The following is a 144,179-nucleotide window of genomic DNA, read 5'->3' as shown; positions in this document are numbered from 1 at the left end:
TGCTACCCCTAAATGGAATGAATTGCCTCAAGTGATTTTCTCTTGCTAGAGTTTTTTAAGACAACTTGTTGAGTATGTTGTAGGAATTACATATGTGTTATACAAGAAGGCCTTTCCAACTACCATATTTTTTGAGTATGTGATTCTGTGATAGTTAGGATATTTATTGTATACAAACCAGACCAAGCAAATTCAGTGAGGCTTATTTCTAGGTTAATTATTGAGTTGATTTTATTTTTTGATCATAGCAGTTCATGAAGTTCTGTGTTGGTGGTGAAAAATCAATATAGCAATGAAATCATTCTTCAAGTCTTGAATCAAGAAGACTCAAAGTTGCTGTGGGCTGCCCTATCTGTTTCCTGAGAACAGCTCCTTCTGAGAAACTGCTCAATCTGCAATTGTTCCTTTAAGTTTATTGATTTAGGAACCATTCTTACTCGAATAAGAATTTTCCTTTAACAAACATTTACTGGAGCCAATGCACACACAGACATTTATGGTAAGAAACTCTACAGAGCTATCATAGGTAGAATGGTGTGTGTAAATCTGGCCTGTCTTTTGACTCTGGAGATCTTGTTTGGAAAGTCTAGGTTAGCCTGCCAGTAGAAATATATCTGGTGGTCTCATCCTCTGTACAGATGTCTTCTCACATCCCCATATGACTTGGCACCATATCCCATCCTCTTCTCAAAAAAACATTCCAGGAATGGAAGAGTATGTGCACTGTTTGCTCAGAATAAGGTGTGCAAGGAAGCCTCATTAGTGTTGGTCTGTCCCTGTTTATTTAACCCCCAACCTCCTTTACTTTCATTATCCTCTCAGTTGTTACCCGTGCCAATATTTTGTATTTGTGTACACAATACTTTGCTTTTCTGTGCACATTTTTCTTTATTCTATCTATATTTAACTATCTGTGTATATATTCTGTCCAAGTAGAATGTAAGCTCCTTGAGGGTAAAGAATATTTTGTTTTTGTCCTTATGTTCCCATTGCCTAGCATAGTGATTGTATATAGAAAATGCTTAAGAAACAATATTGAATTGAATAAGCTATTTATTTAAAAGATCTGTTCTTTGCTCTCTATAATGAAGATACTAGGTATTATAGCACAGAATCCTGGATATCTCTGAAGAAGTATATGGATTTTTAGATATCTTGTTTGCATGTCCCCATACAACTTATACCGAGCTAAAAATATACATCCTCTTTTATACTTAGAGCTTCTCTAGAATGCTGCTCATAAAAATACTTAAAATAGATCTCTGTTAAAAAAAGTTTAATATTTGGCTTGCATTAAATTTCAGGAATAGGGAAGTGATAGCCCTACTGTTTTCTGTTTTAGTTAGACTTCATTTGGAATATGATATTTCATTTTGGGCATTACCCTTTAAGAGTACTGAATTTCTTAAAATAATAAGAAGAGCAACTGATAAGTAAAGGCCCATAATATATGAGGATTCATTGAAGGAATTGGATATGCTTAGCTTGGAGAAAACTTTAGGAAGACATCATGTCTATGTTCAAGTATCTGAAGGGATGTCAAGTGAAGAGAAATGATTAGAGTAACTTTGGTCTCAGAGGATAGAATTAAGAGTGATTGGTGAAAGGTAAAAAAAGGTAAATTTATATCTGATGTCAGGAAAAACTTAATTGCCCCCAACAATTAGAGCTGTCCAAAAGTTGAATGATGTGACTTGAAAGGTGGTGGATCTTTCATCCTTGGAAGTGTTCAAATAGAGGCTGGAAAACCAGAGATATGTTATAAGAATAGCTAATATTCATGTAGACTTTTAAGGGTTTGCAAAACATTTTTTTACAAATTTTATCTCACTTGATCCTCACATCAACCTTGGAAGGTAGGTACTATTCTTTCCATCTTATCGGTGAAAAAACAGCCATAAGTAGTTAAGAAACTTGCCCAGGATCATACAATTAGGAAGTCTGGAACCAGATTTAAACTCATGTATTCCTGACATTGGTTCATTACTCTTTTAAATTCCACCTTGCTACCTCTTCTAGAAGATTTTTTTATATATAGATTGAACTAGGTGGACACTGATCCCTTCCAACTCTCAGATCTATTATTTTATAGTTTATTTTGGGAAAACTTTTTTTGGGGGAAGTCCTAGTAATCATCAAATGGAATTTAGAAAGTGACCACAAATAACCACAATGTCTCCTAGCTGAGTTCTTCCTCTTTATTTCCACAGCTACTACCCTGTTCCAAATCCTCATAACCACATACCTGCATCATTACTATAGACTATCTACAATTATTACTAATAGTAATGTACTGGATTCAGATACTCTAGTGTCTTCCTACTCTAGTTCATCAGCTGAATAACTTTCTTTAATCCTTTTCTTCATTGAATTATTCTATTACATATTGATGCTAAAATCTTAAATAAGATATTAGCAAAAAGACTTCAGAAAATCATCCCCAGGATAATACACTATGATCAAGTAGGATTCATACCAGGAATGCAGGGCTGGTTTAATATTAGGAAAACTATTAGTATAATTGACCATATTAATAATCAAATTAATAAAAACCATATGATCATCTCAATAGATGCAGAAAAAGCATTTGACAAAATCCAACATCCATTCCTACTAAAAACTCTTGAGAGTATAGGAATAAATGGATTATTCCTTAAAATAATCAGGAGCATATATTTAAGACCGTCAGTAAGCATAATATGCAATAGAAATAAACTGCAACCTTTCCCAGTAAGATCAGGAGTGAAACAAGGTTGCCCACTATCACCATTACTATTCAATATAGTACTAGAAACGCTAGCCTCGGCAATAAGAGCCGAGAAAGAGATTCAAGGAATTAGAGTAGGAAATGAGGAAATCAAACTATCACTCTTTGCAGATGACATGATGGTATACTTAGAGAACCCCAAAGACTCTGCTAAAAAGGTATTAGAAATAATTCAGAATTTTAGCAAAGTGGCAGGATACAAAATAAGTCCACATAAATCCTCAGCATTCTTATATATCACCAACAAAATGCAACAGCAAGAGATACAAAGAGAAATTCCATTCCAAACAAATGTTGAGAGTATAAAGTATTTGGGAATCCATCTACCAAAGAATAGTCAGGAATTATATGAGCAAAATTACAAAACACTTGCCAAAAAAATAAAGTCAGATTTAAATAATTGGAAAGACATTCAGTGCTCTTGGATAGGCCGAGCGAATATAATAAAGATGACAATACTCCCCAAACTAATCTATTTATTTAGTGCTATACCAATCAGACTCCCAAGAAACTATTTTAATGACCTAGAAAAAAATAACAACAAAATTCATATGGAAGAATAAAAGGTCGAGAATTGCAAGGGAACTAATGAAAAAAAGTCAGATGAAGGTGGTCTAAGTGTACCTGATCTAAAGCTATATTATATAGCAGCAGTCACCAAAACCATTTGGTACTGGCTAAGAAATAGAACGGTAGATCAGTGGAACAGATTAGATACAAAGGACAAAAAAGGGTACATCTATAGCAATCTAATCTTTGACAAACCCAAAGATACAAACATTAAGGACAAAAATTCATTATTCGGAAAAAAACTGTTGGGAAAACTGGAAATTAGTATGGCAGAAATTAGATATGGATCCACACTTAACACCATATACCAAGATAAGATCAAAATGGGTCCATGATTTAGGCATAAAGAATGAGATCATAAATAGATTAGAGCAACAGAGGATAATCTACCTCTCAGACCTGTGGAGGAGGAAGGAATTTATGACCAGAGGAGAACTAGAGATCATTATTGATCACAAAATAGAAGATTTTGATTACATCAAACTAAAAAGTTTCTGTACAAACAATATTAATGCAAAGAAGATTAGAAGGGAAGTAACAAATTGGGAAAATATTTTTAAAAGTAAAGGTTCTGACAAAGGTCTCATTTCCAAAATATATAGAGAACCAACCCTGATTTATAGGAAACCAAACCATTCTCCAATTGATAAATGGTCAAGGGATATGAACAGACTATTCTCAGATGATGAAATTGAAACTATTTTCACTCATATGAAAGAGTGTTCCAAATCACTACTGATCAGAGAAATGCAAATTAAGACAACTCTGAGATACCACTACACACCTGTCAGATTGGCTAAGATGACAGGAACAAATAATGATGAATGTTGGAGGGGATGTGGGAAAACTGGGACACTGATACATTGTTGGTGGAGTTGTGAAAGAATCCAGCCATTCTGGAGAGCAATTTGGAACTATGCCCAAAAAGTTATCAAAATGTGCATACCCTTTGACCCAGCATTGCTGTTATTAGGATTATATCCCAAAGAAATACTAAAGAGCGGAAAGGGACCTGTATGTGCCAAAATGTTTGTGGCAGCTCTTTTTGTTGTAGCTAGAAACTGGAAGATGAATGGATGTCCATCAATTGGAGAATGGTTGGGTAAATTATATACTATTGCTCTGTAAGAAATGACCAGCAGGAGGAATACAGAGAGGCTTGGAGAGACTTACATCAACTGTTGCTGAGTGAAATGAGCAGAACCAGAAGATCACTATACACTTCAACAACAATACTGTATGAGGATGTATTCTGATGGAAGTGGAAATCTTCAACATAAAGAAGATCCAACTCACTTCCAGTTGATCAATGATGGACAGAAACTACTACACCCAGAGAAGGAACACTGGGAAGTGAATGTAAACTGTTAGCACTACTGTCTACCCAGGTTACTTATACCTTCGGAAGCTAATAATTAATATGCAACAAGAAAATGGTATTTACACACATATATTGTATCTAGGTTATATTGTAACACATGTAAAATGTATGGGATTGCCTGTCATCAAGGGGAGGGAGTAGAGGGAGGGAGGGGAAAATCTGGAAAAATGAATATTAAAAAAAAAAAAGAATTATTCTATTACAAAACCCACACTGACTCTCTATTGTTGTTTTGTTGTGGGCAGCTGAAGATTTTGTCAACAATAATGCTCCAAGCACAGTTCTTAGTCTTGGGACAAGGAAAAAAGTGAGCTCTTTGACCTTCCTTCAGCAAACATACATTCTAAATGCAAAGTGGGTGACAAGTTTGAGACTAAAGTACAAAACCTGAAGGGATAGCCGGATAGGTATTCATTCATTTTGTACTGTTTAATCTGGCCTTGTTCCTGGAAAAAATATGGGGTTGGGTTTTATTCTAGGAGGACTCCATGGAGCTAGCTGCTAAGTTTGCAGTTTTGACAATGGATATAAGTGAAAAGTGGGGTAGACATACTTACTTTGGTTAGTCAAAATCATGCAAAATTGTATCTGGTTTCCTTACTATACTGATCACTTTTCTTTGGCTGTGATTATTAACATAATTAACATATATTACTGGTGTTTTATACTGATTGTAATATGTCAGATCTTTTGTGATCAGGTCAGATTGCACCAAAACTGTCATTCTGAGAACTATAGCTATGGAGCTCAATATAGATTAATATTTCACATTAGATTCTGAGACTGCAATATCATACTATTAACTCATTCTGTTCTTATTAACACTTAATTTACTTACACTAAAAGAGACAGAACTGTTGTCTAGTCTTCTCTACCCTGTCCTATATTTATGAAGTTGGTTTTCTGAACTCTAGTGTAGGACTTGACACTTTTTCTAAGTCTAATTTTCTTTAATACATCAATCATTGTGATCTGCTAAGATTTTTTTTTCATATTCCTATTCTTATAAAATGTATTAGGTACTCCTTCTAGTTTTGCTTCATCTGCAGATTTGATAGACAGATAATTGGTGTCTTTATGCAAGTTCATTAATAATAATAATAATAATAAGCCAAAACAAAACACTGAGTAGGGTCAAGGGGAGATCTTTGGGGAATTCTATTAGATACTTCCCCCAAGTCAACAATGACACATTAATGACTAATCTTTGGGTTCAGTTATTACACAAATTCTAATACACCTATTTATATTAGCTTACACTTCACCACAAGTCCACATGGATAGCATGAGAGGCTTTGTCAAATTATTTGCTGAAATCCAGATATGTTACATCCACATCGTTCCCCATTAGTTTAAATTATTCTGTCAAAAAAGGAAATGAGGTTAGTAGGACATGATCTGTTCTTGATGAAGCCATACTAACTCTTAATGATTACCACTTCCTTTTCTGAATGCTCACAAAGCAGCCATGAATGTACTGTACCTCTAGATACCAAAAGTACTTGTACATATGATTGCTGAGCAAGTAGTCTTTGACAAATTGTGGAGAATAGGAGAAATGCTGCAGGATTAGAAACAGACAAAAATGTTCTGGGTTTCAAAATGAGAGAGTGGATTTTTTAACCAAAGGCTGGTGACCTTGACTAGAATTCTTGGCAAGAGTTTAGGATGTGTAAAGAAATAGTTTATGAGTATTTAGAAAGGGAAATGGTAATCATTAAGAGTCAGCATGATTTTTTTTTTCAGAACAGGTCATTCCAGATTGAATTCACTTCCTTTTCTAACAGGGCTATATGATGGTAGATTAAGGAAAAGGTAGACACACAATTTGCCTGAATTTCAGGAAAATATTTTACTAAATGATTCATAATATTCTTGTGTATATCCACATTCTTTTTTACTCAAGAATGATAATGAAGTGATTCTTCTTTCCAAGGGTAACACATATATATGTCCTTGATTTTCTACCCTATCTTCTCCAGAAAGTTGTTTACTGTCTGAAATAGCAATGTACCATGAGGGAGAGAGAAAAAGCATCATGTACCAGACAAGTTAAATTACTACCACCATCGTGATCTTGATCAGGATCTCCCCTCAGACCCTAACTGTGAAAGCTCAGGACCTTGAATTCAAAACCTTGGACATTATATTATCTCTTAATCCTTAGCTTCTTAAATTGTGGGTTGTGAACCCATTGGGACATTCTAACTAAATGTGAGGGCCATGACATTATAATTTATTATCAGTAAATGTTTGATTTGTGTACCTATTTTATATACTAATTTACCTGGAGTCACGTAAAAGTTTCTTGTGTGAAAAGGGGTCACAAGTGAAAAAAGTTTAAGAAGTCCTGTTCTAAACCATCAGGCTGCCTCTAATCCAGCCACTGTAGCAATCACCAAAGGGAAAAATCATTGTGATAAAGGGTCCCATCTTCCCCAGAATCACCATCAACTACTGCTGATCTACTGTTATTGACAATTAGACAATCACAAGAACTCAGATAATGGCATTCTTCCCCCTCATCTACCAAGACCACCAATCCTTCTTCATAGCCATCACTTGAAGAAGCAGCTCCTGTGGAAAGGAGAACTAATATTCCTAGTTATTGTACACTGAATGTCATTCATTGGGCAGGGAAGTCAATTTTCCTAAAACAGTGTCATCCTGAGAGGGAGGCAAGTAAAATCACCACCATTACATTGACCGCTATTTCCTTTCAGATTCCAGCAAAGATAGCCCAAGACCCTGAGTCCAAGAGTCTTAGGAATGTTTTAAGTCCAATGTCTGCAACCATAATTTTGGGAAATAATCCCTCTGGAGATATAGTGTGGCAACTACTCCTACAGGTGATATAACCATATTTATAGAAGATGAAAATAATAAAGTTTTGCCACAAAAAACTTGATATTGTTAAATGGTTAAAATCATAAAATGATCTGGTTTTATTAGTGAAAATGACATTAAAGAAGAGGATTACCATCTGTATGTACACATATGTATGGGGTATAGGGTATGTTCAGGAAAGACAAGTACCTCTGGGGTGAGGGCTGCTGAGCCCTTTACAGACTTCTTTTCGCTTTAAGTATTCACTTGATCCACCTAACTCTCACTTGTGCTTCCAAGAAGCTATGGCATACACAGTGGCCACACCTTGCAAAACCATTTTGACAGATGGGCTAAACTAGATTGGGGATAACAATGGGATCTCAAACCCTCCAGAGATTTTATCCTAAGCAGAGTGGAATGGGCAAATGAGAACAATTTCTTCCAATGGTAATGAAGGCAAGTGCTGTGGAGCATTTAGAACTTGGTTAGAAATCAGAGACACTAAGATTACTTAGAATTTAATATTTACAAATACTGCATCTTGAGTCTTTATCTGTTGACTCTGCTCTGTCTCTGGACAGTGGAGACTCGGGAAGAGAGAGTGAGACTGAAGATTTTGTACATCTTTGCCTCACTTAAATACAATTTACATATGAATCAAAAGTTATTGCCATTCCATTTACCATTTCTACCTATCTCAAAGCTCTGTGGTGATGAGCAAGTGATGAAGCAGCAGGTGTGGATACACTGAGCACTGTAGCCACAACCCTGCCTAGAGGTGGCCATGGAAATACAGTTGTCTTCTCACTGCAAGAAGCAGGAGGATTTGGTAGTTTCCTTTGTGTCTCTACAGCCTCTGAAGGCTCACACCTCTCACCTTCTGTTGTCAGGAAGGGGCTAGAAAGTGTGCCCTAAAAATTGTCTACATATCCATCCCTGGTCTGCTTATTGCAGCAGGAAGGAATTTCACCTTGTGGTTGAAACACTAAAAATGTACAAAAACTTGTGCAAAACTGATTCTGCTCACCAGCAGTACATGGAATATGTGCACACTTATAGACAACACAACACAAAATCCATACGCCTGAAAGATGCACAGTTCTTGTTGAGAGATTACTCAGTAGGTATAACATCCAAATAGCAGCCCTGAGTGAAACAAGGTTGGTAAATGAAGGCCAGCTTACTGAAGCTTGAGAGAGATACACACTTTTCTGAAGGGGCTGCAGTGAAGGGGAGTGCCGTGAAGATGGTGTAGGTTTTGCAATTAAAACTAATCTAGATAGCATAAGCTTGTATATGTTCCAAAGAAGTGAACAATAGGTTTATTAAAAGCGATTGTCACTTGCAGGAAAATGCCATAACACCATCATCAGTGCCTCTGCTTCCACCATGACAAAACCTGATGAGGTCAAAGAAAAATTTAATGAAGACCTGGAGTCTCTAGTTCCAATATCTATGCCCTTCCACTGGTAGTCTCCAAAGCCTGTACTTTTCTTTCCTTATTTGTACTTTGTATAATCTTTCATAATTCAAGACCCAGGGGCAAAGTATCACTTTCTATAGGATATCTTTCTCAATGCTCAACTATTAGTGCCCTTCCACATCAATTAAATACTTTGTATCTGCATTTAACATTTTACTTATTTTGTATATCTATATATCTATCATGACCTCTGAAAATATAAACTCCTAGCAGAAGTCTTTATTTATTTATCACCTAGTCCGGGACTGGAACATAATATGTGTTTAATAAATGCTTGTTGATTTACTGAATGGACAAGGTAAAACGATGTCTTAAATCATAATATACATAGATGGATAAGAATCAGAAAAATGACTCTTCCTTAAAATTGGAATTAATACATAGATTTCAATCTAAATGGAGGCTTCTGGTGAAGTAGAAGTAGAACTTCTCTTTGATGATTTTTTGTTAAATACTTAAAAATCAAAAACATCAAGGAAGGCAAGAATCCTTTGCTTACTAAATTTGCCGATGACACGAAGCAGTAGCTAACAGACTTTGGATCTAAATTTATATCAGAAGGTTAGAATTATGGGATGAATTTCACAAGATGAAATTTCATTGGTTGCCATGTCTAAAAATTGTATGACATAATGATTAGTCTTCTGGTCTGGGTCAGTCTGTTGGCTATATTTGTATTCACAGATTTGAGAGCTTGGAAAAAAAAAAACCAGCATAGGATGGGGAAGAAGGGTGGATATGTGGTTAAAGAGCAGTTAATGTAAAAAAAAAATCCTAGGGGCTTTAATGGATTTGGCATTCAATATGAGCCAGTATTATGAAATAGCAGCCAAAAGAGGTAATACGATCTTTTTGTTGTTCAGTCATGTCCAATACTTTGTGATTCCATTTAGGCTTTTTTTCCCTTTTTTCTTTTGCAAAGATAGTGGAGTGCTTTGCCATTTCTTTCTCCAGCTCAATTTATAGTTGAGGAAACTTATGTAAATAGAGTTAAGTGACTTGCCCAGGGTCATATAACTAATAAATGTCTTGTTTTCTTGACTCCAGGCCCAGCACTCTATCCACTGGGGAACTTAGTCATTTCCATATGATTTTATGCTGTATTAATAGAAGAATAGTGTCAAGAGCAATGGAAATAATAATTTTTCTGATTTTTGTCCTAGTAAGTCCACATCTAAAATATCATTTTCAGTTCTGGGGGTCTCTTAGAACATATCCTAATAAATTGGTAAATGAAGGCAAAAATATGGTGAAAAGACTCTAAGCTATGTTCATATGGCAGTATTTAGTTGGAGGAAAAGGAGACGATGGGAAGATGTGATTACTAGAAGACTTATCAGTTGGAATGGGACTTTTATTTCTTTAAACTTGACTCAGGATACAATGATACAAAGCTACAGAGAGGTAGATATTGGTATGATATGATATGATATGATATTATATGTATATGTATATACACACACACACACACATATATATATATGTATTATAACTTCCTAAGAAATAGAACTGCCTAACATTGTGTTGCACTATCATGAAAGGTGGTAAAATTTCTGTCTATACATATATACATATATATATATATGTATATTACACACACACACACACACACATACACACACATATATATGTATTATAACTTCCTAAGAAATAGAACTGCCTAACATTGTGTTGCACTATCATGAAAGGTGGTAAAATTTCTGTCTATACATATATATATATATATATATATATATATATATATATATATATATATATATATATATACATATATATATATGTATATCACACACACACACACACACACACACATATATATATATATATATATATATATATATATATATGTATTATAACTTCCTAAGAAATAGAACTGCCTAACATTGTGTTACATTGTCATGAAAGGTGATAAAATTTCTGTCTATACATATATATATATATGTATATTACACACACACACACACACACACACACACACACACACATATATATGTATTATAACTTCCTAAGAAATAGAACTGCCTAACATTGTGTTACACTGTCATGAAAGGTGGTAAAATTTCTGTCATTGGTGGTCTTCAGGCAGAAACCAGATCCTACTTATCAGAAGTAGTTTACATGGAACTCTGTACTATAATATAGATCTCTGAGGCCCCTTCTACATCTTATTATTTATCAAAGTATAATTAATTGTACTGTATGTGGATGAGGAAGTATGGTACACTAAATAATGAATGATGAAATACAACATATGATTGTGGATGAAGAGATGGGCTTCATTTTAGGAAGAACCATGTTCAAATCTCATCTTTGATGTTCATTGAGTCATGTTCCTAAGTTAATTACTTACCTTTTAGAGCTCCTGGCAGTTCACTAAACTTATCCATTATAGAGTAGTTGCTAATCTTCATTCATTGAACTAGTCTCCTCACTCAGAACTTCCTACACCAATGTAATCAAATATCTGGACTAAAAACTTGGTATTAAAAATGGATCAATCGATTTATTAAATTGAGACTTACCACAAGGCACTGGTGATATCATTGCCTCAAGGCAGCAGATCTGAATAGATTTATAAGACCAGTTGAACTTTAAGTGAATTAAGTTTTGGATAATTCTCTTCAGGATTTTTGTTGTTTTAATTTCAGGAACCTAGTGTAGCTTTTAGGCTGCCCAGCCTCTGAAGTATGATATTTATTAGGCCAGTAACTCCATCAGGAATAACTGAGGCTATAAAGCTTTTGTGGTTAGATGAGTGAAAGTAAATAGATGTTATCCTCCATTTTATTAAACAGCAGCTTTATTCCACAAAGTGTCTGCTTGTCCACTGTCCATGTTTATTATTTCTCTTAATGATTTCCATATCAAGTATTCTGCATTTGCAAGTCAAAACATGATTTTTTTCCATTGCTCACACAGTAAGTGTCATTTGGGAGCTTGAAATCCAGCTGGATTCTTCCTTTTGTTTTGGTCACCATCAAAAGGAATAAAGATTTAGCACTCAGGACAGAGAAGGTTTTTGTCTTGGTTGCCAAAGGTAGATTAGTCTCCAACTAAGCTTTCTTAGAATTAAATGAAATGTACTCTTCATGTCAAATGGAATTAGGTTTAGCTGCTATTGAAAGCACATATTTATTTCAGTCACTGAGAAAGCAAAAGAGGACAAGGAATTATTTACCAGGTATATTCTGGACCAGAACTAGACTTATTTAGAAGCATTGAATTTACTCCAAAAATCAGTGATTCCCAACTTCATTTCCTTCTGCCTTTTTTTTTCTTTCCAGTGAACAAATATTTATTTTATCTCTATCTCCTTCCAATTTAGAAGAAAAAAGAAAAAAACAAAATGCTTGTAACAAATATCCATAATTAAGCAAGACAAATTCTCACAGTGTTTATGTCCAAAAATGTATCTCATTTTCATCTTAAATCCATTTCTCTGTCAGGAAGAGATTATTATCTGGAATCATGTTTGGTTATTGTATTGATCAGAAACCTTAAATCTTTTAAAGTTTTTCTTTGCAATGTTGGTGTTATATAAATTGTTTTCCTGCTTCTACTCACTTTACTCTATATTAGTTCATATAAATCTTCCTAGGTTTTCCTGAACCTATTCATTTATTAAGGCACAATATCAACCCAGTTTTGTTTGTTTGATCCCACTTAAATTTATTTCATTTAAGCTAGAAGTGCAACAGACAGTTATGGCTGAACCCAATTGCCAATCCACATGAAAGCTCTTACCTGCTCCATTTCTAACTTGAGTTAGTTTGTGCCTCCTTAGGCAGCCTGATGGCTCCTTACTCTTAGAGGCTAACATTATTGGTGCAAGACATAGTATGACCATTCAATGGTCGTTTTAGTTCTACTGAACCTCAGGATTTCTGAGCTTAAATGATCCAGCAATCCCACTCTCCTCAGTAGTAGGAATTACAGAAGTTTGGTACCCTATCTGGCCAATACTGGTTTTACAGTTAATATATTAGATGCTTCTGAGATGTCTTGATACTCAATATTTCCTAAAATTAAGTTAATTTTATTTTTCAAAATTGTTGTAGGCTGCTTAGTGTTTTAATTTTTATTTCTGTTATTGCTATTGATGCTTCTATAGATTGTTGCTTCTCTTCATTTTTTTAATTATAGCTTTTTCTTGACAGAACATATGCATGGGTAATTTTTACAACATTGTTCCTTGTACTCACTTCTGTTCCAACTTTTTCCTTCCCTCCCTCCACCCCCGCCCCTAGATGGCAGGCCGTCTCATACATGTTAAAACATGTTAAAGTATATCTTAGATACAATATATGTGTGCAGATCCGCACAGTTCTCTTCTTGCACAAGAAAAATTGGATTCAGAAGGTAAAAATAACCTGGGAAGAAAAACAAAAATGCAAACAGTTTACACTCATTTCCCAGTGTTCCTTCTCTGGGTGTAGCTGATTCTGTCCGTCAATTGGAACTGAATTGTGTCTTCTCTATGTTGAAGATATCCACTTCCATCAGAATACATGCTCATACAGTTTTGTTGTTGAAGTGCATAATGATCTTCTGGTTCTGCTCATTTTGCTCACCATCTGTTGATGTAAGTCTCTCTAAGCCTCTCTGTATTCCTCCTGTTGGTCATTTCTTACAGAACAATAATATTCCATAACATTCATATACCATAATTTACCCAACCATTCTCCAATTGATGGACATCCATTCATTTTCCAGTTTCTAGCCACTACAAAAAGGGCTGCCACAAACATTTTGGCACACAGGTCCCTTTACCCTCTTTATTATTTCTTTGGGATATAAGCCCAGTAGTAACACAGCTGGATCAAAGGGTATGCACAGTTTGATAACTTTTTGGCTGCTTTTCATTCTTGAAGAGGACCATTACATCAAGGAGGTCATACCATGACATACAAGTGAATTGGACTTAAATGAGGATGGGCTGTTTAAAGTCATCAGTCTTGCTTTCTCCTCCAGTGTCACTTGAGTTCAGTGGCTCTAGATATAGCTGCTGTAAATATTATGAAATAAAATAATTTAAAATCCCCAAACCCTATTCAAAACACATGCAATCCTCTTTTATTAGTGGTATTTGGTTATGTTATTCAATAATGTAGAGCAACCCATCCATGTTTGTCTATGCTGTGGAGCTGTTCTCCAATTGCTAAATGATCAAAGGATATGAGCAGACAATTTTCAGATGAAGAGATTAAAAAAATTTCTAGTCATATGAAAAAAAATGCTCTAAATCACTATTGATTAAAGAAATGCAAATTAAGACAACTGTGAGTTACCATCACACACCTCTCAGATTGGTTAAGATGACAGGAAAAGATAATGATGAATGTTGAAGGAAATGTGAGAAAACTAGGACTATTAATACATTGTTGGTGGATTTGTGATATGATCTAACCATTCTGGAGAGCAATATGGAACTATGCTCAAAGGGCTATGAAGCTGTGTATACTCTTTGATCCAGCAGTGTTGCTAGTGGGTCTGTATCCCAAAGAGGATAAAGGAAGGAAAACAACTTCCATGCACAAAAATGTTTGTGGCAGCCCTTTTTGAAGTGTCCAGACTGGAAACTGAGTGAATGGCAATTAGTTGGAGAAGGACTAAGTTATGATATATGAATGTTATAGAATATTAATGTTCTCTAAGAAACGATCAGTAAGATAAATTTCAGAAATGCCTGGAAAGACTTACATGAACTGATGCTAAGTAAAGTGAGTAGAACCAAGAGAACACTGTACACAGCAACAGCAAGATTTTATAATGATCAAATCTGACAGACATGGCTCTTTTCAACAGTGAGGTGATTGGGCCAGTTCCAATGGTCTTTTTGAAGAGAGCCATCTGGACCCAGAGAGGGGACTGTGGGGACTGAGTGGGGATAACAATATAATATTTTCACTTTTGTTGTTGTTGTTGTATTTTTTGTTTTCTTTCTCATTTTTTCCCTTTTTGAGCTGATTTTTTTTTTGTGTGTGCAGCATGATAATTGTGGAAATATGTATACTACAATTGCACATGTTTAACATTTATTGGATTACTTGCTGTCTAGGGGAGAGAGTAGGGGAAAGGAGGGAAAAATTTGGAATACAAGGTTTTAGAAGGGTGAATGTTGAAAATTATCTATGCATATGTTTTGACAATTTAAAAAATTTTAATAAAATTTTTAAAAAGAACAAGGAATTCTTTTCTAACCACTATACAAGTGTTAGAGAGATAAATATGGGTACTTTTGTCTGTATTTCTATTCTATCCACTGGATAGAGGTATCCACTTAAAGTACTATGGGTTCTTAAAAATCCTACTCTGTTGCTTCTTCCTAAAATAGAAGTGACTATGATTCATGAGGGCAAGGCCAGCAGATTACAAACTTTGGTAGTTTTAGACTTGGGTGAAAAGGAGTCATGACTGGAAAAAGTTTAAGAAGTCCTAATTTATTCAACTATTTATCTATCTATGTATGTATCCAATTATCTATCTATGTGTATGTCATTTATGTATCTATGTATTGATCTATACTTTTAGGATTAAAGTATATTCTTGCATCAAACAATAAAGTCTATTGCAAACTAAAATGTCAAAAATCATTAACTGTCTACAATTCAGGGGTTCTCAAACTATGGCCCGCAGGCCAGATGTGGTCGCTAAGGATGTTTATGAATACCACTGGGTTATGGCAAATGGTCTGAGGGGTGGAGACAGAGTGTGAGCTTTTGTTTTTATGATAGTCCGGCCCTCCCATAATCTGAGGGACCATGAACTGGCCCCCTATTTAAAAAGTTTGCGGACCACTGGTATACATGGTAGTATAACAACCAAAGACATGAAAGTATTTGTTCTTCTCCCCCTTCCCCTTTAAGCATCATATGGACCAAATACAAATAATTGTTTTGACTGAAAATTATAATTAGAATTGTTCTGGTTGGTCTATAAAACATATAGAAATAAACTACATTTACATGAGAATTGAGCAATATGACTTCTAGCTCTAGAGTAATATGATTCATCAAAACCACAAAACATTTTTTAAATGAAAAAAATATGGTTAGCTGATGATAGTATGATGACAGTATTTGTTAAGATGCCAATTAAGCTATCATTCAAAATGATTCCCTTCAATTTTATGTTAGTCTCTTGGGAAGAGAGAATCTTTTTCTTTGCCAAATTACTATACTTGCATCCTTGAACTCATCTCCTACTCCCTTTCTATTTTCTCCAGGAACTTGACCTTTTAGTCATTCAGTCTGTTCATAATATTCAATGCCTTCTTTTCTATTGATTCTTTTGCTCTTGCTTACAATATGTCTAGGCCCACTTTCATTAAAATAAAAAAAAAAACAAATAAAAAAACCCTTCATTTTACCTCTTTCCAAGTAGAATAGAACTATAGAACAATATATCTTTTTCCCTTTTACAGTCAACATTTTTGTAAAATTTGCTCACATTTATCTTCTTTACTTCCTTATCTTCCATTCATATCTCAATTTTGGACCAAGTTATGGTCATACTTTTAAAATAAATCTGCTCTCAATCTGGAATTATGCCCCCCAAAATTATCAAACTGCATACCCTTTGACCCAGCAGTGCTACTACTGGGCTTATATCCTAAAGAAATACTAAAGAGTGGAAAGGGACCTGTATGTGCCAAAATATTTGTGGCACCTCTTTTTGTAGTGGCTAGAAACTGGAAAATGAATGGATGGCCATCAATTGGAGAATGGTTGGGTAAATTATGGTATATAAATGTTATGGAATATTATTGTTCTGTAAGAAATGACCAACAGGATGAATACAGAGAGGCTTAGAGAGACTTACATGGACTGATGCCGAGCGAAATAAGCAGAACCAAGAGATCATTATACACTTCAACAACAATACTATATGAGGATATATTCTGATGGAAGTAGATATCTTCGACAAAGAGAAGATCTAATTCAGTTCCAATTGATTAATGATAGACAGAATCATCTATACCTAGACAAGAAACACTGGGAAATGTTTGCATTTTTGTTTTTCTTCCCAGGTTATTTTTACTTTCTGAATCCAATTCTCCCTGTGCAACAAAAGAACTAACTTTAGTTTCTGCACACATATATTGTATCTATGATATACTATAATATATTTAACATGTATAAGACTGCTTGCCATCTAAGGGAGGGGGTGGAGGGAGGGAAGGGAAAAGTCAGAACAGAAGTGAGTGCAAGGAATAATGTAAAAAATTACCCAGGCATATGTTCTGTCAATAAAAAGTTATAATTAAAAAATAAATAAATCTGCTCTCTTTTGGGTCACCAATAATCTCTTAGCTATTAAATCCTATGTGCTTTCCTCAGTCTTCGTCCTATTTCACTTTGCTACAACTTTTATCAATGTTGACTACTCTATTTTTCTGAATATTCTGTTTTCCCTTAATTTAACACTTCTCTTTTCTCTCTTTTTTTAAAAAATATTTTATTTTAAATTTGTGTTTCTCTTTCTCCTTGTGTGATTGCTTCTTTTTTAGTCTCTTTTACTGAATTTTCACTTGTGTGCTTCCCTTAGTTTGGATGCATCCCAGCACAATGTTGTGGGCTTTCTTCTTTGTATATATTCTCCCTAAGTGATCTCATCAATTCCCATGGGATCAATTATCATTCAGATGCCTTCCAAATCTATATTTCCAGTCTTCTCTTCTAAATTCTAGTTCTACATTGCCAACTATATTTTTGAAGTCTCCATCTGGTTACAGGCATGCCTCATTTTATTGTGCTTCACTCTATTTTAGTTCATAAATATTGAGTAAAAAAAGAACTCTCCATCCAGCAAATTTATCAGTGTCATTTTTTTTAATAGCATGTGCTCTCATCATATCTCGGTGTCACATTTCAGTAATTCTCATAAGATTTCAAAGTTTTAAATAATTATTAATTCTGTTATGGTGCTCTGTGATCAGTGATCTTTAATGTTATTATTGTAATTGTTTTGGAGGACCACAAGTCATGCCTGTATAGGACAAAACACTTAATTGATAAATACTGAATCTTCTGATTGCTTCACCAGTGTCCATCTCTTCCCCTCTTCTTGGGCCTCCCTGTTTCCTGAGAGGCAATGATATTGAAATTAGGCCAATTGCAACCCTACAATAGCCACTAAGAGCTAAGTGAAAACAAGAGTCAATTGATGTGGCAAACTGAATTATTTTAAGAAATTATGACAGTCACTCCAACCTTCAGCAGCTACCACTCTAATCAGTCAGCATCCATCAACACTGAGCAAAAAGATTAAGTAGCACCACCCGCTAAAAGATTAAATCTTGCTGAAGGCTCAGATAATGCTTTACCATTTTTTAAAGCAATAAAGTATTTTAAAATTAAAAATATATATATTTAAAGATAAAAAGCTATTGCACACTTAATAGGGTAGAGCATAGTATAAACATAACTTTTATATGCACTGGGAAACCAAAAAAATTCATGTGACTTGCTTTATTGCACTATTCACTTTATTGTGGTGGTCTGGAACCAAACCCGCTATATTTCTAAGGTATTCCAATATATCCTTTGTTTCTAAATGCCAATGTGTCCAAAACACAATTCATTATCTTCACTCTTCTATTTTTATCTCCTTCAAACTTGTCTATTATTGAAGATACCACCATTCTCCCAGCCATCCAGATTTGCTTCTCAGAGTTGTTTTTAAATGATCATTCTTATTCACCTCACATAGTAAATCACACCTTACATCTATCTTCTCTTTTCCAAACATACAGGGACCATCCTAATGCAAAACTGTTCCCCCAGATTATGGCAATGGTCTCTTATTGGATTTTCTTAATTCAAGTAACTCCCCTCTCTGATTTTCCATACAACTATCAATGTGGTATCCCTATATGTATGTCTGGCCATTTCACTCTTCTGCTTGATGAAACCAAACATGAGTGAAATCATCTTTGAAACCTTATGGATTAGGTAGGGTAACCCTTTACAATTTGATCTCAATCTACCTTTCTAGACTTAGCAGACATTACTCCCCTTATGAACACTGTGGTCCAGTTATCCTGACCTTACTGTTCTTCACATACAGTACTTCATCTTCTGTAACCAAAACTTTGCACTGGCCAAATCTTATGTCTCCAGTAGGCTCCCTACAATATTCCACTACTTAGGCTTGCTAAAAAAGCTTAGTTCAGGCAACAGCTTCTACATCAAACTTTTTCCAAAAGCTGCTAGTGCATTTTCTTCAAAATTATGTTGTGTCTCAATTCTGAATATATATCAATTTGTGTACTTTTCTCAAGTACACAAAGTATACTTCTATGTTTATATATATATCATATTTTATATATTTTTCTTTGTAACTATATATCACATATCTTACATATCTCTATATCTATCTATCTATCTGAATCTATATAGATTTATAAATGTCACATATCTTAGAGACAACTAGGTTACATCGTAAATAGAACTTTGGGTCTGGAGTAAGGAAAATGAGTTCAAATCTGACCTTAGACACTGTGATCCTGTGCAAGTCACTTAACCAAAATCTGTCTGAATTTTCTAATAAATAAAATGAAGATAATCATAGCACTCACCTTAAAGGGTTGTTATTTGTAAAGCTTTTAATACAGCTGTTATTTGCTCTTCGTTCTTGAAGACCATGACATCAGGGAGGTGACATGCAGGTGAACTGTATTTAAGTGAGGGAGGGTTGTGCAAAGTGACCTGCCTAATCCTACCTCCTTCTCCCCCTACCCCCGCCACCTGACAAGATATAGATCAAGACAACAGTGTCTGGTACACAGTAGATGCTAAATAAATGCATATTTCTTTTTATATCTGAGGCGGTACCAGTTTCAGGGAAGTAACATAGAAAATATTTTAAAAATACTTGTTAACTGATTAACTGTGGAAACCCCCAAATGTGCCTTTGAGTCAGTACAACCTAGACATATTTGGAGTAGCAATATATTTGGCTACCTGGTTAATATCTTGCATTTTGTTTGTTACTTTCTTTTCTAAATGTTTTCACAAACATGATGTCTTTAGTCACTCCTAACCTCCACCATAAAATGACTCTGTGAATTAGATAGGGCAAGAATTATTATCCCTAATTTACATAAGAGGAAATAGATACAGAAAGGATGAATGATATATCCATGGTAATATAGTGAGCTAAAAATAGTTAGGATTAGAATCTCAGGCTTTTAATACCTAATTTAGAGATTTTTTCATAATGTCCTAGTTCCTATACTCAACTGTTTGGCAGTCAATCTGGATTACAAATACAGAATAAAATAATTTTATAATCTCAGAACCAGAACGAGCATTAGAGAGCATCTGTTGTTATTATTTATTTATTGTGTCATTTGGTACTTTATAACACCATTTTTGATTGAGATACTGGATTTTTTTTTCTTCTTCACTCATTTTACAGATGAGGAAACTGAGGCAAATGGGATTAAGTGACTTGCCTTGGATCATCCAGCTAGTACGTGGTTGAGGCCAGATTTGAACTCAGGAAGATGAGTTCCTGACTCTAAGCCAAGTGCTCTATCTACTGTTCCATTACCTACCCCAATAAGACATCGACTCAATTCCTTTTTCAATTAAATGTGTCTGAAAACTTCCACAGCTGAGGTACTCACCACTTCCTGAGGTGAGCTATTAAACTTTTAGACAACTCTGATTTAGTAAGTTTTCCTCATGCTGAGATGAAGTTCTTTAACTTCCACCACACACATGGCTATTCTAATTCTGCTTCCCTATCATATAGTTCTCATATAAATTGGTCTCCCCAGCTATACTGGTCTTCTTTTACCAAGGCAAGATTAATTTACTTTGCATATATATTTTATTCAGTCTAATGTGCAACTATTAAGTACCCACTGTGTGCAGATCACTGTACTAGTGCTGGGGGTATAAAAACAAAATGGAATCATCTATGCCTTTAAACATCTTACATTATGTGGGTACAAACCTAGATAGAAATAGCATGAGGTAGTAAAAAGAGCTCCAGAGTGGAGGATACAGATATTTAACTCCAATCTCTGGTATTTACTACTTAATATTGAGTTTATGAAAGTCATTGAACTTCCATGTACCTCAGTTTACTTACTGTAAAGAAAGGATTAGGTAGAATGATTTCTGAGGTCTCTTTTAACCCTAGTGCCTCCTATATGTCTGGAACTTTTATCTTATAGAAACAAAGCTAAAGGGGAGGAATCTTGAATGGATAGTATATAAACTCATTTAAGAAAGGAGCACTTAAGAAGTGTATCATTCATGAAGACATCTAGCTTCTTTGAAGATTTGATATGATCTTCCTCTTTTCCCCCTCTACTGGAAAGCTGAATATCTGGTTATTGGATAGTGATTGATAATACCCTGTTTATAATCATTTCTTATTAAACTATAGCTCCTTGTAAAATTATTACTGCCAAATTTATGCTACATGTAAGTAATTGAAGCCACTTGTATATTGCACTGGGATTAGTTACCCAAATTGTCTGGAGGCTGATGATTCATCATGTGGCAATGATTTAGGGTTTTTTTTCAAACAAAATAGTTACATTATTCCTACTTTCTTGAGGATTTCTGCTTAGGTCTCTAAGACCCCTTAGAGAGGTGATGAATATTCCTGGTTCTTGTCTGATTTCCTATGGGAAAGAAGCTTTTAAAATGACATAGATTTTTGTAAAGACCAATTGTCTGTGCTTATACCCCATGATATAAAATCCCTGGTATTGCTATAGCAACTTTTACAGGATTAAAGTCCCCTAAGTCCAAGGGTGGAGTTATTTCATGCACTTGTTTAAATGGATTTAAGAAACCAGATTTCAAAGAGTTTTAGAATTTGCCTAAAGTGAGAATTTGAATGTGAGATTTTATTTCATTAAAAGTTGCCTTAAAATATTACTTAGTGGGAACAATTTCTTCCTGATGTTTCCTTTCAGGGTCATAGGCATAATCCTTTTGTAGATCTGTTAGTTTTGCTCTGCCATAGATGCAAGTGGTATTGCCAACACTAGCCAATCATCCTGCATGGTTATAAAGGGATTTAATCAGTTAATTACCCTAAACATTATGTATAAATGATAAAAATCAATGGTGAAAAAGTTTTTCTCATTTTTGGTTCTTCTGAAACTGAAACAACTACATAGGATTTTGATTGTTCCATATGTGGAACATTTTAAAATAATTTTTTAAAAAATATTTTTTCTCCAATTACATACTAAAATAAATTTTTAACACTTTAAAAAAGTTTTGAGTTCCAAATGCCATCCCTCATTTTCTCCCTTTCTTCCCTGAGATGGTAATAATCAGATATAGGTTATACATGTGCAATCATGTGAACATTTCCATATTATCTTGTACAAGAATACTTGAATAAAAGAAAAAGAAATAAAGTGAAAATAGCATGCTTCCATCTGTATTCAAACAATTCTTTCCCTGAGGTAGATAGTATGCTTTATCATTAGTCCTTTGGGATTGTCTTAGATCAGTCATTCACATTTTTTCATGGAACAATATTGCTGCTCTCGTGTACACCATTTTTCTACTTCTATTCACTTTTATATAAGTCTTTTCAGGTTTTTCTGAAATCATTTTTGTTTGTCATGTCTTAAAGCATGATAATATATTTACAACCATAGTTTTTTAATCATTCCCTAAATGATGGGCATCCCTTCAATTTTCAATTCTTTGCTATCATAAAACAAGCTGATAGAATTTTTTTTTTGTACAAACAGGTAATTTTTCCCTATTTAGTGGGATGTTGGGGATAGAGACCTTACAGTGTATTGCTGAGTCAAAGAGTATTCATAATTTTATAGCCCTTTGGGCATAATTCCAAATTGTTCTCCAAATTGGTTTGATTAATTAATAGTTAACTCAACCAATAGTGCCTTAGGGTCTTAGTTTTCCCACATCTCCTTCTACTACATCCACCATTTTATTTTGTTTTGTCATATTAGCTAACATGATAAACATGAGGTAGTATCTCAAAGTTGTTTTAATTTATATTTCTGTAATCAGTAGTGATTTAGAGCATTTTTCATATGACTATAGATAATACAGATTTCGTTGTCTGAAAACTGCCTGTTCATATCTTTTGGTGATTTATCAATTGGGGAATGACTTGTATTTTTATAAATTTGAATCAGCTCTCTACATATTTTAGAGAGGAGGCCTTTATCAAAGAGATTGGTTGTAAAAAATTTCCCAGTTTTCTGCTTTCCTTATAATTTTGGTTATATCTGATTTTGTGCAAAAACTTTTAAATTTTATATGACTAAAATTATCTATTTTACATTTTGTAATGTTCTCTCTTATTTGGTCATAAATTCTTCCCTTATCCATAAATATGACAAATAATTATTCCATGCTTTCCTAATTTTCTTATGATATCACTGTAGTATCTTCTATGTATGGCATCACTATGGTATCTTCTAAGTATGTCTTATAAGTCTGGTCTGTGGAATTCTATCACCAGATATTTCCATCGATTTCTTGTGAACAATCCTGTATTAATAATGTACTCAGTCATAGCATCTTCAAGCATGGTACTTGGATCTATTGATTCTTCTTCATTTAATTGGTCTATTCACACCTCTAGTTGGCCTTAACCCTGCAATTCTGGATTACCATCTAGAAGGTAAAAAATTTCCTTTCCCCATGTTACTTTTCTTTATACGCTCATTATAATTCACTTCAGTACTATTCTTTCATCATCCATGCTATTTTCACCTATCCCATCATATTTTGTCTCTTGAAAATGCTGTTTTATTTTTTAAAAAATGATATCCTTTTTTTGTATCACATTTATTTATGAATGTTTCCCTTCCCTCTTAAGCAAGACTTTCTGTAAAACAAAGATTTCAAAAGAAAAAAAAAACAAAAAATTCAAAACATAAACAATTAAATACTTCCCCCTAGTAAAGCAAAATAACAACCAATACATCTATTATATTTGATAGAATATGAAGTATTCCAAACACATATTCCCATACCTCTCTGAGGAAGAAAATGAGATAAGTTTTTTCAGCTCTTCTTCAGGGCCAAGCTTATATATTATACCACATTAGTTTTTTATTTTTGTTTTCTTCATTTACATTATTATAGCCCTGACCATTGTTCTATTGGTTCTGCCAACTTCACTTTAGTAGGGCATATCTTTTCCCATGTTTCTCTGATTCTTCATATATTTTATTTCTTAAAGTACAGAAATATTCCATTACCATTAGTACTGCAATTTGTGGTATATTGTCACCTTTTCCCAGTCAATAGGAATCTATTCTGTTTCTAATTCTTTTTGATCCCAGAAGCTTCTTCCAGAAGTAATAATTTATGAGGTCCCTGATCTCACCACAGGCATAGACTGCCCTGACCACATCCTCATCTTGGGAACATTTTTTTTAATGTGGCACCCTTTTATTTCTTTTTTGCACTAGGGTGAGACTTTATTCTCACTCCACCTCAATACCTTTTTTTTTCACGGTTCTTTTTCCTACTATCCAATCTCTTCCTAACAATAAATAAGCTTTTGGAAAGATTGAAGGGATTGCTTTCCCTTTTCTGTGCACTTCTAGGTTGGGTGGGAGTACATCTTCAGCTCTTCTGTCTCTGCTCACCTTTGTTTCCCATTCGAGCATCTGTATGTTATATTCTTACCTTCTACTCTCTAAGACATGAAACCATTTCCAGAATAATATGAGGGGATTCCAACAAAGTTTACCAACTATCTTTGCTGCCTTACAAGGTCTTTCTCTGTTTACTAACAAAAAGGTGAGCAAAGACAAAGAAAACTAACATTAATCTGAAAAAAAAATACCTGGTCCACAATGAGCTTTTAAAATTATATGGTGCTTTCCTTACATGGATTTGGGATCTGGTGTCAACCTGGAATCATCCTTTTCTCAAATGAGAAAACTGTCTTGAGTGAAAACTCTTTCAATGATTCTTTCAGGACATAAGATCATGCAACTGGGGTCCAAACAAAAACTGTCCCTTTTTTCATAGGGCACACCAAAATTTTATAAAGGTCCCTCTAACATAGATAATTACCATAGACATTGAGGAAATGTCCATTGGCTTTCTGATATCAAAGGGCACATCAATTCTCCCATGAACTGCCAAGTCAACCTTTAGGTCATAATGATAAGCCGATTCAACTAGAGAAGTAGGAAAGAATACTAGCTACTTGTAAATTTTAGGTACTGACATTCTTAACTTAATAAGTTAAAGAACTTTTTGTTTTCAGAAAAGGTAAATAGTCTAGATCTGTTTAAAGACAAAAGAACAATATGAGTATTTCTATTAGACAGCTGCAATCTAGTAATTCCAGATTTCTCACATTAAACTTAATATCATTTCTTACTTTAAAAATTATTTTTTGAAAACAATAATTTAAAACATGAGACAATAAATTTCATTGCTTAGTTTTTTCAAGAAAATTGTAATTATTTCCCTTTCTTATGTTTGTCTTGATCGGAGTATTTGTCAGTTGAATGCTCTGTACTTTGTTCCTTCTCCCCTCCCCATCACTCTATCTCCCTGCCAAAAATGCTTATCTTTTGTTGAAAATCCATTGATGATTATGGATAGTTTTACAAAATGTGTAATTTAGAGTAGCATCTTGAACTTTTTTTCTTTTTGGAATATTTTTTTTCCAAACTCTTCTTTGGCTGTGGAAAACTACTGCATATGACATGACTTCATTATTGGAGGTCTTTCTTCCAGCTGCTTGCACTCTTTGTTGTTTGGAATAAAAAAAATCTCCTTTAGAGTTTTAGGCATGTTTTTCCCCTCTGGAAGAGATTCATGGATTGTATCAGTCAGTATCATCATAAGTATTCTATGCATATTTCTCATATTTTCCTACAATATGGTTTTAAGGTTTTAAAATCTATTGTAGTTGTCAGGCAAACCTATGATCCTTTAGTTATCTCTGCAAATCTTTTCTTCAAGATAAGTTGCCTTGACTTGCATGGAGTCATGTTTGTCTTCAATGTTGTATCTGTGCCTCTCTCCTATTAAATTTCTTTTATCTCTACATTTGTTTTTTCCATGTACTTTGGACTGTTCTACATCATATATTTTAGGTCTCTACATAGGAGAAACTGGTATATATAGCATGGCAGACAAATGTCCTGAGTGGATGTCCTGGGCTGGACTAAAAGAAGGTTACTGGGTGGGAAGTAATAGTGATATAAAGAAAAAAGGTATGATAAAATGAGATATAATTTTATCAAGATTCATTCTAAAAATAATTGTCTCAAAAAACCCAAGAAGTTATACTTGGGTAGTAAGGGAATATTCATATTGCAAAATCATAGATCCGCGGAAGCAAAGGCATCAATCCATGAAAGTGCTATGAATAGAAGACTCATGTGGGAGGGAGGCAAATAATAATTCACATTTGTTTAGCACCTTTAGGTTTACCATGGACATTCAGCCATCTTAGATAGGTAAAGGTAGAACCATTATTCCAATTTTACAGATGAAAGGAATAAGGCTTCAAGTCAGATAATCAAAAAGCACTTTTAAATGCTTATTATATGCTATTTATATTTATATTTATATTTCCTGGATCACTGCCCTGTCATGGCAGAGGAGCTTGCATAAGTCAATAAAATTATGAGCTATGCTGTGCAAGGTTACACAAGATGGACAAGTCATAGAAGAGGGTTCTGATAGAAGATGATCCACTGGATCCTTTTGCAAGAAAATGGGAAATCATGCCAGTATCTTTGATAAGAAAACACTATTGACTGTATTAAAATACTTCCACCATGAGTTCATGAAGAGTTGGACATGGCTGAGTAAAAATAAAGAAATGCCAGACACTGTGCTAAGCACTTCAGATAAAAAAGAAAAGCAAAAACAATATCTGTCTTTAAGGACCTCACATTCAAGTGATGGAAAAATACATAAATATCTGTATTTGTATAAGATATATAGTGGATAAAAAGTAACTTCAAAGGTAAAATTTAGATCTATTACCTGGGGTAGGGACAGGAACAAGGAAAGTCTCCTACAGAAGGTTGAATTAGAGTTGAGTCTTGGAAGAAGCCAGAGCAACTAAGAGATAGGGAAATTTGGAAGGGAGGGTTTTCCAGGGATAGGAGACAGTGTAAAACTTTAGATATGGGAAATGGAATAACCTGTTTGAGGAATAACAAGCTGAGCAGAATATGAGGAGGAGAATTAAGAGTAAGACTTGGAAAGGGAAGTAGTGTTCATTGGATATCTGATTTGATTATAACATTCTTGACTCCAAGTCAAGCTCTTTTTTTTTTTTTTTAACCTATATCAGACTGCCTTTGATATGGTGGGCATGACCATCAGAAAAAAAAGCTCTCTGGGTAATTTTGAATGTATATAGGTCTCCATTGTTAAAAGGCAAATTAAAAAAAAATTCTATGAAGGTAAGTTTGACAGAAGCTGGTCTTAAGCTTTTGCAAGTCAACTTGGTGTATTGAAAGGACATTGGATTTGCAGATATAAGATGAACATTCTAATCCTGGCTCTGCTACCTAGTACTTGTGAAAACTTGGGAGAGAGATTTTATCCTTTCTGGCTTCAGTTTAATTATATGTAAAATGATCTATTTGGTTTCTTCCATTCTAATCCCTAGGAAAAGGTTGAAGTTTACAAATGATTATTATCCTTGAGAAATATATAATCTTTCCATTTCTTCTTTTTTATTGTCAGTATATCTATTTTTTGGCAAAGACCCAAAATGTTTAATGCTGAAAAAAGTGACAGTATTTTATAAGTAGAAAACCCATTAAACAAATTGCTTTTGGCAAGAGAGATGATAATATATTTTAAGCTTATCTACCTCCACTAGTCTGAATGCAGTACCGTTTATCCATGGATGCATCCAGCCCTCTGACAGATACCCATTAGCATCGTCTGAACATGTGTTGTATTGCCCAGGGCATTCTTAGGGAGAACAAGTCTGAATGCTATTCCTGTCTTTAGTTTAGGAGGCTCATCCCATTTCCCTGAAGCAATGCCTATTTGCTGTCACTTACATACCACAAACTTGTTTATGAGGAATCTAAACAGCCAGGAAGCTCAAATCATTTACAATGAAAAAAGATCAATTTCAAAGATAGGCTTCAATTTAAGTTTTAGTATACTTTTAGAATTTACTGTATTCCAGTTTTATGAGAAAGAGACTATGTGTGAAAGTGATTACTCGGGTTCAGATTTCAACTTTTCCATCTTACCTGATTTTGGGCAATTCTCTGGGAGATTACATATCTTCATCTGTCTAGGATTATTCTGGGTATATAGAGAATGAAAAAAAAACATTGATTTTGTAATAATGTTGGAGATAGATTAAAAAGAAAATTGAATTTAGAATTTTGATTATGGTTCTCATCACAGTTCTTTGAATGGTGTCATAAATAGGTTTATGTCCAAACACTTTAGAACTATGAAAGTATAGATAATTCTTTTTGGAGGTTGGGAAGAAAACACTTTGGCAACCTTAGAGTATATACACATATACACATGCATGCACATCTTATATATATATTTTTTGGGGAAATCATGTTAAAGTCATATCCAACTCTTCATGACCCCATGTAGAGGTTTTCTTAGCAAAGATATTGGAGTCGTTTGCCATTTCTTTCTTCAGCTCATTTTACAGATAAGGAAACTGAGGCAACCAGGGTTAAATGACTTACCCAGTTACACAATTGATAAGTGTCTGAGACCAGATTTCAACTTAGATGATTTTCCTGTCTGCATGTCTCACACTCTATCCACTGCACCACCTAGGGCATTAGCTGTGCGATAAATTAAATACACACACATCTACAAACACACACACACACATATATATATATATATATATATATATATATATATATATCTGTACTATATACAAATATACTATATATAATATATATACTATATACAAACACACATGCAAACATATATATATATACATATATATAAACATATATGTCAATATGTACATATACAATACACATTGGGACTGTCATGTTGAATCCAAGCTTGGTGGTACCACTATTCTTGATGATGAAAGCAGTTTATTTTTAAAAAATCTTTGTAATATTTTCTATTTTTATTCTGTGTTATAATTCCCTTATTTTGATCCTGAAATGCCATTTCAGTTTTTTTTTTGCTTAGTTGGGACTCTTAAACATTTTAAAACTGATTTTATCTTCCATGGCTTCTCTCTATTTTATGAGTAATACTTCTAATTTTCCATCATCATCTTTTTCAAGGTTTTATAAAAGAGCTAAACCAGCATTGCCATCTCTCTAATCCTGGCAAGTCAATCAAATGTTTACTGACTGTCACTTTTTTAAACTCTTTCAACTCTTTGGTATGGCAATTGATTTACATTGGTTAAACTTGTTATTATTGGTATCGATGCCATTTCTACCACCTATTTCCTATGTTTCATTATTAATAGCTTATTTAACTAGGTCAGAATTTGATTGTTTCAATTGCATTCCATAAATTTTCTCATTTTTATTTCTTCTATCTTTGTGCTAATTTTGATCTTTGCTTTAGTGAGCTAATTGTATGTTGACACTTGAATCAAGGAAGACTCCCACATATTTTTCTTGTTTTTTTAAAACATAATCAATTTTTGTGATTTTATTCAATATCACCAAAGTGGGTATCTAATGATTCTTAAAGAAATTATTCATTACGTAAAGGTACACATTTATGTATTCCTTCGTATGTAGTATGTATGTATATATGTAGTCTTTGACCTTTTACCACCCAGATCCTTGCTTTCTGATATAATTCTCAACATTTTCATATACTTCCATTTTTGCATGGAAGAAACCGAGTATCAAAGCACATGAAATTTTACTTTGGAGGATCACATCAATTTTTTTTGCATAATTCCTTTAATTCTTCATACTTTACAAATGATTTTAGTGCATAAGATAATTTACTTTTTTGGTGTTTTTTTTGTGCTTGTTATAAATGCTTATTATAAGTATGATGATACTAGATGAGTAATGATCAATGAAATTGAAATAAATTTTCTCATTTTCTTTGTATTTATGATGACATCAACTCTACCAATTCCATTGTTTGTTTCTCCAAGGACTGACCCATCCTTTCATTTAGTTGCAATTTCTTTTTCTTTGGTTTTGTTTATAGTGAGAATGTCAAGATTGATATGACTCAGCCCTTCCAATATTATGTCTGCTTGACATTAAATGTGAGGATCTCACACTGAGAGAACCAGTAGTTGTTAAAATTTGATGACTGAGAAATTGTGCAATTCTTAACCCCTCTAAACCCCTTGATGGCATTATCTTACCATAACTATAGAAACAGAAAAGGGATACACAAGTCCACAAAACTATACAGACACACACACACATACACACACATATATATGTATGAATATATTCATGGGCTGTCATGGCCAAATAATCCAAGGCTATTGGTGATGATCCTCTTTGTACTTAGCTAATTTGGGTCTTGGTAAGGAGACTCAGCCTTTTGTCTGAATCATATTTGAAGACTTTCTACTATTAGAAACTGCTAGAGCTTCTATTACTTCTAGTAGTAGAAACTCCACTAGACCTGGTAGAGAACTTGAATATTACAAAGAGGCATTGGATAGTGTAGGACTATATGCTTATAGAAAAATAGACATGCCAGTAAAGGCAGCCAGATTAGCCTAAATGTACACAGAGGAGAATCATGTAGGAAGCAACACAATTGTAAGAGAATGATTTGCAAGATATCTGACAGAAGAGGAGATTATATTTAAAGATGCAGAAAAATTATTACTTTATTAATACCAAAAAGGTGATCAAGAAAATATGAGGGATCTATATGTATGCTTTTCCATTTATAGATTTTTATGAACGTCATCCCATTGTCTTGATTAATGATTATAGATATAAGGGACAGTTATATTTTTGCAAGTTTTATTATTCAGTAGGCTGCATGTTTTACCAAGACTAAAAGATGCAGAAAGTTCATAATCCCACTGTATTTAGTTTGTTAGGTATAGAAAAGTATTTGACTTGGTAGAATGAGATACCACCTTGAAGGTTCTCCTTCAACAAGGTCTTTCTTTTAAGAACTTTAAAGGTTCTCTTCCACTATGATGTTCAAAATCAGGAAGAAAATGATTACAATGATCATCAAAGTGATCCAAACAATTTAAGATCTTTTAAATGATTTAAGAGCAGAGATGACCTTGTTTAATAGTCCTTTGATAATAAATATCAGGCAAGGGATAAAGCAAGATGTGTGTTTGCCAAGGACGTTTATCATGGTGATGGAAGAGATCTAGTCAAAAGTCTTAGTTGAAGAGTATTTACTTGTGGGTGGTGATGTAATCCAGATGTTCCTATTTGTGGATGATATTATATTGGTTGCATTAAACCCTGGAACACTGCAGAGTCTTCTGAAAGAGATCTAAAGTCTTTCAAAAGAGTTTGGCTTGACAATTCACATAGGAAAAATGAAGAACGTCTAATGCTCAGATTCTAACATACATTTGGATGGATACCTAATAGTCCCTGTCCATCAGCCTATACTTGTACAAGAGCAGTATAGATTGACAATGAGATAGGCCCAGAGTTGAACCTGGTAGTATAGGAGATGGATTTAAAATTGTGAAAGTCATTTAATAACCCCAAATTTCTCATGAAAGCAAAAGTCCATTAAAAATGCCATCATTCTGATGGTTTTGCTACCATCATTTTGCAAGATAGTCTTTAAAGAATTAAAAGTGGTTAAAACATAGAAGGCAATGGAGAAGAGGTAGATGGGAGCAGACTTCAATATATAATCAATTAAGAATAGGAATGAAAAGTGCTCTCAAGGGACTGTAAAGAAAGGAAGAGAATATGAAATAGTAATATGGTAGAAAAAAGGCATAGTAGTTGAATGGCCCCCAAATCCCATTAATATCTTCAAAATATCATAAGAAAGCAAAAAAGTCTCTAGCACATTGGGTGGAACCAGCAATGAAGTCCATCCAATGAATTTATAGAAAGACATAGACAATAGTGTGGGTTGGATAGGGATGGATGATTATGATCTGCATTGTTGGAGAGTACACTGACAAATTCAGAGATATATCTATCTATGGATATTTATCTGTCTGTATATCATGTATCTATCTATCTATCTATCTATCTATCTATCTATCTATCTATCTATCTATCTATCTATCATTCCATGCATTGTGGTCACACGATGTATTCTATGAATTCTATGAGTTTCAATGACTTCTTTAAATAATCAGATGAAATCGTGATTCTCAGGGAATTCTTATCCCTATATTTCACTGATCTTTATTCCATGTTCACTTTTCTCCAAATGACCTCCTTTCTCTTTCGGTGGAGTGCCAGTGATTATTAGCTTTTCATAACAGGACAATAATTTTTTCTTTAAAATGGCTGTGGTGTTTGAATTTGAGATATTATAATAATATTGTAAGAATAACAAGTAAGCAGGCAAGCTGTAACCTGAGTATCCAACTTGTTCCAGACAAAGTGGAAACTTAGAATTTAATGGGAAATCCACAATAACTTCAATGAACTGTCTTGTAATGGGAGAGTGAGCCTCTCTCATTTTTCTTAGATTTGCTATTTAAAGACATAATAATGCTTTGGGTGATTCAAACAACAGAATGTCACCTTCCCACCTGTCCTACTTCAAAACTTTGGAATGATGTCAATTATTACATCAATTTATCAAATTTTATTTTAGCTATGAAGATCTGGCCTGCTATTTTTCTTCTATGGAATAATTTTTCTGCAGAGAAAAGAGCAGGTTTTTGCTGCAATGTGTCCTTGGAGCTGGTGAAACTGGTTGGCTTTGTTGACAAATACCCTTGGCCCGAATTGCTGACATTTTTCAGCCTGCTCTGGGATTGTGTAACATTATGAAACTCTGTGTGGAAATAAATGAATATATTGACGATGAGTTCTATCATTGTGGCTGGGTCCAAGTGAGATAATAAATATTGTCTGTGGGTACTTCTGGCAATAGTTGACACTACCCTTTTTTCAGTTCACTGTTTCTGTTACCATAAGTCCTGTCATTATTCATTCAAGTGGGACAACTAACCTCAGACAGCAAGCATTACAAGGGAAAGCTGGTCAGACAGAGTAATGGACTGTAAGACTCAAGTAATATACTCTTTACTTGTATAGTGGTTGAACAAAATGCCATTTTCTATGTTGGTGGTCAGGTTTGATATAAATTGAATTTTTTAAGTAGAAACAATTAAAAGTCTTGCCACTCTATATTCAAGCTACTTTTCCAGTGTATGAAAAAAATCAGTATGCTTGCTAGTTTTTTCATGGATCAGTTATTCAATCAATATATCCTTAAGGTATATACATATAAATATGTATGCATATTCATCACTTGCTTTTTTTAGACTTGCATGCCATTATAGGTAGATACAAAGAAAGAAGAAAGCTGGTTCCTTGCCCTATAAGAAGTCACAATCTCATGAAGAAGACTGGGCAGACTCAAATGAAAATGCTTAAGGACATGAATAAGAGAAACAAATATAGCTAATTAATTTGAATTAAATTCAAATTTAATTAATTAACAGGATGGATAGTGAGAGGAGAGTGATTAAGGATGATTGAGGTTTGATTGGATTAGTTTGTAAAGGCTTGATGAAAAAGGCTACTGGATCTAGCTGAATACTTACTGGCTGTACTGGGCATGACAATTAATGTACTGTGGCCTCAGTATGCCCAGTTGTGTAATAAAGGGGATTTAAAAAGATTGAAGATTCTTTACTTGGTTGCAATAATTTAAACAAAAATAAACACTCCAAAGGTGTCATCAGGTTACTAAAGGAGTATATGACTAAAAAAAGGTCAAAACCCTCTGGATTAGACCTCTTATTCTGAAACTAGCTAAAATGAGGTTGAAGGTGGAGGGAAGCCATGGTTAAGCAAAAAAGATTAGACTGGGCCTTTTGGTTGAAAGGAGGTGGGAACTAGTAAATATTAGGAAGATGGAGAGACAAAAAGCAGGTTGGGATGGCATGAGTCACTGTAAGGCAATAAAGTAGTTATTCTCCAGTTAAAATTATCCTTAGAAAAATTTGGGAATTTTTTTCCACAAGATCTATGAGTTCATTGGCATTGAAAACTTCCAAAGGGGAAACCATTTTCCAGCTTCACATTGACATCTTCTCTGTAACTTATAGTCTTATATGTGTGGGGCATAGAGAAATTATGTGACTTGTAAAGGGATATATAGTTATGTAGTAAATAGAAGAAGTGGTACTTGAGCCCAAGACCTGATCCTCCCTCCCTCCCCTTCTTTCTTCTTCTTCTTCTTTTCTTCTTCTTCTCCTTCTTCTTCTCCTTCTTCTTCTTCTTCTCCTTCTTCTCCTTCTTCTTCTTCTTTTCTTCTTCTTCTCCTTCTTCTTCTCCTTTTTCTTCTTCTTCTCCTTCTTCTCCTTCTTCTTCTTCTTCTTCTTCTTCTTCTTCTTCTTCTTCTTCTTCTTCTTCTTCTTCTTCTTCTTCTTCTTCTTCTTCTTCTTCTTCTTCTTCTTCTTCTCCTCCTTCTTCTTCTTCTCCTTCTTCTTCTTCTTTTCTTCTTCTTTCTTCTTCTTCTTCTTCTTCTTCTTCTTCTTCTTCTTCTTCTTCGTCTTCTTCTTCTTCTTCTTCTTTCTTCTTCTTCTTCTCTCTCTTCTCTCTTCTCTCTCTCCCTTCCCTGCTTCCTTCTCTCTCTCTTTTTCTCTTTCTGTCTCTGTCTGTCTATCTTTCTCCCTTCCTCCCCCTCTCCATTTTTCTCTGTTTCTCTCTCTGTTTTTGTCTCTCGCTGTCTGTCTCTCTCCCTTCTTTCCCCTTCTCTGTTTCTCTCTTTGTCTCTGTTTCTGTCTCTCTCTGTCTATGTCTGTCTGTCTATCTCTTTCTTATACCAAAATTCTTCTATTACACTCACCAGAATTTTCCAGTTAATTATTCTATCTCTAACCCATTTGAAATTTAACCAACATATGCTAGATATGACGGTGGTACATCCTTATAGTCCTTGCTACTGGGGATATTGAGCCTGGTAGATTGCTTGTGTTTGGGAGTTCTGAGTTGCAGTTAAATTAAGGCTGAAATAGCCCACATGAAGTATAGCACCAATGATAGTATACCCATAGGGGCTGAGAGTCAGCAGGATGCCCAAAATTAGGGTGAATCAACCTAGGTCAGAAAGCAGAGAACATTAAAGTTTTCATGAGGATCAATGTTAAGATGGGCTTGTGAATAGTGGCTACTCTTTTAATTCCTGAAAAAATGAAAGAAAGAAAAAAAAACAACATTGATTATCATGTTAATGGCAAATTCTTGGTACTAGAGGAATAATATAGTTGGCAGCAAAACTACTGAAACAGAGAAACAGAAACAATTCAGAGGCTTCTACTTTCCATACTGACTGCTTGGTTTGGTGGGCAATCTAACCAACATGCTCAGACCTCCATTCCCCTTTTCTCTTTCTTCCTGGTGGGCGTTGATGTGAACTACAGTAACCTGTTCTAATGAAGCAAGGCAACTCTTCCCTCAGAGTTATTTTTTGCTACTACTGCTGGCATGGTAGATGCCCAGAAACAGCAGTGCCTGCCCTAATTCAGAGTTTCCTAGGGTTTGTGGGTTTAGTTTAAACTCAACATTATTTTAACACCTCTTAACACACTTGATATTTACAGCATGCAGTAGGTGGCAGACAGCAATTGGGGTGGTGGTGGAGGGGGATGCTTTATTTAACGCCATAATCTTTTCTTTCAGCCCCAAGAAAACCAGGAAGATGTTTTTCTCTCCAGGAATTTTTTCCCTGACTGAGACATTTAAATTCTTTTTGAATGTTTACTTTCTAAAAATTTATAATAAGAAGTACTTGCAGCATTTCCCCTGAAAAGAGTACTGACCTTATGTGTGAAAGCATAGAAAATGTTTAGGAAGAAACTCCAAAAATGCCACATTTCCTACCATGCAATTAAAAACAACTAGATTAAGAGAAAAATTATTTAATAGATTCCAAGACTCATACAGTTTCTTGTAGCCTATTAGAAGCTGTGAGGGTCAGTGGTAAAGGCCAAATATTTTTATTTACAAGGTGTCAGGATATTTAATATGAATTCTCCAGTATTGGAAAATCTACCTAGAAGGAAAAAAAGAAGAAAAAAAACACTATCTATATGTAAGGTTTTTTTCCCCTTCTTCCCTCTTTTAATAAGTTTTCAGTAGCACAATGCATTCAAAGCAAGGCATATTCTCCTCAATGTAATATGGTCTCAGGACATGATTTAGATGGAAAATTTAAGTAAGATTAATGCAATTTATTATCCGACAGGATATCCCTACAAGCCACACTATTTGGCTGAATTTTAGATTCCCAATCTAATATTTCAGATGAGATTTCCAGATGGGTGTCTTATTCCTCTATTAGTTTAGTCAGAGAGATATGGAGTTTGTAAAACAGGAGAGGTTAAACTAGTTTTAACACTTGATTAATCATTGAAATTGCTTTGTTACTGTTTGAAATTCACTGACTTTTGTTTATTAAGTAACTCCCTAAAACTCAAAGCCAACACAAACTATAGGCATATTTCCAGTATTGCTAATTTATTTGATGACTTCTTCAAAGGCGTCTTAGAAAAGTAGTAAATTTATGATTACATGGAAAGGGGAGTGTGATCCTCGGGTCTTGTTTAGTGAAGGGGAGGGGGAAGGAAAGTGTGGTTTTATATGACTCAGGGAAAAAAAAAAACAAAAACCCATATCCTAATTTGCTGGCAAGTTCCCGGGCAGATAAATCTCCACAACACATGGAGTGAGTAATTAGCAGAGCTTTGTTGTACATCACCAGGCAAAGGCTGATTGAAATAAAACCAACTTAGGTGACAAACCACACATACATTCTGCAATTTATACACTGCCCCAGAGTCTATTAAGGAAGGTGAACTGCAGAGCACAGGCCGATGCTTTGTTGAATTCAAAAGTGAGAGGACCCTCTAGAATCACAGAGGATTAAACACCATGTCTCCAAAGTGCACCAAAATGTTTCTCTTCTGAAAGCTTGGGGCATAAGTGAAGTTCAACGCCAAAGCCTAAACTTTCCTTTATTCTTCTTGCTATATTAAAGTTTCCTGATGTCTGAGCTTGGTAAATTGATTACAATTTCTTTTCAGAGGCCTATCAGGAACAAACCAGTGAGTTGTAGACATAAATTTGAATTCCAGAGTCTCCAACTACCCCAGCTCATAAATGCATTCCTAAATGCTGACTATGCCAGAAGACCAGGGCTGGAAAACCACTTGGCAGGAACCATTAGTTTCAAAATGAGATGAACTGCTCTATTTAGCCCTCATTCAAAACTTTACAGAAATGCCAGATTTCCATAAACACAGGTTTCCTTGAATTTCCAGGGCTTTGATTAACTGGTAGATGAGGGTGTCTTGCAAATATAGATTTGTATGCAGAATTCAGCTTAAAAGAGATTGGGAGTTAGAAACCAACTAAAAGCTTCCCTCCAGCCTTACTTTAATGTTTTAACTCTTCCTTACATTGCAGAAAGCTCTTTTTGTAACAAGAAGTTAGAAGAATTAAGAATTATTCTGTGGCTTAACAAATAGGGTTGTAGATCATGTTCTTGTCATGTATATCCCCATCTGTTAAGCTTTTTATGACAGATTGATAGCTTACTGTTTCATATTATAGGTTTAAAACTCTGAAGGAATGAAAGAATTTAAAAAATACACTTTTTGTCTGCTTAGAAGTCATAAAGCTGTGGCTTTAACTAGAATAAAAGATTGCCTTTGAGGACAGATTTTTCTTATTTCTACAATTTTTTTCTTCTTCTGCCTGTCATTTTGCTTGGTCAGCTCCTAGGGCATTTGGCTAGTCAATCAATACATTAAGATTTTGTCTTCATGGAATGATTGCATTGGGGGTTTAGGGGGGCAGAGTATGGGGTTTTCATTTATATGGCATTGTATGGAGTATAAATAGTTTTCTATAATTAAAACAATCCCACAATTAAATTTTCTATTTTTGATATAATTAAAACAATTTACTCAGTTCTGTATTTCTGGACAAATGGTGGAAGATAGGGAGAGGAGTCTAGGTTATGGTATCAGTTGCTTCATCAGTGCCAGCCAATTTGATATGGAACTCATTTGGCTCTAATATTCCATAGTAGTACTGGAGACTTAACTGGAGGAAGATAACTATTTTGACCATCTTAATATCACTAAATCCTCTATTGAAAGGACTCTTCAAGGATCAGATACCTCTTACACCAGACCAGTCCTGATTTATGTAGTTGCTAGTATTTTTCCCCAGAAATTATTATTAACCCTCCCCAAACTTCCCCCCAACCACACTATTTGCATTTCATTGTTCTGTTCACTCCTCCTGTTACTCATGGAATTTAAGTTCCTTAAGGGAAGAACTCTTTTTTGAGGGATGAGCTTTATATTTCAATCTCCTTGCTTAGTAGGTACTTGTATGTCATGGTATCACTTCCCTGATGTCAGAAAATTTGAATGGGAGAGGGCTGTGCAAGGTCACTTGTTAGGTTCTTACTAAGTGCTAAGTCGGTACTTAACAATTCTCTAGTTCACACCTTTGGTTCTGGCCTTTAAGGGGAGTTTACCCCTTTGAACTTCTGAGGAAGAGTTTACATAAGAAAAGGAATTTACACAACCTTTAAAAGGAGCAAGTTCATTGGTTGAAGTAATTTTCCCACAAGCCCCTGAGTTCTCTCAAGCCCATTCTCTGGGAGGATAAAAGAAGACAACATTGAGCAAGAAGTGAGTCTATTCTGGGCCAGAGTTGGGACGGCGGCCTGGAGGAGGAGTCTGGATTGGGGAAGGACAAGACTTCCTGAGAGAACTTCAGGGAAGCTTGAGGAGATTCAGAGCCAGGATTCAGGAAGAAGAAGAAGAGGCTGGCTGGAGAAGAAAACCAAGAAACCTGCTCACAGAGGAAAAGATTATACAGAAAAGAAACCTGCTCCCAGAGAAGGATTACAACTGAGAGACGATCAGAACTTTACAATCACCTTCTGAATGAATGAATAAGGCAGTTAAGTCACAGAAGTGTTTTGATGATGCAATGAAAATGATGTTGGTCAATGAGATGATTGAGGACAGTTCCAATGATCTTGGGATGAAGAGAGCCATCTGCACCCAGACAGAGGACTGTAGGAACTGAGTGTGGATCACAACATAGCTTTTTCACTCTTTTTATTATTGTTCGCTTGCATTTTATTTTCTTACTCATTTCTTTTTCTTTTTGATCTGATTTTTCTTATGCAGTAAGATGATTGTATAAATGTTTGCATATATTGGATTTAACATATATTTTAACATGTGTAACATATATTGGATTGCTTTCCATCTAAGAGAAGGGGTGGGGGAAAGGAGGGGAAAATCTGAAACACAAGGCTATGCAAGGGTCAATGTTGAAAAATTATCCATGCATATGTTTTGAAAATAAAAAGCTTTAATAAAAAAAGAAAATGATATTGGCTTAAAATCATAGGACTTTGACTCTAATCAAGAATAACACTTGTTATCTGTGACATTATCTCATAAAAGTGATCTCACTTAATCTATTTGAGACAACTTCCCCATCTGTAAAAATGAGGGCTAGATGACATTTGTGATCCTTTCCAAGTCTTAATTCTATGATTCTGTGAAATAGAAGACAACTTTTCCCCTTCTATCCTATTCTTTCTTTCCTATGGAGGAGTTTGATAATAATTTACAGTCTTCATTTTTAAAAGAAAGGAGAATCAACAAATAGAACTGGAAACTCTGCCTTAATGATTGATTCAAAGTCTGGAAATTGACCAGACCATTTTGGTTGGAATTGCGCAATGCTACCAATGCCAAACTTCTCAACTGACCCTCCCTGTCTAAGAATATCACTGTGGCAAAGCCCAGAGCTGACCTCTCTTTTGATCACAGTTTAGGACTACTCTCAGGACTACTCTCTTTATTACATCATTATCCTCCTTTCCCTTTTTGTTTAGAAATTAAATCTAAAAACATTTTTAGTGTATAATGACTATTCTGTCTCTTCTTCCATACCTCTTCCTTCTTAGCTAAAAGGAAATTGGTGAGTTTGAATCAGGATTGTGACGTTTGATACAGAAAGAAACAAAAAAATAAGCAAAGAAAATTAAAACACACATTAGTCAAGTGTAGATGCTGAACTATGAACTTCCATATTTGGGGTATGATCCCAGAGGGAAGGGACCATGAGCCACCTGGCAAATACTCAGTGATCTTATAGCTAGAAAGAAGCCCTCCAGAATAAGGGGACTCTAAACTCCTATTCCCTGATGCCCTAGACTGAAGATTTGTGTGAAGGCATAGAGAGAAGACAGAAATTGCCAGAGGAGAAAGAGCAGAGAGTGAAGGGGAGGAAAAACTGGAACTAGCTCATGGAACACTTTGCTATTCTGCTCTAGGCTAAAAGTAAGGTTTTAGAGGATTGTGGAAAGGAAAGTGTAACTGGTTGTGAATGTAGAAGGGAAAGAGAGGATGTTGTTTAGAAGTCAGTGACTTGGTGATCCTTCCTGATGAGGTCAAGTTCTCTATCAAATAGCGTATCAAACAGCTCTGTCTTGTAAATAGTTGGCAATTAATAAATGCTTGTTGAATGAATGAATTCTTCTGGTTAAAAAAATAAGTGCATAAAATCTCAACTACACTAGTATAAAGCTTTTTAAAATTTTATTTTTAATTAATTAATTGTTTTTTAATTCAAGCCACTAAGATAGACAAGGAAAAGAAATTTTGTTCAGGGCATTCTTCAAATCATATTACATAAATGTGCCTACTCATAGGACTAGCCTTGTTAGTGATTCACAGTGTTGGAAGAATTATTGGCTGCATTCTAACTCTTTCTCTTTCTGTTTCTCTCCCCAATCACATAGTTACCTATTGAATAATTATCCGTGTATCTTTTGTTATCTATCTATCATCCATCTGCTTGTTTGTTGTGACTCTATATCTATTTATCAATTCATCCAGTTTAGTTAAACTTATAAATTCAGATACCATCATTATAAAATACAGATCATTATGTTATATGGTAGCTAATGTTTAATATTCAACCATATGATTAAAACATTTAAAAGACAAATTTTACAAAGTGTTTCTTTTCTTTTTTTTTTTTTAAAAAGGAATGATTTAATAAGGTAATAAAATTAATCCTATCCCAATTTTACAGATGAGAAAATTGCAGCCTAGAAAATTTCATTGTCTTGCCCATGGTTCTGTATTAGTACACAACTCCAAATTTCAAGTTCAATGTACTTTACACTGTACCAAGTTTCGGGATATATAAATATTTATTATACATTTATGTATAGCAGAGAGTCAATGTATATCATTCTATAATTGTTTTATGTTAACTCTTATCTTCCAAATGGAATGTAAGCACTTAGAGGTCAGGGAAGGGAAGGGGATTTCTATATCTCTATGTTGTCCAAAGTGTCCAATATAGTATTCTGCACATAGTAGGTATCCAATGACTATTGGTTACAATCAATTAATTGTTCACTGGGGAGGTAAATTTTATGGGTTACCTTGAATTTACACAGTTCCTATGACATATTTATTCTTTCCACTGAGATCCTTTCATTGAAAGTTAATCTTAAGTTATTTTACCTCTTTCTATCTGGCATAGGATTGACTAGAATATAAAATAAAAAAAAGGTTAAGACTGATTTTCCTTTTCTCATTGAGAGTGGAAGCCTAAAGGATACTCATTGATTTAATCCCATTTTTGATCAGCTGGATGGAGGGTGAAGGGAACTTTTGACATACTCCATTTACAACCTAGGTTAGTTTGCCCCTTCCTTGGGTTATCTGGCATCTTGCTGCTCTTCATTGGTTCTGAACTTAGTATAGCAGTATATAGCTCAGAAATCCTGAATTCAAGACATTCAGTATCTTTAGTTTCCTTTGTTGTTAAGATTACAGGCATGTGCCACCATATCCAACTCATTTTAATAGTAGCTTTTGAGGGTAAGAATATCCTAAGAGAAATTTAAATCTGTGACTGATGAGAGAAAAAAGAAAGGAAAACAAAGGGAAAGGAAGGGAAAGGAAGAAAACAGAAGAGCAGGGAAAAGAAGGGAAAGAAATGGAAAGGAAGAAAAAGGGAAGGAAAGGAAACCATCATTATTTATAATCCATAGTCAAATTTCATATTTGCTGTCTTTGGATGAGCAACTATTTCTAATTTTAATCCATTGATCTCTATAAATATGAATATTTAAGAGTTAATTGTACATTACATTTGTCATCATTTTATTTTTTAATATTTGTCATTCCTTAAATTGTGTATTTAATGAACATCAACATAGTTATTTCAATATACAAAGAATAGATAAAAGAGTACACTTGTGAAATTTGAAACTTCCATTTTGCAGTTTTTTTTCAAGGTATATCTTAATTTAACATGATAGTAATGAAACTGTCCTGCCAGTCTGGTCCCTTCTAAATTTTGCTTTTCTTTCTTTGTATTTTTTTTAAAAAAATGTTTTGTTGTTTCCCTTTTCTTTTATTTTTTTGCATTCTTATCATTATGTTCCATACCTCCTCTTCACAGATTCTTCCACTCAATAAAGATAAATTCTCCTTTGTACAAAGGCATATAGTCAAGTAAAAAAAATACACATTGACCATTTCTGATGATATATGTTTTATTCTGAACTTCTAGTATATCACCTTTCTGCTAAGAAGTGGGAAACATACTTTGTATTTTGGCTTCTGTAGTCATGATTGGTCATTTGATTCCCTAATTTATTCTGCCATTTTGTAATTGACAGATACTTACTTTGCTTCCTGTTATTTTCTACAACAAAAAAAGTTCTGTTATAAATAATTTGGTATATATGACTTCAACAACAATACTGTATGAGGATGTATTCTGATGGAAGTGGAAATCTTCAACATAAAGAAGATCCAACTCACTTCCAGTTGATCAATGATGGACAGAAATAACTATACCCAGACAAGGAAGACTGGGAAGTGAATGTAAATTGTTAGCACTACTGTCTATCTACCCAGGTTACTTATACCTTCAGAAGCTAATAATTAATGTGCAACAAGAAAATGGTATTTACACACATATATTGTATCTAGGTTATATTGTAACATATGTAAAATGTATGGGATTACCTGCCATCGGGGGGAGGGAGTAAAGGGAGGGAGGGGATAATTTGGAAAAATGAATAAAAAAAATAATTTGGTATATATGAACTCCTTTTCTCTGTCTTTGATTACCAAATAGGTACCAGGAAGTCTAATCTACACCAGTGATCCACTAGAACAAAATGCAAGAGAGGAGCTCAATGGCCCATCTCCAGGTGCCTTCATAAATACAAATGGCCTATTTTCACCAAAGCAACACTAGTGGGGTTGGCTTCTTGGCAACAAGATCAACTCCCAAATTCTTCTTGAATTCCTCAGGCCTTTTTGTGACATCTCCTTTTCTTTTCCCTTTGTAGTATATTCTTGCCTATGGAATTATAAAATCATCAGTTCAGAAGGGAGACACTATATAACTTGATCCCTTTCCAAATCATGAATCTTCTCCACAATACAATCCTAGTGTAACAAAGGCTGATCCAAACTGTTTGAAAGCCTTCTGTGATGTTGAACTTATCATTTGCTGAGGTAGCCATTCACTTTGGGTAACTCCAATTGTTAGGAAGTTTTCCCTGATGTTGTATAAAATCTATCTCTTTGTGATTTTTATCTTTTATCCTACTTTTCCCTCCTAGGACCAACTAGATTGAAATTAATTACTCATCACCACAATACCCCCTTCAAGTAGTTGAAGTTTTTCCTATGAAAAGTCCCCAGCTCTTTTAATTCTTCATTTCACGCATGGTTTCTGAGGATCTTCCTCTAGAGATGTTCCAGCTATCAATATCCCCTCTATAGTCCAGTACTGAGAATTGGACATAAACAATATGCTAAATGTGATGTGGTAGGATGAAAAGAGTAGAGCATGATTATTACTTCTCTCACTCTGTATATTTTTCAATGAACATAACATAAAACTGTGAGAGGCAGCATGGTATAATGAATAGAGGACCAACTTTAGGGTTAGGAATATCTGGGTTCAAGAATTGCCTTTGATCTGTTCCAGCTGTGTTACTATTTAGTCTCTGAGCAACTCTAATGTAACATTGCTGAAATCACAGATTTGAATTATTATTATTTTTAAAAAGGATTGCATTAATTCTTTTGGCTGCCCTTCACACTGCTGAATCATGTTGAGTTTGCAGTCCACTAAAAGACGAGTTTTTTTCCTCTTGTTTTATTTTTAACTACTCTATAGCCAGATCTCCCCTATCCTATATTTGTGAGACTGCTTTTTAACACCCTTGATCTCTTCTGTAGTTTCAGTGCATTGTTTTAATATGGCAAGATCAATTTGAATTTTGATTTGGTTATCCTAACCTATTAGCTATTCTCACCTCTCTATTTTGCATCTAATATTTGATAAGCATTTTATCTTCCCCTGTCATTCAAGTCATTGATAAGATATTGAACAGAATTGGGTCAAAGACAAAGCACTGTAGTATGCTTCTTTTCAACACTCCATTAATCAACCTTCTACATTTGGCCAATCAAATATTCAGAAGCCATACTATTGTGATGTAGTAAGATGAAAAGAGTAGAGCATTCTGCTTGCTTCTCTACTCTGTCTTGTCTTCTAAGATATCATGAAAATTCAAGCATTTATTTATTTTTCCAAATGTTTTTTCTGAAACTTAGATATTCTATTTCCATGTCATTTATTTGATCTACTCATCTAGTTTAACCCATCTAAAAAGACAATGGGTCATGACTTTTTGGTCTTAAAATACATTTTATTGAATTCAATAATAAAATAACTTTTTAAAAAGACATCAAATAAACCTTGTGCTTTTGTTTCCATCCTTTTCATTTTTGAGATATTATTTTTCAATAAAGAAACACTCCAATGGCTCTTTAATCTTATAAGTGTTAATGTTCTTTTCATTAATATAAATCTTTAAAAAGGCACATGTGCTCATTCTGTGAAACTTTCATTGGTGTCCTCTCATAAGCTCATCACAAGGATTCTAATCAATGTGCTGAGGATCTTCCTCATATTCTCTCTATATTGCATGTAAGCATGTTTTTCCCTTGCTCTCTTTATGTGACAAGTTCATCTTTTTTAATCACTGATTTCTTTTTATGGGACTTTTACTCTACTTTTGTTGTATGTAAGGTATTGAAGCCTGCTCATGACAACAATGTACCTTATCATGGTCCTTTGGATGAGTTTTGACTTTAATTCTTCAGATATTGTTATTCCTGTATGATTCAAAGGCACACATCACCAGAAGAAAATTTGTATTAAATATATGGGCTTTTGTTTCAGAAAATCAAAATATAAACAATAATTTCATTTATTTTTGTCATTCATTAACATGAGCTCTTCGGCCATTAGCAATGCTTCTATCTCTTTCTTGTTCTTCTATTGCAGTGAAAAAAGCTGTTTTCTAAACTTCAGCATTTTAAAAGTTCTGGGCCTTAGTATTCCTGACATATTTTTATAGGATCTTGTTATCCTTTTAAATCCATCGTATTTCCTATCTTGACTCATATCTCTTATGTGCTTTTCTTCAAAATCCAGATTCATTAATGAACTCACTATGTAGTTACACATCTCTGTAGTTGAAAGGGATCTTAAAGGTTACTGAATCTACTTGAAGCCTTTACTTTATAAATGAAAAAATTGAGGCACTGAGTAGTTACAGGATTTATCTAGAGTTACCTAGCTAGGAAGCAGCTGAAATAGGATTTGAATTCAAATGGGCCTTTTTCAACTCTGCCATGCTAGAAATTAGCCAAGATTGATTTTATCTGATGCTCTTCCTAGATTTTAACTCCCAGGATCATAAGTCTTCCCCAGATACAAACTTCTTATGGCAGAAACTCGTAATCTGAATTTATTAAGAGCAAAAACTACTAACAATAATACTTTTCATTCATATGATATATTATTTTCAGAATGCTTTCACATCCCTTATTTATTTGTTCCCCATAAAAATTTTAGAAAGATGAGGAAATAATCATATCAGTTGATAATTGGGAGTGTTTTGGCCATCAGGCAGAAGAAATATCTTTCATCTTTTCTATCAGTTTGAAATTTTACCTACTTTGAAATTTATTCCGAACCACTCTCTAAGGACCTTTAAAACTGCACTGTCTCTAATATGGAATTCTTCTTTAAGTATTTGATCACTTTCAGCTGGTCTCTTTTCTTCTTTCTTATGTGCCAAAAAAATCAAAGAAAGAGGAAAAAAATTACTTTATATAAAAATATTGATAGCATGTAGTCGTCATAAGCTGGAAACTAATATAGCGTCCACTTGTTGGAGAATAACTAAACAAATTACAGTATATGAAATAAGGGAATATTACTGTGTCATAAAACATGATGAAATGGACAGTTTTAGAAGCAATTGGGAAGACTTCTGTGAACTGGTGCAGAGTGAAGCAAAAGAACTAGAACATTTATTCAGTGACAACATTCTACTGGAAAACAACTTCCACTGATGAATGAAATGTTAAATCATGAGTCCAGAGGATTGAAGAAGAAGAAACATGCTATCAATTTTTTTCAGTAAAGTGATGGATTTAAAATGGAGAATGAGATATGTTTTTGGACTTGGTCAATGCCCAATAGGATTTGTTTTTTGCATCATGCATATTTGTTATGAGAATTTTATTTTTTATTTACGTAATTGCTCTGTGAGAAGGCTCACTTAGAAAAGAGAAATCCTTGTAAAATAAAAAAAAATTGAAAAAGAAAAATAAGAAAATATGTTTGAACTTTACCATGTTCACAAAGAAGAAATTTATGTCACAAGCTGTGTTATTTTTAAAAAGAACGCAGGGATTGATTCTCAATATCTATCAAAGATATCTCAATTACTGCCTCATGCCAAATTTTCAATCTCTACAGGATATATCTTAGAATGATCTTTGGAAATGCTAAGGACATCCTCAATGAAGACAATAAGCAAGGGAGTGGGCAAGGTTTTGAAGACAATGTTTTTTCAGCAGACCACATCTTTATGATCATAACTGGGTTGAAATAAATAGATATTATAAGATCCTACTATATAGGAGCCAACCACAATCCGTGTTGCCACTTTTCTAGACTTATTTAGAATTATTTCCCTTTTTATTTTTATTTCAAGATGCTTATACACTACCCTGTCCATAACTTTTCATCTTTTGCCTCTATATAATAAACAACACAATAATAATAATAGAATTTATAGCACCTAGTTTTTCTTCAAAGCTCAGCTCAGCTTAGCAGCCTACCTTCTACATGAGGTCTCATGTGTTAGTGTTTTTTCCTTCTAGAACTTTCCATTATGATATATATATATATATATATATATATATATATATTACATTATATATATTTTATATTTCATGGGAGAATATAAGTTTCTTAAGGGCAGGGACTGTATTTTGGAAAGAGGGCAGAGGAGGTCTTATTTTCACTGTTCCCAGAATAGTATTGCACATAGTAACTATTAATAATGATTGTTAAATTGATAAATGGAAAAGGATGTGAACTAGCAGTTTTCTGATGCAAAAATCAAAACAATTTATAGTTATGAAAAATGCTCTAAATCATTGTTCACTTCTTTTCATTCTGTTTTTTTCTCTGCTGTGGTTTATCCCTTTTGCTCTAATTTTTCTCTCCCAACATGATTCATAAAAAAATGTGTATAACCAGAAAAAAAAATTAATAAAGAAAAAATCATTAAGAGATCAGAGAAATGCAAATTAAAATAACCTTGAGACCTTTCAAATTGGCTAAAAATAAGGAGAAAGTGACAAATATTAGAGGGAATATAGAAAAATTGGGTCACTAATTCATTATTGGTTGAATTGTGAATTGATCCAACCATTTTGTAGCATTATCTGGTATTATGCCCAGAGTTATTAAGCTGCCTATATCCTTTGATCGAACAATACCACTACTAAGTCTATTTCCAAAAATGATTATGGAAAAAGAAACAATAACCTATTTATTCTAAAATATTTATAGAAGCTTTCTTTGTGGTGGCAAAAAAACTGGAAATTGTGGGGTTGCCCATCAATGGGGAAGGGCTGAACAAGTTGGAGCACATGATTGTGATGGAATTTATCTATAAGAAATGATGAGTTCAATGATCTTAGTAAAACATGGATAAACTTATGTAAAATAATGAAGAGTAAAATAAGTAGAACCAAAAAACCCCATTGTATCACAATAACAATAATGTAGTTTTTTTTAGTAGATTTTAAAAATTGCTTACAAGATATATGCTTGGGTAATTTTTCAACATTGATCCTTGCAAAATCTTTTGTTCCAATTTTTCCCCTCCTTCCTCTCCCCCCCTCCCCTAGATGGTAGGTTGACCAATACATGTTAAATATGTTAAAGTGAAGTTAAATACAATATATGTATACATATCCATACAGTTATTTTGCTGCACAAGAAGAATCTGACTTTGAAATAATGTACAATTAACCTGTGGAGGAAATAAAAAATGCAGGCAGACAAAAACAGAGGGATTGGAAATGCTATGTAGTGGTTCACACACATTTCCCAGAGTTCTTTTGCTGGGTGTAGCTGGTTCTATTCATTATTGAATGAATGGAATTGATCTGGTTCATCTCATTGTTGAAAAGAGCCACGTCCATCAGAATTGATCATTGTATAGTATTGAACAATGATATAGTTTTGAGAACAACTTTGAGCAACTAAGTAATTTTGATTATTATAAATAACCAAATTAACTACAAAGGTTATAAGTGGGAAAATGAGAAAATTGCTGAAAAGAAGTACATATAGAATGATTTGTGTACTTGTGTCTAATGGTAGTCATCTCTTAGGTGAGAGTGGAAGAAAAAAAAAAGAAAATAATTTACATGGATTGAGTGGAAATTGGAGCTTGGCAAAATGATGTCCGAGGATTCCTTTTAGACCTAGGCTTCTTCTTGATTTTGGTTTTGGCTAAATGGGAAGGGAAGGGCAGATAACAAGCTATCATCTTCAATGGCTGTAATTTGACTTGTTATTGAGTGAATACTCATTCCCTAAATATATCTCCATGAAACATTTCACCAACCACCAAGAGGAAATAGAACCAGCAGGGATTCATAGTTTTATCAACCACAAATAATCCTGTCTCTGCCAGCAAGTCACGTCTCCCAGGGCCTCAGTCTCCCTCTCTAGAAAATAAATAATAATGATAATCATAATAACTCACAAATGGTGCTTTACAATTTACATAGTTCTTTCCTAACTATAAGTTTGTGAAATAGGTAATAAAAGTTTTTTCGGGGGGGGGCATACTTTATGGGAACACAATCACATACTTTTTCTTTGTAAGTGTTGGTCCTGACCTAATGCTTATCTAAGGGATGGGATGGGGTGGAAGGGCAGGCCAGTGACTGTCAGGGGTGATTCTCAGCAGGAACCAACATAGCATATAATTATGAGTCAACCTCTCTCCAGGGATGTAAGATTACCAGACAAAAATGAAATAACATTGCATCCCAAAAGAATAAAGACACATTAGAGAAAGCTGACTCCTGAGAAAGAATATACAGGCTAAGAAAGTTCCCAGAATTAGAATGTCTCATGACGTTTCTTTCTTTTCCTGATTCCTGGGCAGAGAAACACATCCTGTGCATGGAATGCCATAAAGGATGTCTTTTGTCTTTTACTAATAGGACAAATTCAGATTCTAGCCTTTCAAGCAAACAATCAGAAAGTGACCCATTACCTTTTGGTTGAGTCCAAAGCAAACAGATTTCTAGGGAAGGCAAAGTCCCAGACTTTTGGGTCAACCCCCAAACCTCACTGAAGGTATATTTGGGTTTTATTTAGCCTCTTCCTCTTTATATCCATTGTAGCTAATAACTATTAAAAGAAACTTCCTTAGATAGATGGGCTTGGTCATCAAGAGAACATCCATATATAGTAGAGTTAATCAAAGGATTCCCTGATTTTCTGGAATAGAGAACTTCTCCTGGGAATGAATAAATGATCTGGCTCATGTGCTGAGAACCAGAGTCCAATTCTAAGGTAGGGCCTTATTTTCCAAGACAGGCTTTCCTTTAATCACATCTACTACCTCACCATTTAAATGTGCAACAACAAAACTAATTTCAAGTATAATTGCAGATTCCCCAAATCAGACATTTTCCTTTTTTCTTTTGTCAAATAGTCACTGAAAATTGTTCTGCATTCAGAAGTAATATTTTAGATTTTTCTTCTCCTTTTGGTCAACACCCAAAGCAGAATCACCTCAGCTTCTCCTTACCAGCTTCTAAGCTGATAAAATTAATCTGGGGATTTCTGATTGGTTTACTAGAGAAAAGACAGTTATAAGATAGCCACACAATGGGCATGTGGTTAGAAGAATAAAAATAGAGCGAAATCCCTTTGTGATGATTTCCAGAGGGCCAAGCAACATAAATGGCAAAAGGAAGAACTGTTCTAAATGGGAAACATTAAATAGGGAGAGAAACATTCAAGTGGGCCTTCTCTGAGGAAAAGAAGTCCATGATAAGTGGCCTTTGTGGTAGAACCTAGATGATAAAGAAACCTCACTCAGAAATCACATAGGACATCTTTCTGAGGTGGTGTCTGAGACTCACATTGGAGGAAACCAAGCCTTGTCAGAGATTAGTTTCTACTTTAATATAAAGGTTCGTCATTTGGGGATGGGGAAGACAAGTGTTTGATGAGAAAGGAAAAAGAGTATTTGCAAAGCATGGTGAAGATCAGATCAATCCCTGGGACAGTTTTCTTTAGTAATAAATAACATTTCCTTTCGGTGTGTGAAATATGACCTCCAGTGAAGTTTCCTCTGTTCTACATTCTTATAGGTCCAGCTTTATAACTCAAGATGAGATAAATGCAAAAGGTTAATTACACCAGCCCCCTTTCAATTGGATGATTCCAATTTTGATGAAAGAAAACGCATTATAAAGACTTGTAGAAAATAAGTGTTCTGATGTTTTGATAAGCCATAGATAGTTATGAATAACTAGAATAATGAGGATTGATATTGCCTTGCTTTGATTAGATAAAAAGATTGTGGACCCTCTCATCAGCAAATGGTAAGATGTGATAGGGAAGGGTGAGGTGGGGGCTAGAAAAACTTTGGTTTTTGTTCAGTTCCCTGCCCACCCTGGCTGTAACTGTTTGAACAAAGGGAACTTTCTCATGAGAAAGAAAAGACCTTTTCTGATCTCCGACTGAGACTCCAAAATTTTGATTATTGTGACTTTCTATCCCATATGTGTGACATATAAACCTTTTAACAATTAATGTGGGAGTTTTGGAGAACTGGAATCAGCTGCTTTGAGGTGCAACCCCTAGTATTAATAGGGACCCAGAATTTAAGTAACCTGAGTAATGTCACACTTATTTGATTTGAGCACTACCCATATTCCTAGAGAATATTCCCCATTAGACTGTTCAAAGGTCTAGTACAAACTTACCATTTAATCAGCAAAGGAGTGTTTATTAAGAGCTTATTATGTACTATATGCTATACTAGGAACTATGAATGCAAAGACAAAAACAATACTATTCCTGACTTTAAGGAGCTTATGCTCTTAAGATAGACAACATGGAAGAGGAACTATATTGAAATGGAAAAATCACTGGAATATTCCTTGCATTTCATGCATTTGACTGGGGTAACTTTGGTTGCTTAATTTTGCAGAGATGATTTCCTTGTGTATAAAATGGTAAGATTTGGGTTTTATGGCCTCAGAAATTCCTTGCATTGTTAGGTCTGTGCTATGGCACATAGCAGGTGCTTGATATAACTATATTTTGACTTGATGATGATATATAAGATATCAATATCCCTATCTATACATATAAGAGAAATATAAATATGTATATGCATTCATGTATATACAAATATATTAATAGTAATTACATGTTATATAATATAATGTATTGTATTAAACACACACAAAACACAATATATTTATATATGCATGTAGATGGTTACACATGCATGTTTATGCACATAACATGTATATATATACATACAATACATACACAACATAATACATATTATATATCTACATATATCCATACATATTCCCATACACCCGTATAAACATATATATATATATGTATATGTATATATACACATAATATACACCCAGGTACACATATATTTGCATCTAGATGGCTAGATAGAACCTGGAATCAGGAAGATCTGAGTTCAAATGTGACCTCAGGTACTTATTAGCTCTGGAACTCTGGACAAGTCACTTAAGTTCTGTTTATCTTAATCTACTGGAGAAGGAAATATCAAACTACTGCAGTATCTTTGCCAAGAAAACCCCATGGACAATATTGGTGATTTGTGATATAAGGGGCTACAAAGAATTGGATGAAACCTTGGCATACACACACGTATTCAAGAACTATATATGTAAATATATATATATATATATATATATATACATATATATATATATATATATATGTATTATTATTATCATCATCATTAGGATGGAGAAGGAGCTCAGTTATATAGGTCTAGGGCAGGAATTATAAAGATTATTTATCTGATCCCCTTATTTTATAGATGAACCTTGAAGCCCAGAAGGGAAATGACTTAGAACTGGGAAAGTGACTTGGAGATTGGAACCTAGATTCTACATCTACAACATCCAGTCCTATTTTCTCTAAGTAACACTGCCAGGTAGATGGATCAGAGTATCTTTTTTATAGAAAGAAAACTCGAAAACCCCTAAAATGAATAACCTCCAAGATTCCAGATCCAAAATTTTTAAGAATCCTCAGAGAGAGTGCCAGCATTATCAGGAAAAGATAAAAATGATTTATCTATGTTGGTCTTTCTGTAGAGCTGCTTAATATAACCCCAACTGGTGGCTTGTCTGTATTGCTTTCTCTAGATCTCTAGATCTCATTCTAAAGTAGGTCCTGATACAGTGTAGGGCAGTGGTGTCATATATTGACTTAGAATACCACACATGAAGATTATCTGTTTTACTGTATTTTTATTTATTTTGTTAAATATTTTAAGACAAAATTTTAATCTGGTTTGGGCAACTTTCAGGAGCATTCCATGTTTGACGTCGATGGTGTGGTTTGTGCATCATTCCTGTCACTGCCTCATTACTGGGGCTTCTCTGACTGAAGCTAAACAATAATTAATAACACTAATCCTTCATACAACATTCTATGGTTTCAAAGAGAGATTTACAAATATCCCATTTGATCCTCACAAATTTCTATTTTACAGATGGGGAAACTGAGGGAGAGAAGCTAAGGGTCTTTTTGAGGTTCATACAGTTAGTAAGTATATGAGGCTGAATTCTAACTCAGGTCTTTCTGACTCTTAACCCTCCACCTTTATATCTTGCTTTGCCCAGCTGTTTTAGGAACTCCTATGTTTTCATTTGCATGCCTTTTAGGCTCTGATTCTACTGGAGACATGAAGCCTCGGCAGTGAGCTAATGCAGTGTAGGACTCCTACTTATGTGAACTTGCAATGCTTTCTCCCATCAGCTTAGAAATAAGCTTAAAGCAATATACCTTAGGAAGTATATTATCTCCTTGCTCTTCTCCACCAATATATGTAGATACAAGAAAATATACATTCAAGAATATATATATATTCTTGAATAAATATAAAAGAATATATACATCAGAAGGTTTACAATTCATAGTAGTTTTGAGTTGGAAAAAAAAGATCCGAACTAGGATTATAAAAATAACAAAATCAAGCAATCAACTTTGATTATCTATTCACCATAATATGAATAATTTACTGTGATCTAGGTCCCCTTAGGTTATCAAAGAAGTTTAAAAGAAGGTCCTAAGGGAGGCAAATGAAGAGTAAATAGTGGGAACTCCAATCATGCGTTTCTCCAGGCAGGAGGTACCATCATGAAAATAGAAAGTTAAATTAGATATTGCAAATAATGCTTTGCAAAAGCCTTATGACACTACATGAATGTCACCTATTATTAGTGTTAATATTCTCTTATAATCACAATAAGGAGGCATAATGGATAGAGGGTTGATCTTGGAGCTAGGAAGAACTGGATTTCAAAGTCCCATATCTGGTACATCCTGACTGTGTGATTCTGAGTAATGTTGCAACTTTTCAAAGTTCTAGGCAATTATCTAAGATCATAAATTAAAGAGAAGTCATGGTAGCTTTCTGTTTTCTTAATCTAAGTTACTTTGCTTCCTCCTAAGGTAGCCTAGTGGCCCTCTACTCCCTCTACTCTTATCGTACTGATGCTAGACAATGCAGCCATCTGATTAGTCCTAAAATCAAACGATCCACTAGCCTCAGTCTCCCTAGAAGCAGGAACTTTATATGTGTGCCATCATTCCCTGATGAACTACATTGTTGGAAGATTCCTGCACTAATGAAATCAGAGGTCCAGTTCTTTTCATGTCCCTAAAACAACTAGATGGCACAGTGCATAGAGCAAGACTTGAGTTCAAATTTCCAGCCACAAGACACTTACTAGTTATATGAAAAATCACTTAACTTCTGTTTCCATCAATTTTCTTATCTATAAAATGAGAATAATAATACCATTTACTTTTTAGGGTTGGTTTGAGGATCAAATGTAATAATATTTATAAAACTCTACATACAGTGACTGGAACATAACAGGAACTATTTAAATACCAGCTATTATTAGTAATAGATATTATTGTGGAGGTTATATATCACCATCTGTTGAAAATGATAAAAAAGCAGAGAAATTCAGCACGTACTTATGAAAAGCCTCCAAAGCAATCAATGGGTATGTTGGCATTAAATGATTTCAATGAGATGAAAAACATTTTAGAAAATATGGTTCAGGACTGTGAAAAAAAGTGTCACATCTTGAAGACTATTCTCAGAAATCATGTACATGTGAATATTTTCTTCCAGAAGAGTAAGCAAAAGAAATAATGAGTACCAAATTTCAAAATATCACAATGTAGTGGTGAATAGAGGTTGAAGATGTTTGGTTTAATAAGAAAACTAGCTGCTCTTGGTCAGTTGTCTCTCACCTTCAGGGGTAGAGCCACAATTTCCAAACTCCTCCCTTCAGTGGACCCAGTGATTTATTTAGTCAACTCTTTTACTCCACCCAGTGGTGTATATCTGTGTATAGGTATAAATGTTTCATAACTGGCTTCCCCTTCCAGTTTTCCACTCCACTCTCTCCAACCCTACCAAAAATATTCATACACATTTCAAGTATGATTTGCATTGTTAACATTTTCTCAACCAATTTTTTAAGTAAACAACAAAACTACAAACTCCTGATTTTGTAGCATTTGCCTATTCTGAAGTGTAAATGTTCATATTAATGTTCTTTTAAAATTTATTTTCAGTTCCAAATTCTGCCCTTTGCCCTAGCTCCTCCTCCATTCATTGAGAAGGCAAAAAATACCATATTCATTATACATATGAAATTTCGCAAAACATATTTCCACATTATCCAAGCTGCCAAGACAAAAAAGTCAGAAAAATAAAGGGAAAGAAAATATGCTTCAGTCAGTATAGAAGTTCTCTCTTCATACATGCATAGCATTTTTCATCATCAGTCCTTTAGAATGGTCATGGATTGTTGTATTGAACAATCACTAAATCTTTCATAATTGATTGTCATTACAATATTCCTGTGACTGGATAACATGTTCTCTTTGCATCTGTTTGTACAGGTCTTCTCAAGTTTCTGAAGTCATTGCCTTTGTTATTTCATATATCACAAAAATATTTCATCACAATCATATACTACAACTTGTTCAGCCATTTCCTGATTCATGGTATACAATATCAAATGTTGGTCTATGTTGAGTTTCTGCCAGATTGCTTTCCTCTAATTTTTTTTTTTAATTAGTAAGTTCTTGCCCTAATAACTCAGATCTTTGGATTTTTCAAACACAAGGTTACTATGGTCATTTACCTCTGTATTTTTTATGTCTAATCTATTTCATTGATTTACCAATCTATTTCTTATGTAGTACCGGATTGTTTTGATGATTACTGCATTAAAGTGTAGTTTCAGTTCTGTTACTGCTATTCTATATTTTCATTCTCTCCCCCTCAAATTCTCTTGATATTCTGACCTTTTGTTTTTCTATGATGAATTTTATTATTTTTTATAGCTCTATAAAACAATTCTTTGGTAATTTGATTATTTTGGCATGGTATAAATAAATTAATTTACAGAATATTACAATTTTTAAAAATTAAAATTGCCTAAGTCCACCCATGAGTAATTAATAGCTCTTCAGTTGTTTAGTTCAGTCTTCATTTATGGGAAAAAGTGCTTTGTAATTGTTTTCATATAGTTCCCATGTGTCTTGGCAGGTTAACTACTGAGTATTTTATGTTGTCTGCAGTTATTTTATATGGAATTTCTCTTTCTAACTCTTCCTGCTGGGTTTGTTGATCATATTTAGAAATACAAATGATTTATGTGGGTTTCTTTTATGTCATACAACTTTGCTGAAGCTATTAATCATTTTGACTATGTTTTTAGTTGACTTGAATTCTCCACATATAACAATCATATGATCTACAAAAACTGATAGTTTTATTTCCTCATTGCATAAGCATGCCTTCAATTTCTTTTTCTTGCCTTATAGCTATAGCTATTATTTTTTTGTATAATATTGATAGTAATGGTGAAAATGTGTATTCTCCTAACCCTTGCCAATCTTATTGGGAAGGTTTCTAGTTTATCCCCCTCCTTACATATAATGTTTGTTTTTAGTTTTAGGTAACTACTATTTACCATTTTAAGAAAAGCTCAATCTACTCCTCTGCTTTCTTGTGGGCATTTAATGGGAATGAGCATTGTATTTTGTAAAAAGCCTTTTCTGTATCTATTGATATATGTTTTTTTGTTGCTTTTGTTATTAAGATAGTAGAATATAATTTTTGTAAAAATGAATCAACCCCTCATTGCTGGTATAAATGCCATCTGTTCATTTTGTATGATCACTACGATATATTGCTACAATTTCCTTACTAGTATTTTATTTAAAATTTTTGCATCAACATTCATTAGGAAAATTGGTCTGTGGTTTTTTTTCTTGGTTTTTAATTCTTCCTGATTTAGGCATCAAAATTATATTTGTGTTATAGAAAGAATTTTATATATTACCTATTTATCCAAGCAACTTATGTAATATAAGAATTAATTGGTCTTTAAATGTTTGGTAGAATTCACTTGTAATCCAACTGGTATTGGTTGTTGTTGTTGTTATTTTATTTCTTTAGGAAGCTCATTTATTACTAGTTCAATTTCTTTTTTTCTGAGGTAGGATTATTTAAATATTCTACTTTCTCATTTGTTAGTCTGGGCAACTCATATTTTTTTGTGCATCTTCATCCATTTATTTTAACTTGTTAGTTTTATTAGCATATAGTCGGACAAAATTTCTCTTGATTATTGCTTTAGTTTCATATTCATTGGCTATGTATTTGTCCTTTTAATTTTTAATACTGGGAATTTGCTTTCTTTTAAAAATCAAATTAGTCAGTGTTTTATATATTTTTTCCTTCTAAGAATCAGCTCCTAAATTTATATTTTAGTTAATTTTTTTCTTTAATTTTCAATTTTATTAATCTTTCCTTTGATTTTCAGGATTTCTATTTTGGTTTTTGATTGGAGATTTTTAATCTATTCTTTTTAAAATTTTTTAAACCTGCATTTCCAATTCATTGATCGACTCTTTTTCTCTGTTTTTGATGTAAATGTTTAGAGACTTAAAATTTTCCTAAGTATTTGTTTGTCTATCTGTCACAAATTTTGGTATATTGTATCATTGTTGTCAATATTATAAGATTACTTCTGTGATCCACTGATTCTTTAGGATTTGCTAATGAATTTTTAATGTATGCTTAACAGGAATTTTGTTGAATTTAATTTTTATTGCATTATGGTACCTTTAGAAAAGTATTTGTCTTGGAGGATGTCTTATACAGGGTCATTCAGTCAATCAGTCAGTCAACATGTATTGTGCACCCAATGTGTTTAAAATACTTTGCTAAGTGCTGGGTCCAAATGGAAAAGGACTTTCTCATAGATAGTGGACTCCTTTAGATGTTCCTAATGTATCAAAGCCCCAAAACATTTCTAGACTTTTTAAAAGATATCCATGATTCAAATTGGCCTATCAATCCTAAATACAACACAGAAGAGAATGTATTTTTCCAGACTGTTGAGTTTAGTCTATTGAGTTATATCTCAATACATCTGGGCCAGCCACTGAAGGTGAACCAAGATTGGGCTCAGAATTAAACAGGAGGAAGATAGTAGACTGGTTGTATTGCATTTGGAAAATCAAGCAGGCTCTTAAAATTCCCAAGGTATTTGGAGTTCACGTTTCCAAGTAGTTTTCTCTCTATCTTCACAAAATATTGTTTGTACTCTCAAAATCAGCTTATTTCCCTCCCACCAGATCCTTGGACCAGAATCCAGAAGCCCTCATTGCTCCAGTTCTGATAGGTGAGCTTTTATTTTTTTTATCTTGTTGGGGGTCAGGTCTCTACTTCTCTGTCTCCACATTTTCATCTTCTCTTTCCAGTGCTCTTATTTTTTGTCTTCTCTAATGGAAATGCAAGCTTTTTGAGGACAGAGGCTGACAGTCTGCCTGTGTTTGCATATGCTTAGCACAATGCTTGGTACATACATAGGAAACAATTAAGAAACACTGGATTGACCTGCCAATCAACTTTTCTTTATTTACCTTTCCTCATTTTAGTCATGTGGTATGGTTGTGATATAGGACCCCTCATTGTCAAAGACTTACATTTAAAAGTAGGCCAAATGACAACAGAAATGCATAGTAGATGTGAGTAGGTTGCAGCACATTTTTATGCAAGAAATATTATTTAAAAATAGACATAATTGAGGAAATGTATAATTCTATACTGGTCATGAAGCAAAAACAAGAAATAAAATATGGATAACTCAAGTATTAAATTGTTACTCACAAAATATAAAAAGACATAGAGGAAGATATCCTTTAATTTGGATGGACCTCTATGGATAATTTATTGATGGATAAAATACACATCTTTTAAAATGAGGGATTTGAACTAGATGATCTCAACATTTCTGCCCTAACATTTTCATTCTAGACAACTGTTTGGATAAATATAGTAATGATGGTTTGATTTCATGAATATGAAGTAGTGACTCAGATGGCATTTTATGTCCTACTGAAAGCAGAACCTATGGGAAACCGCAAGAGAAAAAAACCTGCCCTCCAGAGTTTTTCAACCAAATATCATAGATTTTAAAAGAAACTTGACTAAACATCTGGATTTCTAAAAATCTTTTTTTCTTTCAAAATTGATATCACTGACACTAAGTACTTCTTATATAATGGCCCTTCTACTACATTCTCTGAAAGAGAAAATAACCAGACAACAAAATTCCTCTTCTTAGTTTTTAAGTGAAGAGCTCCCAGTTTAGTTGTAGCTAATTTTGAAGAAATTACATCATGGTCTTTTTCATCTTATGAAACTTAGGCAACATTGGGAGCCATAAACACAGTGAATTAGTTGCTGTGTAGCATATCTGTACTACCACCTCTCCTGTCTTTCTCTCTCTTTGTCTTTTTCTCTCTATCTCTGTCTTTCTCCTCCAGTTCATCAACTACATACAACTTATGGCATGTAGATAGATATTTATATATTATAGTGTTAGGTACTGTACCTGTAATTTCATTAGGATGGTAAACTTTGCTTTGGTGAATTCTTTTAACAATGCAGATGGGCACCTTCTCTGCAATTTATGGTTTTAGAGAGCTGGACGATCCTGAACAGGTTAGGATAAAATGCATTCAGTATGTTTCAGAGATCAGATTTAAATTCAGGCTTTTCTGGCTCTAAGGCTGTTCTCTCTAGTCTCTCATTCATACATGTGTACATATATACACATATATATAGGTAATATGTATAATGCATAATATACAATATACATATGTATGTATATATGTACATGTATATATATACATATATGTATATATGTGTGTATATATGTGTGTGTATATATATATATATATATATATATATATATATATATATATGAAGGAAGAAAATAAAGTAGGAAGGAGGAAAGAAAGAGAAAAAGAAGAAATAAATAAAGAGGGAAAGAAGGGAAGGAAGGAAGAAGGGAAAGAAAGAAGAAAAGAAGAGAGAAAGAAAGGGAAAGAAAAATAAGAAAAAAAGAAAAAAGAAAGAAAGAAGAGAGGAAGGAAAGGAACTGGCACTTATAAGCACATATAATGAACCAGACATTGTACTCTGTACTTCAAAAAACTACCTCATTTGATCCTCACAACAGCCCTGGGATATAGATTCTAATGTTCTATTATATAGTTGAGGAAACTGGGGCAGACAGAAGTTAAATGTCTTGTCCAGGGCTGGATTTGAATTAGGTCTTCCTGACTCTAGCCCCAGCACTCAATCCCCTGTACCATCTAGATATTTTTCATTTATATGTATATGGAGTACATAGACACATGCATATACATATACATATATATATGTATATGTATATGCATGTGCCTATGTATTTCTATCTTTAAATCTATCTGTATGATGGAGTGGCTAGAAAATCAACTGCAGAAAAAAACCCTGAATTTGATTCTATCTGTGATTCTTACTGGCTATGTGACGCTAGGTAAATCACCAGACTCTGGCCTACTCTCTAAGTTCATAGGTTGAAGAGAAAGTGCAGAACTAAATTGGTTAAAAGATTTGTCTCTACTTTCCTATAGACTTTCTACATATAACAGAAGTAACAGATCTAGTCCCTAATCCTTTCCTGAGGGATAAATAGGCTAACAGATAGATTGTTAAGTCAATAGAAAGAATAATAGCTGTATGAATATCTAGCTTGATAGATAGATGGACAGACAGATAGATATATATTTAGGTAAATAGATAGATACTAGGATATCACGTTAGACCATTGACTTTAGTATTATATGACTATTTCATTTTCCAAATTTCCAGTCTGTGGAACAAGTCTAATGTTACAAAATCAGTGGGTAACCATATTAAATTTGGAGTCAAAAGAGACCTGATTTCATATCCTTCCCCAGAAAATTTAACTAATTGCATGATCACAAATAAATGATGTTATCTCAGAGCTCTAATACTCATCTTCTAATTTGTGTATGATTACTGTCCATATAGGTAATTTCCATAATCCCCCCAAACCTCCAGGTTTTTGAAGTATTGACATTATTCCTATTAGAAGTGTAGTATAAAAGGGAGATCACCTTGGCCTGTTATTTCAATTAGCTACTGGGTCAGAAAAGAGTCTCAAATAGCTAGAGGTTTTGGGGCATAAAGACTGACTATGGAGGGTTTTGAATCCTTTGAACCAAGTTTATATTTTCAAGAGATCTTAGATCTCACTCTGAAGACTGCATATAAGGAATTAACACATGAAGTTGGAAGAGGATCTCTAAAGTTCTTTCTGACTTTATATACTATGAGGAATGGAAGACAACATTCAAAGGTCAGCTTTGCACAGTTAGGATTATTTCATCAAAAAATAGGAGGAAATATAGGAGAGCCAGTGAAATGAAAAGTTTTAGGGAATAGAAATCTGGATTCTCAGCATTCAGGAAGGCTGGAACAGTTGCATGTAGTATTTGTTGAGAGAGTGGCAAAGAACTTTTGTGGTGACAGGTGATCCTGGTTCTGACTTATTGAAATCCAATTCCTTTAGTTTGTAAATGAAAAAATTAATCTTCAGAGAAGTGAAATAATTGCTGAATATCACATAGACTTTAAGCAACAAAACTAGGATTAGTTGTACAACTGCAAGATCCACATCTATGTTGAATTCAATTCAATTAACATTTATTAAATATCTTCTGATTGTCAGGCACTGTGCTAAGTGCTGAAGATACAAAGAAGCAAAAGATGGTCCCTGCCCTCTGTGCTTACAATCTAATAAAGGAGATGACATGCAAATAGAATTTTACAAAGAAATCTATATTTAGATAAATAGGACATAAATAACAGAAAGAAAGCACTGGAATTGAGGGGTTAGGGAACACTTCCTTTAAGAGGTGGGATTTTAATTGGGACTTAAAGGAAGCCAGGAAGGGCAGTTAACAGAGCAGAGGAGGAAAGGATGCCCTAGGCATGAGAAACAGAAAAAATTCCTGGAGCTAAGAGATGATGTGTTTTGTGTATGGAGACCACTATGGAGTCAGGAGGCCAGTGTCACTAGATTGAAGAAGGGATTAAGATGGAAGAAACTTGGAAAGGTATGAGGGAATTAAGTTATAAAAGGTTTTGAATGCCAAATAGAACATTTTGTATTTGTTCCTGGAGCCATTAGGAAACCACCACAGTTTATTGAAGTGTGTGTGTGTGTGTGTGTGTGTGTGTGTGTGTGTGTGTGTGTGAAGGGATGATGAATGGAGAATAGATTGGAATGGGAAGAGACCCACCAGCAGGCTGTTTTAATAAACCAGGTGTGAGGTAATGAGGTCCTGCACTAGAAGGCTGGTAATGTCAAAGGATAGAAGATGAAGTATTTAGGAGATGTTGCAAAAATAAAATTGGTAGGCTTTGGTAACAGCTTGCATTATATCTGTATCTATTTCTATCTTTATTTATATTACATCTATATCTATTTAAGCTTGATCCTTTTTCCATTGTCATGCTTTCTCTAAATTTACTGAAGTACTTTAAATCAGTTTGATAGACTTTCGGTTCTTTTTCAGTCATAGGAATAATAAAATGAATTCATTTTACTGAGCAATAAATAAGGAAAGATGGAAAATTACATTGCTAAAAGAAAAATAAAGCAAGTCATTTATAATCGGGGTTGACAATCACACAAATTATCAGAACATATGTATATTACTGATACATATCCATTTGGGATGTTGGAAGTAAGAGGATGTGGGAAAGCTGAGAGGATACATCACTGCTTACTGCTCAGAGGAAGAAGCCCAGTGTAATAGGCAGAGCAACTCAGAGCAATTATAAACCCTGAGGGACATGCTGGGTAACCTTTCTGGCCTTTATAGAATGTAAATGGAAAAAATGATTCCACCATGGTTAAGCTAGGTAATTGAACAAAAATTAGAATCCAAACTATCAATAGCTTTGTGAAAAAATGTCCCAGTTTACTAATAGTTAGAAAAATAAAATTAAAGCCAATCTAGGGTTTTACCTCATAGCTAACATATTGACAAAAAGGGAAAATAATAAATGTTAGAGGAGGTGCAGAAAAACAACACCATTAATAATCTCTTGGTACAGCTAAAATTGTTCCAGCTATTCTAAAAAACAATTTGGAACTATGTCCTCAATTATGAAACTCTGTATATCTTTTGACCCAGCAATATTACTTCTTGGCCTATAGTCCAAAGAAATCAAAGGAAGAGGGAAAGGATTCATATATACAAACATATTTATAGCAGCTCTTTTTATGGTAGCAAGAACAGGAAACTAATGGGGTGTATGTGTGGAGGGAGTTGGTAGCCATCAACCAGGGAGTGACTGAACATATTATTATGCATACATAGAATCAAATGCTATTGTGTTATTATGTTAAGAAGTGACAAAAGAGATGTTTTCAGAAAGTCCCAAGAAAACTCATATGAATTGATGCAGGGTAAGGTCAATAGGACCAGCATAACAATTTGTATATACAATTTTGAAAGACATAAGAACTCTAATCAATACAGTGATCACTCAAGGTTCCAGAAGACCAAGGCGTGCTTCCCATCTTTTAACAGAAAGGTGATGGACTCAATATACTAATCATAGCAAGCAATTTTTGGACATAGTCAATGTGGGAATTTGTTTCAATTGATTATGTATATTTATTACAAGGATTGTTGGGCTTGTAATTTTTTTTTTAAGAGGGAGAATCTGGAATGAAAATAATCGAATAAGTGAATGTTTATAGCAAAACCCAGACTGAAGAGGCTTGAGATAGGGATGGAAATGGGGCAGAAGACTATAGCTGTACTTTGATGAGGCAGAGGAAACAGCAGAACTTTGACAGGGAACAATACTCTGTCAATATGCTGCCAATACAGATATATCAAGGGAAATGGATACCAGTGATAGGAGCCCAGAAAAAACACTGTTAGATGAAGTCTTATGAACTTATTTGGTTCTGACTTTAATTTTTTCAGTCATATAGAGCAGAACATGTTCTGGGTACAACTAAATCAGTAACTAAAGGAAATGAGTAAATACAAGACATTGGACAATAAAGAAATATTATGAGTGAAGAGATGTGCAAAAATTAAACTCTATAAAATAAAATAGTTTCACAATTATTAACAGCCTCAGAGAAAAATAGTTCGGTCATGAGAGTAACTGGAAAAAATAGAAACCTGGAACTATAAATAAGACAAGAGCTCTGGAAGAAAGAAATGGAAGCAGAATAAGAAACTTAGAACAGAAGGTAGAAAAACTTATGTAAATAAGACTACCTGAAAATCAAAGTATACCAAATAGAGCACAATTATTTCAGATGACAAGAAATATCATAACAAAACCAAAATATTGAAGTATGATAAAAACTGATGATTTGGAAAATATGTCACAGAGAGGTAGTTTAAGAATAAAAAGGAACACAATTTTCTCAGATATACACATTTCTTTATTACTATATTTCTTTATTGCCCATAGTATAGGGCAGAAATCAGAAATATTAAACACATAATTTTCTAAACACAACACAATAGAAATCATTTTTAATAAATAGTTCTTGAATAAAGGATTAAAAATCGATTGGAGGCTAAATAGTTAATCCTAAATAATTGGTGCATCCAAGCAAATGGCAAAATGTTTGGGAATGTTGACAAAACTATCCTTTAGGGGAAGTATATTTTGCCAAATATTCATCAACAAAAGAGAAAAAGAATAGATCAATGAATTCGATATTCAGGTATAAGACCCTAGAAGAGCAACAATAAAAAAATCTCCTTCAATTATACATAAAAATAAGAATTCCAAAAATTAAATAAGGAATTAACAAAATTGAAAGCAAAACAAAAAACACAGAATTGATATAAAACTAGAAATCTTTTTTGAAAACAAACTAACCAAATGAATAAATCTGTAGCTTAATTTGATTTTTAAAATGAATTAACAATATAAAAAAGAATTTCATAGAAAATTAAAAAGAAGTAAAAGAAATATTGAGAAACTATTTTGTCTAATTATATGTCAAGAAAATTGATAACTTAATATTTACATAATATAAAATACTAGAATAAGAAATTGATAATTAGAATAATTTCAGAAAAAGAAACTGAATAAACCATTAATGTACTACCAAAGAGGGAAATACACTCCTGATCAGATGAATTTACAAATGAATTTTATCAAACATTCAAAAATTAATTTTATCATTTATATAAGTTGTAAAAAAGAAGGAATTCTTTCTAAGATATATAAACCAAGTAGAGACAAAACAGAAAAAGAAAGTTTTAACCGAATATGCCTAAGGATATATTGAAAAAAATATCTAATAAGCTACAACAACATACTGAAAATTCTAATTTATGATCTAAAATATCAAGGGAAATAATGAAAATAATTGAAATGGAGATGAGTGGTACCAGATCTCAAGATATGTTACAAGACATTAATCATTAAAAATATTTGTTAAGTTAAAAATAGAATTGTTGATCAGTATATATATATATTTGGGGATTCTTTCAGTTACATATTAATAATAGATATTCTCCAACAGAAAAAAGGTCAAAATATATAGATAAATGATTTTTTCAAAAGAACACCAAGCTATCACAATAACATGAAAACATTCTTCAAATCACTAATAATAAGAGAGGTTCAACCTTAAATAGCTCTGAAGTTCCATTTCATATCCATCAGATTGGCAAAGATGATAAAAATATTTAATTGTTTGGAAGATTGCAAGAAAACAAGTACATTAATGAACTGTTGGTACAACTATGAATTGGTATGAACATTCTGAAAAGAAATTTGAAACTATACTCCCAAGTTAAATAAACTGTACATAATCTTAACTCAAGGTTACATCTGGTAGGCATATACCCAAAGAGATAAAATATTAAAAATATAAAGTATAAAAATATTCAGATCATGTTCGTTGATGACTGTAAAGTTCAAAGTATCTTATTACTTTTTTAAATACCAGATATTCAGGGAATTAAATACAAGCACCTTTACTCCCAGTCCTGGGCTATAATATTGTGCTCCCTGAATGGCCTTCTGGGGCAGAGCTGATTGAAACCAGAGGCACTGTTGTTAGTGCTTCACTCCAGGCAGGATGACTCAGGATTACTGGTTGAGGTGAAGATGGGGAGAAAAGGATAAAACAACATAAAAATTTTGTTCCCTTCCCCCCTCATCATCTCTGACCATGCAATAAACCTTGCTGCTATTTGGATCCCAAAAAGAAAAAAAATTAGTATTTATATAGGGGTGAATAAATTTTAGCTCATTTTATTCTCTCAACAAGCTTGGAAGATACATGCTATTGTTATCCATGTTCTACATGTGAGAAAACTGAGAAAGCTAGGTTAAGTGACTTGTTCAGGATGACACAATTAATAGGTGTCTGAGATGGGATTTGAACTCAATTCTCCTTAATTCCAAGTCCAACCCATTTCTCATTGTGCCACATAGCTGAGTAAGGTTCTATCCACCCCCTACACTATGCAGGAAAGAATATGAGGAAAACAGAAATAAAAGGAGAGAAGGGAAAGAAAAAAGTTCTGGATTAGTTTATACTTCAAAAAAGTGGGAAACAATTAAAGATCACTTACACTGGTGTAACATAAGCCTCAGGTCACTTTATATCTTCCCTAGAATTAGTAACCAAGGAAGGCGAATGTAAAGCTAATGGGGGCTTTGGAGATCATTTAGTTAACCTTATCATTTTATAGATAAACAAACTAAATCTTAGAGAGTTTGGGTGATTTGTAACAATAATAATAACTCACATTTGTATAGCATTTAGGATATATCAGGAACTATAATAATCCACAGTTATTATGTCATTTCATCCTCATAGCAACTTTGGTAAATAGATGCTATTATTACCCCCATTTTATAGATAAGTAAACTGGACAAACAGCATTAAGTGATTTACCCAGGATCACACAGCTAGTAAATGTCTGGGGCTGCATTTGCATTCAGGTCTTCCTAACTCAGATTCAGGAGTTTATCTACTGTGTCACCTTGCTACCCTGTAAAAAGGCAACTAGGTAGTAAGTAGTTGACCTGAGATTTGAACGGAGGTCTTATGACTCCAGAGCCAGCACCCAATTTTCTACACTATCACATAACCTTTCAAAGACTCTTCTTGTGAAAAAAGACTAGAAACAATAAATGCTTCATGATCAATTTGTCTAAAAATATGGATATTTACATTTTTTCTTGACCTGATTTTATTTATTCATTCATTTATTTGATCTGTTTATACATGTATAGTTAGTTTTTTAAAAAACATATTTCATGCTTGGAAGTTTTATGTTTAATTAAAGATCTACTCTCCCCATCCCCCCCAAACCATATTTCATTATGAATCATGTTGAGAGAAAACAAATCAGGACAAAAAGGAAAAACCGTGAGAGGAAAAAAACCAGATGAAAAAAGAAGAAAAGTGAACATAGCATATGTTGATTTACATTCAGTGTCCATAGTTCTCTCTCTGGATTACAGATGGTGTTTTCAATTCAAAGTTTATTGGGATGATATTTACATTTCTAACATGAAGGAGCTTTTGTTGGACCCAAAGGGACTGGGATTCTGTGTCCACTCCCTGTCCTGTACCCATGCATATTATTTGAGTCAGGTTCAGTTCTCAGAAACGTAGCCCTAGGCTTGTTAAACCTATCCCATCATTCTAATAACAAATTTACTTAAGGTATAGGTTATAGTTCATGTTTAGAGTATTCCCAAAAAAGAAGAGTAAAAAGAATACTCAGTGTAGAGTATAAATCTGAATGCAACAATAAAAGTATTCTGATACACAAAAGAAATGCTAAACAGAAGAGAAATACAATACATATTAACAGAATTACTTAAAACAGAATTTAGTAATATAAGTAGTTAGAATCTGTTGGTAGATTGATACTTAAATCCTCATTAGAATATAAATTAATGCTAACCAAGATTTTCCTTTTATTAGGGGTTTAAATGTAAAAACAATATTCATTTTATCTGTTTGTAAAATTAGATTATTTTTCTACCAATATTCTGGAACAGTTGCCTAGGACTCTTCCTCTCTTTCCATTTAAGTCTTATCTAACGGAATCCAGGGATTCAAGATTTCTTGAATTCATAAGATTGCCTCTGAATACTTATTCCTTTCTCTGCTCCTTCGCTGGAAGCCTCCAAATTATATGATGTCCCCAGAAGACTCAAATGAAGAGAGGCTGAGTTAAAAGCTGTCTTTTCTTTTAACTAATGTAGCTCATCAACTACTTATTGCTGTGAGTGATAGGGAATTACCAAATGATTAAACTCAAGAATCACTATTTAATACCAGATTTTTTTTTCAATGCTGAGTTATATGTCTGGAAATGGGCTCCAAAGTGACTATGTAGTTGACTAGAACTATGAAGTACAGCTCTAAACTTATTCTAGTGAATGATCTTTATTAGCTAATTCCATCTCTGGCTACACTATTTCTGGACAGTTCCTTACACTTTCTTATTGTTCCTTTTGAGGAAATGAAAAAAATGGTTCCACTTCCCTTTTCCTTTACTTTCAGTCATCATCTCTATACCTTTCTTTATAAGTCATGGTTGCCTTCATTTCAGAATTCATTTTTCCCCTTTCAGGGAAAAAACATATGCAGACCAAGGAGGAAAGATGGGATTTGCCAAATTTATATCCTATTTGAAACATGCTATAATCCAAGGTTGGATCAAACCTCAAACTTTTAAAGCCTTTGAGATAACTGAGTCCAAGAACTACCTGTGACTACTGACCTTTGGGATATAGTACAAGATGTACCTTTTTGGTTTGGCATGTTCTGCCCTGATAGGCTTCTTCCTCTCTCTACCCACCCTCTCCTATGTGAACTTTTATTCTTTGGTCACTGAATTTAATTTAATTGTGGTATTTAATTTTGGACTGGTGCCTAGAGGTCTGTGGGTAATGGTCGTGTTTGAATAAATCTAATAAATGAAGGAAAATAAATGCCCTGGGTAAAAAGTAAATGGCTTACTACTATTCGGAGAGAAACCCCAAAGTGGTCAGCTGTTTTCTAGAGCAGAAGTAAATTTAGAATGAGTAAGAAAAGCAAATGTGGTTGTTGAAAATAACATTAAAACAATCTGGTACTGGCTAAGAAATAGAGTGGTGGTTCAGTGGAATAGATTAGGTACAAATTACATTATAGTAAATGACCATAGTAATCTAGTATATGATAAACTCAAAGATCTAAATTTTTTTTGAAAACCCATTAATTGAAGAAATTGCTGAGAAAACTATAAAAACAGTATGACAGAAACTGAGCATTAAACCAACATTTCACACTGTGTACCAAAATAAGGTTAAAAAAGGATACATAATTTAAACATAAAAGGTGATACTATAAGCAAATTAGGAGCACAAGTTATAGTTTACCTTTCATATCTGTGTGAAAAGAGGAAATAGAAAACAATATGAAATGAAAAATGGATAATTTTGATTGTTTGCACAAACAAAACCACTGCAAACCAAAATCATAAGGGAATCAAAACTGGAAAAAAAATTTTGTAAGAAGTATATCTGATAAAGGTTTTTGTTTTCAAATATATAGAGAATTGAGTCAAGTTTATAACAAAAAAGTCAATCCACAATTGGAAAATGGTCAAAGGATAGAAACAGGCAATTTTCAGATGAAAAAATCAAAGCTATGTTTAGTCATATGAAAAATGCTCTAAATCGCTATTGATAAGGGAAATGCAAATTAAAAGAACTCTGTGGTACCACTTCACATTTATCAAAGTGGCTAATATGACAAAATAAAATTTTGGATGTTAGAGGGTATGTGAGAAAACTGAGACATTAATGCACTACTGGTAGAGTTGGGAACTGATCAGACATTCTGGAGAGCAATTTGGAACAATGCCAAAAGGGCAATAAAGCTGTGCATGAACTTTGATCCAGCAATACCACTGCTGGATCTACATCCAAAATCTACATCTACATCTCCCCAAAAGGGAAAAAGAATGTCTTTGTTCAAAAAGTATTTATAATAGCTCTTTTTGTGGTAGCTAAGAATTGGAAATCAAAAAGATATCCTTCAATTGGGGAATGGTTAAACAAGATGTGATATGTAATTATAATATAATTTTATTATACAATAAGAAATAACAAGTAGGATGATTTCAAAAAAATCTAGAAAGACTTATATGAACTGATCCACATTGAACAGAGCCAGGAGAACATTATACACATTAACAACAATACTGTTCAATGAAGAATTGTGAATGACTTAGCTATTTTCAGCAATACAAAGATCCAAGCAATCCTAAAGGTCTAACAATGAAGGAAACTATCCATCTCCAGAGAAAGAAGTGATATTGATTGAATACAGACTGAAGAATGCTATTTTTATTCTTTTTTCTTTTATTCCAATGTTCTTGTACAAAATGACTAGTGTTTTATATAATTGCACATGTATAACCTATTTCTAATTGTTTATCATCTTATGGAAAGGGAGGAGAAAGAGAAGGGAAAGACGATAAAATTTGGAACTTAAAACTTTTTTTTAAAAAGTAAAAAAAAAATTAGAAAAGATAAAATAAACACAATAGCCAATATTAAAACGAAAGAAAATAGCATCAATGTAGTAAATGTCCTGGACTTTCATTTTAACACTCTTTTGGGAGTCTACACCTAATGGATGAGTCCTTGGCAACAGAGAAATACTTCAATCCCTGAGCTTCATGACTGGGATCCAAAATAATAATACTAATAACTGAGAATATGATAGAGCAACTAGATGGTGCAGTGGATAGAGGGCCAGGGATGGTGTCAGGAAGATTTGAGTTCCAATCTGGCCTCAGATCCTTATTAGAGGGTGACCTTAGTTTCTGCTGTAAAATGAGTTGGAGAAGGAAATAGCAAACCACTCCAGTAACTTTGCCAAGAAAACTCCAAATAGAACCACAAAGAATTGAATGCAACTGAAGTGACTGAACAACATTTATATAATGTTTTAAAGTTTACAAAATATTTTTCATCCATTATCTCATTTAATTGTTATAATAATTCATTTTACAGATGAGAAAACTGGCATATTAACTGCTATATCTGAGATTATAGGACTTATAAATTGTGGAATCAGATAAAGAAACTAAGTATTCTGATTGCTCAAATATAGTATTTTTCCTGTTCCTCCTAAGAACCAAATTACCATATGGGGTGAACATTTAAAAGTAATCCAGAGAGGTCTGGAAAGACTATGGGGTATTCTTTAATTTAATTTTTTTAATCATAATCCTATAGTGCTATTCAACCATCATTCAGGGAATCCTTATGGATATGTGACCTGACAGTAATTATTGAAGACCCAGAAAAGAAAGTTCTTGTAACCAAAGTCCTTGACACCGTCTAATGACTCAACCTTAGAAAGTTACTGGACTTCATTCCATGGAAATGATATTAAAGGTTCATGATCATCTGCTTTGCCATTGTACCATAAATACTACTGGACATTTCCATCCAATTTTCACCTGAAACCCTCTTTTTCTTATTTTTCTTATTTTCTCCATTAAAATGGGAGTTTTTATGAAATCAGCACTACTTAAATTTTCTATTTGTATTCCTGAACTTAGCACAGTGTTTTGTATATAATGAGGTTTAATAAATGATTTCACATATTCATTCATTAATTTGTTTTGGAGCATTGTTTAGAAACTTGAGAGATTGATGAGTTTTGTTAATTGATTAAAAAACATTTTTAAGAAGGTCTATGGATATGTGGGTAGATATATGTAAATATATATTTATATTTATTATATTAAATACATACATATATATTATATATATGTATGTATATATTTATATATTTAAACAACTAATGGACTAGTTGGGCACACACCTGCCAGGTACACTTGAGAGAAAAATCTGGAATTACTTATCCAAAAGCCAAGGTTCGCTTGACTGACATTGGTTTGTAAAGATAGATTTGTGGTTTGGGACCGCTTTAGGACCTAAAGAATTTAACCTGTACCTCACTAGCCCATCTTGGGTCCTTGCCAAATGAACTCTTTTATGACCTTATCTAACATTGACTGTGTGGGTTGAAAATATAAATTTTTCTGATTTGCTGGATAGGAATTGCAAGGGATAATCATATTCCAATTATTTTGAGATGGTTGCATGTAGAATAGGATATAATGTTAGGAGAGTTGGAAGGAGAAGCATCAGTTATCTAGTTATATTTATCACTGTCACAATCACTCATGCAGGAGCTAGGCCTTTGTAATTGATTAAAATTGTTTTTAATCTATATTATAGTGAGTTGAGATCCTTAGGAAATTTATGGGTAATGGTGAGGAGGTGATATAAAAGCCAGTGTGCTTTCATTGTATGAATGTGCTTCTGCAATCTAAAATGTTCTTCATTCTTCCCAGATTCCTACTCCCATCATCCTTGTGATGTAACCATCCTGTTGCCCAGACAAATGGCATCATTGGAATTGAATTATTAGGAACGTCAATTGGGTTCATCTTTGATGGTCATAACCTCATGAAAAATAGTCAAATTTGTCATACACATGCAAATGAAAAATGTCCATAATATCGTTTTTATAATATAATAATTTAAAAGTCTCTGATTTTGTCACTTTTAAATGTTTTTTCCCACCATTACAGATTGCAGAACTTCTATTATCTTCTTAGATAATAATCAACTGTTTCTGTGGCCAAAGCATTTATCATTCTGTGGTCAAATTGACCAGATTTATCTTGCATCTCCATCTGAAAACAGATATATAGTTTGTTTCTGAGCCATGTCTGAAACCTTTCCAGATTTATAGTATTTCCCATGGATAGTAGCCTGCTGGTATGGCCTTCCAGGGTCATCTCAATGCCATGAAGAGGCACTCTAATAGTATTTAAGTGGAAAATGTACTGTATAAATATAATTTGTAATACTTATGCATACTTTTTAAAATATAAATAACATTTTATGGATTTGCCTGTTAGTATGAATACTCTTTAGTTTATTGAATACTGAAGAACAAAATTTTACATAAGCTCACACATAAAAATCTTAAGATCACAGGGGAAAGTCAGTAAATATTTTCTGTACTGAACATTAGCAACTTTACTGTTCTCATCCCACCAAAACAAACAAAAAACAACAGCAAACTATGGGAAGAGGTAAGTGAAAGAAAAGTCAGTTTTTTTTAGAATTATAAGGCAGATAAGTAGTACTGTGAATAGAATGCAGGACTTGGAACCAGAAAGACTTAAGTTTGGATCTTGCCTGAGTAAGTCTCTTAAAATTACCTTAGTCTTAGTTTACCTGTATATAAAATAAGGATAATAAAACCATTTGTTTCCTGTAAACTGAGGATAATAATAGCACCTAACCTGTCTTTCTTCTCCCACCAGGATTGCTGTGAAGATCAAATAAGATAATATTTGTGAAGAATTTTGCTACATAAATATTTTTGGTTTTGTCTTGTTTTATTGTTGCAGCTTTTTACTTTATAAAGGAGAGGAAAGAGACTTCCGGCCAAGATGGCGGCGTGGAGGCAGACAGCTGCTTGAGCTCCTCGTTTTCTCTCAGAACTTACTTCATGACAAGCCTCTGACTTAATGCTTGACCCAGAAAGAAATCCACAAATTATCACCAAGAGAAGACATCCTTGAAAGTCGCCAGAAAAGGTCTGTGTTTGTTCGGGGGAGGGTCAATCAGACTGGGCGCAGACTGAGGGCAGACAGCCAGAGCAAGACAGGCAGCTCACACAGCTCAGACCTGAGGGGGAGGGGTGTGATCTCTGCCATTTCTGTGAAAGGGCTTTTGCCCCAGTGTGGATGCTCCGTCTTGGCAGCAAGCCAGGAGCGGTGGAGAGGGTGTAAACACTGGAGGTGAAGATTAAAACCCCAGAAAGCCAGCGTCTCTCAGAACCCGGCCACCCCCAACCCCCACCTGGACTGACTTGATGCGTTCTCAGAGCCTCAGAGCGCAGACTCAGTACAGTCATTGCTGTTCTGTTAGTGGCTCTATGCTGCCCTACCCCCAGTCTGTAGAGGAAGCCCATTAATACCATCCAGCCCTATCCCCCACAAAACAGACCAATTGTTTCTCTTGTCAGTTTGTTTTCTTTGATTCCTACTCTGACAAAATGAACAAAAAATTCAAAAGGGCTCTAACCATTGACAGCTTCTGTGTGGAGAGGGAGCAGACTTCAAATGCTGAGGAGACTAGGAACAGACTGTCCCCAGATGTATCCCCTGGGAGGGATATAAGCTGCTCCTCAATACAAAAGAACCTCATAGAGGAAATCAAAAAGGCTCTCACAAGAGAGCTGGAAGAGAAATGGGAAAAGGAAAGGGAAGCTTGGCAAGAGAGCCTGGAGAAGTCATCCCATGCATTCAAAGACAGAATGGATAAAGAAATCAAATCATTGAGAAACAAGATTAGTGAGCTGGAAAAGGTAAACAACTTCAAGGAAAACAGGATTAGTGAGCTGGAAAAGGTAAACAACTCCAAGGAAAACAGGATTAGAGAGCTGGAAAAAGAAATCAGCTCTCTAAAAAATAAAATGGATACAATGGAAAAAAATTCCATAGAAGATAAAAACTCAATTGGACAATTACAAAGAGATATAAAAAAAGTGAGTGAAGAAAATACATCATTGAAAATTAGACTGGAACAAGTAGAAATGAATGACTCAAGGAGAAACCAAGAGGTAGTGAAGCAAAACCAGAGAAATGAAACAATTGAAAAGACTGTCAAGTACCTTACCAGAAAGACAACAGACCTGGAAAACAGATCCAGGAGAGACAATTTGAGAATAATCGGACTCCCTGAAAAATGGGAGGAAAAAAAGAGCTTGGACACCATTTTCGAGGAAATTATCAAAGAGAACTGCCCAGACGTTTTGGAAACAGAGGGTAAAATAGACATTGAGAAAATTCATCGATCACCTACTGAAAGGGACCCTAAAATCAAAACGCCAAGAAATATAGTGGCCAAGTTCAAGAACCATCAGACAAAGGAAAAGATATTGGAAGCTGCTAGAAAAAAGCAATTCAGATATGGAGGATCCACAATAAGGATAACACAGGATCTAGCAGCGTCCACATTAAAAGAACGCAGGGCCTGGAACATGATATTCCGAAAGGCTAAGGAACTTGGTATGCAGCCAAGAATAACTTACCCAGCAAGAATGAGCATCGTTTTCCAGGGAAGAAGATGGACATTTAACGAAATAAATGAATTCCATCTATTTTTGATGAAAAAACCAGACCTACATAAAAGGTTTGATCTTCAAATACAGAACTCAAGAGACTTCTAAAAAAGGTAAAAAGAAATCTTGAGAACTATACTTCTGTCAAAAAAATATGTAAAGAACATATGTACAATTTGTCTTAGAAACTAGAGGTGGAAAGGAGATTATATCATAAAAAAGTATAAAGTGGTGGTACTACATCTCATGAAGAGGCAAAGGTAACCTATTATATCTGAGAGAAAGAAAGGAGGGAGATGAACATAGCGTGTATCAATAGACATATTCGATTTATGGTGAAACTTCTTCCACTTCATTGAAAAGTGAAAGGGAAGGAGTAAGCTAAGGGGAAGGGAATACAGTAATTTCGAGGAAAAGGGATAAAATAAGGGGAGGATCTTTAAGGTGGGGGAGGGATCCTAAAAAGGGAGGGCTGTGAAAAGCAAGTGGTGTTTACCAGTTTAATACTGGATAGGAGGGTAAAAGGGAAGGAAAGGGGAAAAGCATAAATAGGGGTTAATAGGATGGCAAGCAATATAGAATTAGTCCTTCTAACCATAAATGTGAATGGGGCAAACTGCCTCATAAAGAGGAAGCAGTTAGCAGACTGGATTAAAAGTCAGAATCCTACTATATGTTGTTTACAGGAAACACACCTGAAACAGGATGAGACATTCAAACTAAAAGTAAAAGGGTGGAGCAGAATCTATTATGCTTCAGGCAAAACCAAAAAAGCAGGAGTAGCCATCCTCATCTCAGATCAAGCAAAAACAAAAATTGATCTAATTAAAAGAGATAAGGAAGGGCATTATATCCTGCTAAAGGGAAGCATCAATAGTGAAGCAGTATCAATATTAAACATGTATGCACCAAGTGGTGCAGCATCTAAATTCTTAAAAGAGAAATTAAGAGAGCTGCAAGAGGAAATAGATAGCAAAACTATAATAGCGGGAGATCTCAACCTTGCACTATCAGAATTAGATAAATCAAACCACAAAATAAATAAGAAAGAAGTCAAAGAGGTAAATAGAATACTAGAAAAGTTTGATATGATAGATCTTTGGCGAAAGCTAAATGGAGACAGAAAGGAATATACTTTCTTCTCAGCAGTTCATGGAACCTATACAAAAATTGATCATATACTAGGGCATAAAAACCTCAAAATCAAATGCAGTAAGGCAGAAATAGTAAATGCATCCTTTTCAGACCATAATGCAATCAAAATAACATTTAATAAAAAGCCAGGGGAAAATAGACCAAAAAATAATTGGAAACTAAATAATCTTATACTAAAGAATGATTGGATAAAACAGCAAATCATAGACATAATTAATAACTTCACCCAAGAAAATGACAATAATGAGACATCATACCAAAATGTGTGGGATACAGCCAAAGCAGTAATTAGGGGAAGTTTTATATCTCTACAGGCCTACCTGCATAAAATAGAGAAAGAGAGGGCCAATGAATTGGGCTTACAACTAAAATTGCTAGAAAAGGAACAAATTAAAAACCCCCAGACAAACAGAAAACTTGAAATTCAAAAAATAAAAGGTGAGATTAATAAAATTGAAAGTAAAAAAACTATTGAATTAATTAATAAAACTAAGAGTTGGTTTTATGAAAAAACCAACAAAATAGACAAACCCTTAGTAAACCTGATTAAAAAAAGGAAAGAGAAAAAGCAAATAGATAGTCTTGAAAATGAAAAGGGTGAACTCACCACTAATGAAGAGGAAATTAGAACAATAGTTAGGAGCTACTTTGCTCAACTTTATGCCGATAAATTCGATAACTTAAATGAAATGGAAGAATACCTTCAAAAATATAGCTTGCCCAGATTAACAGAGGAAGAAGTAAGTAGTCTAAATAGTCCCATCTCAGAAAAAGAAATAGACCAAGCTATTAACCAACTTCCTAAGAAAAGGTCCCCAGGACCAGATGGATTTACAGGTGAATTCTACCAAACATTTAAAGAACAACTAACTCCAATGCTATGTAAACTATTTGAAAAAATAGGGATTGAAGGAGTCCTACCAAATTCCTTCTATGACACAGACATGGTACTGATACCTAAACCAGGTAGATCAAAAACTGAGAAAGAAAACTATAGACCAATTTCCTTAATGAATATTGATGCTAAAATCTTAAATAAGATATTAGCAAATAGACTTCAGAAAATCATCCCCAGGATAATACACTATGACCAAGTGGGATTTATACCAGGAATGCAGGGCTGGTTTAATATTAGGAAAACTATTAGTATAATTGACCATATTAATAATCAAATTAATAAAAATCATATGATCATCTCAATAGATGCAGAAAAGGCATTTGATAAAATCCAACATCCATTCCTACTAAAAACGCTTGAGAGTATAGGAATAAATGGCCTATTCCTTAAAATAATAAGGAGCATATATTTAAAACCTTCAGTAAACATCATATGTAATGGTGATAAACTAGAACCTTTCCCTGTAAGATCAGGAGTGAAACAAGGTTGCCCACTATCACCATTACTATTCAATATAGTACTAGAAACTCTAGCCTTGGCAATAAGAGCCGAGAAAGAGATCCAAGGAATTAGAGTAGGAAATGAAGAAATCAAATTGTCACTTTTCGCAGATGACATGATGGTATACTTAGAGAACCCCAAAGACTCTGCTAAAAAGCTATTAGAAATAATTCAGAATTTTAGCAAAGTCGCAGGATACAAAATAAATCCACATAAATCCTCAGGATTTTTATACATTACCAACACAATCCAACAGCAAGAGATACAAAGAGAAATTCCATTCAAAATAACAGTCGATAGTATCAAATATTTGGGAATATATCTACCAAAGGAGAGTCAGGAATTATATGAGCAAAATTGCAAAACACTTGCCACAAAAATAAAGTCAGATTTAAATAATTGGAAAGACATTCAATGTTCTTGGATAGGCCGAGCAAATATAATAAAGATGACAATACTCCCCAAACTAATCTATTTATTTAGTGCTATACCAATCAGACTCCCAAGAAACTATTTTAATGACCTAGAAAAAATAACAACAAAATTCATATGGAAGAATAAAAGGTCGAGAATTGCAAGGGAACTAATGAAAAAAAAGTCAGAGGAAGGTGGTCTAAGTGTACCTGATTTAAAGCTATATTATAAAGCAACAGTCACCAAAACCATTTGGTATTGGCTAAGAAATAGACTAGTTGATCAGTGGCATAGGTTAGGTTCACAGGACAAGATAGTGAATAAAAATAGCAATCTAATCTTTGACAAACCCAAAGATCCCAAATTTTGGGATAAGAATTCATTATTTGACAAAAACTGCTGGGAAAACTGGAAATTAATATGGCAGAAACTAGGCATAGACCCACATTTAACACCACATACTAAGATTAGATCAAAATGGGTCCAAGATTTAGGCATAAAGAACGAAATAATAAATAAATTGGAGGAACATGGGATTGTTTACCTCTCAGACTTGTGGAGGAGGAAGGAGTTTGTGTCCAAGGGAGAACTAGAGACCATTATTGATCACAAAATAGAACATTTTGATTACACCAAATTAAAAAGTTTCTGCACAAACAAAACTAATGCAAACAAGATTAGAAGGGAAGTAACAAATTGGGAAAAAATTTTTACAGTTAAAGGTTCTGATAAAGGCCTCATCTCCAAAATATACAGAGAATTGACTTTAATTTATAAGAAATCAAGCCATTCTCCAATTGATAAATGGTCAAAGGATATGAACAGACAATTTTCAGATGATGAAATTAAAACTATTTCCACTCATATGAAAGAGTGTTCCAAATCACTATTGATCAGAGAAATGCAAATTAAGACAACTCTGAGGTATCATTACACACCTGTCAGATTGGCTAAGATGACAGGAACAAATAACGATGAATGTTGGAGGGGCTGTGGGAAAACTGGGACACTGATGCATTGTTGGTGGAGTTGTGAAAGAATCCAACCATTCTGGAGAGCAATCTGGAATTATGCCCAAAAAGCTATCAAAATGTGCATACCCTTTGACCCAGCCATACTACTACTGGGCTTATACCCCAAGGAACTACTAGAGAAGGGAAAGGGTCCTGTATGTGCCAAAATGTTTGTGGCAGCCCTTTTCATAGTGGCTAGAAGCTGGAAGATGAATGGATGTCCATCAATTGGAGAATGGTTAGGTAAACTATGGTATATGAATGTTATGGAATATTATTGTTCTATAAGAAATGACCAACAGGAGAAATACAGAGAGGCTTGGAGAGACTTACATCAACTGATGCTGAGTGAAACGAGCAGAACCAGAAGATCATTATACACTTCAACAATGATACTGTACGAGGATGTATGCTGATGGAAGTGGATTTCTTCAACATAGAGAAGAGCTAATCCAATTCCAATTGATTAATGATGGACAGAACCAGCTACATCCAGAAAAGGAACACTGGGAAATGAATGTAAACTGTTATTTTTACCTTCTGAATCCAATTCTTCCTGTGCAACAAAAAATTCGGTTCTACACACATATATTGTATCTAAATTATACTGTAATATATTTAACATATATAAGACTGCTTGCCATCTGGGGGAGGGGGTTGGGGGAGGAAGGGAAAAAATCTGAATAGAAGTAAGTGCAAGGGATAATGTTGTAAAAAATTACCCATGCATATGTACTGTCAAAAAATGTTATAATTATAAAATAAAAAAAAAATAAAGGAGAGAAAAGCTAGAAGTCAAAGTCAAGGAGTAGTATAAAAATGAAGTATCTTCAAACTGTTAAAATGGAGATGGAAAAACTAAAGTTCAGAATGACCTGATTTCCCCAAAGTGCTTAAAACTACAAAAGAGGCTTATAAAACCCATATAGAGGACAAAAAGAACAAAAAAAGGGATGATACTTTTGCTTACAGAAAGATGGTATAATATTAATGGATGAAAGATAGAGATCAAAACTTCTTATCTCCTTCCCTCCCCTCCCCATTTGGGTTATGATTCAGTACTCTGAACAACAGCTAAGCTAATTATTTCCTCTTGAGAATTTCTGTCAGGTCACTATGACCAGAGAATTACATGAGATGACATTGACATTTTCAAAAGGATAACAAATTTAATCTATCTTGAAAAAATATTTTCAATATCTAATTGAGGCATTTTTTCCCCAAATCAAAAGCCATTTATTTTTCTCCTGGATTACAACTAAAATGGTTTTCTCAGAACAAGTCAGACATATTTTACAGTTTCTATGAAATACTCTGCATTGCTTCTTTCCCATTTAACTGTTAGCATTTTCAATTATTATGGGAAGAAAAGAATTACTCTCTACTATTTCTGTCAAAATAAAAATATGAATGTAAAAAGAGAATATATTTATATTCAGAGTTTAAAATAACAAAGACACACATACTTATATTTGGTGAATAAACTACTGAATTTGATGTCTTATAGAAATAGTGAATATAGAGACCTAGAAGAGCAAGTGTTATATGATATGACTTTTGAAGCCAAGGGAGTTATTTAATATATTTAAAAATCAAACTTGGGGAGTATATATTTTACTAAATAATGATGGAGGGCAAGTATCTTGTAAATTATAAAGCTCTACAAATTGCAGCTATCAGAGTGGGAGTCCAAATATTATAGAGGGTGTGCATATTTTATCTACTTAAATGACAAGGGAGTCATTATTTTTCATAAGATTGTAAGCAGGGAGTGTAATTCTAATGCAAGATAATAGCAAGGGACTCATAATTTTGGAGTATGTTTTTCACAAATTCTCAAGGTGTTGGAATTCAAGAAGTTTAGAGGAAGACAACTTGGGGAATCAGACCCTAAAGAGAATGCAAACCTGACGATTTGAAATATGTTTAACTGGGATCATTCAACAGATGTCTTCCTGTTGGTTACTATTGCCACACTTATTTTTCTAGTTCCTTTGATAAGCATTGCCTTGCATTCAGAAATTCTAACTAAAGCTTTCAGGATTTGTTGAGCTCCATGCCCACATACAACTGTGGAAAGCTATGCAGAAAGTATTGGGACATGCCAAGGAACCAAGTAGAAGGGAGATGGAATCACTGATTTGGACTATTTATTTTTGAAACAAAGATCTGGTCTGATGCATGTGATCCTTTGTTCTGAATTTAACTCCGTTCACAACTATATCCATAATTTTTAAAAACAGTAGAATGCCTTTGAAAAAACTGTTTCACTGATTAAACAAAACAAAACAAAACAAAACTTTCTCAGCTCCTCCCAAAACTCTCCTGAATTACAAAGAAGTTCCAATAAAATATGACACAGGTTCCACATCTATTGTCTATCATGTTTCTGCTAAGAGAAAAGAGATAGATTTCCAATATCACACTTCAGGACTCAAGGTTGATCATAAAATTCATATGAGTTATAATTTCTTTTAGTCTTATTCTCCTACAAATTATATACTATAATCTCTCATTTCTTCTCATTTCACTTGTCATCACTTCATGCAAGTCTTTCCATGTTTTTATAATCAATCATTTCATTATTTCTTACAGTACAGTAGTATTCCATCAAATTTTAAACCATAACGGATGATCATCCCCTCAATTTCTAATTGTTACCACAAAAAGGCCTGTTATAAATATTTTAGAACATGAATTTTAGAACTTTGGGACAGATCTAATAATAGTTTATTAATGGATCAAAGGGTATACTCAGTTTTATAATTCTTTGGATATAATTCTAGATTATTCCCCAAAATGACTGGGTCAGTTTACAATTCAACCAACAGTGTATTCATGCCCCAATTTCCCATTTCCCCTTTGATAGTTGTCATTTCCCCCTTCTATCATTTTAGTCCATCTGGGAAGTGTAAAATGATATCTCAAAATTGTTTTAATTTGTATTTCTCTAATCAATAATGATTAATGAGCATTTTAAAATATGACTACACACATTTTTGATTTCTCATTAAAAACTTCCTATTCATATCTATTAATTGAGTAATGACTCATATTCTTATGAATTTGACAAATTTATATATTTGAGATAGAAAACCTTTTTTCTGAGAAACTATCAATAAAAAAATCTCTTAATTTTCTGCTTTCTCTCCAATTTTCACTATATTGGTTTTATTTGTACAAAGCCTTTTTACATTTAATATAATCAAATAATTGATTTTACATCTCCTGATGCTAACTCTTATTTATTCATAGATCACTCTCCTATCTATAAGTTTGGTAGGTAATATGTTTCATATTCTTCAAATTTTCTTAAGATATATCCTTTTATCTCTAGATCACATATATGTTTTGGCCTTTTTTGGTAAATAACATATCTATACATACCAAATTTCTGTCAGACTACTTTCCAAGTTTTTCCCAACAATTTTTAAAACTAGATAGTATATTCTTTCCTTTAAAGTTTGTTATTTACATTTGTGAAATACAAGGTTACTATAATCATGTACTGTTATGTATTATAGGTCTGTTCTGTTCCACTGATTCAACTTTTTGTTTCTTAGGCAGTAATAGATAGTTTTGATAATTACTGCTTAATAATTTTCCTGTATTCCTGAGTTTGTCTTGGTAGTTATACTCCTAGGTATTGAAACAATCTATAGTTATTTTAAATGGAGTTTCTCTTAAGATGTCTTCTTGAAAGAGTTTGTTAGTCATATATAGAAATCTTGATGATTTATCTGGGCTTATTTTATAGTCTGCTACTTGGCTAAAATTATTGATTGTTTTAATTAACTTTTTAGGTGAATCTCTAGTTTTTCAAAGTATATCATTTGCAATGAGATAGTTTTGCTACCTTGTTGTCCATTCTCATGCCTTAAATTTCTTTTTCTTCTCTTATTGCTTTAACTAGCATTTCTAATTAAATATTTGATAATCTTGGTGGTAATAGGTATCCTTGTTTTACTTCTGATCTTATTGGAAGGCTTCTAGTTTATCTTCATTGCAAATAATGCTTGTTTTTGTTTTTATTTTTTAAATTTATTTTTTAACAAACATTGTTTTATGAATCATGTTGGGAGAGAAAAATCAAAGCAAAAAAGGAAAAATGTGGAAGAGTAAAAAAAAAAAACAAAACAGAAATGTGTTGAATTACATTCAATCTCCTTAGTTGTTTTTCTGGATGCAGATGGCATTTTCTGTCCAAAGTCTATTGGGGTTGCTTTGAACAAATAATGCTTGTTGATGGTTTAAGTAGATGCTTCTTATGATTTTAAAGAAAAATCCATTTATATTTATGTTTTAAGCATTTTAATAGGAATTTTAAATGTATTTTATCAAAAGCTTTTTTTGTATCTGCTGATACAATCATATAAGTTTTGTTACTTTTGTTAATATTAATAAATTATATTAATAGTTTTTCTTATGTTATATCATTCTTCATTCCTGCCATAAATCCCATTTGATCATCATGTATAATCTTTATGATATTTTGTTGTTGTATATTTTATTTAGGATTTTTTTCACCCATTTTTATTAATGAAATCAGTATATGCTTTTCTTTCTCTGCTATTCTTCTTTCTGGTTTAGGTATCAGCATCATTTTTTTTTCATGAAATGAGTTTGATAGGACTACTTTGCGTTTTATTCCAAATAACTTATTCAAACTGGAATTAATTGATTTTTAAATGTTTTGTAAAATTCACTTGTAATTAGTGGAACTAAGATGATAGAGACAGGGATTCATTAGGGCTTTCCCCCAAATCCCCCCAAATCTTTTTTTTAATAACAACTCTCAACAAGTTGTAGAGCATCAGAACCCCATAAAAAGATGGAATGAAACAATTTTCCAACCAAAGACAATTTAGAAGGTCAAGAGGAAAAGTTTACTGCACCAGGATTAGGGTTCAGCCCAATTTGGTATAGGTGAGCTAGCACAGGTCCAGTCCTGCAAACCAGACGTAGGCCTTTTGGTCTCTGAATTAGTGGAAATCTTGGTGGTTTCCAGACATCCCAGGCTAGAGACACCAAAGATGACTTTGAAGGTCAGTGGGAAAGGTTTCACTAGGGTGAGCCCCCCATGTACCAGCAGATTTTGGGAGTCGTTGAATCAGCAGTAATAGCAGCAGCAGCAGGAGAAGGAGAAATGGCTTCTAGAGGTCTCAACCCACACAGATGGTAAGGGAGTTGAACAGCTGTTTAGAAAGAGATTACAGGATTCTCTGCTGGCACTGAGGCAGGACTCTGTTACTGTGCCCATATTCAGATCAGGGACACAGTCCTGGACCACAGTCCCAGGCTTGGGAGGAGCACTACCATATTAAAACTTGTAGCCAGAATGAATTGTGGACCTTCCTCATAGTTCCAGGGCAGAAAAGAATGCTTGTGATCATTCATAAACCACAGCACAGGCCAGGAAAGTAGTAAACACATTCTCCTTGAGTCATACCCACCTTGGAGGAAAGGAAAACTTACAGATCCCTAGAAGGGTCTCTAAGAATAGCTGTCCCAAACACGTGATGCTTGGGACAGTGCACTCTTCACCCTGGAGAAGAGCCCTACTTTAAGAAAGAATTTAAAATCAAGTAATAAGCTTGGAAAATGAGCAAATAATAGAAAAAATATTCTGACCATAGAAAGTTATTATGGTGACAAGGAAGATCAAAATGCACACTCAGAAGATAAAGTCAAAACTCCTACATTCAAAGCCTTCAAGAAAAATAGGAATTGGTCTAGGTCATGGAAGTTCTCAAAAGGAATTGTGAAAATCAAGTAAGAAAGTGGAGGAAAAATTGGGAAGAGAAATGAGAATGATGCAAAAGGAAGTACAAAAAAGTCAATGAATAGAAGAATGCCTTAAAAAGCAGAATTGGCCAAAGGAGGAAACTGGAATTTTGAGGCTCATTGAGGAAAATACTTCCTTAAAAATTAGAATTGAGCAAATGGAAACTAATAACTTTATGAGAAATAAAAAAAGCCCCCAAAGAATGAAAGAATGGAAAACAATGTGAAATATATCTCACTGAAAAAAAACAAACAGTGACTTCAAAAATAGATACAGGAGAAATAATTTTTTTCTGAATATATTAACTTTATTATTTTTTTATTTTATTCATTTTTCCAAATTATCCCCTCCCTCCCTCCATTCCCTCCCCCCGATGGCAAGTAATCCCATACATTTTACATGTGTTACAATATAACCTAGATACAATATATGTGTGTTCCAATTTTCTTGTTGCACATTAATTATTAGCTTCCGAAGATATAAGTAACCTGGGTAGATAGACAGTAGTGCTAACAATTTACATTCGTTTCCCAGTGTTCCTTCTCTGGGTATAGTTATTTCTGTCCATCATTGATCAACTGGAAGTGAGTTGGATCTTCTTTATGTTGAAGATTTAGGAGAAATAATTTTAAAATTACTGGAGTGACTAAGGGCCATGATCAAAAACATGGCCTGGACATCATCTTTCAAGAAATAATCAAAGAAAATTGTCCTGATGTTCTAGAACCAGAGAATCAAATGTAAATTGGTGGAATTCACCAATCACTTCTGAAAGAGATCCCAGAATGAAAACGCCTAGTAATATTGTGGCCAAATTTCAGAACTCCCAGGTCAAGGAGAAAATATTACAATTACCCAGAAAGAAACAAGTCAAGTATCTTGTGAAATCATAGTCAGGATAACACAAGGTTTAGCAGCTTCTACAGTAAAGGATTGGAGGGCTTGGAGTATGATATTTTGGAGAGCAAAGGATCTGGGATTACCACCAAGAATCATCTATTCCACAAAACTGAATACAATCCATCAAGGAAAAAAATATGTTTAATACATTAGTGATGAAAAAACAGAGCTAAATAGAAAATTTGACTTTCAAATGCAGAACTCAAGAGAAGCATAGGGGGTAATCAGGAAAAGGAAATCATAAGGGACTTAATAAGATTAACCTACATTCCTATAAGGGAGTGTGATACTTGTAATTTATAAGAACTTTTTTTTATTACTAGGGCAATTAGAAGGAGTATATATATATATAAGCAAAGGACAAAGGTATATGTATAACACACACACACATACACACACACACACACACACACACACACACACACACACACACATATATATATATATATATATATATATATATATGGACAAAGTGTGAGTTGAATATGAAGGATTGATATTTTTTCAAATTTTATTTATTTGTTTAAGCTATAATGTACATTCTTTTTTTATATATTTCCATACATCTCATGTCAGGAGAGAAAAATCAGAATAAAAGGGAAAGATGACAAGAAAGAAAAAAACAAGTAGAAAAATGATGAAAACAATGTTTTGATCTATATTCAATCTGCATAGTTCTCTCTCTGAATGACAATGTCATTTTCCTCCTAAAAATTATTTGAATTGCTTTGGATCACTGAATTTCTGAGAAGAACTAACTCTATCATAATTGATCATCACAATTTTTCTGTTGCCATGTACAATGTTTTCCTGATTCTGCCTACTTCCTTCAGCACCAGTTCATGTAAATCATTTCAATCTTTTCTGAAATCATGCTGTTCATTTTTTATAGAATAATAATATTCTCTTACTTTTTTATGCCATAACTTATTCAGCCATTTCCTAATTGATGAGCACCCAATTTGATTTTTAGTTAGAGATTTTAAATTTTGTTTTTTTTTCTAGTTTTAAAAAAAATTATCCTCAATTCATTAATGAGCTTCCTCTTTATTTTTTTTTGATGTAAGCAATTAGAGATATAAATTTTCTTCTGATTACTTCTTTTCCTGAGTCCTATAGGTTTTGATATGCTGTTTCATTATTTTAATTCACCATTTAAGATTAAGCATTTAGTCTCTAATTATTATTATTATTATTATTATTATTATTATTATTATTATTATTATTATTATTATTATTATTTTTGCATAGGCAATTGGGGTTAAGTGACTTGCCCAGGGTCACATAGCTAGGAAGTATCTGAGGTCAGATTTGACAGGTCCTCCTGACTTCAGAGCTGGAGTTGTATCCATTGTGCCACCTAGCTGCCCCTCCAATTAATTTTAATCTGTGTTTTCATAGTTCCTTATTGAATGTAATTTTTATTGCATTATGATTTAAAAATGATATGGTTAATATTTCTGCTTTATGCTTCTATATATGGTCAGTTTTTGTAAGAGTATCATGTGCCACTGAGAATAAGATGTATTCATTTCAATTTCTATTCATTTATCTCCAGATATCTATCATACATAGCATATCTAAGATTCCATTAATATCTTTCACTTCTCCCTTATTTGTTTTTTTGGTCACATTTATTCTGTTCTGAGAAGGGAAGGTTGAAGTCCTCCACTATTATAATTTTGCTACCTATTCTGTCTGTAATTCATTTAGGTTTTCCTTTATAAATTTGGATGTTATAGCATTTGGTGCATATGTTAAGTTTTGAAATGACTTTATTTTTTAGTCATAATTTATCTTTTTTAATGAAATCTATTTTAGCTTTAACTTTGTCTGAAATCAAATGCTACTCCTACTTTTTTTTTTTTTTTGCATCAACTGAAACATAATAGATTTTTGCTCCAGGCCTCTGTTTTTACTTGTGTATAACTCACATTTTAAAATGTGTTTCTCCTAAACAGCATATTGTCAGATTTTGGTTTGTAACATTCCACCATTTCTATTTTATGGGTGAGTTAATCCCATTCACATTCAAGTTTATAATTAGTAATTGTGCATTTCCTTCCACCCTATTTTTCCTCCTCTATCTCCCTTCATCCTTCTCATTCCCCCTCTTTCTCTCCTACCCTTACTCAGTCATCTAATTGACTTTCTTTCCTTTTGCCTCCCATTTCTTAATCTGCACACACTTCCTTATCCTACTTTGTCACTTAATTACTTTTCTGATATTATTTTTTGTCTATAATTCCAAATTGTCTTTTGGAACAAAACTTCACATCTCCACTAATGGGATATTAGCATTTCCCCATGGCCACTCAAGGGCTAACTATTTATAGCTTTTATGACCTTTGATATTTTGCTCAAAGATAATGTGTAAGATAATGTGTAAATAATTATTACATATAAGATACATGCAGTATAAATGGAAAGTAATTTTAGAGGGAAAGCACTCATAGTAGGATGGGGAGGACTGGCAAATTCTAATAAAAATATCTATTTGTGTTTTTTATGATCTCCTCTATACTTTGGTTTGTTATGAAATTACATAAATTTTTGTTGTTCAGTTGTGTCTGATTCTTTGTGACTCCATTTGGAGTTTTCTTGGAAAGAAACTGCCGGGGTTTACCATTTTTTTCTCCAAGTTGATAGATAGGAATTGAGACAAACAGGGTTAAGTGACTGGTTCAGTCATACATCTAATAACTTTACGAAACTAGATTTGAACTTTGATCCTTCTGTACCAAAATCCAGTATTCTATTCATTGTGCCATCTAGCTACATAAATACTAGATAGCATTTATCATTTCCTTTGTTGTTTTTTGTCCTTTGGACTTCCAAATGAATTTTGTAATTATTTTGGCTAGTTCTATATAGTACCCCATGACATCCCCTTAATGATATCCCAGAAGAGTGGTCATAGAACAGCTTTTTCCTAAAGACCTCCCTCTAGCAATGGGGAATTCACTACATTTTACTGTTAAAGGACTCCAATTGTTAGCAGATTTTATCTTTCCCGTTATTTAAAACTGATTCTTTGTAATTTCTACCTCTTGTTTCTAGTTCTGCCCTATGGGGCTAAGCAGAATATGTCTAATCCATTTTCCACATGATAGCTCTGGAAAAATACTTGAAGATGCCTATTATGCATCTTTTCCTTCCTTTTTTCTTCTGTTGAACACCTCTTTCTTCCTTAAAATGTTCCCTTTTCCAGGCTAAATAGTCCTAGTTATTGAAACCAATCTTTATATGTCATGTCCTAACTTTTGACTATCCTGGTTATCATCTTTTAATTAGGATTTTTTTCAGTTCTAATCTATGTTGTTGTTCATTAATATTGGACTCTGTTACCACATTGGAGGATTTCTTGGAAAGATACTGGAGTGGTTTGCCATTCCCTTCCTCAGATCATTTTATAGATGAGGAAATTGAGGCAAACAGAGGTAAGTGACTTTCCCAGGATCAGACAGTGTGTAAGGGCAGATTTGAACTCAGGAAAATGAGACTTCCTGATTTCAGGTGCAATGCTCTATCCATTGCACTAACTACCTCTGTATTATTTGTACTTTTCTCAATATGTTGCTATTCAGAACTGAAAACAATATTGCAGATATGACTTGACTAGAGGGGAGTACTTGAAATGATCACCTTCTTTGTCTCAGAGATGTAATAGAAGATTAGATTTGTGGTTTCACTGGTCTAGGGCAGAAGTCTCAAACATGGAGCCTATGCCACCTGAACCAGATTTCAATGTAACTGCAAGATAATTAACAAAATAAAAATGCAACAAAACAGGTAACATCACACTTTAAAACTATCAGTTGGTAGCCTGCAGGGATCTTTATGTACACTTTGAATTTGACATATTGCACCTACTAGAATATAGTTAAACCTTTTAAAAATTGCTTATTGATTAATCAGTTGATAATGCCTGTCCTATTAGCCAAGAATAACAATAATCTTTGCTAAGTTATATCATAACCTAATATTACCTCCTCACCATCCCCCCCAAATCTTTTTCCTAGAAATGGCTGTCTACTCAAACCTGCTCCATTCTGTTTCAATAAATTTTATTTTTTGAAACCACATATAGATTTTTTTCCTTTATCTCAGTCAAATTTTATCTTAATAGTCTTGGCCCTGTATTTTAGCCTGTGGAGACCTTCACTGCATCTTGACTCTATCATGCAATGTGTTGACTATGACTTCCAGGTTAATGTCATCTGTGAAGTTGATGAAAATTCCAGCTTTGCCTTTATTCAATTCATGAATAAAATCATTGAAAACTTCAGGGCCAGGGAAAGATCCCTGAGACACTCCAGTTCCAACAATGTGGTCTGAGTAAGGTAGTTATAATAATGTCCATTTCATGAGTTCATTGAGAAGGCATTATGTCTGACAATGAGGAAAAGATATAGTTTTGGGTCAATGAGACACAATTAATGTATTTGTTTATTTACTTGTGTCTACTTATTTGTTACAAAAGATGATTTTTATTTTATGGTGAAGAAGGATGGTAAAGAGGGGTTGCTGGGATGGCAGTAGTGATAGTGACACCAAAAAAAGTATCAAAGAAATATTAAAAATGCAAAAAGAACACATGGCAGCTTGGAAGGTATTGTGGGCCAGGATGCTTTGATATAGGCCTGAGGGAGTTTGAGACCCCAAGTTTCCTCCTGCTCCTAGAGTCTTTTATGAACTGGGATGATGTGATATGGACCAGGGACAGTCTGAGTTGGCTTTCTGCCTTGCTTCCCTTGATTTTATTTTTGTGATCCAGGAGGCTGTCAACTAGACAGTTTAAGTAGACTTGGCCTCCACATGGATTGACCTGACATTTATCTGTGAGTATTTTGGGAGGTCAGAGATCATTCTCTGAATTAAGGAAGAGGTTTCCTAATGTTATGGAAAGTCCTTACTTGTCTCTTTTACTTGGATGATGAGGGATCACTAAGTATGTTTTTAATATAATAAAATAATTGTTTATTTGAATGTTTTAGCTCTGATCAGTCCACTGCATCTTCTAGGATTTAGGATTTAGGATCTGAAAAGGAACATAGAGAAACAAGGCGACATTGGAAATTCCATGTGAAATTTAATAAATAGCATTATCTCACAACTCCCCCTGCCTTGTAGAGATTCATAGCATCATGCTAATGATAATTATTAATTAATTATTCACATTTATGTATCAAGTAAAGGTTTGAAAAACACTTGATATATAAGCCAAGCACTAGATATTTTGCTAGGCTTGAGGAATACAAAAAAGAGGCAAGAAACAACTCCTACTCTCCAGATATTTACAATTTAACTGGAGAAACAACAGGTAAAGCTATATACAGATAAATAGGAAATAATTAACAGAGGATAAAATAAGTTGGGAAAGACTTCCTATAGATGATGGGATTTTAGTTGGGACAAAATGGAAGTGAAGGAGGTCAGTAAGCAAAGATAAGGAAGGAGAATATTCCAGACATGTGGGCCAGCCATAAAAATGTCTAGCATTTGGAGATGGTCTTGTTTGTGGACCAGTAAGGAGACTGATGTCATTGGATGAAAGAGTATGTAAAGAAAAGTAGGGTGTTAATAACACTGGAAAAATAGGAAGGAGTAAGGTTATAAAGGGCTCTAAATGCCAAACAGAAGCTTTTATACTTGATCCTGGAGACAACAGAAAGCTGTTAAGAGTTTATTAGATAGGGGGTGACATTTCTTACCTAATTCCATCCCTACAATAGTCCTATGAATTGGTACTATTATTATCTCCATTTTACAGATAAGAAAATGGAGGCAAATAGAGATCATATTTATTTCACAGGATCATATAGCTAAGGGCTGATTAAGGGCTGGATTTGAATTGATATCTTTCTGATTCCATGTACAGTACTTGACTCTCCTTGTATAATACTTTTTTAAAAAATAGATCATCTCTGTATAAAGAAACAAACATGTTTATTGGAGTTTTCCCAGTTTATACATAAAAGGTTTTTTAAAAAGAAACTGTAAGGAAGCTTCTAATAATATCAGAAACAATACTCGGAGGTCCCATCATGGTATGGAAGTGACTCTAGATTCTTAAAAATTGTGCCAGGTGACCACACAATGAGGTAAATTTTGTTAATAAAGAGAGGTATTGATTGATAGTGTAGTAAAGTTCCTGGCCTAACAAGCCAGCCCAAAGAAGATGGAAACAGCTAATCTCTAGGAGGATGGTCATCAGATAAGAGGCAGAGGACATAGATTCAGAGTCTACCTCTGATGCTCATTCTCTGGAAAATTATTCAACCTTTATGGGGATAAATGTGCTAATCTATAAATGAGGGCCTCTTGGTCTCCTCTAGCCTGATATTTACTCTGCTGCCAAATATTATTTTTGCTTCCCTTTCCACTGCCACCCTCTGTTGCTAGCAACCAATGCTTCTCTCCTCCTTCCTCTTGAGCACTAGGGAACAGAACACAGTCCAGCATATTCTCTACTATCTTCCTGTTCTTTAAGCAATCACCCCCACTTTGTGGTTTCTTAAGTTTTTTTTTAATCCACTAGCAACAAAGGGGAAATAAATAATATTTTTTTTTCTTTCTTTAGCCCAGCCTCTTCCCTACTCCCCTTCCCCAGATCTTAGACCCTGCTAGGAATGAAAAAAAGGTAAATATGTGATAATATGGTTATATTAAAAATTAATTGAGATGGATTTACTTTCAGAGAAAAGCTATATTTAGTGCTGAGTATTTTGACACAGGTTTGGGGCATTGGGATACCCCACACATTGGTGTTTTAGCAGGCAGAGATGTGAGCAGGTGGGATTTGTTGTTGTTAAGTCATTTCAGCCAGTCATATCTGACAATTTGGGGTTTTCTTGGCAGAGATACTGGAATGGTTGGTCATTTCCTTCTCTAGCTCATTTTATAAAGGAGCAAACTGAGGCAAACAGGGAAATAAATTGCTTAGGGTCACACAATTGGTAAGTGTTTGAGGCCATATTTGAACTCAGGAATATGGTTCTAACTGCAGATCAGGTAATCTTTCCATTGAGTTCCCTAGCTGCCACAGGAGATAGGACAAGAAAAAATAACAGCAAGGCTGGGGCTTGAGTTGAAAAACAAGAGAAAAAATAACAATCTGTTTTCTCCAGAAAACAAAGCCACTTCTCTGGCTTAATTCTAGACCCTCTAGAAGGGAGCCTTTGCTTTAACACCTTCCTAGAGGTGGGAATTCTCACATCCCAAGAGATTTCATTCCATTTTGAGAGAGGAAATTGTTAGGGATTTTTTTTTCACAAGTCCCGTGTGCCTCTACAAACATCTTTTATAATCCTAATTCTGCCTTTGGTGACCAAGCAGATTATTATCTAGCACTCTTCTATCTCTATCCTATTACAGATTCTAAGATGCACAGTGGTCCATTCCTTATATCATTCTCATCATTTCTATCCTAGTCGTGTTTTCTAGGATCATTTTTCTTCCTGTGTATTTGAGAATATGAAGTGAGGATTTAGAGTTGGAATGGATGGATAATGAAGTAAACATCAATGTTCCAAATGTGTCTGCCCAAAGCTTAGTGCAACAAGACTTTTATCTCTCATTTATCTCATGTCTTTCGATGTACCTAGGATCACTTATTTCATTTAAATATTATATTACACTATTGACTCATTGTGAATTTATGATTCACTATGACTCCCAGAAGATTCAGAGGTAAGGAGAGAACTGATTCTAGGCTTAGAGAACCCAAGATCTCCAAGGTTTGTAGGTGTTGTGTAAGGAACAAAGAGATAAGTTTTGCTGAATCAGAAAGTGCAGAGAGGAGTAATAACTAATGAGGATGTAATTGGGACCAGCAAAATAGTAGAGTTATTCTAGAAGTTAGCAAGAAGCCAGTGGAGTTGATTACGGAAATCATATGATCAAATCCTTGCTTAAGGAAAATTACTTTGTGTGCAGTGTGGAGTATGTACCTGAGTAGAGAGAGTTTTGAAGTAAGGAAATCATTTGGAAAGCGATTATAATAATCGATGAAACAATTTTCCTATACAGTTATCCCTTCCATATCACAAGGGGCCCATGATTTGAAAAATTCATGTAAATTTTTTGGCCCTCCCTTTATACCAGAGAAGTCTGAATTATTATAAAACCAAAAGAGAAGTATGTTGAAATTATACAATAACATACATATATTTTATTCATTTCTGAATTTTTAAACTTTTTTTCCTCAAAACTCCTCCCAGATTCCCATTTAATTTCTTTTTCTGACCAGAAGATATAACTGTATATTCTAAACAGCTATCTGATTCTTTTTTATCTCCTCTGTCTCTGTCTCTTGGTTTTTCTCTCTTAAAAGTTTAATAACCCATAAGTTCTTTTTCATTCTGAGCTTCCCTCCCCCATTTTTAGCTCATTTTGAACTCTAAAGTTTCTGACACTCTCCTTTTAGGATCTTGCCATGCTTTTTATTCATCTTTTTATCTTTCTTTTCCTTTGTTGTCTATAGGTGAAATAAACTGTAGTTCCTCTTATATCCACACTAATCATTTGAGATAATATTCTATTTTCTATGTTGAGGGAATTGTTTTTTATATGTGCCTTTAAATTCTTGAGAGTTTTCCTTTTGGACTGACATCCCATATAGAATCTCAGTCAACAGATTTTATTTATACTTTCTGTGAACTTTTTGAAGGATACTTTAGGTTATTTCTAGCACTCTTCTATCTCTATCCTATTACAGATTCTAAGATGCACAGTGGTCCATTCCTTATATCATTCTCATCATTTCTATCCTAGTCGTGTTTTCTAGGATCATTTTTCTTCCTGTGTATTTGAGAATATGAAGTGAGGATTTAGAGTTGGAATGGATGGATAATGAAGTAAACATCAATAAACATCCTTTCTAGTTCTAAATTTATGGTTTAGCAATCTCCTATTTGGGGTAGAAATGATGATATATTTTTATTTGTCTTATAAAACTGTTGTGAGTTAGGTAAATATGAAAGTCCTGTTGGAAGTTGTAGACTTCTCTATTAATGGAATTTATATCCCATACAAAGAGATGTAACCTAACATTCCCAAAGGTAATGCATATCATGTAGCCTTCTTGTGAGTCAGCCTGCCATATTGCATTAGAAAAAACAAGGGCCTGGGAGCCATAAGTACCAACTTTTAGTTTCAATTATATTCAACTTTATGAGGTAAGTAGGGACAAGTCAGCTAAATTCACAGGGTCTCAATTTCCACAGCCTCAAGATGAAAATTATTAGATGATTTCTGAGGTCCCTTTCAACTCTGAATGCCAATGAATGATGCTGGGACCAAAGTTGGAAGTCTGTGGCCTTCCATTATCCTGATGTGTCCTATCCCTTCTATCCTTAGCAGCTACTTCCCAAATATATGCCAGGGATCACAAGGGAGCCCTGGAGAATGCATGTGGGATGAATGAATGCAAACTCATCTCTAATGGAAAAATAACTCAAAGAATATACTTTTTAAAATTTCTTAATGGTAGTGGTTGATAATGGTTGACAGTGCCTCGAACCCTAGTCAGCAGGGAAGATCTCAAACTGCATTTTAGACAAGATTCAGTTCTCCTAATGTGGTCTTTCATTGGAACAATGGGTTTGAACTCAAGTCTTCTAACAGAAAGGAAATGCACTCAGAACCCAATAAATCCCACAACACTTCAATTTTTTTTTTCTCTGGGCTTTTACCACAGATGCAACTTCCTGCAGAAACTGGGAGGTCATCAATCTTATCTGCTAGTACATATGGTTGATGTAGTACAAATGTACAGAAGTAGAAGGCTAAAGAAACCTAGGTATTTAGTACCAGAATCAAACATAACCTTAATGACATTGGGCCAAGGAATTATGCACTTTGCATCTTAGTTTTCCCAAATGCATTATGAGAAAAATAGCATTGCATATTAAATATCTCTCATAGATTTTATAAGCTTGTTTGAGGAAAAATAAGTAGGATACTTAGATATCCTTTGGAAGAAGAAATTTATTTCCTCAAATCTCATTATTAATACTATCTCTGGAATCCATACTACAAGAAAGTGAGCCTTAGGAGGTCATTTTTGTCCTTAGGATCCTAAAAAATTCCGAATTCTTTCCTAAAGTATATTGTTAGAGTAATGTTTGAGAGTATATACATTTTTAAAACTATGAGGTTATTATATTTTAAAATTTCCAAGGATATTTTTACAGAACCATAGCATCTCTTTATCAAATAAAAGGACACAGCAAAAGTTTTTAGACTGAGATATTCTCTCCCTTTTACCTTCTCACCCATTTTGTATTTTCTACCTTTTTAATGTAAATGGAGGTGCTCAAAAAGCAAAATAACATAAGATGGCAAGACTCTGATTTCATATTTTCAGAGAATGTTTTATTTGGGAGAAAATGGTGATTGTAGTGTAGGGGAAAGAGAGCTAGAGTTGGAATCAGAAGATCTAAATGGCAATATTTAGATCAGAATGATGGAGTGGTCCTGGATACAGTGAGAAATCCTGGCTTTTTTAAACTGAGGACTTTAACAGGTTTCAGTTTAACTGAGGCTACCATTCAGTGATTAAGTGTAGATAAGAAAAAACATCGAATTTGTATTGTTTAATGAATAGTCATGTAAACTTGAGCAATTTTTTGAAACTAATATTTCTCATCCTCAAAATGTGAAAAATAATGCTTGTATGTATTACCCATCTGGTAGGCTTGTTGTGGAGTTCAAGTGGGGTACAGTAGATGCAATGGCACGCAAAGTAATTGAATAAAATAAGATAATTAAATGTATTGGTATTCAGCAAATCTGAAAATTTATGTATCTTTACAAAGTTTGTATGCAGTACATTCTCCTTTTGCTGCAATCAATTATTTGGCTTGATTTGGTATTGAGATTACAATATATATATATTTTTAATTATATATATATATATATATTTTTTTTATAATATTATCCCTTGTATTCATTTTTCCAATTTACCCCCCCTCCCTCTATTCCCTCCCCCCGACGACAGGCAATACCATACATTTTACATGTGTTACAATATAGTCTAGGTACAATACATGTGTGCGAATATCATTTTCTTGTTGCACAATAAACATTAGAATCCGAAGGTACATGCAACCTGGGCAGACAGATATTAGTGCTAACAATTTTCATTCCCCTCCCAGTGTTTCTTCTCTGGGTGCAGCTACCTCTGTCCATCATTGATCAACTGGAAGTGAGTTGGATCTTCTTTATGTTGAAGATTTCCACTTCCATCAGAATACATCCTCATACAGTATTGTTGTTGAAGTGTACAGTGATCTTCTGGTTCTGCTCATTTCACTCAGCATCAGTTGATTTAAGTCTCTCCAGGCCTCTCTATATTCCTCCTGCTGGTCATTTCTTACCGAGCAATAATATTCCATAACCTTCATATACCACAATTTACCCAACCATTCTCCAACTGATGGACATCCATTCATCTTCCAGTTTCTAGCTACAACAAAAAGAGCTGCCACAAACATTTTGGCATATATATGTCTCTTTCCGCTCTTTAGTATTTCTTTGGGATATAATCCCAGTAGTAGCGCTGCTGGGTCAAAGGGTATGCACAGTTTGATAACTTTTTGGGCATAATTCCAGATTGCTCTCCAGAATGGCTGGATTCTTTCACAACTCCACCAGCAATGTATTAGTGTCCCAGTTTCCCCACATCCCCTCCAACATTTGTCATTATTTGTTCCTGTCATCTTAGCCAATCTGACAGGTGTGTAGTGGTATCTCAGAGTGGTCTTAATTTGCATTTCTCTGATAAGTAGTGATTTGGAACACTCTTTCATGTGAGTGGATATAGTTTCAATTTCTTCCTCTGAGAATTGTCTGTTCATATCCTTTGACCATTTATCAATTGGAGAATGGTTCGGTTTCTTATAAATTAGGGTCAGTTCTCTATATATTTTGGAAATGAGACCTTTGTCAGAACCTTTGTTTTTAAAAATATTTTCCCAATTTGTTACTTCCCTTCTAATCTTGTTTGCATTAGTATTATTTGTACAGAAACTTTTTAGTTTGATGTAATCAAAATCTTCTATTTTGTGATCAATAATGATCTCTAGTTCTCCTCTGGTCATAAATTCCTTCCTCCTCCACAAGTCTGAGAGGTAGATTATCCTCTGTTCCTCTAATCTATTTATTATCTCCCTCTTTATGCCTAAATCATGGACCCATTTTGATGAGATTACAATATTTTGACATATACTCTTTAAGTCAAGAAACCACCAATTTATCACATTGTTTATTGTACCTTTAACAAGCAGTACATTTTTCTATGCCTAGCCTTGATTATAGCCTATAGGTCTACAATGGAGTTTAAATTGGCAAATTCCCAGGTCATTGTAGCATGTTTATATCCATTTTCTGGATAAAAATTTTCAGTTACTATTATATGTGACATGGCACAAGATTGTATTACAATTTTCCATTTTCATTTGGGAATTTTGTGGATGTTTTACAATCTGTTGAAGAAGCCCAGTTCTGATATTCTTACTAGAACTTGTTCTGACAATGATTTTAATATATCTGTGATTGAAAAAAAACCCAGATTTTCCTCATTAAAAATGACCATTTTCCAATCTCCAGTACTCTAGTTTTTAATTTATTATTCATTATTATTATTATTTATTATTATCTTCATGCCAATTGTTTTTTCTCCATAGCATTAGTTTTTTTTAATGGTGGTCTCACTGTTCTTTCAACTTGAAGGGATCTACTATATTCTGTAGAAGAATCAATAATAACTTCTTCCTCCAGTTTCCTCTGAAGTCTCTGTTTTTTCCCCCCTGAGGATTAATTAAGTAGTTTTCAACAATGGTCAGTTCTTGGCACTATTTTTTGATCACGCTTTTCTTTGGTCTTTTGTATGACCAATTCTGTTTCATTATGAGCTAGAATGACTTCCCCAACCTAGCAGCTGCTAGAGTATTTCTAACTGTTGTTGAAGTATGCTCTTTAAGAGTGAGGGGTTTTAGTTACATCTTTTTTCCAAAACTACAGAATTAAAAATACAGCAAAAGATTGTAATAAACTACATCTGTATGAGACAAAAATTGGCACAATAAATAACATTAATTACAGATGAAAAAAATTGTCCCTCATAAATTTAGATCCATCTCTTTGGCACTTTTTCTAATTCTGCAGTTTAGGGATAAGCAGAGAAAGCATATTTTTTCATATATTTAAAGTTAACCATCTATGTGATTCTCCAGTTTGAAAGTTTAAGGATCTCTAGAGCATCATGAATTATTGGGAGGGAAATATTTTCAGCCATATCTATCTCTGCTTTATTAAACCCTGGCTAAGCTTTTTGTAGGCTATTGCATTGACAATGACAGGAAGTTAGCAGCTAAGCTTTGCAAGGAATTATTCTCTTGATAGGTAGAATTCCCAGATTCTGTAAAGATCCTCTTTAAAACATCCTGCTCAAATCTGACCCTTTAGAAAGACTGTAACGAAAAGAAACCCATCAGAATTCAAGATAGTTGAATGACTTCTAAATAGCTTTTACCATTAGCCAGTTGTGCCTCATAAATTTAGGTCCATTTCTTTGGTACTTCTAATTTTGCTCTTTAGGGCCAAGCAGAAAAAGCATATTCCTTTTTTTCATATTTTTAAACTCAACTATCATGTTCTACTCCAATTCTTCTCTTCAGGCAACCTCTCCAGTTCCTTCAACTGATTCTGTTATGGTCCTTGCATAATTCTGGTTATATCTTTGGGCCTGGTCCAGTTTCTCAATGTTTTCACTAAAATGTGGTGCCCAGAAATGAAGCATTATGCTTTTCTTAGAACGCCAAGGAGCTCAGATACAAATTAGATGGTTTTGTGCAATGGGAGTATCTCTAAAAGAGGTTATGTTTACAAATTCATAGGTCTTCATTCTGCAACCCAACATCTTGGTGGAGGAGGATTATAGAAAAGCAAGACTTCCTGTATTGTGCCTGAGTCAGGGCTTGGGGAATTTGGCCTGAGGACTGTCTTTTTGTCTCCCCTTTCAAGCTTCCTTCAATTTTCAGCAAAACTGTAATTTTCAAATAAGGAGTCCAAGAGAGAGGAAAAGAAATAACTTTCCCTTTTCAGGAATGCTTTTGTACTTAACACCTCTGTGAACTCTGCGATCAAAACCATCATCTGGAAGGTCTATTCAGAGGTGGCTAAGAGGACTGCCAAATTCAGACTCCAAATGCTATCTTCTCCCCATTATACATGGCCTTTTCTGACAGTTTGAATTAAATGTTTGGAGGTATTTGGATTAAATTTGAGCACTTTAGTCAAATCTTAGCTACCTCTCTCCATATTCACACTTGACAGACACCTTATAGCAGAGCAAAGACATTGGTCTGTTTTTGGACAACCAGCCTAGGGGAATCCATAATTTCCTGAGTCAAATTCAGCTCTAGCTATCTTGGGGAAAATCAGACATATTGTTTGCAGCTTACCTTAGCTAACAAAGACTATTAACTCTGATGTTCTCCCTGGTGGTTTTCCTATTAACATGACTTCTGTCTTCCAAATTTCTAAGACTGATTCTCAGATTTAAAGATAAAACATGGTTAATAAGATGCAGTAGAAAGAATACTGGCTTTAGAGCCAGAAAACCTGGGTTCAAATTGTATTTCTGTTGCTAATTCCCTGTGGGAGCCATGGCAAGCCAATTAAGTCAATTAGGCTTTGGTTTCCACTTCCATAAAATGAAGGGATTGAGGCAGCAAGGGGGTGCAGTAAACAAGGCATCAGACCTGAGTCAGGAAGACCTGAGTTCACATATAACCTCAGATATTAATGGTTAAATCACTTAACCACTCTGTGTCAGGGTTTCTTCATCTGTAAAATGAGTATTGGATAGGTTCAGTGAATAGAGCTTGGAGTTAAGAAGACTCATCTTCCTGAGTTCAAATCTGGAGTGATTTGTCATTTCCTTCTCTAACTCATTTTATATATGAGGAGAAGTGAACAGGGTTAAATGACTTGCCAGGGTCACACAACCAGTAAGTGTCTCGGGCTAGATTAGAACTCATGAAGATTAGTCTTCCTAACTGTACAGTGGTTGGGTGGATAGTACTCCATCCACTGTGGCACCTAGCCATTGCTCTATTTGCTATAACTCCATGGTTTCAGGAAAGGAGAATTTGCAGGGGGCAGGAAGAAGTGATGATTAATTCCAGGATTCCATGCCATGGATGTTTTATTGAGGAGGGCAATCATTGACAGCATTGAAGATGACTGCATGACCCAGACATAAGAACATTAGCAATATGCCCTAAGCATCTTAGATATAAAAATTATGATCTGTTATTATAAACTTGATATGTATTATGCTAGCCATAAACCAGACTATATATTATACATAAAATATTGCTTACTTTTCTTTAAAATATTTTGGTTCTATCATTCATTTCTTTAAATGAGTATTTTGAGATTCAGATTAAATGTTTGCTTTCCCTTTATATCATTAATAAATCTAGAATGCGATAAAGATATCTAGAGCTTATCCCTTCAGAAAGAAAACCTGTTAAGATTAAACATATTTTCTTTGACAATGGGGCTGAGATCTTTGATTAAAACTTTCTTGAAACTATATTTTTGGTACATAGACAGAATCAAATGGAAGTTTATATATTGGCTACTCATTTTTTGGGAGGAGGCAGGCAATTGAGGCTAAGTGATTTGCTCAGCTATCACACAAGTGTTCAGTATCTGAGATTGGATTGGAACTCAGATCCTTCTGACTCCAAAGTTGGTGCTGTATTCACTGCACCATCTAGATACCCCCTGTTTGCTACTCATTTTTAAAAGTAATTCTTTCAATAAGTCTGTATTTGTGAATCTAGTACCAATATTTGTCCACAAATACATCAAGGGTCACCCAGGTGACTCAATGGATAGAGTGCTGAGCTTGCAGTTAGGAAAGTTAAAATCTGAGTTCAAATATGAGACTGAGTTTTATCTTTGAACTATTATATCTTTTAGAATGATTGTGAGGGAAATGTTTTGTAGATGACAAACTGAGGGTGACCAGATTACTATTAATAATGAGGATGCCTGGATGGCCCTGATCTGAGTTCAAATATGATTTCTGATGTTTTACTGGCTGCATGATCCTGAGTAAATTATTTAATTTCTGTTTGCCTCAGTTTCTTCAACTGTAAAATGGGAATAATAATGGAATTTACCTCACTGTGTTATTAGAAAGATCAAATGAAATTATATTTATAAAAAGCTATGAGCATAGTATCTGGCAGATATGAGGTCTATATAAATGCTTATTCACTTCCATATTCCCATCTCACATGTAAAAGATAGTGTGAAATCTATAAAAAATATGACAGATGCAAGAAAAATGAAGTGACCAATCCTATTCTCAATGAATTTATAATCATGATCTAGCTATTTTCTGTGTAACATGGGGAAGTCATTGCTTTTTCAGTTTCCTTATGAGCAAAATGGGGACAATTGTTTCTGTCACCAGAAATTCATAGGCTTGTTGGGAAGACTGAATGAGATAATTCATGTGAAATATTTTGCAACCATAAAACCCTATATAGTTATGAGTAATTAGGGCTGCAATATCTGCTATACTTTCTTTTCCTGACCTCTTATAAATAGAAAGTTCTGAAAAATAATTGCCTATTATTACTGTTACAAAGAGAGGGGACAGCATCTGTTTCAATTAGAACACAGGGTTTTGTAGGGGGTGAATGTCAAAAATTATCCATGTATGTATTTTGAAAACAAAAAACTATAATTAAAAATAAATAAAAATATGTGTTTCTTTCTGCCTCTTATCCTCTGTACCACCACATCCCTAGGGAGCTGATGTGTTCCTCCTCTCCTCATCCTTAATGTCACTAGTCTAGGCTATAGCTCCTACTAAGATGAAGAAGATAGATCTTTCCCTAATGCTTCCATGTACCAACTCTGTCAGGGATCTCTGTTTGCTTTTGTGTCCCTGAGGGAAAACATCTGCTGCTTCTACTCTTTTGCTATTTTTCTTCACTTTTACTTGTTTAGTTGAAATTTCCATTGATCATTTCAATGACCCTGCTCTTGATGCTTTTCCCACTGTTTTCTGATCCCTTTGCCTAGCCTTACTTGGAGATACATATTCATATTTTCTTGACTTACTGCTTCATCTTTTCCATCATTTATCTTCTTATCAGGTGTTTTGTTTGGGTAGAGGTTTTGCCAAATGTTCTGTCTGCTACTTCCCCTCTGGACTTCCTTCCCTCCCTCTCTCCTTCCCTTTCTTTCTCTCTGTCTCTCTGTCTCTCTCTCTCTGTCTGTCTCTCTTTGTCTCTCTATGTCTGTCTCTCTGTCTCTGTGTCTCTCTGTGTCTCTGTCTCTCTCTTTCTCCCTTTCTCTCTCCCCCTCTCTGACTTATCTTTTTTCTCTCTGCCTCTCTCTCTCTCTTTGTGTGTCTCTGTCAATCTCTATCTTTGTTTCTCATTTGATTTCTCTCTATCTCTTTCTCTGTCTCTCTCCTTTCTTATCTCTCCCCTTTTCCATTCCTTCTCACTCTTTCTTTTCTCATTATCTTTCTTCCTTCCCTTCATTCTCTCCCTTACCCCTTCCCTCTGTCTTTGTCTCTGTTTTTGTCTCTCTTTCCCTCTCTTCTTCCTCACTTCTGATTTTAAAGAAAATTATTTTCCCACCTTGCCCTGGCTCCAAAACTCTTTTTCTAAGTTAAAGTATTGTCATTTTCTTTTAGCACTGTCTCTTCAGCATACTTTGACTTCCTTTTTGGGGGATGTTGTTATTCTCTTTGGTTTTTGATCCTTGACAATTGGGAGCTCTGAATGTTATTATTATTATTACAAGAACCCCACCATGAAGGAATATCAAAATACTGGTTTTTGTAGTTACCCTGTCATCAAAGACATATCTACTATTCAAGTTATCTCTGAAGGGTTAAGGGCATAGGTATACAATATGGGGAGGAACAGACCCTCCTAGGGTAGACTTGACAGCTTATTTAGAGGCAGTAGACAGGAAGAGAAAGGGTGATATTTTTTTCTGGGATTCTTAGAATTCAAGTTCATGCTGAACAGCATTAAATGGACATAAGGAATGTGTCCTCACATGAAATTTCATCTTGGATGTCATGTAGCTCTTTGATCTGCATCTTTTTAATGTATTCAGTAATACAATTTATTTGAGTTATCTCACTGTTATATCTCTACAGAATTCTACAGAATTTAAGCTCTTCAATGTCAGGAACTAGTTTATCCACATTTTATATCTCCTCCAGTACCTACCATAGTACTATTCATAGTGTTATTCATACAGTAGGTAGGTGATAAATATATATTGAATTAAAATAAGATTTAAAGTTGACAATGTGATACAAAACCTTTGTGATACAAAATCAGACTCATTGTTTTACTAGATAAGGCTGAAGTAAGGCAGCCATTTTCTATTTTTTCAGTATACTCAGAAACCATCCCATGGTAATGTACAATACCAGTTAGAAGTACTATCCCCTCATACTTCCTCTTATTATTTCCATTAAGAATATACAAAAAGTTCTCTCTTTCTTTTTTCTTACTCTTACTTGAAGCATTGATTAGTCTAAAGCTGTTACAAAACTAAAGATATTCTTTCCATTTTAAAGTTTCTTTTTCATTGTTTTATGCTTTTTTCTTTCTATTTTTTTCACTTAACAATATTGTATTTTTTCAATTACATGTAAAGATAGTTTTCAACATTCATTTTTGTAAGATTTTGAGTTCCATTGTTTTTCTCCTTCCCTCCTTTACCTTCTCCCTCCCCAAGTCAGCAAGCAATCTGATATAGGTGAAATATAAGCAATTCTTTTGAAATATTTCTATGTTTGTCATATCATGCAAGAAAAATCAGCCCAAAAGGGAAAAAAAAACTCTCTCCACCTAATGGTAGTTATACAAATACCAAAATACAAATGTCATTTAAATAGTAAATAGTGACTAAATACATATATTCTAAGCTGACAGTAAACAGAAATCAAAGAAGTTATTCAGAGTAGGATGTATCAGACAATAATCAGAGAATAAGTTCTTTCATTGGGAATAAGATAATTTATCTTAACATAGAGAGTCCCAGTTTTCACACAAAATTCTCTCAAATCTTTAAGTCCATAAGCTGAAAATGGAAGTATGTCAAGACACCAGCTCCTTTATTTGTTCACTTCTTAACCCAGGTCTTTCCTTCTTGGGGGTTCTTCCAGAAAAGATCTTGAAAGTGACCAGATCCTTTCCTGAAACTGGAAGGTGGAAGAAAAACTCTTCTCTCCAAGAACTCATCAGGTCTGCCCCTTCCATAGGTAGGAAACAATGAATAATCATTTTTTTCTACCAAGGAGGAGAGTTTTATATAAAGATTTTATGTAAAGATTAAACATGGGTTTCTATGGGATATCTATTGCCATGGCTGCTTTTTTTCTGAAAAGATTTCTCTCTGGAAAAAAAAAAAAACAACTACATTTTCTGAGTCTGACTGCTGATGAAAAGTAGAAAACTTACAGAATTTTTTAAATTTATATTTATGTAAATTGCTATTTACTATTAACAATATTCAAGCTTGAATTTGAATCCATGTCATGGTAATACAATAATTACAATAATATTAAATATTAGATATTTGTATAGTATTTTTAGTATTTTTAAGGGATTTTTATCAGTTATTTCATTTGGATCTCAAAACATGAGGTGAGTACTACCTCATTACTTCACAGAGGAATAAATTTAAGCTCAGAGAAGTTGGAACTTCTGCTCTAATGTAACTGTCAAATGTAGAACTTCTACCAGAGGCTTCTAACCTCTAAGATGACACTTTATCATACTCTGTATTTATCAGTGAATGAGAATGACAGGACTACCATGGAGCATACCTGGAAGCACCTTTTATTCACTGGAAATTGTTGGTTTATTGGGTGTTACTGTTTGTCCTTTGTTTCTTTTTAAACATTCTATTAATTTTTTTCAATTTTCAAAATTTTATAAGATTGTAATTTACATTTTTCTCTCTCCCTTCTCCCTTTCCCCCACCACAAGACAGCAAAAATATGATGTACATTATACCTGTACAATCATATTAAACTTGTTTACTCATAACTGAAAGAGAAGTCAGAACAAAAGGGAAAAAACACAAGAAAGAATCCCCCCCCAAAAAAAAGTGAAACTATAATGTTTCAATCTCCATTCACACTCCATAGGTCATTCTCTGAATATGGATAGCATTTTCCATTATTAGTCTTTTGGAATTATCTTAGGTCATTGTATTGGCAAGAACAGTTAAGTCTATCAAAGTTGATTATCACACATTGCTCTTCCTGTGTACAATATCTTCTTGCTTCTGCTCATTTCACTCAGGATTCATTCACAGAAATATTTCCAGCTTTTCCAGAAATCTATCTGTTTATCATTTCTAATAAAATAATAGTATTCTACTACATTAACATCTTCCAATTTGTTCAGTTATTTCCCAATCAATGGGCATTCCTTGAATTTCCAATTCTTTGTCACCAAAAAGAGAGCTTCTATAAATGTTTTTGTTTGTGTAAGTCCTTTTCTCTCTTGCTCTCTTTTTTTATATCTCTTTTGGATACAGACCTAGTAGTGGTTTTGCTGAATGAAAGCATATGCAGAGTTTTATAGCTCTTTGGGTATAGTTTCAAATGGCTCTTTAGAATGATTGGATCAGTTCATAATTCTAAAACATTAGAATATATTAGTGTTCCAATTTTTCCATCTCCACTCCAACATTTATCATTTTCCTTTTCTGTCATCTTAGCTAATCTGATAGGTGTGAAATGGTACCTCAAAGACATTTTAATTTGCATTGCTCTTATCAATTGATTTAGGGATTTTTATATTATTATATATAGCTTTAATTTCTTCATCTGGAAACTGCTTGTTCATATCCTTTAACCATTTAACAAATGGGGGATGGTTTGTATTTTTTATAAATTTCATTCAGTTCTCTATATTTTAAAGAAATGAGGTCTTTATGAGAATCATTGGTGATTAAAATTGTTTCTAGTTTTGTTTCCCTTCAAATCTTGGTTGCATTGGCTTTGTTTTTGCAAAACCTTTTTAGCTTAATATAATCAAAATTATCTATTTTGCATTTCATAATGTTATCAATATCTTGTTTGGTCATAAATTCTTCTCTTTTCCATAGATCTGATAGGTTACCTCTAATTTGGTCTCATAATTTGTTATGGTGTCACTTTTTATGTCTAAATCTTATACCTATTTCAACCTTATCTTAGTATAAGGTGTGAGTTGTTGGTCAATGACTTTATCCTTTGTTTTTGAAGACCAAAATAGAGTGGTGTCTTGACTGGCTTGTGAATTAGATTTAAATGAGGCAGAGTTGCAAAAAGTTGTCAATCTGTTTCTCTTCCAAGTTCATTGGAAAGACCAAAGTTAGGTCTATTAGTGATGACCTGGAATGCAGTGGCTTCCTTGATGCCTGACAAAGCTTTAAGCACTCCACAATGTTTATTTTAGCTGCCTTCATGACCTTTGGAACAAATTGTTCTCATCTGATCATTCTCCTGGGGGAAGTATTCACAGGCTTTGGTTAGACATCTCCCTGACTCACCAACAGGTTTAAGACCCCTCACCAACAGTTTTAAGACCCCTCTATTATGCTCAGTTAGCCTGTCTATTAAGATGGTTTACTGGAGTGTGTCTGTTACACCTTCTTAAGCTTGTTGTAGACACAGGTAAGAGTTGAATATTGGTTGAAAGCCAAAGATGGATGAGCAGTCTTGAAAAGGGCTCAGCAAAAAATGACAGGAAAAGAATGACAAATGTTGAATGGGATGTGGGAAAACTGGGACATTACTGGTAGAATTGTGAATGAATCCAACCATTCTAGAGAGCAATTTGGAACTGTGCTCAAAAAGTGATCAAACTATGCATACCCTTGGACTCGGCAGTGTTTCTACTGGGCTTATATCCCAAAGAGATTTTAAAGAAGGGAAAGGGAGCCGTATGTGCAAAAATGTTTGTCGTAACCCTTTTCATAGTGGCTACAAACTGGAAACTGAATTGATGTCCATTAATTGGAAAATAGCTGAATAAATTGTAGTATATGAATGTTATGGAATGTTATGGTTTTGTAAGAAATGACCAATAGGATGATTTCAGAGAAGTCTGAAGAGACTTAAATGAACTGATAAGTGAAATAAGCAGATCCAGCAGATCATTCTACACTTCAACAACAATACTATATGATGATCAATTCTGATGGATGTGGCCCTCTTCAACAATGAAATGAACTAAATAAGTTCCAATTGTTCAGTAATGAAGAGAATCAGCTACACCCAGTGAAAGAACTTTGGGAAATAAGTGTGAACCACTACATAGCATTTCCACTACTTCTGTTTTTGTCCACTTGCATTTTTGTTTTCCTTCTCAAGTTATTTTTTTACCTTCTTTCTAAATCCTAGATTTCTTGTGCAGCAAGATAACTGCATAAACATGTATACATATATTGTATTTAACATATACTTTAATATATTTAGCATGCATTTGACTACCTGCCATCTAGGGGATGGAGTGGGGGGAAGGAAGGGAAAAGTTGGGAGAGAAGGTTTCCAATGGTCAGTGTTGAAAAATTACCCCTGCCTATGTTTTGTAAATAAAAGGCTATAATAAAAAAAAAAAAAGAAAAAGAAAAGGGCTCAGCAAGATCTACACCAGAGATGCTAGTCCTCCTCATGTACATATACTGTTTGTTGGGTGCAAATATGGAGTTAAGAAACATTTGTGTCTTAGAAAGTTTTTCAAATGTGTTCATTTAAATTGTCTATGAAACAAATTTTAAGGTAAATGTAGAAATAAAAAATGATGTCTTTCTAACTTCTAAGAACTAATGATGACTATATGAATGAGTCCTAGATCAGCATTATTAGCAAAAGCTGGAAAGCTTTTGATCTGAGAATCATGTTTTTTTTTTTTTATTAACAATAAGAATTTTCATAATACTTTGCTTTTGCCAAGTACTTCAAACAAATAAAGCAGAGAAATAATGATCAACTTTATAAGTTTTTTATGCAGCAGAATCCCAAAATAATTGCAAAGTATATTTTGGAAAGTTATTTTAAAGACCTTTATGGAAAATAATAAAAATGTCTTTCAATCTAGACATATAGCACCAGATTTGAACATTAAGAATAAAATAAAATCCTGTTAGGTCTAATTGTTTAAAAAAAAACCTTTAAGGTTTGTGGATTTTTTAAAAAGGCCACACACAGCCCTTAAAAATAACTTGCTATATATAAATATGATATCTTTGGGTAAACATTACTTCTGGCATTTTAAAACAGTTTTACAGGATATATTAAAGGCATTCGGGAAAGATGGAGCAACCAAGCACATTCAAAAGGTAGATGGTATCTAAATAGCAGATCAAAATAGTTTCATTTAGATCTATAGTACTGACTGTTGAAAAGTATTGCAAAAGACTTTTGAATAATTTTTGGCCTAGAAGATTCTTTTCAGTTTCCAAATAAGAGCAACCTGCTTTTCAAAAGTTTTTAATAAGTGCAAAATTAGCAACATGGATTCTTCATTTTAGATATTTAACAGGTTCTTTTCAAGCAATATTCCTTCTCATACTTCTGGAACCTTGATGTACTACTGACCTTCATCTGTCAGAAAGGGAGGATAAATTTAAAATGACCAATGAATCAGAAATATGTTAGATTAAGTTTCCATTATAAAAATATCTGAATTAGTCCAGGAATAGTTTTACATACAAATCTGTTTTTACTAACTTTAGTTATTAAAAATCAGATTTAATGGATTGTTTATAGGTTTTGAGTTTTTCATTATGCCAGATAACTAATTTTATGTTGTTGTTGCTGTTGTTGTTATTTTTAATCAAGAGCTGAGTGTTTCTTTTTAATTTTTAATTTTTTCCCTAATGCATTATTTTGGCAACATGAACATCTCTGTGTTCTCTTTATGAAGTTTTAGAAGAAATTTTGTTATCTCTTTTATGAGATGTGACTAGTAAATAGCAAAGTCATCAATTCCTAAACCAATTTGTTCTAAAAACAAGTCTTATTAGTCTTTTTTTTGTCACTATCACTTAACAATAGTATGATTTTCCACATTTTCCTAAAATAAAAACATATGGCCAAGAAAATCAAACCAGCACATTAAGTATGTTTGACAATGGGAAACCCATGCTGTACTTATGATGCCTCAATATTTTGCTGAGACAAGGAAGGTATGTCTCATTGATAGTTTATAGAAATAAAAATTGGTCACTTAATTGATCATCATTCTGATGTCTTTAAATGTTGATTTTTCTTATCTTAATATAGATATTACCAAAAATTCTCTTGGTTTTGTTTAGTGTTGCTTTGTATCATGGCACAAATCTTCCTCTTTTCCCCTAAATTCTTCATATTTATTTTTCCTTATAGCATAAAAGTATGTATATATATATACATATATATATATACATACATATATATATATATATACATACACTATTAAATTGTAATCATTTAATACAGTTAAATTTTCATTCCTTCTGTTATTGTCTGCTTGCATTTTTGTTTTCCTTCTCAGGAAGGTCCACAGCATTGCTCTAATCACTGCATCTAGTTGCTCTTTACATTTGTTTTTAAAATTTTGAGTCTTCTCTCTTCCTCCCTACTTCCATGCTCTATTAAAAAGACACATGTGAAGTTATGCAAAACATTTCCATAAAAGTCATGTTATGAAAGAAAACATGGATCTTCTCCCTCCCCCCCCCAAAAAAAAACAAACCTCAAGGAAAATAAAGTTTGAAAAAAAAGAGTATGCTTTAATCTGTATTCAGAGACTATCAATTCTTTCCCTGAGTATGGAAAGCATTTTCCACTATAAGTCCATCTGAGTAGTAGTAGATCATTGTATTGCTGAGAATAGCAAAATCTCTCATAGTTGATTGTAATATGCCCTCCTGGCAGTTACTATTACCAGTCTGTCCAAGGCCCAACAGAGTACCTTTGACCACTGACCTTTGCAGTGTCAACCCCGGCTCACCTCCTATGAGGCCTTCAAAGGTCTCTGGCCATGATTTCTTGAATCTATCGTTTAATAACTGGTAGCATGCTAAAGAACAGCCACGTGTAAACTTAAAAGCCTTTATTATACCTACTCATATAATACCCTGACTTGATGCCTGACTTGTTAGTTCCCTAGTGAACACCTGGTCTGAAGACCCACATGTTCACTACCAAACTCCTTACCTCTCTGGGCTATCCATCAGTTTGGCTCAGCTACCCCAGGCTAGGGAGCCAGGTTAAAGAGAGTGACTGGCTACAAGCAGTGGGCTTATAAAGGGCCTGTGAGGTCACACACACAGCCAACCAGCGAGAGAGCTGTCACCCATTATGAAGCTATCTCAATATGGCCAGGATCCCACCCACAGGGCAGTCCTATATCCACAGAGATTACTTCTGGGCCACCCAATCTTCTGTTGCACTGTGCCTCCCATTTAAAGGACCCTTACAGTTGATGATCTCAATTCTTAAGACTTGCCATCCTTTTCCTAACTCCCATGGCCTCTTAAAACTTCTACAATGCCATTTGTCCTGATAAAAGATTCCCTCCACTTCCTACTCCACCTTCCTACAAATATTCCCAGGGATTTCTATAGGTCAGGCAAAGCACCAGCACCTTCTGACCTAACTCCTGTGCATTCTTCTGTTCCTGCCTGATGTGGGCAGCTTTCCCATTGCCTCCCAATGCACAATATTACAAAAGGTTGGATCTGGGGAAGATCCTGAATACTATTTATATACCTCACTTAACAGACTTCTCTTCAAATACTAATATTCTGCCTAGATTCACTTCTCAGTGGTTAGCATATCCTGTACATCATGTTTTACTAGACTCAGTTCAATGACTCTAAACTTCATTGTTGGTCTTCCTATTACTATTTCTTTGTTCTTCTATTTGAGTGATCACTCCTCAGTCTCCTTTGCAGAGTTTTCCTCCATGACATGATCAACTGTGGGTCTCCTCAAAGACTTTGTCCTGGGCTTTCTTTATTTTAACCCTATAATATCTCGCTTAGTCATGTCATCAACTCTCAAGAATTCAATTACCACCTCTTTGTGGAGGATGCCTAAATTTATTTGTATAGGCCTAGTGTCTCTTCTGAATCATTAAGTACTCATTTGACATCTTGTATTGGCTGTGCTAAATCTTAAACTCAATATGTTCAAAACTGAACTTATTATCATAGCCCCTAAACTATCTCCTTTTCTTAACTTTCTCCTTACTCTTGATGGTAATGAAATTTCTAATTAATTCATGAAATTATGAAATAAGTAGGCATAACTGGTTCTTTGTTTACTTATCAGAAAATCATGATTTTAGGGGAAAGTAAGGTTGAAATAACTTTATAATAAGTAGAAAGCATAGAGACGTAGGGAAATGGGGATTACAAAGACAGAGATAGTGTAGGGATGAAGAAAAACAGGCAGCAGGGGGAAGGGGACTGGGAGGGCAAAGTCAAAGGTAATCACTCACATAATTATGGATTAAAGTTGGAAGTGTGGACAAAATTCAGAGAATGCTGGTGGGGGAAAGGAGTTTGAGGGCTTCTTTGTAAGAATTTGCAGGGAACAGACTAATTCATCTATTTCACTTTGGGAGTAGTTCATTAACATATCTAAATAATCTCAAAATTGTCAGGAAAATCTTAAAATTAACAAATCCATGGTCATCCCAAATTCATTACCACCATTTGGTGTTATGATGGTATTTTTACTATGATTATCTGGAAATTATTTAAGATTTACATATTATATTCCTGACTTCCTCTGATTGAGCATATATCTTAAGATGTGATTTATGGTTAATATATGATACATATTGTAAATTATATTTCTCTGATCTTTGGAATAGTTGGTACATGACGTCTAAGTGCCTCTTTTCCATCCTGCTTCCGGCCATTGCTACTTTAAACTGTCTACTTATAAACTACTTACCATATTGACTAGAAGAGGGGAGGCTGGTCTGGGTACCAGATCAAGATACAGTTTTAAAATAGTACCACTATCCTCCCAGTCATCTAGACTTGCAAACTTGGTGCTACCTTCAGCTTCTCACTCTCTCATCCCTATTTTTCCAGGATTGTTATACTTCCCTGACCTTTATGATTAACATACATTAGACTACTTGCTATTCCTTAGACATGTGGTTGGTTATTCTTGTCATGCAGCTATTTTAGTTGTCCTGTTCTTCGTGACCCCATTTGGGGTTTTCTGGGCAATTTCTTTCCATTTCCTTTGGCAGCTCTTTTTATCAGTGAGGATACTTGCCCAGAGTCACATAACTAATAAGTGTGTGAGGCTGAATTTGAACTCAACCTAGCTGCCTGTTACACAGGACAATACATCATCTTTCTCTGGAGCTCTGCACTGATCATTTCTTGGGCTTGGAAGGCTCTGCTTCTTCATCTCTGCTTCTTAAATTCATTGGTTTTCTCTAAGACTAAGCTCAAACCATATATTCTACATAGGAAAACTTTCCCCAATCCCACCAGCTGCAAGTACAGCAATTTTGAGATTACTTTCCATCCACTCTTACTATATCTTGCATATTCTTTTTATTTAAGTGTTTCCTTGTGAGCTCCCTGAGGACAGGACTGTTTTTGCTTTTTTTTTTTTTTTTTGCATCCCTAGCACTCAGAATAGTGCCTGGTACATAATGTCTAATAAATACTTCTTGACTAATTATCTTACTTTTTGAGTCCAGAATTGCTTAAATATTTGGAGGAAATAATTATGCTTCTTGTAATTAAGACTTTCTATGGATCCCAAGCTAATATTTGTTCTTGAATAATTTGCCTAGGAAGATAGCATCAGCCTCTACAATCCCTATAACATTTCTCTAAACTGTTACTATTATGAATTTAGGAATAAAATCCTGCATCCCTGAGCTCATAATTTATATGCACTTCTGGGTATGTTTAATTTTTCTCAGAAGTATGTAATTAAGTCTAAAAATTTTTTGTTTACTTATGAAATCAATATTTTGTATTGTTAAGCACTATGTATGGACTATAGCTACTTGTTTTAATGTTATTGTATTTTTCTCTTTCAAGAGGTAAAAGAGAAGTATGGTTACAATTTTTTAGGTATGAGATAAGTTATTGGTAACAAAGAGTTATTTTGTTACATGATGATAATATCTTTTTTTTTATTTCAAAAGGACCTTAGAGATCTTTTGAACTAGAAATGATCTTTAGAGACCATCTAGATTTACTCTTCTCATTCAACCTGAGGTTACATAGACGTCCAAATTCACACAGCTAATTTGGACAACATTTGAATTTGAATCCAAGTCTTTTATCTCTAGACTCAGGGTACTTGTCCCTATACCATGTCATTTCTCTACAATCAAGTTGACATTTCTGGGTGTTATTTCCAGGCACAGTTCTAAGAATGTGTGAAGGTGTCTCTTCTAATCAGGTTATTGTGGATTTGATAACAGTACAATGCTGAAACTAGCTATTCTGCAGATGGAAAATCCCTGAAAGTTTTTTTTAATGATATGATTCCTACGATAAATATGGTCGTTTTTTTTTTCAAGGACTCTAAAATGAAGTAATCAATTCTGACACAATTCAGTTTGGGATACATAACTCATGTCATGGTCAATTATCTCTGCATAGAATCCATCACAGTGGGGACCATTGTCCATAAAAATGACTGCAGAACTGGTATGGCCCACTGTGGCATCACAAAGGGACTCTAAAGTTTCCTCTAAAAAACAATAAAAACCCCAAACATTTCCTGCAGTATCAAGTGGATGAGTCAATAGATTATATAGATTATAAATACACAAAACTATATATATATATATATATGTATATATATACACATACAAAAACATGTAGATAATACACACATATGCTCATTAAATGGAAGAAAAGCAAAACATGCTTTATATAACAACACTTTATTAATTCAGACAATTCCAGGAGTATGGTTCAATTTATTTTATTTTTTTATAGAGACCTTGCTAAATAAATGAATTGTTTAAAAGAATTTCAGAGGGAATAATTAAACTATTAAAGTTAGCAAAACACTTTTAAGTGCCCCTAAAGAATGTGAGATCATAGTTTTAGAGCAGAATGAGACCATCTAGTCTAAGTTCTTGATTTACAGAGGAGTTTTAATGGCAGCTATTTACATATGGTGATTAATATATACTGATTACACAAATGGCTTTATCTATTCCTTAAAACAAACCCTTTGAAGATCTCTATTGAGAAAGAAAGACCAGTGGAACAGAATAAACATAAAGTTACAGTGACAAATAAATATAGTAACCTTGAATTTGACAAGTGTAAAGACAAGTTTTGGGGATAAAATTCATTATTTGTTAAAATTTTTTGGGAAAACTGGAAAGCAATTTGGCAAAAATTGGGCATAGAGCATTATCACTATTTACCAAGATAAGGCTGAAATGTACACATAATTTGAAATATTGAAGGGGAATGTTGGAAATAATGTGGAAAATTGGGGCACTAATTCACTATTAGTGGAACTGTGGACTGATCCAATTGTTTTGGAGAATAATTTGGAATTATGCCTGAAGACTTATTAAACTGCCTACATAGCCTTTGATCCAGCAACACCACTACTATGTCTATTTCTAAAGATGATTAGGGGAAATACACACACACACACATATACATATATATATGTGTGTGTGTGTGTGTGTGTGTGTGTGTGTGTGTGTGTGTGTATGTATGTTCTAAAATATTTATAGCAGCTCTCTTTGTGGTGGCAAAGACTTGTAAATTACAGGGATTCCCATCAATTGGGGAATAGGTGAGCAAGTTTTGGCATATAATTGTGATAGGATACCACTATGTTATGAGAAATGATGAGTTCATTGACTTTAAAATAACTGTATATATTGTACCCAATGTTTTCTTGGTTCTGTTAATTTTACTCTTCATAATTTTCATGCAAGTCTTTTCATTATTATTATTATTATTTAAGATCCTTCTTGTCCAGAACCTCCATTTGAGGAAGTACCAGATTAGGTAGCCTCTCATTTGGACTCTAGGGATTTCTCTACTTTCCTTTTTATAGCTACCCCACCCCCATCCCTGAATCTACCTTTTGAGCTACTTTTCATATGTTGTTTTCCTCCATTAGAATGTAAGCTTCTTGAGGATAAGGATTGTCTTTTTGCCTTTATTTGTAGCCCTAATACTTAGCACAATGGCTGACACAAAGTAAGAGCTAAATAAATCCATTAATTATCTTTAGCTATTAAAATTTTAATTTTGGTTTATTTTGCATTATCTCAGCTTTACCTTTCCAATGATTAAATTAAAACAGTGAAAATTCTTTATTAGATGCATTTATTTCTTAACTGCCACAAAACTGCTATATCGAAAGGAACATTGAATATGGAATCAGAGGATCCATTTTTAAACCTGGTTCTGCTAATGATCCTCTGGTTTCAAAATACTGGCCTCAAAACTATAACTTAGTTCTCCTCATTACCATAGAAAGGCATTTGTTGAGTGTCATAGAATCAGAGAATTTTGGAATTAGAATGGATATTAGTGGCCTACTTTCCTTATTCATAACTGAAACAGAATTCTTTCTATAATATATTCCACAAGCAATCATCTCATCCAGTAGTTGCTAGAAGACCTTGAAGGAGTAACTCTTTTCATTTTGGATAGCTCCCCTTAGTAGGAAGTTTGCAGGTTTTAGCATTCCATGTTGCCAGTTGGAAATGGACAGGATCCAAAGGCCCCACCTTGATAAAGATCTGGAATATTGTGAAATGGTCTTTGAAAAGCTGTGCTTTCTTAACAATCTTTTGTCTAAGAAAGATTAGCTTCTTTTTTCACTTTGGTTGGTGGGGTAATTTTTGGTTCTTTGAGTTGTTTAAATTTTGGCCTCTTCAAACTGATAGTTATACATTCATTAACTTAGAGCAGAAGTACTAAAATTACCTCCAAGTTTGAGAGCTTTTGGTAGAATTCTACAGATAGATCTTGATTATGATAAAGTCAATCAATTAAACAAGGATATATAAAGTATCTTCTGTGTGCCAGACATTGGGGATATAAGGACGCAAGAAGAAAGTTTTTGACTTATGACTTGAAGTCTAGCTGGATGGAATACAATATATTCACTAACAAATAAATGAAGGTAGGAAAGACACTAACAGGAGAGATTGGGAAAGGCCTTTTGAAGGTTTAAGTTTTGAAGAGAATCAAGATTGTCAAGAGACAAAGAGAGGAATCTTGGGAGATTTGCTTTGCAATAGCAAGAAGGTGGGAGATGAAATATCATATACGTGGAATACCAAACAGGCCAATCTGACTGGCACATGGAGACCATAGAGTACCCAAGAGTGAGATATATGTCATTGGTCTGGAAAGACAGTTTGATTCAGATTGTGAAGGACTTTAAAAGACAAACAGAAGAGTTTTCCTTTTATCCTAAAAGGAATCGAAGGTTTTTTATAGCTTCTTGAATCAGCTGGGTAGTACAGTGGATAGAGCACCTAACCTGGAGTCAGGAGTTCAAATCTGGCCTCACACTCTTCCTAGCTATGTGATCCTGTTTGCTTTTGTTTCCTCATCTTTCAAATGAGAAGGAAATGGCAAACCATTCCAGTATCTTTGCCAAAAAAAAATCCAAAAGGGATCACAGAAAGTCATACATGATAGAAAAATAATTGAGCAATAAAAATATCTTCTTGAGCAGGGGAATGCCAAGATCAGCCTTTTACTTTAGGAAAATAAATTTTGTCATTTGTAGGGGAATGGATGAGAGAGAGGAAAGACTGGATGAGGGCATACCAGTTGAGGAGGCTATTACAAAAATGCAGGCATGAAGTAGTAAGTGCCTGAGCTAGCAGGATGTGTTATGAGTGGAGAGAAAGGAATAGATGTAAGAAAAGCTGAGCTTCCCTTATCCAATAGAATAAGGGAAGAGTGTTAAAGAGTGCTGAGACTGGGTGACTGGAAGGATGGTAGGTAGTATATTCAACAGGAATACTAGATCTATGAAGAGAGATAGATTTAGGGGAAAAGGTAAAAAAAATGTATTAGAGAACATCCAGGTGGGGATATTCACTGGAACTCAGGAGAAAGAAGAAATTTGGAAGTCATCTTCATAGATGATAATTGAATGCATAGAATTTTGTATCTTATGAGATCATCCACACTGACAGTGTTGAGAAAGAGAGGAAGAGAAGGCCCAGTGAAAAGCTTTGGGTCTGCTCATACACAAAGTGGGTGAGATGGGGGATATTTGCAAAGGAAATTGAGAAGGATCATTAGGAAGTGAACCATGATAGAACCATGTCCAACAAATTCAGGGAGGAAAGAATATACAGGATGGATCTAAGAGTGTTACATACCAAAAAGAGGTCAGGAAAGGTAAGGACTAAGAAAAGACCAGTTCAAGTTGACAATAAATGGACAATTGGTGACTTTGGAGAAAGTAGTTTCAGGAAAGTTGTGGCAACTGAATCCAAATTGCTAAAGGTTGAGAGGTGAGTGGGAGATGAGAAAGTAGAGATAATGAATTTAGATATTTTTTTCCCCTGAGAGTATGGCTATGAAAAGAGAGAGATATTATTCTTCCAGGCTTCAAATCCCACCTTCTGCAAGACACATTTCCTGCCTTCCTCCCCTCCCCCACTCTCTGCTAGTGCCTTTCCTCCGAGATTATATTCCATCTACTCTCTCCACATCGTGTATATACATAGTCATCTCCATCAGAATGTGAGCTCCTGGAAAGTAGGGAAACTGTATTGTTTGTTTTAGGTTTTATTTTTCTCTGTATCCCCAGTATTCTGTACCCAGTATCTGGCATGTAGTACTTTAAAAATGTTTGTTGACTTGATTTGTGAGCAAACAATACAGCAAGTCTAAAGGATACGAGTTTAATCTGATTTTCCCATAGAAACAATGTAGTCATCTGGAGTTAGTTTCTTGATAGAGAGCCTGGTTGTCTAATGTTTTATAGAAATAACAATAAATCAACTAGAAATATTATAACAGCATGTGTTTAGTGTGGGGTATGTGTATGTATGTATGTATGTATATATATATATATATATATATACATATATATATATATATATATATAAATTAATGAAATAGGATAAAATTGTATCTAATCATGTGGGAATTTTGTTTAATATGAACATATCATAGCATATTTTCCAACCTCTGATATGGCTTCTTTTTTTCACAGGGTCTTTGAGCATTATAAGCACTCAATAAATATTTGCTTATTTTAACTGAATAATAATTCTTTCCTTAATGTAAGTCTTGGGTGAAAGAATACTTTCCTTAGGTTTAGGTAATTCAGAAGATTTTCTTTGCTATGGTTTAAATAGATTTTTTAAAAAAGGAGAATAGAATTTGGAATCAGAAGTCTTAGATTTGAATTCTGACTTTTCAAGGAATAAATGAGCAGTTGTAGGAAAGTCATTTACCCTTTCAGAGTTCATTTTCCCCATCTGTAAAATAAGTAGTCCCACCCACAAAATTTAAATATTCCAGTGTTTGCATTTTGTCCAGTATTCAGAATAATCTGTATCTTTCACCTTATTCAGATGCATTAATGTTTCCTTTTTTTTTTTTTTGGCTTGAATATATGAAACCAATGCCATCTTTCAGCTTCCCTTCAATTAGCTGAAGATGGATAGCTGTTCATGGCTTACTGTCTCTAAACAGGGGTGGTCCTCCTGCTGATGGGGTATAGTATGTGGGGGGTGGAGGGGGAAGCTGTCTACATTGTAAAAATTGTCTCACACCCTGATTTTTTTTAATAAGCAAAATCTGATTAACATAAATGCCAAGGGCCATTTTGCATTAAAAAAGAAGAGATGGAGGAAATATGTCACAAAAGGGCAGCATGCTTAAAGGATGCATTAATGTGTATTTATGGGAGGAAAAGAGGGATTATACCTTGTTGTCAGGCTGATTATAAAGCTATGAAGACATTTTAAAAAGTCATAGCAGCAACTACCCAGTATCCCATCTTTCTTTACTTCTCTCTCCCTTCTTTCTACATATAAGTCCAGCTATCAGCTACTCAAACAGCAAGGAGTCTCCCAAACACATAAAAACAGGATATTTGTTCCCAGTCTTCTCATGTACTTTGGAAATTGCTTTGCTTACATATTTTGCTTTTGAGCAAACACAAAACAAATTTTCTATCTTTCTAAGAAAAAATCTTTTAATCCTGATCTTCTTTTATCATAGTTGGGTTGAGGAGACCCAAAAGGTAATATCCACTGAAACATTGGAAAATGACTTTAGGGAAGGCGATCATGATAAATTGCCTGATGGGGTCTTGCGACTCTCATCCAAAGTGGAAACACTGACTTTTAGAAAATAGCAAACAGAGACATCTAATTCTGCTACTCGTTTTCTTAAATGGTTTTCAGGTCAAGAGATGTTTTTTTAATCATGTGTCTATGATCAGAGATTTCTGGACAGCCTCCAGATCAAAATATCAGTGAGAAGGAATGGGTTGAGATGGAAAACTGATTTATTCATTCATAGTCAATAAAGAAAGCATGCAGTAGCTGGATTGTAAATAGCCCTGCAAAATGAGATTTATAAGACATAATATTGGAAGACAGGTTTATCCCAGTTGAAAGTGCATTGTAACTAAAAGACCTTTCAGTGGAATTTATAGGATAAGACTCTTAGAAGATGAACACAAAGATCGTCCTGGTGGAATCAGGCTCGCAAGATTTGCCAGATACTAGTTAGACCTGCATCTTCATGATGCTTAGTCAAAATATTTTCTGAAAATATTTCAGGGAAAGAAAAAAGCCAGCCACTGAAGGGGCATTGACTGTTTAAAACTTCCCTTTACTCAGGATCATCGGGTTTATAAATCAAAATTATGTGTCCAGTGGGGAAATGAGAAGTAAAACTGTTTCCAAAAGAAAAAAAAAACCAAGTGATTCATTTTAGTCTCAATAATTGAAAATACAGAAATTCCAAATGGTCCCGACTGCTTGGCTTTGTGTTTATTTGTAATATGTGCTTGTGTTACAGATTGTATGATCAGGGCTCTGGAAGATGATCCGTTAGCAGCTATAAATCTTTAAACTATTTGGAGAAATCAAATGGAGCTCAGCTTCTGAGTCCCTTCCCTGGCCCCACTTCCTCTTTACATGGGACAGAGACTGTCTTTTGATCATGGCTTTGCAGGCTGCTCTGCTCCTTTATTTAGCAAAGAAAACAGACGAGATGGGACTTTTCAGAGGCTACCAAGGCAAGCTTTTAACTTGAGCCCAAATGACATTTACATTTGATGTGCTTGCTTTGCTGTGTGGTCATTCAGTCTTTGGCTTGGTGAGTCACTGCTATATAATTCTTGGGTACTAGTCAGCAAATTGACTGAGAAATCAAACAATCAGTAGATAATTAGATCATCTGCCCTTGAAGTCTCAGGGCCGTGGAAAAACATCCCAGGCCAGAATGGATTTTATAATTTATTTGTGTAGAGAGCACCATAGTTTACTCTATGCTATGTAACAATATTTTCTACCAGAGCCCATGCAGACCATGTCAGTGACAGCCAACAAGTAGGCCTCCTAAAAAGACCACTTTCTCAGGCTACTTTTGTCAGGAGACTGAAGGCTCAGTTGAAATATACTTCAAAAGCTTCACGGTCATTCAGTTAACCATTCAACAAGTCTTATAGGACTACTTACACAGTGCCAAACATCTGGATAAAGACTGAAAAAAAAGAGTTAGCTAAACATTTTGCTTAGCTGGTTCCTACATATGGGCATTTAGAAGCATCCAAATAATTGATTTCTTTCTTTTTTCTTCCATCTTGATTTAGATCGTTGGTATTCTAGGCAGCACACTAAATAGAACATTGAATCTGCAATTAGAAAGACTGGAATTCAAATCCAACCTTAGATGCCTATATAATTCAGGGCAAGTCCCTTAAATTTTGTCTACCTCAGTTTCCTCCTCTGTAAAAATGGGGATAATAATAACACAACTTCCACGATTGTTGTGAAGATCAAATGAGATATTTGTAAAGTGTCTTGCAAACTTTAAAGTGCTATGTGAGCATTAGTCATCTTTATTGTTATTTTCTTATTGTTGTTATTCTCTAGATGTTTCAAATGAGAATCTATAAAAGACAGGGTACAGTCTTTAGTCTTTTAAGGGGAGAAGAGAGTGAAGATAAAAAAAATGATCATCCCATTGTTCTTAGGGAGTTTACCAACATTTTGTGTACTCTCTAGCTGGGAATCAACATTTTGTACACTCTCAACCTGGAAGGGAATGACTAGGAGGCCAAATGCAGCATCCTTTGTTAGGAAGTCTCCAGAAGGTTATTTGTAGACTTTTGAAGGGAAAGAAATGATGAAAATATCTCTAGGAGAAGGGATCTTTGACAAAGTAGAGAAAATTTTAAAAAAAGATAAGTAAGACTATTATCTTGTTGCCAAAACTTTTTCTTTGGTTTACCTATCTTGTTTTAAATCAATATTAACATAAAAGTAAAACAAGAACTGAGACTTTGAATTTATTTTTGCAATTTAGGAAAGTGGAGGAGAGTATTTACATACTTAGGATCTGGCAAATTGGCTCACTTCAAATTGTTGTGAGAACCCAAAACACTCACTATCTACAGAGGTGTATTGGGGGAGCACTGACCTTTCTGTTGGATTCACTCTTTGTGACAGAATATTACAATTTAAATAAGGATGATTATAAGAAATTCATTTGGTTTTAATAATAAGAATAATCCTTTTTATATAGTTAATACTCAGTAAATCGTATTCAATTATAGTTTTTCCTCCTTCCAAATCTCTAATGTTCCTTATAAAAGATCTATATTAGATAGGAAAATTAGCAACATTGATCTGACTGAAAATTTGAGATAGACAAAGTTTATATTTTGTTCCTTCAGCTCCCTTTGTCTAATTCCTTTAACTATCTCTTCCCTCCCCATCCCCTTTACCTTACATTTCAGATATAATCATTCTTTTCTTTCCTTATATCAAATCTTCCTCTAAGAAAAGCATCTGCCATTGATTATTTACAACTTGGTCCAGGTTTAATTTAAAGTTTTTATTTTCCCAGGGATATTTACATAAAAAAAATGTTTTCTAAGTACCTGAGAATTGCATCAAGAGGTCAAGTCTATTTATAGTTAAGCCTATTAACTAGTCCAAACAAACTGACAATTGCAGTCAATCTAACATCACTCTCAGCTTCTGTAGCTAGACCATCACCAATTACTATCCTATTATATCTGTACAAGTGGGGGAATTGATTGTTTCAGAAAAGCCTATTGCTATAAATAGTAATAATAGAATGGAGTCACTCTGAGGGCAAATAATTTCATTTTGACACTGGATCCCCCAAATCTAAAATTTTCTTGTCCTTGGTAGATATAATAAGGATGATATATTGAATTATCATAGAAACAGATGTTTCAGTGGAGAACAGAGAGCATCATGTATTAACCTTTCCTGTAATACCTATTTCACCTCTCCACCAAGTTACCTGTCTGTCTGATGTCAATTCAACAGCCATCTCCAAAGAGACCTTTCCTGATCTCTCCTAAGAACCAAATGTCCACTCATTACACTGCATGTTTATATATAATTAGTAATGACATCAATAGAATGGACTTATTTCCAGTGCCTATTTCTCATCCTCATGATTTCAAATATGGCCCCATACACTTACCAGCTGTGTGATCCTGAGCAAACTGTGCCTCAGTTTCCTTATTTGTAAAATGAGTTGGAGTAGGAAGTAACTAACTACTCCAGTATCTTAGTCAAGAAAATCCCAAATAGGGTCATGAAGAGGTGACTGAAACAATCCAATAATTACAAACTATCATTGTACCTGACACATAGTAGGTCCTTAATAAATGCTTGCTGATTACCCGGACATTGTGGCTAGGTGGGATAGGGATAGAGTATATCCACACTGGAAATAAAAAGATGAAAACATAACAGTCTTTGCTTACAATAAATTTACATTCTATACAGGGAGATAGCATGTACTTAAATAAGTGTGTAAAAAATAGCTATGTACAAAATCTTTGTAGCATAAATAATTAGACAGGGGCTCAGTGGATAGCTTGCATGTGGAGTCAGGAATTCCTTTGTTCATCTGATCTCAGATGGTAGTATTTGGCAAATTATTAAACATTAAACATTTCCTCAGTAGTAAAATGGGGATAAAGATTGTACTTAACTCTAGATTTTTTGTGAAGATCAATTGAGATAATATTTGTAAAGTGCTTAGCATAGTGCCTGGCACAATATAGGTAATTAATTTTTGTTTGTTTTCTTTCCTTTCATAAATATAAAACATATTAGATGTTTAACACATGTTTTTTGACCAGTTGGGATGGTGATGAAATTTGTGGCAGGCAGGTTTTATTCTAAGCCTCAAGCAATTATTTTTACATGGCTTGCCTTTCCCCCTTTAGCAACAACAATAACAATAACAACATAAGAACAAACAGTGTATTTGTACCTCTTCTCCCCCCAACCCCCCCATGTGATTTCCTGAAACATGACTGTGGTTTATGAGTCCTCCAGCTGGGCCTGCAGCCCTACTGTAATATAGATTAGATAGCATTCCTTTTTTTAGAACTTCTTGAATCAAGTGCAACTTCCCCCTTTAATAGCCTGGGACTATAGAAGTCTGAGTTTCAGCCTTTTAATTTATTAGCCAGTAAATTATCATTGGAAAGGCCAGATTCACTGTTGGATATTTTCCACCCTGGGGGCTAGAGAAATCAGGTAGGGTTGGGGTGGGTTCCGGCAGTCAAGCCTTTGGTATTTCAGGTAGCATTATGTATATGCTCACAAATAAAAGTAAAAGTAGTGAAAGGTAATTTTCTTTATTTAATAAGTAAATGCTTAAAGAAATTAAATTTTATTTTTAAAATAAATACTTTTTTTGCTACTAGAATTTTGGATATTGACCTAAAATTAATAAATTCCATAAGAATCAATTTATTTCTAGTAAGAAAAGGGGGAAAATGAGGCAACAGTGGGGACTTTTTTTTTAAATAAAGAGCACCTCATATTTTTAGAATAAACTATTACATTTCCCGACCTTCTTTTGTCTCCATTTTCCTGTTTTATTAGATAGCATGCTCCTTGTACACACAGACTGCCTTTTGCATTTCTTGCTATCCTTAGTGCTTTGAAGAGTGACTGGCACATAATAGGTGCTTAATAAAAGCTTGTTGATTGATTGAGTAAATGAGCTTCTTTTTATTTGACCAGAAGGAAAAAAATAATGGCAGATTTGCTAACTTGGCTTTTCTTGATACTTCTAATGACTACTTTCTAATTGGCTTGTTTTGTTATTGTTGTTCATCCTTGGGTTCTCAGAGGACCATGACATCAGGGAGGTGATGCTATCTATGACAGATGAATTGGATTTAAATAAGGGAAGGCTATGCAAGGTCACCTGTCTCAAAGGTTGTGTGGCTCAATCCCAAAAGTTGTGTGGCTCAAACCCAAAGGTAAATTTAATTTTCTGGTAAAAATAAACCACTGTATAAATCCAAGCATAGTTGTGAAATGTTAGCCATTTTCACTGCCTAATTGCTGGCCTATAATATTACAGAGTAATGTTTTAATCTCAAATGGTTAATGTGATCATGCTGAGACTTGCATTTAGGAAGGCTTGGATTCAAATACTGCCTTGCATAGTTGGCTGTTGCTGGGTTTTAACATCTCTGGGCTTCCATTTATTCCTCTGGAAAAAGAAAGACAGATACGTGGTGCAGCAGATAGAGTACTGGGCCTGAAGTCAGGAAGATTAGAGTTATAATTTACTCACAAACACTTACTAGCTGTATAATCCTGGACAAATCACTTCAGCTTGTTTACTTCAGTTTCTTCATCTGTAAAATGAGTTGGAGAAGGAAATGGCCAACTACTAAAGTATCTTTGTCAAGAAATAGGGTCACAAAGAGTTGGACACTACTGAAAGGGCTGAACAACAAAAATGGAGAAATTGGATTAGATAATATCCAATGTCTTTCTATCTCAAAATCTCTGATACTAGTTTTGGGTTTTTTTTCTTATTGTAGGTAGTTATGAGAATAGATGCGAAAAGAAACACAATGATAAATTGGCCAATCGCTCATCTCTTCTTTGGACATCATTGGGCATTTGGAGATATAAACATGCTTACACACCTTGGAATCACATGTACACAATTGTACTGTTATTTTGCAACCAGATGTTAGTATCCTCAAGATCAGAAACTTTCACATCCCTCCTGTGGTGCTTACTGCAGAACTCTGTCTAAATTTTGTGGATCCACTGCCTACACAAATTATTGTTTTTCACTTTGAATATAAAAATATTTTTCTCCTCCAGACTTGAATCTATTCTCACTAAGAATGTGCTACTGGAATGGGCACCAAGGGAAAATTTATAGGAGGATACTTCCATCTTTCTTAAAATAAACTGAAAAAGATACATATGTATCCCAAACATGCCCAATTTGCTGGTTAATAATTACACAACTACAGTCCATGAATTCATCTAAATCTTATTTGGATTTAATTACATCCTTATATGAAATTTATATATTTCCTTAGCATAATATCAGCAGTTTGATTTAGTGCTTTCCAAAATCATCTTGTTAAACTCCCAGGAGTGTCCCTTTCTAGTATTCCAGGAGTTGATGGAAAAGTCCATGTTCTCTCCACTCATACCATTGGTGACATAGACTACTGTATCCTCCCCAAATCTTTGTCTTTCTAGAAAAAGCATTTAACTCTGTCCTCATGAGGAAGTCCCTTTATCTCTTGGAAAATATTCATTGACCTTGGAGGAAAATGAGTTTTAGGTGACCATAAATCTTTGACCAAAATCAAGAAACCAGTGATGTAATAATGTAGAAATCTTCTAAGGATGCTGGATATTTGTGTCTGTTTTTAGTTAGTCTTGGGATCCTGACATCCCTATAGCAGGGGGGAAAGTTTTCAAGCAGTGAAAAAAGTACCTGGGATTAACCTTGCTGTCTATGATACTATCACTACACAACAAGAGATTCTCCTACAATGCATAGTTTAAGAGCACATTGTTAGTAGGAGACAGAAAGAAATGCAAACACTGTCCAAGAATGATTATTTGGAGTGATTAGGAATTGCTCTTCTACAAATAACTCAAATCCCCCAATAATCCCTAAATCTTGTTTATGTCAAAACTTAAACCTTCCGGTCTCATTGAACATTTTTTAATGCTACAAACAACAGTGATAAATCAGCCAAAAAACTTCTAGCAATAATAAAATAGTGAAATGAAGGTCTGGATATGTATGAAGCAAACAATTTTCTTCTGAGACTGAATGGTATTTAATACATAACTTTTTACACAGTATCATAGCATTTAGACTCTATAGTAGGTATTCAACACCCATTGATTGAAATGAAATCTGCTTAGCCAGATCATAAATAAATAGGATTGAGAGTGGAAAGAGACCTTAGAGATCATCTAATTCAAGTATAAAGCTTTGGTGTTTTCAGATATTTTAGGGTTTATGACAAGGCATTATCTTTGTTAGAGCAGTTACTCTTTTACTTAGCTCTTAGTCTTCTACTTTGTTTTCCTTATAAAGGTCAATCCCTAAATTATGTCCACTGATACCTACTCAAGAGGGTTGTCTTTCAGCAAAAGGGATATTCTGATTTTTTTTTTTTTTTTTTTTGGTGTCATGACTCCAGGGGATTGCTTATTCCATTTTAAGCCACATTTCCTGGTACTTAGGCGATGTAAAGTATCAGTTCATTTATAATAGCATCTTAATTATTCACCAGAGATAAGATCCCACTAACTGGGTTGCTAGATAACTGAATTCCAGAGCTATTTTCAAGAATTTTGTATTAGTTGGGTCCCTGAAGTAGTTATGGGTCAAATAAAAATGGGAAGGAAACTTCTATACCCAAATAGGGCTATTCTCCTAAATGTTCCCATATAGGTATAAACTTGTTGGATGTATTCATTAATCATTCTTCATTCATTCACTCACCTATTTGTTCATTCAATAAATATTGAATTCCATTTCTTTGGAGGTTGGGAGAGTCCCATTTTAGTTTGCATAAAAACTATTATTTTGGGGTGCTGAAATAAGATGGTGAAGTATTTTTGTGGAACTCTCCCAACATGCCTCACTAAATAATTTTAAAAGTTCATCATACTGAATGAATGGGATAACCAACCAAAAGTGACATTAAGTCATCTTATGAGTTAATAAGGGAAACTGAGGACAGATTGAGGACATTGTGGTGGGGTCTGGCCAGGAATAAGGTGAGACATAAGTAACATGGGCTATGGGCCTTAGATACAGCAATAACAACAATTGTGGTATTGGTATATCACAGGAATAGAATACCTGATCAGAAAGAGATTATAGGGAATTGTTTTACAGCTAAATATATTTGGAAGCTCTGTCTTTTATTGTCAAGTTCTGGGATAGAGTTCTAGGGAGGAAAAGGGAAAGTCATGGTCATGAAAGATTAGGAACCCTATCTGAGTAAGGACCAGAGTGCAGATCAGAAGGGCAATGACTAGACCTCTACCTGGATCATACCATTTTGGAAATATTAAAAACTTTATGGGCTCCCGCTAAGCTGTGAAAACAGCAAAAAAAAATCACAAAAGAGAGAAACCAGAGTAGTTATCTTTTCTATTCCTTTTCCCTCAGCCCCACAGAGGTGAGCAGAGGTTAATTCCAATATAAATTCTAAAGTCATGAAATAATATGGAAAAATGAGCAAATAATTAAAAAAGAAACTGGCCATTAAAAAAGCTACCATGGAGATAGAGAAGCTCAAGACACAGACTTAGAAGACAATGACTTCAAAACATTTACAAGAACAGCCTTAAAAAAATTCAGAATGTATACAAGTCCAACAAGATTTTCTAGAAGATCTAAAGAAGGGGATAGAAAGAGAAAAAATAAAAATCAAATGAGAATGATAGAAGAAAAATTGGGAAAAAATGAGAATAATACAAGGAATTATGAAAAAAGAATTAATAGCTTGGTAGAAGAGGCAAAAATTATTAAAAATGTAACTCCTTAAAAAGCAAAAGTGGTCAAATGATAAGAAATACAAAACCTCAATGAAGAAAATAGCTCCTTAAAAATTAGAATTAGTTAATTGTTAAGTTAACAATTCCATGAGAAATTAAGAAAAAATAAATCAGTCAAAAGAATGAAAAATAGAAGAAAATATGAAATATATTGTAGGAAAAACCTGACCTGGTGAATAGATTGAAGAGATAATTGAAGAATTAGTAAACTACCTGGAAGCCATGATTTTAAAATGAGCCTAGATATTATATTTCAAGAAATAATAAAGAAAAATTGCCCAGATATCATAGAACCAGAGAATAAAGTAGAAACTGAAAGAATCCACTGATCAGTTTCTGAAAGAAGCCCCAAATAAAAATTCCCATAAATTCCAGAACTTTCTGGTCAGCCAGAAACAATTCAAATTCCATGGAGCCACAGTCAAGATCATACAAGATTTAGCAGCTACCACTATAAAGAAGCAGAGGGCATGGAATATGATATTTAGAAGACAAATAGCTAGGATTACATACAAGAATAACTTGTCCAGCAAAACTTTTCAAAATTCTCTGGGATTTGGGAGGTGGGAAATGGATATTTAATGAAATAGAGATTTTCAAATATTCTTGATGGAAAGACCAGAGCTAAATAGAAAATTTGCCATTCAAACACAAAACTCAAGAGAAGCATAAAAAGTAAACATGAATAAGAAATCATAAGGAATTTATTAAGGTTAAACTATTTATATTTTTATATTTATATTTTTATTATATTTTTATACATGTAACTTCAAAGAATTTTGTGATTTTTAGAGCAGCTAAAGTCTATTTAAAAGATGTGGGTATAAGTCCTGTTTTGGGTATATACACAATCATATAAACACCCATTAATTAATATATGGATATATACATAGATATAAGTCCATATTGAGATGAGCTCAATAGAAGAATAGAACGATAAGACCGTTAAAAATTAGAAGAAAAAAGGGAGAGGAAGAATGGGAAAATGATCTCACATGAAAGTGGGATGCAAGGAGAGTTGTTTGTTTTTGTTTTTTGTTTTTATTTTTTTTTACAATGCATAGGAAAATGGGGGGATGCAGGCAATGTTTAAACATCACTTTCATCTGAATTTGTTTAAAGAGGGAAGAATATACACACAAAGATACACAGTTGGGTATAAAAATTAATCTTACTTACCAGGAAAGTAGAAGAATGGGCTAAGAGAAAAGGAATGACTGATAAGAAGGAGGGTAAAATAAGGGAGACTGTGGTCAGAAGCAAAACTGGTTCTTGAGGAGGGGATAGGATAAAAAGCAACAGCAACTAGGGATCATAGAAAAGAATATTATACAGAAAATAAAGTGTGAATGTGAATGGGTTGGATTTGTTCCATAAAATGGAAAATAAAAAAATTGGCTAAGAAACCAGAATCTAATGATATATTATTTACAAAAGACAGACTTAAAAGAGAAAAATATGTGTAGAAGTAAAATAATTAAAATTAAAAAGATAATATAAAAAATAAGAATAAAAATTAAAACTAAAAAACTAAAAATGAGGCAAAATCTATTGTTTCAACTGAAGTGAAAAAATGCAGGGGTAGCAATCATGATCTCAGATAAAGTAAAAGCAAAAATAAATCTAGTTAAATTCAATATTCACTGAAATTAATTTTGCTAAAAGGTACCATATTCAATGAATTATATCTATGCTAACCTTATAGGCACTAAATGGCATAGCATCAAAATTCTTTTTTGTTTGTTTTTTTTTTTTTTTTTTTTTTTTTTGCTGAGGCAATTGGGGTTAAGTGACTTGTCCAGGATCACATAGCTAGGAGGTATTAAGTGTCTGAGGCTAGATTTGAACTCAGGACCTCATGACTTCAGGGCTCATGATCTAACCACTATACCACCTAGCTGGTCCCAGCATCCAAATTCTTGAAGAAAAAAGTAAATAAATTAAAGGAGAAAAAGAAATAAAACTAAATTAATAGATGCCTTTAGTTTACACTTCTCAGTTTTAGATAAGTCTGACTATAAAATAAATAAGGAAAAGGTTAAGGAGATAAATGAAATGTTAGAAAAATTAGATATGATAGATCTCTGAAAATATTGAATTAGAATAGAAAGGATTATACCTTTTCAGGTGTATAGCACCTTTTCAAAAATTTAGCATGTATTAGATCATAAAAGTCTCACAAGTAAATGCAAAAAAGCAGAAATATTAAATGTATCTTTTTCAGATCACAATGCAATAAAAATTACAGTCAATAAAGGCACTTGATCAAAAATCAATTGGAATGGCAGTTAGATAGTACAATGGATAGAACACCAACCCTGGAGTCAGGAGGATCTAAATTCAAAATTTGGCTTCAGACACTTTATTAGGTTTGTGGCCCTAGGCAAGTCACTTAACTCTAATTGACTCAACAAAAAATTAATTAGAAACTAAATAATCTAATCTTAAAGAATGAATGACAAGGAGAAAATCAGATAAATAAGCAATAAGTTCATTAAAAATAATGACAACAATTAGACAAAATGCCAGATTTTTTTGTTTTCAGTCAAAGCAGTCTTAATGGAGAATTTTTTTTCTTTAAATGCTTACATCAATATTACAAAAGAGAAAAAGCAGATCATTAAACTGCATATGCAACTAATAAAAACAACCTAGAGAAACAAATTAAATCTCTAATTAAATGCCAAAATAGAGATCCTGAAAATCAAATCTGGATTAATAAAGTTGAAGGCAAAAACCAAACAAACCAATAAATAAAACTAGGAGGGAAAAAAAACCCTATAAAATAGATTGGCTAATTTGATTTTTTTTTTAAAGAAAGAAAACCAAATTACAATATCAAAAATGAAAAGGGTTAATGTACAACCAAAGGAAATGAATTAAAACAATAATTAAGATCTATTGGGCTCAACTACAAGTCAATAAAATGAATTAACTAAATGAAATGAATAAATATTGACAATTATAATGAAGAGGAATGGGCCTCAGATGCTTAGTGAGATCCATATGTTATAAAAGAGCTACCACTGTGTGCTTGAAAGGAAGGCAGAATAGATATCTCTAGCCTTTTCCCCATTGTTCTTTCTAAAGGATTTTCTATCCATTTAATAAGAGATTGGAACTAGAGTCACTATTGATGCTCTATTCAAAGTGAGATTGTAATTTCTAGAGGAAAGAAGGATGCCAAAGTCTACATACAAGGCTTGACTCCTACTAAATATGAGTTCCATAACAGAGAACACCTCTTTAGACAATAACAGAGAAACCTCTTTATCCAAACTGTAGCCATACAGAAATCAGAAGGAAAATATATATTAGATAATAGGGAATGAAGGAATTCTCCTACTTGGAATCAGATAATTAAGCTCAACCAAGACAGTATCCTAAATCTCACCAAAGTCGGCTTTAGGATCAGAGTTATATAAAAATATAAGCTGTCCAGATTAACAGAAGAGGAAACAAAAAAATTTAAAAAATATTTCAGAAAAAGAAATTGAAGAAGCCATAAATAAGTTACCCAAGGGAAAGCAAAACAAAACTAAATCAAAAACAAAAAACTCAGGACCAGATTGACTTATATGTGAATTCTACCAAACATTAAAAGAACAATTAATTTCCATATTAAATTAACTGTTTGGAAAACTAGGTAGAGGCCTATGAAATTCCTTTTATAAGACAATTATGGTGCTGATATTTAAATCACAAAATGCAAAACAAAAAGAAAACTCTAGATCAATTTCCCTAATGGATATTGATACTAAAATTTTAAACAAAATGTTAGCAAGGAAAATTTGGAAATATATCATAAAGATCATACACTATGATCATTCTAAATTTATCCTAGGGATACAGAGCTAGTTCAATATTAGGAAAAATATTAGGACAAATTACCAATATCAATAATAAAAACAACAAAAAGCACATTTGTGTTAAAAATGCAGAAAACTTTTGACAAAGTATAACATTAATTCTTATTAAAAACATTAGAAAATGTAATAATAATTGATTTTTAAATTAATATGATAAATAGTTTTCATCTATCTACAATCAAGACCAAGCATTATCTGTAATGAGGATAAACTTTCTAATAACATTAGGAGTGAAACAAGGACATCCATTATCACCATTATTATTCAGTGTTGTATTAGAAACACTAGTTCTAAAAGTAAGGCAAGATAAAGAAATGGAAGAAAAAGTACAGGCAAAAACAAAAACAAAAACAAAAAAAACCTATCACTTTTTGCAGATGATATGATATGCTTAGAGAACCTTAAAGAGTCAATTGAAAAACTAGTCAAAACATTTAACAATTTTAGCAAAGTTATTATAAAATATAATATAATTTATAAGCATTTCTATATATTGCTAACAAAATATATCAGGAAGAGATAGAAAGAGAAACTACATTTAAAACAACTGTAGTCAGTATAAAATACTTTGAATCTACTTGCCAATATTCACACATAAGAACTATATGAATACAATGATATGCTGTCCATAAAAAAAAAAAAAAAGATAAATCCCCAAATCTCAGTTATTGGGGTAAGACGTCACTGTTTGACAAAAACTTCTGGAAAAACTAGGAAGCAGTTTGGCAAAACCTAGCCATAGGCCAACATCTCATATCATATAATAAAAAACAACCCTCAAAATGTTTACATGATTTAGATTCAAATGATGATTTCATAAGCAAATTAGGAGACTATAAAAAATAATTACCTATAAGATCTATGAATAAGGAAACAGTTAATGATCAAATAAGAAATAAAGAGCATCATGGAAGGCAAAATGGATAATTTTGATTATGTAAAATTTAAAAAGTTTACATACAAACAAAACCAATGCAACCAAAACTAGAAGAAAAATAAATTTCTATATAAAGTTCTTCTTTCTCAAATACATAATGAACTAGATCAAAGTTGTAAAAATAGGAATCATTCACTAGATGATAAATGGTCAAAAGTTACAAAAAGAAAGCTTTTAGAATAAGAAATCAAAGCTATCAATAGCCATGAAAAAAATATCCCAAATCTATAATAAGAAATGTAAATTTAAAAAAGACTCTGATTTACTCCTATGCCTATCAAATTAGCTAAGATAACAAAAGGAAAATGATAGATAATGGAGAAGATGTGCATAAATAGGTATTCTAATACACTGTTGGAGAAGCTGTGAATTAGTCCAATCATTCTGGAGAACAGTCTGAAACTATGCCAAAAAGGCTATAAAACTGCATATACTCACAGTAATACCACGTGGAATGGTGCCGGGTATGCTCAAGGAAAATTAATGCTTGTGGTGTGAGGGCTACCAAATCTTTTCTAGGACAACTTTTCACCTTTACTATCAAAATGATTCATTCAATTCTCACCTGTGGCTCCAAAAAGCTGTAGCAGATACAGGGACATGCCAAGTAAAGCATTTAGGCAAATGAGTCAAACCAGGTGGGGAATAACCAAGAAGTTGGTTATTCTTTGGTAAGTTAGAGGGGTTCTACCCAAGCATCTGAAGACTTTCCCCTGGCAGAATGGGATATTGAGAACAATTTGTTCCAAAGACCATGACAGGTGCTGAAACAGGTGCTGTGGAACACTTTGAGCTTGGATAGACATTATAGGTCACTGTCTGCATCCTAATCCATTATCATTCTTACTTTTATCTTGCCATTGGACTCAGATGATTCTGGAAGAGAGAGTGATTCCCACAACTTCACACAACTCTGTCTCTCTTAAGACTAATTTATGTGTAAACCAAAAGACCTCACCCATACCATTTAATCATTTTTTCCTACCTCAAAATACTGTGGCAATGAAGCAAATGATGAAACATTAGGTGTGGAATAACAGGACAATTATATGATGATTAGCTAAGTTAGACTTTACTCTTCTCAGCAATACAGTGATGCAAGACAATTTCATATTGATGGAAAATGCTGTCAATATCTAATGAGAGAGCAATGGAGAATACAGATTGAAGCATACTATTTTTACTTTTTCTTTTTCCTTTTTCTCCACTCTTTTGTTCTAATTTTTTTTGCAACATTTCTAATATAGGAATATGTTTAAAATGGTTGCTGTCTTGAGGACGAAGGCAATAAGGAATGGAGGTAATAAAAATTTGGAACTTAAAATCTTACAAAGATGAATGTTGAAAAATATCTTTACATATAATTGGGAAAATAAAACACTATTGAATTTTTTAAAAAGAAAAACATCAGGTGTGGATACAATAGAAGCTGTAGTCACAATCCTTCATACAGGCAGCTTAAGCCATAGGATTGTCTTCTCACTGAACTGAAGCAGCAGTGGTATTAGGTAGTCCCCTGGATATGTGAGCAATCTTTTTTTTTTAAATCTTGATAGAAATATATGTTAAATCCAACATATGCATACATAATAATATAATTATCATGCTGCACAAACAAATCTGATTAAAAAGAAAAAAAATGAGAAAGAAAAAAAGCCAGCAAACAATAGAAAGAGTGAAAAATACTACGTTGTAATCTACATTCAGTTCCTACATTCTTCTCTCTGGGTGCAGATGGCTCTCTTCAGCACAAGATCATTAGAACTGGTGTGAATCATCTCATTATTGAAGAGAGTCACATCCATCAGAAATGATCATTGTATAATTTTGTTGTTGCCATGTACAATGATCTCCTAGTTCTGCTCATGTCACTTAGCATCAGTTGATGTAAGTCTCTCCGGGTAGAGAGACTTACATGAAATCATCCTGTTGATCATTTTTTGTGGAATATTCCATAATATTCATGTACCATAACTTATTCTGCCATTTTCCAACTGATGGGCATCCTCTCATTTTCCAGTCTCTTGCCATTTCTAAAAGGGCTGTCACAAAAATTTTTGCACATGTGGGTCCTTTTCCCTCCTTTATGATCCTTTTGGGATATAAGCCCAGTAGAAACACTGCTGGGTCAAAGGATATGCATAGTTTGATAACTCTTTGGTCATAGTTACAAATTGTGTGAACAATCTTTTTGAAAGACTTCACAGCTTACTTCCTGGTATGAGGAAGGGGCTAGAAAAGATGCCCTAAAAATTCTCTGCTTTGCTCAATCCTGTCCTGCTTGTCATAGCTTATGGGGATTTAAAAATGCAGCCAAAATACATGAAAAATGTATAAACTTTTTGTATAGCTTATTCCACTCATCATTGGTACATGAAATATGCACATACTTATGAATACCATGAAATCCAATAGACCTGAAAAATGAAAGCTCTTGTTGAGAGAGAACTTAGTAGTTATCACATCTAAATAACACCCCTGTTTGAAAGATGGCTGGAAAATAAAGACCAGCTTACTGAATTCAGAGATGGATATATGTTTTTTCTGGACTGGCCACAGTGATGGGAGGTGGTGTGAAGCTGGCATAGGTTCTGCAACCAAAATTAATCTAATAAGAAAATTTGCATGCCTCCCAAGAGTACTGATTAATATGCTCATGACAATGCAATTACATTTTGCAGGAAAGCACCACACTACCATTATCAGTGCATATGCTTCCATCATGATGAAGACCTAAAGATCATGATGACAATGTTCCAGAAGAAAACAGGCTTATAATTCTGAGTGACTTTAATGCCAGTCACATAAACTATCAGACATGAAAGGGAGTCCTTGGGAGCAATGTAGTTGGAAATAGCAAGAGCAATGGTCACTCAATCTTCAAGACTTGTGAATCTCAAAACATTTTCATCACCAACACTATCTTACATTTACCTAAATGCAACAAAATTTCATGGACACACTTTTCCAGCAAACATTGACATTAAAAAGACTGTGTCACTGTAAGGAGAAGGAACAGACAGGATGTAAGATTGATGACAATAAATATTTGCATTCAATAAAAGTGGCAGGAGTTTCAAAAATGTCTCCATTGTCCATCTCTAAAAAGTTAAAGGAAATAGGTCCTCCCATGCCAATGTGTGTAAATATCTCTTAGTCATTGCATACAAGATTATTGCCAGAGTCTTCTTTAATAAGCTGATCCTTCACCTGGACTATGTCATCCACCTGAGAGCCAATATGGCTTCAGAAAGGGGAGAGGTACAGTTGATATAGTGTATGCTGCTGACAATTCTAGGAGAAATTCCAGGAGCAGATACAAGATTTTTTACACAGTGTTCACTGATCTGATCAAAGCCTTTGATGCTTTCAGTTATGAGGGCTTATGAAAATTTATGGCAAAATTTGGTTGCTTGGAAAAGCTTGCCAGTATTGTACATTAGTTTTATCACAAAATGCAGGCACAGACTCTGCATAATGAATGGTGTTCTCATGCTTTCCCAGTCACCAATGGAGTGAGACAGGGATGTGTGTTTGCTCTTTTAGCATGATGTTTTCTGTGATGTTGTCAGACATTTTCAATGTGGATGAAAATGACATCAGGACCAAGTTTACCACATTGGAAAATTATAAATTTGTAAATGGTAAATGGTGGAGTTATCTAATCTACCATTATTTAATTTGAAATTATTTATTTTGGATTATTTAATTTGAAAAGGAGATGAAATAAAAAATGAAAAGCACCCGTTTATACAAATATAATAATAGCAGATCTTTTTTGTGGTAGCAAAGTTGTAAACTGAGGGGATGCTCATCATTTGAGGAATAATTGAACAATATATGAATGTATTGAAATACGATTGTGCTATAATAAATGATGATAAGAATGGTTTCAGAAAAACTTGGGGAGACTTAAATGAACTGATGCAGAGTGAAATGAGTAGAACCAGAAAAAACAATCTACACAGTAACAGCAACATTGTAAAGATAATCAACTGTAAAGGACTGTTCTGATCAGTGTGATAATCTACTACAATTCCAATGGATTCATGATGTAAAATGCTATTCACTTCCAGATAGAGAATCAACAATATATGAGTACAGGAAGAAGATTTTTTTTCTTTATTTATATTGCTTTTTAAAAAATTTTGGAACATGGCTAATATGGAAATATGTTTTGCATGACTTCATATGCATAATAGGTATCATTTCCTGCTTTCTCAATTTGTGAAAGAGAGGCTGGAGGGAGAGAAACTGAACTGAAAATAAAAATGGCTGGACAGAATTCAGTCATTCTTTGTAACATCAGATTTTGATCTGTCTATATATAGAACAATACTCCAAAAAGGGGAGTAACCCACACAGTGGTACTTTGAGTAGTCTATATATTTGCTGATGTTTTATTCCCTATCTTTTTATTCCTATCTTTTGTTCTCATCTCTTATGTTTTCTTCCTAAGCTACAAGGTCTTATTCCTAAATCAATTCCTTGCTGGTGCTCTAAATACTCATTATTTTCCTTTTAGCATCCTTGCTTTCGATGACAAACCCATTTGTTTTATCTGCAATTCAGATCACAAGCTAGGATCCCTCCTAGATTAGCTATCTCTCACTAGAGGTCTCTCTGGCCTGTAAAACCGTACAATGAAAATAAACATTCTGAAAGGTGACCTAGCCCTAGCAGGGAAGAGGGGGCACAGGGGACAGACATGACTGTGATGTATGATGATATTCCTGAAGAAAGTCAAAACCATTTGGAGAACAAGTTTTGATGAATTGCAGGAAATTGCAGATTTGCAACCGTTTCAGAATTCCCATCGACTGATTGTCATTGGGTGATGATAAGAACTGTAATGAACATACTGAGGAACTACAGTTATAGCTCAGGCAGAGACTCACTATGAGTCACCCACTGTAGCATTCACCTTTAGGAGAAGTGTTTTAAGAGGGATTTTTTTTTTTGTTGTTGTTAGAATAACTTGTGATCTGTTCAACTATTTGGCCTATCCAATGAACTACTGACCACAGGAGCAGGGAAATGACTTACTCCCACAGCCAAAATAATTCTCTTCTCCCAGGAAAGAAATTCTTATTATAGTCTCTTCCTCTGGCAGAAAGGAGCAATGCTTTCTCTCCCTGCCTCCCTATTTATTACACAAGAGAAGCCAAGGAGTGGTTTGGACATATTGGCCTCCTTATAATCTGAATTGAAAAACCAACCAAGGTTGTGGTGACATTGAATCCACCCAAAGAGTAGAATGTGAGACTAGTAGCCAAATAGCATCTAAAATCAGAAATCAGGAACCCAGGGATTCCTCGGGATAAATAGGATCTCAAATGTCAAAGTGGAAGTATAATAGACTTGTATGTGAATGTGGCTGGTTACTTTTAAACCCAGTGCTTTTTGACACAGAAAACTTTGCATGAGAGGGGCTTTCATAGACCTTAATTTAAAGGAGTTAAGTTATTGATTATTTTTTTTAAATCTCTTTTAAAGCATTCATATCAATAACTCAACCTGGAGTCAAAGAAAACTGGAAAGACTGCTTAGTAGCATTAAGCCTTCCATCTTAGAAGCATTAGATGGATGGGCCAATCCATTTCCATAGGCTTCGATTTTCCCCTCTTTAATATATCTATGTTGGAGAGAAATAAATAATACTAATCATAATAATGAAATGCATTTATAGAGTAATTTTTATTTGTGAAACAATTTCACTTTCAATATCTCATTTTTAAATTTTAAATTCAGCTCTATTGGGGTATGTAAAATTATTATGGCCTAATAGAAATTGAAGCACAGAAAAAGAGACCTAAGATTAACTAAGCTACCATCCCATGATTCCACTTAGTTAATTGGTGCTGAAGCTTGGACTGGAAACTCAGGATCTCAAAGAAGAAGCATTCAAATAGCTCTAATGAGGAGAGAATGTTGGACTTGTGCTTTAGAAGTTCTGGGTTCAAATATTATCTTGAACAAGTCAATGAAATTATTTCTCTAGGCTTTAGCTTCCTAATCTTAAAAATGAGTTGTCTTTTTTGATGACTTCTAAAATCCATTCTAGCTTGAAGTCTCTATTCCCTAGTGTAGGAATCTTTCTATTCTACAAAATATCATTATCTCTGACTCCACAATTCACATGACTATGCAAAGGATCTTATTTTAGGGGAGCTGGAGAGAGCAGGAAGTTGCTTAAATTTCTTGTGAAATTCTTCTTAATACCCTAATGGTATGGCAAAGCCATTTCTTTTTTATTTTTAAAATTTAGATTTAAGCCCCAATTTAACTTCTACTATATAGGTAAAGTGGAAAGAGTACTAGATATAAAGTAGGAGGTCTTAAGTTCAAATCTTGACTTTGATGCTTATTACTTTTATGATCTCTAGCAAGTCTCTTAAAGCTTCCGGTCTTAGTTTCCTTATCTGTAAAATGAGGGGGTTGGATAAAGAGGCTTTTGGAGTTCTTTTCAGATTTTGAATTATAATCTTTTATATAAGTCTTTCTCTGACTACTCTGGCCAATAGCAATGCTTTCCTCTGGTCCTCTGCAAATTATCTCCAAGTTATACTGTCTGTAGCTTCTTTGTACATAATTATTCTCATGTTGTCTTCCCTGTTAAACTGTAAGCTTCTTAAGGGCAGGGCCTGTCTTTTGCCTTTCTTTGTATCTCCAATGCTTAGTACAGTGCTTGGCACATAATAGACACTTGATAGATGTTTGTTGATTGACTATATCAAAGCAACTCAATTTTGGATACTTAATTCTATTCCATATGGTACTGGATGCTATGATTTCATGGGTGTTTGTTGTGTCTCCTTGGCTATATATATATACTAAGAGCTTCTTTAGAACACAAAACCTGTTTTAGACTGCTTCAGATCTAGCAGGGTGGTACGTAGGACCTAGCAGATAGTACATAGCACATAGTAATTTCTCAGAGATGCTGATATCAATGCCTCCTCTTCTCTGGTCATCCCAAAGAGGGGATTTTGGAGGCACAAACCCAGGCATTCCAAAAAGATGATTAAATTTAAAAAGCCATGAGGTACTCTGACAAAAACCTATAGCATTTTAATATGGCCAACTATTTAGGAAGTGGTGACAATGTGCAATGTTCAGAAAGGGGAAGCCTCTGAGGTGCTGTGGTAATAATGCAGTTACTTAAAGAACATTTAAGCTACAAATAGTTCTGTGGTTTTTTATTTGGTTCCACTCTGTAGTTTCTCTGAGAACTTTCTCAAAGCTTGGCGAATCACTCTGAAATTCCAAGCTCAGCCCAAGCTCCAGAAAGTCCCAGAGCTCCCATGTCCCCATTGGTGCACTCAGCAAGGGAGATCTCCAAGCCAGGAAGTGACAAGGAGACATGAAGGAATATTGATAGAAAGCTGGGGGACGGGGGGTAAAAAGCTGTCTCTGAAACTGGAGGAAGGATCCAACTCTTGGCACAGAAAGACAATTAAAAATGGGGAAGCTGCCACAATCAAGTTCTGAGCTCACTTGTCATAACACGTGCTGCTAGTCAAAGCCCTGTGGTGGGGGTGGATTGGCCTGTATGAGAGAAGTTGTTTGTGGGGAAGCTTTGGGAGTGTTTGCCTAAAAATCGAAATTATCACTCTAGAGTTGAAAATCTTGACTGACTCACCATTAAAAGAACCAGCTGGACGGGATTAAGAAGAGAAGACATAATTAGGAATGGTTTTTATTCCACTAAATATTCAGGGATTTTTTTGGGGGGGGGTTAGGGCCAGGGAGGGGACTTAGTGTTCTAAGGTCGAAGCCCATGGCACAATTTTTGTCTCTTTAAAATGTTATGGATGTAATGATCTCTTGGACTTTTAAAGGGGCCTCAGACCAGTTTTGCTTGGCCAGACCAAGAAAAATGAACATGGCCTCCACATGTACTCCGCAGCTAGCTAACTTGAGAGGAGGGAGAGATGGTTTGTTGATCAGATCTTGCTTTAACAAGTATCCCCCTGACTTCAAGTAATATTTATGCATCCTAAATATCCATCTTTTATACTACGCTCTCTTATGAACTGTGGAATCCTTTCCTCTCTTAATCTTCATCTGTTTACAAGGTAACTTTGCCTTATGTCCAATCTATTTCATGCTCCAAATGTCCAAAGCTGAACTCCCTCTAATTGGTTTCTTTACCCTTTGTATCTGTCTGACACTATTGCTGAGACTAAAAGTGTTTCATAGAAGAATCAAATGAGTCAGTTGATACTGAAAGCAATGAATTCTTTTTTTTTGATATGAATAAAAGTATATTGCTTAATCAGAGACATGTTTTCAGGGTATTGGAGGAGGGGCATTGGTAGTGAGAAGGACAAAAAAGTAAGGACACTAGAGTCTCTCCTTCTGGACTGGAACTGTCATTCTAAAGCCAGATAGGCCTGACACTGGGGCCAGCACTAATATTTCCAAAGCACAGTTGGGAAATGCAATAGAAAGACACAATCAAGAATTTCATCAGGCAGCCTCTGGTCTGATAGTCTTTAGGCTGTCTCAAGAAAAGGAAGTCCATAATGGTGTGGGATTTGTGGATCCATGATTTATTATATATAGTTCACAGCAATTGAGATGCTTTATAAATGGAACATTCCCATTCAGGTGAACAGAAGTGGCTTTTTAAGCTTTAGACCAAAGGGAGGAGATACCAGTCAGTCAATCACTCAATTAATGAGCATTTATTAAGCACCCACTTAATGTGCTAACAACCAAAAAAAATGAAGGATTCCTTGTCTTCAAGGTATTTTCATTCTATCAGGGAAACAATATGTATATATAAAACACTAAGTGATTATTAGGAGATAACATGGCATAGGGACTAGAAGGACAGTTTTGGGGGCAGGAAAACCTGGGTATTGACATTTTTGACATTTATTAAATCATCATGGATCATGGACAAGTCAGTTAATTTCTCAGAGTCTCAGCTTCCTTATCTTTAAAATAAGGGTAACAATTATTATGATGTCTAACATAGGATTATTATGAGATTCAAATGAGACTTTGCAAACTTTAAAATGTTAGACACATGTCAATTATTAGTTAGTCAACATAGCTTATTATGCACAAGCACTGTGCTAAGTGCAAGAGATGCAAATAGAAAAAGCAAGAGGGAGACCACATAAAAGAAAATTCAATAGCAATGGAAAAGGGGGGCAGGGCTAGAGCTAATTGACACCAAAAAATAGGAGGAGATGGAATGGAATGTGATAATTACTATCCATGTTCACAACTATGGGGATATGTATGTACATATGTAGAGGAAGGATAGAAATATGTATGTATGTATATATATATATATATATATATATATATATATATATATATATATATATATATATGCAGAGACAGAGAAAAACAGAGAGAAACAGAGATATCTGTAGATCTAGATCAAGTTTATATTTATATATGTGTATGTATATACATATTTACATACACACACTTGTGTATATGTACAGAGAAAGATAGGGAGATCTAGACTTATAGATCTCTCTCTCTCTCTCTCTCTCTCTCTCTCTCTCTCTCTCTCTCTGTCTCTCTCTCTCTCTCTCTCTCTCTTTCAACTTTTCCTTCTTCCTCTTGTAATTGCCAAGTCCTGCAGATTTCTCATTTGATACATAGGATCACAAGACTAAAAAATTTAGAGTTGGATAGAACCTAAGAGATTAACCAGTCAGATATACCCAATTTCTAATCACAAGCTGAAATGGGAGCCCTGGAACAGAGCACCCAGTAATCATGTTGAGAGGCCCTCTTATATCTCTCTCTACTACTATATTTTACTATAATCACCATTGACTGTCTTTATCACCTATCTTTCTTGGTTCTTGGGAGGCAGGTCTAGAATTTTCTCTTCTTATTCTCTAATTTCTCTAATTACTTCAATTCTCAGCCAAAATGCAATCTTTTTCAAGAAATGAATTCGATCTTTCTTTGATGGTTTTCAATTTATTTTGCATTTATTTTATTTCTGCATGGTTTATTTCTACATAGTTTACATGTTGTCT

Source organism: Sminthopsis crassicaudata, chromosome 4 (genome assembly GCF_048593235.1).
Source record: "Sminthopsis crassicaudata isolate SCR6 chromosome 4, ASM4859323v1, whole genome shotgun sequence".
Classification (NCBI taxonomy): domain Eukaryota; kingdom Metazoa; phylum Chordata; class Mammalia; order Dasyuromorphia; family Dasyuridae; genus Sminthopsis; species Sminthopsis crassicaudata.
This window is presented reverse-complemented; position numbering follows the sequence as displayed.